At 36.7% G+C, this 140,885-nt stretch overlaps 16 protein-coding genes and 1 long non-coding RNA gene across 31 annotated transcripts in view; 7 read left to right on the forward strand and 10 right to left on the reverse strand.

Annotated features, from left to right (window-relative positions):
* Positions 1-399, forward strand: part of LOC18785844 — a 2,233-nt gene extending 1,834 nt beyond the window's left edge. Inside the window, exon 2 of the mRNA XM_007219373.2 lies at positions 1-399. This exon is cut by the window's left edge and continues 249 nt beyond it. Coding sequence (XP_007219435.2) covers positions 1-189 — 189 coding nt within the window. The 3' untranslated portion in view covers positions 190-399.
* On the reverse strand, positions 677-7,114 carry LOC18785984 (CDPK-related kinase 3). Its single transcript, XM_007218804.2, has 11 exons — positions 6,287-7,114; positions 4,921-5,051; positions 4,624-4,665; positions 4,435-4,543; positions 4,251-4,329; positions 3,369-3,665; positions 2,777-2,886; positions 1,895-2,002; positions 1,698-1,760; positions 1,265-1,432; positions 677-1,147 (listed from the first exon to the last, which is right to left on the reverse strand). The coding sequence occupies exons 1-11, from the start codon at positions 6,851-6,853 to the stop codon at positions 1,010-1,012; spliced, it is 1,812 nt and encodes a 603-aa protein (XP_007218866.1). The 5' UTR covers positions 6,854-7,114; the 3' UTR covers positions 677-1,009.
* Positions 18,884-23,068, forward strand: LOC18786472 (rho GTPase-activating protein 3). The gene is made up of 5 exons (XM_007218988.2): positions 18,884-19,833; positions 21,033-21,153; positions 21,254-21,373; positions 21,700-21,930; positions 22,538-23,068. The coding sequence occupies exons 1-5, from the start codon at positions 19,325-19,327 to the stop codon at positions 23,066-23,068; spliced, it is 1,512 nt and encodes a 503-aa protein (XP_007219050.2). The 5' UTR covers positions 18,884-19,324.
* LOC18785599 (transcription factor MYC2) lies at positions 33,712-36,285 on the forward strand. The gene is made up of 2 exons (XM_007218986.2): positions 33,712-35,648; positions 35,862-36,285. Exon 1 carries the CDS (start codon positions 34,046-34,048, stop codon positions 35,534-35,536), a length of 1,491 nt encoding a protein of 496 aa, XP_007219048.1. The 5' UTR covers positions 33,712-34,045; the 3' UTR covers positions 35,537-35,648; positions 35,862-36,285.
* LOC18785597 lies at positions 41,233-42,540 on the reverse strand. The gene has a single exon (XM_007219562.2). The coding sequence runs from the start codon at positions 42,317-42,319 to the stop codon at positions 41,399-41,401; it is 921 nt and encodes a 306-aa protein (XP_007219624.2). The 5' UTR covers positions 42,320-42,540; the 3' UTR covers positions 41,233-41,398.
* LOC18786173 (B2 protein) lies at positions 44,118-44,986 on the reverse strand. Its single transcript, XM_007220888.1, has 3 exons — positions 44,552-44,986; positions 44,353-44,469; positions 44,118-44,237 (listed from the first exon to the last, which is right to left on the reverse strand). The coding sequence occupies exons 1-3, from the start codon at positions 44,984-44,986 to the stop codon at positions 44,118-44,120; spliced, it is 672 nt and encodes a 223-aa protein (XP_007220950.1).
* LOC18787489 (GRF1-interacting factor 3) lies at positions 47,410-51,073 on the reverse strand. 2 transcript variants are annotated; one of them, XM_020557694.1, is made up of 6 exons: positions 50,864-50,974; positions 50,620-50,744; positions 49,101-49,177; positions 48,678-48,728; positions 48,397-48,481; positions 47,410-48,316 (listed from the first exon to the last, which is right to left on the reverse strand). In XM_020557694.1, the coding sequence occupies exons 2-6, from the start codon at positions 50,698-50,700 to the stop codon at positions 47,915-47,917; spliced, it is 696 nt and encodes a 231-aa protein (XP_020413283.1). In that variant the 5' UTR covers positions 50,701-50,744; positions 50,864-50,974; the 3' UTR covers positions 47,410-47,914. The 2 variants fall into 2 exon arrangements, with proteins under 2 accessions (XP_020413283.1, XP_007218383.1); XM_007218321.2 differs by lacking the exon at positions 48,678-48,728 and having other exon boundaries at positions 50,864-51,073.
* Positions 51,441-55,475, forward strand: LOC18784976 (probable protein S-acyltransferase 12). 2 transcript variants are annotated; one of them, XR_002270249.1, is made up of 7 exons: positions 51,441-52,128; positions 52,913-53,162; positions 53,693-53,784; positions 54,118-54,244; positions 54,345-54,430; positions 54,542-54,826; positions 54,975-55,020. XR_002270249.1 is itself a non-coding variant. In XM_020557693.1 (7 exons), the coding sequence occupies exons 1-7, from the start codon at positions 51,940-51,942 to the stop codon at positions 55,089-55,091; spliced, it is 927 nt and encodes a 308-aa protein (XP_020413282.1). In that variant the 5' UTR covers positions 51,447-51,939; the 3' UTR covers positions 55,092-55,475. The 2 variants fall into 2 exon arrangements, 1 of the variants encoding a protein (XP_020413282.1); XM_020557693.1 differs by having other exon boundaries at positions 51,447-52,128; positions 54,761-54,826; positions 54,975-55,475.
* On the reverse strand, positions 56,655-57,801 carry LOC18785388. The gene is made up of 2 exons (XR_002270250.1): positions 57,515-57,801; positions 56,655-57,244 (listed from the first exon to the last, which is right to left on the reverse strand). It is a non-coding gene; the product is annotated as an uncharacterized LOC18785388 (long non-coding RNA).
* Positions 60,577-64,990, forward strand: LOC18787220 (CBL-interacting serine/threonine-protein kinase 9). Of its 2 annotated transcripts, none has more exons than XM_007217942.2 (13): positions 60,577-61,118; positions 61,648-61,710; positions 61,807-61,878; positions 62,035-62,223; positions 62,365-62,418; positions 62,516-62,641; positions 62,730-62,819; positions 63,016-63,138; positions 63,291-63,398; positions 63,726-63,842; positions 63,963-64,094; positions 64,317-64,387; positions 64,504-64,990. In XM_007217942.2, exons 1-13 carry the CDS (start codon positions 60,927-60,929, stop codon positions 64,508-64,510), a joined length of 1,344 nt encoding a protein of 447 aa, XP_007218004.1. In that variant the 5' UTR covers positions 60,577-60,926; the 3' UTR covers positions 64,511-64,990. The 2 variants fall into 2 exon arrangements, with proteins under 2 accessions (XP_007218004.1, XP_020413284.1); XM_020557695.1 differs by having other exon boundaries at positions 61,006-61,118; positions 61,807-61,858.
* Positions 67,988-70,270, forward strand: LOC18784627 (3-ketoacyl-CoA synthase 1). The gene has a single exon (XM_007218921.2). The coding sequence runs from the start codon at positions 68,460-68,462 to the stop codon at positions 70,071-70,073; it is 1,614 nt and encodes a 537-aa protein (XP_007218983.1). The 5' UTR covers positions 67,988-68,459; the 3' UTR covers positions 70,074-70,270.
* Positions 76,585-77,861, forward strand: LOC18785535. Its single transcript, XM_007220414.2, has one exon. The coding sequence runs from the start codon at positions 76,723-76,725 to the stop codon at positions 77,296-77,298; it is 576 nt and encodes a 191-aa protein (XP_007220476.2). The 5' UTR covers positions 76,585-76,722; the 3' UTR covers positions 77,299-77,861.
* Positions 79,238-84,776, reverse strand: LOC18787017 (heterogeneous nuclear ribonucleoprotein R). Of its 3 annotated transcripts, none has more exons than XM_007217869.2 (9): positions 84,578-84,776; positions 83,159-83,571; positions 82,933-83,049; positions 82,690-82,830; positions 82,418-82,594; positions 81,304-81,511; positions 80,032-80,213; positions 79,856-79,941; positions 79,238-79,758 (listed from the first exon to the last, which is right to left on the reverse strand). In XM_007217869.2, exons 2-9 carry the CDS (start codon positions 83,567-83,569, stop codon positions 79,623-79,625), a joined length of 1,458 nt encoding a protein of 485 aa, XP_007217931.1. In that variant the 5' UTR covers positions 83,570-83,571; positions 84,578-84,776; the 3' UTR covers positions 79,238-79,622. The 3 variants fall into 3 exon arrangements, with proteins under 3 accessions (XP_007217931.1, XP_020413398.1, XP_020413397.1); XM_020557809.1 differs by having other exon boundaries at positions 83,159-83,604; positions 84,578-84,735; XM_020557808.1 differs by having other exon boundaries at positions 83,159-83,629; positions 84,578-84,735.
* LOC18784551 (pentatricopeptide repeat-containing protein At4g01400, mitochondrial) lies at positions 85,378-89,671 on the reverse strand. 9 transcript variants are annotated; one of them, XM_020558488.1, is made up of 6 exons: positions 88,098-89,671; positions 87,880-87,935; positions 87,039-87,669; positions 86,750-86,940; positions 86,356-86,627; positions 85,378-85,835 (listed from the first exon to the last, which is right to left on the reverse strand). In XM_020558488.1, the coding sequence occupies exon 1, from the start codon at positions 89,640-89,642 to the stop codon at positions 88,251-88,253; it is 1,392 nt and encodes a 463-aa protein (XP_020414077.1). In that variant the 5' UTR covers positions 89,643-89,671; the 3' UTR covers positions 85,378-85,835; positions 86,356-86,627; positions 86,750-86,940; positions 87,039-87,669; positions 87,880-87,935; positions 88,098-88,250. The 9 variants fall into 9 exon arrangements, with proteins under 9 accessions (XP_020414077.1, XP_020414083.1, XP_020414082.1 ...); XM_020558494.1 differs by having other exon boundaries at positions 86,750-86,914; positions 87,864-87,935; XM_020558493.1 differs by having other exon boundaries at positions 86,788-86,940; positions 87,864-87,935.
* LOC18785965 (L-gulonolactone oxidase 2) lies at positions 90,104-92,928 on the reverse strand. The gene is made up of 4 exons (XM_007219069.2): positions 92,163-92,928; positions 91,645-91,900; positions 91,207-91,308; positions 90,104-91,046 (listed from the first exon to the last, which is right to left on the reverse strand). The coding sequence occupies exons 1-4, from the start codon at positions 92,889-92,891 to the stop codon at positions 90,319-90,321; spliced, it is 1,815 nt and encodes a 604-aa protein (XP_007219131.2). The 5' UTR covers positions 92,892-92,928; the 3' UTR covers positions 90,104-90,318.
* On the reverse strand, positions 99,527-102,822 carry LOC18786236 (protein IQ-DOMAIN 1). 2 transcript variants are annotated; one of them, XM_020558363.1, is made up of 5 exons: positions 101,992-102,822; positions 101,591-101,875; positions 101,214-101,459; positions 100,827-100,964; positions 99,527-100,729 (listed from the first exon to the last, which is right to left on the reverse strand). In XM_020558363.1, exons 1-5 carry the CDS (start codon positions 102,076-102,078, stop codon positions 99,893-99,895), a joined length of 1,593 nt encoding a protein of 530 aa, XP_020413952.1. In that variant the 5' UTR covers positions 102,079-102,822; the 3' UTR covers positions 99,527-99,892. The 2 variants fall into 2 exon arrangements, with proteins under 2 accessions (XP_020413952.1, XP_007218997.1); XM_007218935.2 differs by having other exon boundaries at positions 100,827-100,967; positions 101,992-102,819.
* On the reverse strand, positions 123,827-125,851 carry LOC18785548 (NAC domain-containing protein 43). Its single transcript, XM_007220793.2, has 3 exons — positions 125,428-125,851; positions 125,016-125,293; positions 123,827-124,848 (listed from the first exon to the last, which is right to left on the reverse strand). Exons 1-3 carry the CDS (start codon positions 125,849-125,851, stop codon positions 124,111-124,113), a joined length of 1,440 nt encoding a protein of 479 aa, XP_007220855.2. The 3' UTR covers positions 123,827-124,110.

Raw genomic sequence — 140,885 nt, forward strand, 5'->3', positions numbered from 1 at the left:
GCTGATGATGATTGTGCCTCTACTGTGTTCAGCCAGTTCAACAACCACTTCTTCCAGATGTTGAAGCAACATTGCTCGAACAAGGAAGGCCACGCCAGCACCATCGCCACCAAAGGCAACACCGGCACCACCTCCACCGAAAGCAACACCATCACCACCAAAGTCATAAGATTTCTAGTCGAGTCTTAGATTAGGGTTATTTTAGTATTCTTTTGGTATTTTATTAACATTAATTAAACTTTATTTAAATCTTTAGGTGGTGGCTGTGGTTGGGTCAAACACAGCTTTAATTAGTTCCCCTAACTGCCAAGCTTCCAAATTTTCTAAGACTTCCTCCTAACACCGACCCTTAAGATAATAAAACTTCAACTATTGCTTGCAAAGTTGCAATGCAAAGGTCAACTAGCATGCGCAGCCAGCAGCTTCAATAGTTAATCCCACCCTTCGGGTGGGAACACCCCGTAGTATTTACCAAAAAATAGATTAAAAAAATTGAATGTCTAATTTAAAAGTCGAGCAGAGAGACACGTATGAAAAGACAAAAAGTCAACCACAAGCTGCTGCATGAAATATTGGTAAAATGAATCAACATGATTGAATTGATGATGCGGTTGGACCAATTGCAATGCACGCCTAAAAAGGGAGACCAGAATATAGATCATCTGCAAAAATCATATATTAAATCTTCGTTTTATAACCAATTAGCAGGCCTATAATCTGCCATTTGGGTTTTCTTTAATGGGTCAATTGTCAACTATCTGCAAACTTAGGGAATGAGCAAGGAGAAAATCAACTTTTTTTCAAAAAAATATCGGCTCGAAATTCCCAACTGGCTTGACTAACATGTTCATTTATACACATTTTTCTTTACCCCAACCCCAAAAAGGAAACAAAAAATAAAAATTCCCACAAATCATCTGAAAACCCATGAATCTTATAAGAAACTATATGTCAAAAGGCTAAAAAGAAATAGAAGAAAGAAAGGAAAAAAAAAAAAAAAGGAATAAAACTAATGGTGTCTGGTGTTGGAGCTACGGACCGTGACACCATGCAAAAATTTTGTATATCCAAGGAAACTAAGCTTTCCATCTGCGCTTCTGATCCAATCTCTGAGGACAGAGTAGGCAGAAGGGCCAAGATTTAATTCCTGCAGTGACAGGGTAAATGCGATTGAGATCAAATCAGAATTGCAACAGAACTCAGCTGCAGAAAAAAAACAAAAAAAGGACTTCCATGATAATGAAAGAGGTAGAATTGGACATACTCTGGCCAATTCTTCGATCGATATGACTCGGTTACCCTCGCGTTCAAAATGCTCAAAAGCAGTAGAGGCTATCTGCTCCCAACCTTCAAGGGCCTCCAATTGATGCGTACTGATTGCGGCCGCACAAAATTCTTCAAAGTCCATCGCTCTATAAGCAAGTGGCTCCATCTGAAGTCAAATACAGCATGGAATTGAGAAACTGATTACTACTGAATTCAGAATAATATATAAACAAAGAAAGAAAAGATCGAGCCCGGGATCTTCTTGAAAATGGGAAGATCTAGGATAGGCGGCCAACCAAAAACTCATATTAGAAAGACAATCGTTTTTTGTTTATAGGGAAAGGCAGAGTCTGTAAGAATTTGGCCAAAGGAAAGTGACCTTCTGTTGCATTTCCTAAATTGAAATGACCTCAAAAATAGAAATGACTTACAGCATTTAGTATATCAACAACCCTCGACTCCCTCATCGCCTCAGTTGAATTTCTTTGAAGAGCCTGCAAAATTCGATCTTCTAAGCATAAAATGACTTTCTTACAAACAAAAAGAACAACGGGAAAAACACAAGTCCCTCTTCAAAATATATCTCGCTTGTACAGCCAAATTAAAAGCATTAGGAGTAGGAAATAACCGTTTTGAAATTAAGAAGAGAGACACGTTCATCATTATCTGGTTCCAAAAGCATGAATTGGGCTCTAAGATATATCAGCTCATCCTCTGTCAGGGCTTTCGAAAGAGACTGCAATTACAACATGAAAAAACAGAAACACAATTTTGATATCCATCACAAAGGAATCTCAATCCTTACTTGTTGCAATATAATAGACATTAATCTAGTGGCATACAGTTGAAAATGATTTTCCATACTTGCCCCGTGAAAAGTAAAAGATATGGCACATTAATAATCACACAACCTTAGACACAGGAAATAAGAAAGGAAAAATAAGACAAAAGGGGATAAAAAGTCACGTAATTTACTTGGATTCAGCTATCTGGAGAAATTGAGAGGAAATTAGAATTTTGCCAATTTTGTTTCTATGAGCCAACAGTCTCTCCAAATCCTGCCTACTTTATAGAGAGAGTTTAAGAGATAAAACTAGAATTTTTCCCTTTTCTTTTCTCTTCCATTTAGAAATAGGAACCAAACAATGGAAAGGAATATGGGAATTTAATAACAAAACAAAGGGTCAATTTTTCCATTAACTTCACCAATTAATGTTTCTATAAAACTAAACATTGATTACATGGGCAATATCTTGCTTCATGTAATCAAAGATTATCATGAAAAAGTTGAAGATACATTCTGCATTATCATAAATAAATAAAAATGTAAAATTACTTTAACAGGAATTAATCATTGACTAAAAACCAAGAGTTGAAGTTTTGGCATTCAAGAGCAGAGACGACTAAGTTAAATATACTAATAATAATCAGGTGATATCCAAAATCTCTTAAAGTGAAAAATGCAATGGGTGAAGGTAGCAAAAACCATATTTGGAAATGATAATAATACCTTAAGTGTTGCACGTTTGAAGGGCGTAGCATGGAGATATGATTTGACCAATTTGTAGATCAATACATCTAAAGGAAGGGGACGACTATCATTTCGCAACCATGGGTGAGCTGCCAATTATGAGTGATTATTAGCTTTAAATATCAAATCGAAAACATCAATTATCATCACTTTCAAATAAGAATGCCAAAGTAAAATCAAGTTCTGATTTGGCAAACAGTATTCAGTGTAATGTCACTCATGCTTGTGATTTGTAAATAAATATTTTGGGGCATCCAACTAACAATCAATAAAGTTACGTAGCTGGAGATGTTTGGGATGATTCTATCACCATCTTTTTTGAGAGGAATGAATAAAGCTAGTTCAGCATATGACACAATATAGGTGGACATTTAGTTCAAATATGATGGACCGACTAAATGGCAATCTCCCACCCACTCCCTAATATAATTTTTATTTTCTTTCAGAATGTGGGAGGAAAAGACATAAGACCACCCAAGCATCATTAAGAGCAAAGCATATCATCTAAAATTTCCACCAATTGGCTAATCTCTTAGGTACTTTAGACAGCAATAGAAAGAAATTTGCTTACCTAAAGCCTGGACAGCAGTCATTCTTTTCCTGTAGTCCTTATTCAAAAGCCTTCTTACGAAGTCCTTGGCCTCTAGAGACATAGAAGGCCAGGGTAAATCATCAAAACTCGGATCAGCTCTTAGCACTGCACGGAAAATTCCAGATTCCGTTCGTGCCCAGAAAGGTCGGCTTCCGCATAGCAGGATATATGTGATAACACCAATGCTCCATATATCTCCCTCAAGGCTATAAGATCTATGGAGGACTTCAGGTGCAACATAGTATGCACTTCCAACAATATCATTAAGTCTTTCATCTGCACATATATGCATAAACGGATCAATAATAAAGGAAAGATTTCCTCATATAATCTAGTAAGTACCAACGAATAAAGTCTGAAATAGATCTAGCGGTCGAAAGGGCAAAAAGTATATTGAAATTGGACAATTGAAAATGTACTGTGCATGTTGTCCACTGCTGTTCTCATAATATTATGGCATTTTTTGGTGCGAATAATCAAATTTAGTTTGTCTTAAAAAAGCTTGAAAAACAAAACAAATGCTTTATTTTTTCAAGAGAGGTTAGATCAGATAATTCATGTTGCATAGAATTGGATTGGACTTGACACAAATGTAACGTCATCCATGGGTTTAACCTTGAGTTGATAACTATCATCAAATTTATCAAATGCAGTCTCAGATTGACTGCCAAGTCATGGCACAATGTTCCATTTAATTGAAACATCAAATACTCAGGAAAATCCGAATGTTGTCCCTTTGAAAAGGATAACAATAAATAAACCAAGTGGTACCTTGAAACTGCAGCTCTAATATATTTATTAAATCAAGGAGAATATTCAACTTCAACTAACGAGAGAGTAGCAATGATCATCAAAAGTTACCTGGTCTGATAAAGTCAGAAAGACCAAAATCAATGAGCTTCATATCAGCATCTTCACTTCTAGAAGCGAAAAGGAAATTCTGTTAAGCAGGAAAGAGAGAGAATATATTTAGCACTAAGTTTGGAGGTAGAAACAGATACGAGATCGTAATTAACTGAAGCACATATAGGTTGAAAATCGAAACCTCTGGCTTTAAGTCACGGTGCACAACGCCTTGAAGATGACAAAATGCAACAACACTTAAGATCTGCACAACTATATGTTTTGCATCTTCCTCTGCATATCTTCCACCTCTGCAATTAAGGCGAGTTTTTCAACACAATTCAGCTTTGCAATGAAATGACTAATATTTAAATACTGGCCAAGAAAATACCTAGATAAAATTCTGTCAAGAAGTTCCCCACCTTCACACAATCTGGTAAGAGAACAAAAATCCACAGATGTCATACCCAAAAAGCAGGAGAAATATGGCATATGATGCCTCAACCAGAAATTTTTTATACTTCATCATTCAACAATCATGTATGCAACACCAACCTAACTGACTATTTTCACTTAAATAAATAATATTTAAAAGGAAAGTATCAGTCAACATTACAAAACATAGATAACATAAAGAATGCCTGACCCTCCAAATAAAAAGGATGAAAAGAAAACAAGGTATACATACTCCATGACTATGTAAACATTATTGGCGTCTTCACATGCATCATAAAATTTTACAAGATGCTTATGCCCAGATAGAGCTTTCAATATCTTCACCTCTCTACGAACATCTTCAATCGATATCGCTGTCGTCATCTGCCAAATGAATTTGGTAAGAAATAAATACTATGCATTTAAATTGGGTAATCGATATTTGCAAAGTTTCACACCATTACAGTTAAAGAAATTTGAGACCTACAGAAAAAGGAAAAGGAATATGAGGAAGGATGACAATTGTCCAAATCACTTGTACACGGGTGTTATCGTACTTCCCCAAAAGCACTCCCATACAGATTGTAGACTATATACATTTCCAGCTGTAAATTGCAGTTTCTGACAACGCGTTGTAATAGATCATAATACTATCCCAATTATAAATTACCAATTTTGACATATGCAAGTAGATATCTGGGTAAATGAAAGGGCAAGTTGAGTTCTGAGGCGAGTTAGATGCAAATAACTAAATTTGAAAAGTAAAAACAGTTTACGCTCGTAATGCATGCAAGACCTATGATGTATGACACTTCATTCAAGACCTAGGATGTATGACACTGAGGAACAACCAAATGTACCTTTGACTAGTCATTTCAGAAACTTAAACAATTCTTATTCGTTGATTACAATAGTTAAGATACATGGAAGATGGGAAATCGAATAATTACGATTTTGAACAAAACTGTCGCGTACCTAGTTTGGGGACTTCGATGATTACGTAATCATTACAGAACGATAATTATCATGCATTAATGCAACCAGGGCACGATGACACGTTAGCTAAATTCTGCAGAGATGGCAACGTGGACGCAGTGAAAACGCAACGTAAGATTCTAAGTACGTCTGAGCTGAACACATCATCTTCATGCTGCATATCCCACATCATTGTGGGATACAGCAAACAGATCAGCCCTTATCTTTTCTTCTTCAGTAAGAAATTAATATTCAGTATCTAGTTCATAAATTCTGTTTAACCAGAAGAATTACCATCAATGTGGTTTCTCTATATATGCATTTTATATGGTTCTTTTCTTCTTCTCCATGCATTACATTTCCACAGCTATTTCGTTCCTTTTCCATTTCTTATTAAATCGCAAATGACACCACCTAATATGAACTCAAAAGTGGTTCCCCTAAGACATAGCCATTCCAATCCCCATACATTTCCCACTACAGTTTCGACATGACAATAATGGAATATCTTCTACATAAAGATAACTCATTTAAGTTCCCACTATACCATAATTTATATATAAACAGAATTTGCATTTCAGAAACAACAATTACTAAAAAACCAAAGAAAGGAATATACAATTGATAGCATAGGTCGATTGTACCTTGGCTTTGGAAATGATCTTAACAGCCACAGGCTGGTCCTTGAGCTCGCCCTTCTTGCCTCTACCAGAACAAGTATGACCAAAATGCCCTCGCCCCACTTCCTTCCCTAGCTCATACTTAGCTCCAAAATTCTTCCCATACCCGAAACTCTTGTCCAGCAACTGTTCCGGTTCAACTCCGTGCTCCTCGGGAATCGGGCTCTCCTTGGGCTTACCGAACCGCTTGGCTAGAGACGCCTTTATATGCTTCGCCGGAGAAGGAGGCGCGAACCTCCGCCGGAAAAACCTCCCCGGAGTCGACGACCTCGCCGGTGACGGCGATACTCCCGCTGGCAAGGGGCTAGCCGAAACGCCTTGCGGGTAGGGGCTCGGCCACGGGCTAGGGTTCGACGACCGGGCCGGCGTGTTTTTCACGCTGACGACGCCGTTTTGCGAGCTATGCGGCGTACTCTGAGGTTGGTGCACGGAGGTTGTGATGGTGGTTACGGTGGTGGCGACGGTAGTTACGGTGGTTGCGTTCGGCTCATTTTCAGTCGTCGGAATACTCTTGCCGTAGCACTGGCCCATCGTCGAAGCTCACTCCGGCGGTGTATCGGATCACGAGCCCAAGTCAAAGTCCGCACATCTGACGGCCCGTGTCGAATCTGAGTCGACTCTCGCCGGCGAGAGACGACAAAATGAGAAAATGAGAAAATGAGAAATTTGAGATCTACGGCGAGAAAACGATAAACCAAGAGAATGAAAGAGAATTTGAGTCAGGAGAGAAAGAGAGAGAGAAAGCAAGAAAGGAAGAGAGGGACCGAGACAGAATGAGTAGGGGCCTTCTCTGTTGAGACACAAGGAGCCAAGTGATGGGAGATTATAAGCTACTCGCCTCCATACAAAGAAACGAAATCTTCGACAGATTCTGGACCGTCAGATTTGAATAATCACACATGGATGGTCAAAATCAGAGTTTGAAAATGATTGCGAGAATGAACGGTTGGATTTAGCATGCTAGTATACGTTCTACGTGCTCTAGAATGTACGCTAGTATTCTCACTCCTTGTGCTTCTGTGTACAACTCCTTTTGATTTTGTCTCTTGCTTCTTTGTTTGCGTTTTTTGTAATATTTAAATTCAAAAAGGGCTTTTCGGGAAAGGGAGGATAAATATTCTGTGCGGTTTGGTGTACGGTGTTTTAATGGAGCTGCTGAGCTTTGACTAGTTAATGATGGTGGGTGATTAAATTTACCCCGTTTTGACAGGTGGCAGGCTAGTGAGGTATCGAGGAGAATTGTCGTTCAAGGTGTGCGTAGCAGGGGATAAAAAATTTGGAAGCGGATTTGAGTGAGTCAGAACTGACGAACATGCACAGCCTGGTCCGAAGGTTCGAAATAGGTGGCGATCCGGTGGGAGACTGAAGAAAAGTGAATGGGCTGTGCCCCTTTTTCTGCCGTTGATCACCGCCTTCAGTTAGTTGACTTTGATTTACTTCATTAGAGTACATCACTGTAGAGTGTAGAGATAATTATGCAGTAGCTCTAGGCGAGGAAAAAAAAAGGGATAATTAAGCAAGTTTTATGTAATGAAAATTGCAAGCGGGCCTAACTCAATTAAAAAGGATCTTAACTTGTAAATCAGAAGTTTTAAATTCGAACTTAAATTTGTTAGTGTCTTGAAAATTACAATCCAACAATTTATTTACAATACCAGTTATAGTCAGGATAATTAAATTATTGAGAAAATGGCACTGGTGTCCTTGTGATTATATTTATATTTCTTCTTCAAATTCTGATTCTTGTCAAATCCTATAATCTCATTGACCAAAATAAAATTCCTATCATCTTAAATTTAAATTTAAAATAAACCCCATGTTGTTTTTAATCATTATTAAGTCAAGGTCATTTTATTAGTGGTATTGAGTCTTTATTTTGTTAGATAAGGCTATTAGTTGAAATCTCATAAGTACGAGAGTTTGGTATAAATAAATGTGGACATTTGATGAGGGCAATAAGAATAAGTTGTCTTTGTATTGCTTTGCTTCTTACGGTTTATTTTTCACGTTAAGAAATAGTTGAAAGCAGTAATTGAGTTCTGTATTGTGCACTAAAACAGGCCTTACTACAAAAATGAAACACAAATATTGTTATTAACTAAAATAGGCCTTACTTTTGTTTCGAACTACAAATATTGTTGAATATTTCTAAAGAAACTCGTATTAATACTATGGTTGAATCACAAGTTTTATTTTTACGTAATGTTTTGTGTGGTCAGACTGGACTGGACTATTTGAATTAAAACGGATGAGAATCTTGATCGTTGTTTGATGAACATAAAATGTTGAGACTAGATTCATTGAATTAGACAACAATCCAAATTGTCCAATATATACAAACTTGATCTAGAGTGGTGAGACAGATAAAGATTATCTTAGGCATAATTCTCCTTGTTGTATAACTGAAACAATTAGAATAAGGGTTGCAAAACATGAACATGTCAACTTTCCACTTACTCCCACTGGCCGCAATATCTTTGTCTAAGAAGACGTTAAGTAAAACTTGTGGTGATGGGATGAACAACCCTCTTATTGCATCAAATGATTTGACTTGCTCGAAAGGCTTATATACAAAAGGACAGTATTTTTAGACCTACTATTTTATCCAAAACGCTATTGATTACACCATGAGAAGACCTTGGAGGTTCAAAACCACAAGCCAACAAATAATTAGAGCGCAAGCAAATAGCTTTGTTAATGTCATTAGAAAACCTACCCTTGTGGCTCTATTATATAATTATACTCCAATATGAGAATATATTAGGTATCTATATGATTTACTAACTGCATTACGCTTCTCAAAAGTACCTTTTCAAACAACAACAACAAAATTCGCAACAACTAATAACATATTGTATACATTTTTTGAAATTAGGGTCGACTTTGAGATTCTAGAAGTTCCAAATAAACCCTCGAGGTGAGACTCTTCCGACCTACATGTATTTTACATGGATAAAGAAAAAGTCAATTACTTCCAAAAATTTCTTTCTGTTATATCTTAGAAAAATGAAGACCATAATTTCAAATAATCAACAAGTTTATATATTTAGGAAGCATTGCCATGGGTCACGTTGACTTATTCTATCGATCAACAGCTCAGGATAACTACAATGCCTTTAAATTTTAATACGATGTCCGACCACATGACTTAGAAGTTAAGAGGGATATCGTGGATGTTGTAAAATACTAACTACATTTAATTACGTCAATAGTATTATATATATATATATATATATATTTGGATACAAAAGAGGACCAAAAAAGTGAGAGATAGAGATGTTTTATATTGTTTTTTGTTTTTTTGGGAATTATTTATTTATTTTAGTATGAGTGATAGTCTAAATTACAAGGATATAAAGGTTTCTCACAGCGCCATGGGGTTCAAACCTGAGACCACTAATCTGCAAATTAAGGTAGCTTTTTACTGGACTAGACCCCGTTGGAAAAAGATACTTTATTGAAAGTCTTGAGTACGAATGTGATTTGACCCAAAAAAAAAGGTACGTATGTGATTTGACCAAAAAAAAAGGCATGTAACAGAGAGATAATGGATTTCTCACACACACACATTACCAAAGTATTATGAAAGTTCAAACTTAAGATAACTTATATACAAATCAAGTCCTTTTACCATGTGATATTAATACTATTACAAGTTACAACTCGAAACTACAAACCCTTACCTCACAACTAATTTCGTTGAATTCAAAAGGCCAAGTGCCTGGGCAGGAAAAGAGGTTGGTATGTATAGAAGCAAAAGGCTTTAAGGCTGCCAAAAGAAAAAATCACCCCACAATAAATCAAGGTTGGCTTCCCCAACTCATTCGGTTTGGTTTGATTAAAAGAAGTGGTTGGTTTGATCCACAATAAATCAAGGATGCTATTTTCACCTCCTATTCTATTTTTTCATTCACTGTGTAAATTTGAAAAAACATGATCATATCTTTCCACTCACCATTATTTCTAAAATACCCTTTAATTATTATTTTCTTTTTATCAAAAATAATAATTTAAAAGATAAAAAAAGAAGCTTAATGGAACTTTAACAATTAACTCCTGCAAATCGTTATTCTTCTTTTCTTTTTTCTTCTTTCTTTCTCTGCAGTTTCTCCACCCAATTGCATAGGGTTTTTTTTCCCTCTTCTTTACTCTAAGTTTGGTTGGTTTTGGTGGTGGCTTGAGAAAATTCGGGGTTGGGACCTGCGAATTGAAGGGTAGTCTCATTGTTGAGTTGGAGGGTTTGTTAGGAGAGGCTGTAGGAAGCAATGACAAACGTAGTTGGCGTATTGAATTAAATTGAATTTGAACGATTTTGATTATTATGTAGAGATCAGTTAAGTCATTATAAAGAGAGTCTACCCAAAATAAAAAAAATAAAAATCTTCTGTTTTGGAGAGTTTGTTTAGGGTTTAGGAAGGAAGAAGGAAAAACTAAACCTGTGCAATTGGATGGAGAAGCTACAGATATAAGAAATAAGGAAAGAAAAGAAACAAAAAACAAAAAAAAGAAGACTAAACTGATTTGGGGGAGATATTGACCCAAAAAAAAAAAAAAAGATTGGGGAAGATGTTGCAATCAAAACAAATAGTAAAGGGGGAGAGGTTGAAGAGATAGGAAATAGAAGGGGAAAAAAAAAGGTAAATGACGGCAGGAGTTAAGATTCAAATTGTTAAGTTGCATTAGAGTTTTTTTTTCTTTTTAATTATGAAGAAATTCCAATTCATTGGATTAAATTTTAATAAGGTAGCATAAGTCCTTAAGGGTATGTTTGGTACGCTGGACTAGCCAGGACAGTGTTAAATAACACTTTGAAACCAGCGTTTGGTGAAAGAGGGACTAAAATAAATGGGATTGTATAGTCCGTTGGTTAAAAAAACATCGGACTCGCTCGTTTAATATTGCGAGGATGAAATGCGGTTCACAAAATAGAGAGTGTGCTATTTTGAACGCACGAGTCCAACCAACGCAGCCTTCACTCTCATTCTCTTCCTCTCGAACGACTGGAAGACCTCCATGGCGGTGACTAGCTCGTCGAACTTGATGGTGGTGCGGTTTCCGTTGGCAAGAGGACTTGGAGCTGGTAGCTGGTAGCTGGTGGACTTGACGCCAAGAGACCAGAGCAAGTCAGCGAGCTCGAGCTGGGTGAGGCTGCCATCAGAGTCCATGTCGAATCGCATGAAGATGTTTTTCAGCTGCTTCTGCTGATTGGAGCCGTGCAGCCATCGTTCTGGTAATGGCCAAAGAAGAAGAAAGGGATTAGAACGGCCAAAGAAGAAGAAATGGATGAGATAAGATCCCAATTGTGTTCTGGGCACTTGGGCCTTTTAAAAAAAATTTAAAAAAATTAATTTTGTGGTGTGGTCTGGTTTGTGAAAAGTTATGGTGTGGGGCTAATTGGCTTCTTTTTTAGGTTTTTCCCTTTGAAAATTTGGAAAGAAAGACAGACATCCAGTATGAAGATGGGAAAGGCAAAGGTATAGGAAGATAATATAATTTTTTAAAAAAATAAATTTATAAATTCTAAATTATTTTTTTCACACATCAGCCCCAATTAAATATTTCTAATTAAATATAAATATTTTTCATGTCAAAATTCTTAATTAAATTTAAATATTATAATAATGAATTTTTAGTCCGACACAGTCCCAAACATAGGTCTTCACTATTTTTACAATCCAGCTTTTTAGTCCGACGCAGCACCAAACGTAGGTCAGCACTTAATCCAGCTTAGTCCAATCCGAGCTAATCCAAGACAGTCCCAGGATTTAGTCCAGTCCATGACAGTCCGCCGTACCAAACGACCCCTAAAAGTCATTTTACAAAGGGCTAAATTTGTCCTTAAAATTTTGAAGATAAGGTGGGTGGGAAAATAGGAAAGGAGAGTGAAAATAGTAGCACTCTTTTCCATATTGCTTTGTGCATGCCAAAGGTACCATAAATTTAACAATAAATGGGAAAACTTTGAATATGGAGAAATTTGAAAGAAATATAACTTCTAATTCAAATGATTTAAAGATGTTATATTTTGATATTAAATAGTATATATCAATGTGTTGGATAAAAATAATAGTAAATGGTGATGATCAATAAAAAATTGCTAAATGCTTAAATAAATACATAATTTGAGTTGGTTCAATTCAATTATTATTGTTGTCAAAGTTAGGAAGGAGAGGGGGGAATTCATACACAAGGATACCATAAGGGATTGAACCTAGGATCACTTGGGAGCACACCAAGGCCTCGTTAGATGGTCCATATAGGACATGATTGGATTTAACTTTGTATTTTCGATTGGACTTCTGGACCAGACTTTGAGTATGTTGTTTGATGTTATACCTACTTTCTGTTGGCGAGTTCTTACTTAGTTAGGATTTTGGTTCCTTATTTAGTTAGAATTTTGGTTATTTATCAATTATTATTTAGTCCTATTATAATAGAGATTTATTTCTTATTGTAATTTAGATATATTTTCTATTTTATTTAGGGTTAACACATCTTTGTACTTGTATAAATACCTCCATATTTGAGAAGTATGAGAATATGAGCATATCTGAATATTTGCCCTACTTTGTTTGACTTGGTATCAGAGCTAGGTTTTCTTGTGACATGTGCTTGTGCTCTCCTTGCAATTTAAATACTCTCCTCCCTTCCTCTTCAAGGGAAAGGGGGGAAGAGGGAGGAGGGAGGGGAAGGGGAGTGAAAATGATATGTTTATTGACATATCTCCATTACCTTGACGTATTCCCATGAAGATATTACCTATTTATTGACTTCGACAACTCCTTAGGGGGAGAAGGAGAGTGAAGAGAAGTTGTATCTGCATGAATTAGCTAAAGTTGATATGACAGAATTGTCATCGTTTTCAGCTACCATTTATGTGGTAGTTGCCGTTTTCGTGGCCGCTGCTACCGCTTTTGATGTTGCCTTTATTTGCTTTAATTTTCGTTGCTATGGTTATTGCCGATGCCATGTTGCTATGTTTTGATCTATCTCTACAACATAAAAAACCCTAACCCTAACCCTAAACTTATTTCCGATGACTATATACCTAGCCTATAATCCTAGCCCGTCGATGTTGTCTACCTTGCTACCGTTGCTACCGCTTACCTTTTTATTGCCACCGTTACCTCCACCCCACCATTCATCACCATATCCAATGTTGATGCCTTTATTTCTTCACTTGCTTTTGGTTTTACTTCACCTACTGTCGTGCTCACAGGATTTCTGTTTTCTGCCTTATCTACTACCATGCTCACAGAATTTCTGTATTCTGCCTTACCTATTGTCGTGCTCACAGGGTTTCTATGTTCTGCCTTGTCTACTACCGTGTTCACATGATTTCTGTGTTTTGCCTTATCTACTGTCGTGCTAGCAAGGTTTCTGTATTCTGCCTTATCTACTATCGTGCTCACAGGATTTCTGTGTTCTGCCTTATCTACTGCCATGCTCACAGGGTTTTTGTGTTTTATTTTTATGTGTTTGTGCCTTATTTGTTAGGGTTTGTCAATTGTTTCACTTGGGGTTTATGACAAGGTCTTCTTTACAGTTGTTCAATTGGTCAATGTCGAGTATGGTGTTCTATGACTCGTTTGTCAAGTTGGGCGTGCGAAATATCTTTGCCCTAACTTAAGGGGGAGTGTTGGCGAGTCCTTATTTAGTTAAGGTTTGATTCCTTATTTAGTTAGAATTTTAGTTACTTATCAATTATTATTTAGTCCTATTGTGATAGAGATTTATTTCCTATTTTATTTAGGATTAACACATCTTTGTACTTGTATAAATACGTCTATATTGGAGAAGAATGAGAATATGAACATCTGAATATTTGCCATACTTTGTTTGACTCTTTCAACTGGACTAGATAACATAATAATTTTGAAAATTTTGGAAAACATAATGGCAAAACATAAGGAAAAAAAAGAAGTTAAACTGAAACAAAAGAAAACATCGATTGTATGAAGCTATGAAACTTGAAAGATTCACCACAAGAAAATCTGAACATTTTCGAAAAAAGAAATCAACCCCAAATCATGAATAGCCATGGCACACCACACAAACACAACATGAATACCCATAAAACAAACAAATCAACCCCATATCATGAGCTTAAACAAGACCAAAACGACACCCAAATTTCCCAAAACCAAATCCTATTTGCATCACAAACACCAATCTGAGATCAGCACGAAAACCCTAGATCACAAAAGTAATGACCAAAAAAAAAGAAAAAGAGAGAATAAGATGAGAAAGGCAAATACCAGGAGATTGCAAGATTGAATTTGACAGAATCAAAGAATTTGAGATGGCAGGAGAAAGGAGAGGGGGGAGAGAGAGTAGAGAGAAGAGGACAAAACCATAGAACACATGATGCGAAGGAGGTTGAGGGAGATGACGAGGAGCTCGCGTTCGCGAAGATGAAGAGGAGCTCTTGTTCATTGTAAACCCAAGTTTGGAGTTGGGTTCCAAAGCCGTAGTTATTTGAGACTTGGCTCTAAGGTCCAATATCCAGTCTGTGATACAATTAAGCCCATCAAGCAACATATTGGATCTATGTCTATTTTAATTGAATATATCCAATTCAATTCAGCTCATCAAATATAACCTAAAAATTTGAGCCAATCCAACTAACAGTCCCGATCTCTTGGACCACAGGAGTTCAAGAGAATGTGGTTACTCACCGTTGGATGTAAATTCAACGGTTCACTCACTCTTGCACTTCTTTTAAAAAACTTTTTTAAACCGTTGAATGTTACATCCAACGACGGGTGACCATAATCTCTTGGACCCCTGTGATCAGATGGTTTTCTCGGCCACTCCCTATTAATAGTTGATTCGATTCAATTCAAGATTATTAATTTAGTATAAAAAATAACCAAACTGCTCCAATAAATTTTGTTTGACCGGCCTAAATGGTCAGATGGTTTTCTCGGCCACTCCCTGACCAGTCGAGATAAATCCTCGCTTATGTGGTTTTTTCTTGGGGTTGGGTCAATACTTGCTTATGTGATTTTGGTTCAAAATTTTGGGGCAATAGATGGGTCCAAAATTAACTTGGTCTTGGATTTCAAAACTTGGGCTTCTATGAACCCAGTTCAAGTTGTACGGTCTAAAAGCGGTTGATCCATTAGGAAGACTTGTATAATTAATGGCAGACCAGTTACAAAATTGATCATATATGGCTTATTGCTGGTCAAACTAACTTCAGTCTTCCTGTTCATCCGTCAGCGATCAAATTGGGCTCCAGAAAATCCTAACATTAGCATGTGCCAGTAGGTCGCCCCTTCCGTCGATTTGAACATAATTGCGTGGTGAAACATAGAGTATGATATCAATTGTTGAGAACTTATAATAGAATTTGTCTGTAAAAATCAGCTTTTAAAGGAAGGATGTTTAAGAACAACCACTCTAGGATATGTTATTTTTTAAATGCGGGATTTTTTTTATTTTTTTTTTGGTCAAAGATAAATTCATTAAACCCAAAACGGGAAACAGGAGAAATTTGAAAGTAGCAAGCAGAGTGCTGAGACTGCAGACACTATCCAAACATAGCTTAGTGCACGAGCAATCTCAGCAAAGATAAAAAATTACATTACAGGTGGGCATGGAAGCCCATTAGAACTTAAGTCCTAAAGTTTATACTGTTTCGATCGGCAAAATACATTGTTGGATAAAACCCTATAAAGAACATGTGCATTTTTTATTTAAAAAATCTCATCCACCCACGCATAATGAAGATTATGATAAAGCAACAACCTAACCATACTTTTCCTTATATGCATTTGAATATAAGAAGAAACTTATAACTTAAAAAATCCAAAGATATATGAAGGAATGAGTTGAATTCATTTCTAATTATCTTAAGGTTTAATTAATATAGAGGACGATTTGTTAAGAAAGATCATTCGAGTTGTTGTGGTTCAATTGAGATAAGCCATTACACAAACTTTCACCTAATATTGGTCATATGAATATATGACCTTACAAATTAGGTCAGCCGGCAGTGGATGATCAACTCGATCAGATTCTTTGAGTAGCTTGAAAGCAACGCAGCAACGCACACACAACACAGCAGGACCAGAAATATAGTATATGCTTCCTCCTCTTCACTTCTTTTTCATTCCTTTCTTTATGTACTGTTTCTTTTTGCATGAGCTTCCTCCACCTCCTTTCCAAATTAATATGCTTTAAAAACAAGCATATGATTCGCACTTTCAATTAATATAGTAAGGACAGTTTGGTGGACTGTTAGCTTGGATCAATCATAGTAATAATCATTATGCATTATACGGAGGAGGATTAAACTCAAGCGTACGATCAACGACAGATACTCTACTTTGGCCAATCGACTTAACTCACATAAGCACTTATATCACATAATATTTTTTGGGCATATATGTATGAGGTACATAAACTTGCTTGAAATGGCAGATCGTCTTAAAGGCCTTTGTTCATAGTTTACAGGCCCACAGTTCCAGTACAGAATTTACCCCACTTCTGGAAATTAAATATATATCTTGAGAATTAAAATTTAAAACGCAAGCATAAACTTTTGCTAATCTGGAAACTTGATTATGAATATGAAGAGGTTTGTCTGTTAATAAACGCATATAATAATATACAAAAATATATAATAATATATATTGCTATGCACCGATGGGAGATGGACACTTGTGATGAACAAAGGCTGTGACAAAACAAAACTGTGAGAAGCAACAACACATGTGAAAGCCATTGGATTGGTGGTGGGGACCATGCAAGGCCCACCGTTGGATTGGATCAATATCCTGCGGTAACACAGTAATGACAGATGCCTGCATTTGCATGACATGCATGGGCTTGTTCACGTGCCACACCGTTTTCCGCAATTTGCATTTAATAAGACTTACCCCATACTCAGGCCACACCATATGCTTTATGGACCAAACCATGGGCTTTCACTTGGGGTGTATCACCCCAAAAATAATTTAGGCAATACAACAAAAATAGACGGGAGAGTTTTTCTTGTTTAGAAGAAGTTAACTACGTGATTTGAACTCGAGATTTTTTTCAATAAGACGGAGACACTAATGTTTTACTAGACTAAATAATCATTCGTAATTGAGAAAAGTCTTAACAACGGAAACATTTTATTAAGGTTTATTTATTCATCAGTCAAAAGAAGATCTTAGGTTAAATTTAAGTTACGTACTTGCTTGAAAACTAAGTCCATCAAGTACTGAAGTCTTTATGACTAGCCTCATATGCTTGAACTTAATTTTGTTTAAACCTGATTTTTTGTTTAATGTTGGTGTAAAGTACTCATTAACCCACAACACCAAGGTATTATTATTATTATTATTAGTAGGTTTGGAATAAGAATGGAACATGGCATGTGGCCACGTGACTGGTATGGGGGTTGTCTTGCAAAATTCAAAAACAGCCAGACGACACGCCATTTTCAGATGGGTCATGCTAGGGAGACCAACTTTAGATACCAACTTGTGTACCAACTCTCTAATAGAGGTGGAGCCCACCAATACAATGGGTCCCACACTCTATTAGAGAGTTGGTACACAAGTTGGTATCTAAAGTTGGTCTCCCTAGCATTTTCCTTTTCAGATACTCAAATAAATCCAAAGCATCAATTCCAAAGCTTTGTTTCATTATCCCACCAAAAAAAGATCCATACTTTGCCAATTCCCAACACCAAACGTGAATAGTGAACAGTTTTTTCATCCAATTATTTGGAACGTTTGATTGAGCTAAGAAGATGGTCGTATAGAGTGGATGATGGGACATCCTAGGTCAAAAAGAAAATTGTACCACAAGCCTCTTAAGCACGTGGAATTTATGGATAACGTTTCTAATATACCATGTATACTTGTTTTATTTATACAACATTTGGCCAAAGGCCATGAACTTCCTTAATTACACTTCACAATTTCAAACTAGATTTAACATAACATTGTTAATGTTAATTTATGGAAAAATCAATTATCGTAATCAAGGAGAATATAGATTTTCGCTAACGAGTGTGATCAAGGCACAACAAATGCTGATAGAAGTGATCAATATGACATAGTTTTGGAAATATAATGTTAAGAAATAAGTTGTTGATTGATGGAATTGAGGCATGATTATTAATATTAAACTATTAATTTAGAGAGCTGATTTTTTTATTTCTCTTTTGTCCACTTATACTCCCTTTTATACTAATCTCTAATTGAAATTGGATTTTAAAATAGTAATTAAGGTGAGGGAAATATAAAATTGTTGGTTGATGGAATTGAGGCACAATGAAATGAAATCTACCAACTCATACCAACCTCTATAGCTAGTAATAGTATGTGTGCCTCTTATTTGGTCGGATTATACAAACCAACATAATGTTATCTTAAACACACTAGACATTTAATTTGTACTAGAATTATCCATAAAGTGATTCTTTCAAATGGATAGCTTCTTCACACACACACAGCAATGGCCCCTCCACCCATCTTCACGCCTTCCTTGTTCAACATCTGTATCATTGTTTAATGAATTTTAACTTTCACTTGAGTAACTTCCAAGGCACACACTCACTCTCATATCTGGTTGTCTCGTAGTCATTTGTCACCTCTCTCTCTCTCTCTCTCTCTCTCTTCTCTCTCTCTCTCAAAGCTCAAATACGCAAGAAAAATAAGAGATGCAAATCACTCGAACAAGAAGAAAAAGCAAAAAGTCTCAATCACCCTCACCACCACCACACCCTCCCTCTTCAACTTTCAACCCAAAACCCAATAATAATCACTCATCCCCCTCTTCCAAGCAACCCTCTTTCCACCTCTTAGTCACCACCAAACCCACCTCTCCTCCTCCTCACCCTCTCTCTAAATACCCAACCCCCATTTCATTTTTATATTCTACGAACACACACTCTCTCTGTTGTCTTTTAACTTTCACTCTGTTTTAGACTTTAGGCTTTTATTATCACACATTAGTTGTTGGGTTCATTGGTTTTATTATTTTAGTTTAGAAAGCAGAATGGCCCGGCTCTTCCGATCCAAATCTTGCCATCTCGTTGGACTCACTGAGTTCAACATTGCCCCTCCGAGCCCATTTTCCCACCACCATAACAACAAAGACGTTGATGGAGAAGATGAAGAAGAAGAAGAAGAAGAGGAAGAGGAGATGGAAGAGCTGGAATATGAGGACTTGGGTTATGAAGATGAGGTTCAAAACAATCCCATGTCGGCCCCATTTCTTTATCCCACAAGTAGAGCCCATGGGAGCAATAAAGGTCGAGACTTTCATGCTCATAATGGTCACCAGCAGCAAAACCAGTTTGCTGTACTGGACATTTTGGTGGCTGCTCTGAGGAAGTCTTTGATAACTTGCAGTGTGGAGAGGGATGACGTGGCTTCCTCTATCGATATCAGTTCTCCTACTGAGGTGAGGCATGTTTCGCATGTCACATTTGACAGGTTTAATGGGTTTCTGGGTTTGCCCACTGAGCTTGAGCCTGAGGTCCCCAGGAAGGCGCCTAGTGCCAGGTGAGAGCTCCTTTGATCTTTTTGCAATTTTGCCTTCTTCTTTTTTTCTTTTTTCTTTTTTTAAATTTATAATAATAATTATTATTTGTTTAAATAATTGGTTGAGGATGAATTTGTGGAATTTATGAATTGACTTGGTTATCTGGAAATTTTGGGCCTTTGGGTTGGTTTGAAGTACCAGTTGTCTGAATTTGAAAACTTTGACAGATTCAAGTTCATTCATACTTGGATTTTATGTGTGTGTTTGTGGGGGTGTTTTTCTTACTTGCTACTTTGCTTTTAATAATGAAATTGAAAAATTAATGGCATTATGTTGTTCTCTTGTAGACTTCTAAATCAGTTTCTGTGATTTCCGGTCTTGTTTTGGCTTCTCTTTTGAAACTCCGCAATTTTATGTCTGGTTGGCTTGTCAAAATTGGTCTTTCTGATTCTGGGGTTCCCCTGAAAGACAAATTAACCAAGTGGCTTACTTTAAATGGTTTTTTATTTTTTATAAACACAATTGGCTTGAGTCTTGACCAAGGTTGTGAATCCCCTTCTTTGTGTTCGTCACAATCACAACCATTACCGCCTTAACTGATCTCCTCAAGAACAGAGTTCCCCTGTACTTAATGAAAATTGTCTGAGGATACTGATTTAATTTAAGTTCATATTTGGGGAGGGAATTTAGAGAGGGAAGGATGATTTGATTCTGACCTAATGAGATTGTTTCACCTTTTTAGTGCTTATAATTTGTGCTTCCTGCCATATCATAGCTTTTGCTATTCTGCCTTGAACTTGATTGAAAGTGTTGGTAGGCACTTAGGCAGATAAGGGAATGTAACATGGAAGGGATTTATTGTCTTTCATTTTGTTTCTATAGCGATGGGTGGAGTGATTCTAATTATCAAAGGAAACCATTTGGTCTGTTCGGTTTGCAGTAGCGAAGATTGTTAAAAACATCTTATTGTGCAAATGGATTTGCATAGGGTGGAAAAAAAAATTGTTAGTTTTTATTCTTTTTGTTTTCGTGAGTAGATTGTACTAAAAAACTATCTGAAGGTAGATTTGGGAAACATATATGTGGGTCTGGCAGATGGGAGTTTCTGTTTCAGCAGTTTGAATATATGTCTTACATCATTTCCTTGAGTCCTAACATCAATGTTCCTGTACCATTCTATTTGACTAAGGACTAATGGGATACGCTTCTTTTCATCCAGTGCAAGTGTGTTTGGAGTCTCTGCCAAGTCAATGCAGTGTTCTTATGATAATAAAGGAAACAGTGTGCCTACAATACTTCTTATGATGCAAAAGCGATTGTATTCAGGAGGAGGCCTTAAAGTAAGTTTGGTTTCTGAATTAGTAGCCAAGTTTTACTTGTATGTTTCTTTGCACCTCTGACAAAACATGTGGTGTTATTTCATTCTCCTCCTGGTTAAAGGCAGAAGGAATATTCAGAATAAATGCTGAAAATGGCCAGGAAGAGCGTGTTCGGGACCAATTGAACAAAGGTGTAGTCCCGCATGGAATTGATGTTCATTGTTTGGCAGGTTTGATAAAGGTAAATATATTTGGCATTTCTAAGAAAAACTCCTCTATTATGCGTTTGTATACATTTTGAAATATATAGCCACTGGCTCCTTCTTCAGAATGTTTTGTATTGTTAAAAATGTTAGTGGACTTCCAGTTTTTCCTTCAATCTTTCAAATTCTTGATCTTAAATAAACCCTCTTGAATTAAACCTTTCATTTATGATATCTAAAATTATTTTTTTAACTTTGGGTTTGTGCTCCTCTTCCTTTTCTTTCTTTTGGTTGTCAACTTCTTCTTCCTCCTTTTACTAATGGGTGCTCCCCCCCACCCCTCTCCCCTTCTTAAACCTTTCAGGCATGGTTTAGAGAGCTTCCTTCAAGGGTACTTGATCCACTCACACCAGAACAGGTGCTGCGCTGCAACACAGAAGATGACTGCACAAGACTGGTGAAGACACTTCCTCCAACAGAAGCTTCACTGCTTGATTGGGCCATCAATCTGATGGCAGATGTTGCGCAGAATGAACAGCACAACAAGATGAATGCACGCAACATTGCTATGGTTTTTGCACCGAACATGACTGAGGTTGGTAGCCTTTGATTTAAAATGGTTGTGTATTGTTGTTTTACATGTGAAATGTCTCTGGTTGCTATATGTTGTTTGCCTCAATTTTTCTTTGAAACTCTCTCCATTTTGAGTTATGGTCAAGCCTGATGGTTGTTATAGCTTTAAAGTAAGAACTGCTGCGGATGATATCTACCAGTATCAATGTCCTTGGAAAGATGAAATGAAATGTTGTTGTTCCTTTGCCCCCAAGGTGGGCCAAGTTGGCCAGGACTCAGGACAACACATTTTAGATGGAAGGCCCTAGTTGGTCTCCCACAATAATACCTTGTTGATTACCTGATACCTAGGTCAAGTGTAGGCCTGGATTTTGGGGTTTATCAGGCCCACCTACTAAAAGATGAGTCAATCCATAACATCAAAAGATTGTTGATCCTTGGCTATGACTTGGATCTGACAATGGTTCATTGTTTTATAAAACTTAGCCAAGTTTATTCTAGCAGGGCTTCATTGTTGCACAGTTCTCTTTACTGGGGGTAATTGTGGTTGTAATGACCATAAGACAATCCTCTTTGTTCACAAACAAATATAAGGTTTGCTATAGACTAAACTAGAATTGTTGCTGCAGATGGCAGATCCTTTAACTGCATTGATACATGCAGTGCAAGTTATGAATTTCCTGAAGACACTGATTTTAAAAATCCTGCGTGAGCGAGAGGAATCAGCTGCAGAGGCTACACTGCATTCACCAAGCTTGAAATCTCCCAACCACAACAGTGACACTGTGTATTCATTCATGGGTGAATCCTTTGGGCAGAATCTAAATTCCTGTGCCCCCAAGGGACCTGTTGATGATATCTCATTCAGGACTACCAGTTTGGACAGCCCGAAAGCTGACATTGATGAGAAACTGTGGTGCTCTCCGGTATTAAGTGACGGGGAAGATGAACTCGAGTCCAATTCACACAGCAGCATGTCTACTAAGTATGAACTCGATTGTTCCGAAAATGGATGTAGAAGTGGATATGAAGCTGGAGACTGGTTAAGTTTGAGGAAAGGAGTGCGGAAGCTGTGCAGCCACCCGGTGTTTCAGTTGAGTAAGCCGGCGAAGAAGACTGAAAATCTTGGGATTGTAAATACTAGGGAGAGAGAATTTTGAAGTTTTTTCTTTGAGATAGAGACCTCTGTATTTTTTTTTTTTTGTATAGAGAGAGAGAGAGAGAGAGAGAGAGAGAGAGAGAGAGAGAGAGAGAGAGATGTCTGTATTTGTTCATAATATGTTGGTTGTGGTTGGTTTGTGTGAACATTTTTATAGCATAGATGTTAGGCTTTTGGTTGATTCTCTAGTCAGATAAAAAGGATTGGAAGGAACTAACTTGGGGGGGTAGTGAAATGGATATAACTTTGAGTGCTTTTAATAACAATGTTGGAGATTTATACAAGTGAATAAGCCTTGAAAGGATGCCACTTAACACACACAAAATTAAACTACAAAAAGAGAAGAGAGTTTTGATGGGTTTACCCTTCAATAAACTTCACATTTGATTGGGTTTGTGGTTTAGTTTTTGGGCTCAAAATGGCAATTGGTTGCATTCATGCCCCCCGGGGGAGTATATGAGCCCAAAACAAGGAGGCCTTTTGAAACCAAAAAAAGAAAAGAAAAAAAACAGAGAGAAAATAACTGGGGTAGTCTCTAAGATTTGGATTATGCGAAGTGACGTCGGTAATTTAGCAAAGATCTTTTTTGACATTAAGTATTTGATCCTCTCTCCCCAAATCTTTGACATGATTATTTTATTTTAATATGCAAAAGTATAAACCATAATTACGCTAAAAAAATCGTGGGTATGAATTCAACTCATTGATTATTATATATTATATTCTTTTAATCAAAACTTAGGCACACACCTTTTTTTACTTATACGATATATATTCTTGTGATGAGTTCAATGCGCACTAACCTAACGTAACTTTGAATTTATTCTCATTTCAAGTGACTTTGACACTCAGGCCTATTTCCTTTCAAGTTTTCATTGCAAAAGGGAAAGATGGAAAGAAGCCTCAGGATCTACTAGTTAATATAGTTATATAGATTTTGATTGTCGTTGCTAACATTAACCATAGGCAGTCAGTGGTCACAATCGATATTAGTGGTTTTAGGCCCTCGATTAAGATATCTCTTAATTCCCGTACAAATAATAGACCCTTTGCATGCAACTCCAAAACCCAATCTTTCCTCCTCACAAATCCTCCTGCATGGAAACAAGTTTTTAGATTTCAAAAATATCATGGATCCTACCTTAACAGTTCTTTTTGTCTATGTCATAAGTTTGAAATGATCTTTCATTATATATATATAGAATTATTAGGTATAAACATAATTATTAAATCAAAATGTCGATAAAGTATATAAAAAAAGATAGAACAAAGGCGATTGTGTGGCCTGGCTCTCTCTAAATACAAAATACTAATGTTCCATTCCAGATCCTAATTTCTTAGATGCCATTATTTTTTTCAAGAGTATTTGTTTTTTCATTACTTTAACTCAAAGTGTATCTTCACTTATTCTCAACACCCGAGATGCGTTCATATGCATAAGTATAGTATCATAAATACAAAGAAAAAAGTTAACCATAATTATGTATATGAACACATATTAAGTATTAAGAATGGCAACGAAAATACACATTAGGTTAAGTTTCTTTTTTCTTTTTAATGCCTTTGGAATGTACCTTCTTCATTAAAGGTTGTGTATACACAGTACACTCCCTTATAAAATTATTAGTTGGGAATGAACTACAACCAAAATATGGCAATGGCAGGTATACGAATAAATAACATAGGTCCTACTTCAATGTTATACCGTAGCAGAATATGATGATGAAAAAGACGATTCATGCATGAATGACTGGTTGGTTTGTTGATACGTAGTTACTCTTGCTCGGTCTGGTAACTCTTCTTCGGTCACCATTTTCCCTCGTTCCTTGACCCTTTTCCTCTGTGCCATCTAATTGCCCGCTTTTAGGCTTCATGCACTACCTTCCTTTTTCCCAACTGAATTGAAGGGTATTTATTTATCAGACTCATCTCAGAAGGAGTGGTGCTGATTGGATTTGTTTTGGAATAATCAATGATATTCTAGAGCGGTGGTTAAGAGGGGATATTATCTTGTTCACAAGCAAACTCAATCAGGTGGGAAGCTGTCCCCATTTGGGTGTCGTCTACTATACTGATCAACATGGCAACTTCCAATCCAATTATAATTAATTATGGTGACAAGGAAGTGAGTGTATGTAGCCACTGTGTTTATGATCGATAGCGTCCTCAATATATAATTGTTCGGTGTTTTAATTAACTTCATTGTCAATGTTTTCATTGGCAAGGAGAGATAGAGAGCAGGAAAGGGACTCTACCAATTGTCCCATATGTGCCTGGCTAAACTGAATAACAAAATCCAATGAATAAGTAGAGACAAAAATCAACTAATTAAATGAAAAGTGGAGTGTGAAAAACACTTAGGCCCGTCTGGTAACGTTTTCGGATAATGTTTTCTAAGAATATTTTCTAATAAAAAAACCTAGACAAAGAATGTATAATTCTAATAAAAATACACCATATAATCTATGTGAGCTACTTTTCATGGAATTATGGAATTGAAAGAAAAAAAAAAGGAAACAAAAATATAGATAAATCTTTTATGAACATTCTAATTAATTAAAAAAGTTTTAAAAAATCAAATGAAAACAAAAGATTTATATTTTTATTTAAAAAGAAACCCAACCACACTACACCATCCCCCTCCCCTATTTCATGAGAGAAACTCTCATGTAACGAGTATAACACTTTTTGCTATTCCCGGTCAATAATGCAATGACACTTAGCATAACTTTTGCACGTATCATTGTGTTATTGGTCGAGGATAGCAAAACATTGATATCCTTGTTACATGTAAGTTTTTTTGCTATCGGAGACGCCATCGCCTCTCTCTCTCTCTCTCTCAACCCCCCCTCCCTCTCCCAAAACCCCTTCTCTGAACCACATCCTCACAACCACCACCCACCCTACCCCCACCCCCCCTTTTCTCCCCACACCCTCTCACACTCCTTCCCTTACCCTCCCTTACCCCACAACCCTCCCCTTTTTCTGAACCACATCCTCAACAACCCCCAACAACACCACCCCACCCCACCCATCCTCCCCCCACCTCCTCCTCCTCCTCTCTCAACCCACACCCTCTCACACTCCCTCCCTTACCCACAGCCCCACAACCCTCCCCCCACCCAAAACCCCACCTTCATTTCTTGGCACCCAAATTCCCCCAAGCCAAAATATGACCCATCGACCTAGAAGTTGAATTCATGTTTTTGTTTTCACAGAAGTTGACCCATCGACCCAAAATATGACGCATCATTGTGTTATTGAATTCATGTTGCTTTCAACTTTTGTGCATAAGTTTGGATTCGTTTTCAGAAGTCGATTTCGAAGTTTGCAAAAACAAAGCACCAAATGCGTTTTTGGTGAAAAACAGAAATGAAAAATGAAAATGGGATCCCAAAAACATTAATCAACGGACCCTTAACTTACCATAGAAAACGATGTCGTCCTAATCAATTATGGTATTTGTTTAGGGTTAGCTAGATCTAGCTATAGAATGTTATATTGCACATGTAATTATGGTATTTGTTTGATGGCATGATACGAAAGTGGCATCCTTTTTAAAGGAATGCATATATTTATATTTTTAGTACTATCGTGGTGGTCCTATTTTGATTGGACATGACAAACAAAGCCTATCGATCCCTAAAAGTGTCCACAATTTGGCCATCCTTCATATATATATATATATATAAAAGAATACCTATATATATATACACACTGGTTAAGATAAAATCATGAATTTAGTGATATGAATTTAATATATTATCGTTTTTAAAAAAATAAAAAACTCTATAAATAAATAAAAATTCAAACCATGAATGAAACAATAAATATATGCACAATATCTCTGTTCCATAAAATTAATTCCTTGGTTGGCAACTTGGCATGGGATGAAGAAATAGCTATTAGCTAGGCTGCAGGCTGCATGCATGTTCCTCTCAGTGAACTTGTCGCTGCTGGTCGTCTAATCGAAATTCATATCAATATCCTGGAAATGACGTTTTGTATTTTTCTTTAAAATGGTTTTTGTGTTTTGTTTTCTGTTATTTTCTTTCTTAATTTGCTGCATCAAGGCATGCTCTGATTTTATTTTCGCAAAAAGCAACTCTTCCATCTACTGGAAAACGTTGCTAGAGAGAGCTTGCGCGCACAATTTCAGCATGTGAGCAGAGAGCTACAATAGGAATAATTATGAAAACGAAATGAAAAGAAAGATCAAATACAGCTCTACCTATAAGTTGCTGCTTGACATTACAATAGGTACCATAATATGTACGGATTAAAGCTATTGAGAAAGAGAAAGAAGAAAATAAATATATAGGAGAGTTAAGTAATTGAAAACGTTCGAGTATATATAAACTCTATATTCAATTTGCGTTCTAACGATCAAAATAATTTATTTTTTATGTTGTTTTTATATGCATAATTAAAAAAAAAAACCAAATCGAAAATTGTTTAGTCTTTTTATTATAATTTCATTTTAGCAGATAAACTCTATTGTCCGCAAAATTATTGATTTGACCAAATTTTCACAATGATATTCTTTAAGGAACATTTTAAAAAGACGATTATCATAATTGAAATACATTGCAGAATAATGTCGCATATAAAAATAATCATTGAAAGTAACCATATATAAAACATAGTTTTAGAGTCTCTGACAAACGCTACCTAATCAATAAAAATTAATTTTCTGACGATTTTATATTTAAATGTAAAAAGAAATGGAATAAACGTTTACCATGTGGCACTGTGCTAGTTTTTCAGTTCATGGTTAAACTCTTTTATTTATTTATTTATTTATATGCAGTGCCTTTCAATGCCACCATTGAAAGTATTAATAATAATAAACATACTGCCAGCAACTTTCTTAAGTTGTACGGCACTTTCGATTTTATACTACGAACATGGATAAAACCAGTCACCAAATCTTGATTTGATCATGATGAAAGCCACCATTGAAATTAATATAATAAGCAACATTAGTAAGCATCCAACTCAGTATTATATATATTAGCAGATTTTTCCTCGTGCTGTAAAATCTTATTGGTTAAAATTTTCCACCCATTAAAATACGTCAATTCTGCTTTGATTACTTTGCTCTAACATATATTAATTTGTCGCACCAAATTAAAAACCAAATGGACACTAGACAGTGATACAAAGATATATATGGATGTTAGTATTTGAGACATATGCATATCAAATTTTTAAAAATAAAAAAAAAATTGGAAACCTTGACGGTATGAGGGGACTTTATTTGTAACTAAAATTCAAAGCATAAAGACATCCTCAATAAAGCCAAGGGCACCTCAATCCACTTTACAAGATACACACAAGTTAAAGCAAACTTAACTAACTTATGCGCCGCTTAATTTGACTCTCTACGAGTAAAAACAATACAATTACCTAGATTAATAGGTCTTATGAATTTTTATAAGACCCTAATAAAAATGTGACACATCGTTTTTTTTTATTTTAAAGTATAAGCGATAGTCTAAACCATAGAGAAATGGGTTCATTTCTCAAACTCATTTTTTTATACTTTTTAAAATTAAGACCCTTTTTAACTGTATTAGACCCATTTCTCTATCTTAGCAAACAATAATTGGGTTCATTTTCCTTTCATAAATAGGGTAGGCAATTTCATCCCCATCGGGCGTAGTACGTACTTGGAAGATCCAAGTGTCTCTTTATTAATAGTGCATTTCATTTATAAATCATTATGATGATTGGTCTCCTTCTGTTCAAGCATACAATGACGAGCATGTGACATGTCAACACTATAATTTCAGATTTTTTATTTTTCCGCAGATTTTTTTATGAAAAATATATGAATTCCTCCTAGGCCTAGCTACTAAATGCTTGTATGGCCCCTACCAATATCAACTATATATATCAAGTTTTAATTTCTGCCTATAGCTAAAAAAGATGGGTAGCTCAACTTCTTGCATGGTAGTTGAGTTGGCAGGCTCAAAGGGTTCTGTCTGATTGCTAAGGCATTGCCCACATGTCGATTAAACTTGTCCAATTATTTACGTGTCCTCATCTGCAATGGACAAATTAAGCCCCCCTTCCAACTACACGATCCATCTGTAATTTACCTGAATTTCTCATAAGAAAGAAAAATAAAAAATAATCTACGAGAGTTTCATTCTCAAAAAAATTCGTTCCGCGAATCAAACAAACTCAAAAGACTTTGATATTCAACAAGAAGTTCAAAATGGAATTATTACTGAGGTGTTCTGGTTCGTGGGTAACAATTTGAGTGATTATCCAACAGATACACAGATGATTGTATAAATTTATTTTGGAGAAGATTTGCAGATGAACACCGCAGCAATCTGATATAATCTGAAGAACAATTAAATAAAGATTTTCTTCTTTGTTTCTTTCTCAGAAAACAATTAAATAAATAATGTAGTTGCGTGTGGTTCTCGAACGTACGTGTCATTTTGTTTATTGGTGGGGCTTGAGCATACGAGGTTAAGTTTCATATTAAATAATGGAACAGTTAAATACAAGAATTAGGCACAAGATCAACATGCTTAATTAAGTCTGTCAGAATCCAAAAATAAATAAATATATTAAGTCTGTCACTTCAAGAGACATACTTGTAAATTAGTTTATCAATCACCCACTAATCACTCACGTGTGCGTCAGTGCGTGTGTAAAGTAAATTAGTTTAGTTTAACAAATGCAATGATTCCCAGTAAAATAGATTAAAAAAACTTCAAAACCAAGTTGTGTCCAACCAGCTTTCAAATCTTGAATCCATCATTGTTCTACTTTATATATGATAAGCTTCCGAACAAAGAGTAATAGACTAAATGATGAGTTATGGATTATTAGAAAATGTCGAGAAAAATTAGTTTTAAGTAATGAATTTTTCGTTTTATAATTTGATGCACAAAATGAAGTTAAATATTATGAAAAATGTACGTAATAATATTCATGCTTGTTTATGTTAGGCAATCTTTTTAGAACACAAACGCTTGTAAGTACTTTCTACAAAATGTAATACGGCACATGAACTACTCATTTTGATTCGTTTCATGATCCGAAATGTCAATTTATTAAGTTCTCTAAGTAATTCCGATTGTTGGTTCTTCGGTGATGGAGTTTTTCTAAATTAAAACCTTTTATCTGAAAAGGGAGGCAGTGAGTTTTATATATAAACTTTTCAACTTATTGAGGGGAAAAAACAGGGACACATTAAAAGACCAAACAGGAAAAAGATATAATCTGGGCCCTAAAGCGTACGTTATGCATGTGCAGTTGCCCTTTTGATATAATTCCATCACTGTAGATATGGCCCTGAAGCTTTGCTGGTTCTTTTTAACCAATTTCTATGTATTAAAAGAATTTTCATGTATTTGTATCCTTCACTATCAGGCCTAGATATGTGTGTGTATGTGTGTGAGAGAGAGACAGAGACAATACTGTGTGTGGTTTTATGCATGTCGGATCTAGAGTGTCGTCGTTTTACCTGAATTTACATCTTCCTGCCTGAATATAGTTTGTGGATATCATATGGTCATCTTCTTGGCGACTTTGTTGGTCCATATCTAGAACTACATCTTCCCCCCGGCCCCCAACCGTAGCCAGAATTAACATAAAAATAGATCTTGTTTTTCGTACATTTAACCAATACGGACTGCAAAAGTAAAATTGTGCAATAATAAGTTAACCTTTGTAAATTCAAGTAACAAATAATTGCACGGGAGACTGGAAAACGAAGGGTGGAGGGACCACAAAAATTCTGGAAAAACGATAAAGAGAGAGAAGCATCGTATACATGTGTCAGTGCTTGTCTCGGCTGTTAAAGTTAAAATTGTACATTCAACCCAACAACCTAATACATATATGATATAATAATATCAGAAAAAAATTTTAGTCATCTAACTGTTATCACTTAATAGACAAACACAATATTAATGTTTCTGATTAAACATTGAATTATTACATTGTTAATTACATAGCTAAACCGTTTCCTTTTTATTGCTTTTTTACAAGAATGATCCTTAAATAATGATCTTGAGAATGAACGATTTCAATTATCATAAAGCTTTGCATAATGAAAAAAAATAAAAAAAATAAAAAGTGGGCAAAGAGGTCTATAGCTTTCCCCAAGCACACATTTGCATCATGTCAAAAGTAGTTTCATGAATTGAGGAGTTGTGCCTCATCTTGCGACAGGTTTCTCTTGTGGCTTGGTCATGGTAGATCCACTGCTCATTGGTGTGTTAAGGCCTTAAAGTAACTAGATGACGCTCTATGTCATGTCCCGAAGTTGCGGTTGATTTTCCTTTTGCTAGCTTTGTTTTAGCTTTTTTGTTTTGGTTTAGACAATAAAGTCCATGAACTCTATGAGTTTTTTGTATTTTTTTTCTCATAAATCAAAAAACTTGGTTGAATTTGCTAGGTGTTTTTAGTCTCTTCCAGAGAATCATGCCAGTTAGTGACTAGTTTTTGTCATTGATGTCATTGGACTAGATTCAGGGAAATTGTGGCAGTTGAAAAGGGTTATAGAAAAGTTATTTTCAGCTTTTCTATTAGCTTAGGTTACTGGAGAAGTTTTACATATACATATGTTATATTGTAATTGGGATGGCTTCATTTACAGTATGTATCCTTTTATTTATTTATTATTATTATGTCATATTGTAACTGAGATGTTGTATGTCAACAGTACAATCAAAGACATCAACATAACATCTAAAGTACCAATCCCAGGAGGGCAACAAACTAACATGTTAAAAACAAAACTAAAGTGGACAAAAGCTGCACTAAAACTACTAGCTCACATCACCACAATTAACTATAAGTTCAAACAATGCCTACATAACCAACATAACTAAAACTCTAAACAAACTCATGAGCCTAAATGAACCCTACCATCACCACCACCTGAAGAAGTGTCGTCACAGCCACACCCACCACCGCATCCATAACAGATATGGGGAAAACATGGTTTCCAGCGAGCTACCTACACCTAACAACAAACAAATACCTTGATAAAGAACAATTGGGTGATTTGTAGCAACCTTCGTCGAAGACGATGTAGGCCCAAATTTAGAGAATATATGAGCAGTGTTAGAGAGTGAATTTTGGGAGAATGATTAGTTGGAGAACGACTAAAAGGGGTGATGGGGAACTTCAATTTGAGCATGCCAAGAAGAAATCACCACAAAAGGCTTTTTATTCAAAACACCCTAGTAGACTTATTCACTAACCTATAAGAAAAATGTGAGGAGAGAGGAGGGGGGGGAGGGGCAATGACGCTTCATCTCCCTTCTATGGAGTTTTTCTTTGGGACTCACAAAAGGAGAGAGCGGCTAGGGTTCCTAAACAAAGACAAACTTTAATTTTGGGGGTTTCTATAATCTCTCCCTCCAGTATTTGGCATCTGGCATTTAACCAAATTGACACACAGAGATATATGGAGATTGAGAAGAAGAAGAATAATAATAATAAAAGAGAGGGAGAGAAGAAGAATAAAGAGAAAGAAAATTAAAAAAAGAAAGAGAAAGAGAGAGACGAAGAGAAGAAGAGAGAGAGAGTGTGTGTGTGCGAGCCAACAGAGAGGAAGAAAGAGAGAAGAATTTTTTTTTTTTTTTTTTTAAAGGAGGATACATTGGGAACGCGTATACACGTGTCTAGCAAGTATCGTGAGAATCGCTTTAGAGCGATTGTGAATAACATTCCTCATAAGAAAATAAAAAGGAATCAAGAAAGTAAGACATTGATAATCACACAATTAAAAATTAATTTTTATTCAACAGGATCCTTTCCAATTACCAACATGATTTTCAATAAAAAATACTTGAGAGACAAAAATAATTTAATAATAAAAGAAAACAAGAAATAAATAAAAGATATTTAAAAATATGCCTAAATGAGATGTACTCTTAAAGAGATTTTAATTGATTAAAATTATATTAAATTCTAAAAAAACATTCCTATTATGAGTGCATAAAAAATGACATGTCTTACCTTTTATATCAAATGTCTCATACATATTAAGTCACAATTATGGAATTCGAGGATTGCTGAGTTGTTTCAATCTTGCAGTGTTTGAAAATCAGAGAGCAATTTTGCTTCAACCCTCTAGCTAAATGACACTTCCAAACTTATACTAAATTCTAGGAAATACAAACATAATTTCATACTAACATTATATTTGGTAAAGAAGGAAATCCTGAATTTGACATATCTTTGTCTATTGGGCTTTTTCTAGCAACTAGCATTATTAATAAATTTTTTTTTTCTCAAGAGTTTTTGTTAAACGATACTAGAGTTTTTGTTAAATGATATTACCGGCCTACTAAATTAATTCGAACCAAATAAGTAATTAACCGATTCGAACAGTTAAAAGTTCTAATGGTTGATTAATGAAAAAGAAATTGATCTACCAAAAATTTTAGTTTAGTGAACGGAAGAGCGCTCTGCCGCTCCAAACCTATCCACGCTCAGGATAATGCATGCAAGTGTAAGAGTGAGACCCGCCAATCAGTCACTGAGCCTCTCCCTTTCATTCCACGTGCTAGTGATGCCCAATAGTGACTCTACCCTACAACCCTCCTACGGCTATTGCCTATTAGGCTAATTTTTCGAACCAAATTAATTCTAAAATATTTATTGGCCTGGACCAATTGAATTATAAAATATTTTTTGGGCTGAACCAATTGAAATGAATCTGAACCCCAACAACACCACCAAACTTAAAACCCACACCACACTCTCACACGGCTCACTCTAACTAATATAAACCCCCCCTCCCACCCCAACCTTTTTCTAACTCTTTTAGTCCTCTCTCTCCCTCCCATGCATACTTTTTCTACCCTCTTCACTGCCAAACTATTTATTGATTTGTGTCCACTAAATTAGACACTCATTTTCCCCACAAACTTTGGTCTCACTACAATCTCTCTCTCTCTCTCTCTGAGATATTCATACACATATTCATACATATTCTATGGAAGAGCTAATAATCTCTCCCTCTTCATCCTCTTCTTTAGTATCTTTACCACAAGAAACCTCACCATCCCTGCAACAAAGGCTTCAGTTTATTGTCCAGTCTCAGCCGGACTGGTGGTCATACGCGATTTTTTGGCAACCCTCGAACGACCACCAGGACAATGGCCGTCTCTTTCTGACATGGGGAGACGGCCATTTCCAAGGCTCCAAAGACCCCTCCGCCAAGCACCACAACAACCCCTATGGGATTCTTTCAGAAAGAAGGAAAATCCTCAAGGGCATTCAATCTCTCATCAACGACAACAACCCAGATCATCATCAAGACAGCATCATGGATCACATGGGCTTGGACGCCGACGTCTCCGACGGCGAGTGGTTCTACGTCATGTCGTTGGCTCGATCTTTCTCCATTGGCGAGACCACCATTAGCGCTAGTGTTCCCGGCAAGGCCTTCAGCTCCGGCTCTGTGGTGTGGCTCACTGGCTCCCATGAGCTCCAATTCTACAACTGCGACAGAGCCAAAGAGGCCCAAATGCATGGCTTTCAAACCCTGGTCTGCATCCCAACCCCCACCGGCGTTCTCGAAATGGGTTCTTCAGATTCGATCAGAGAAAACTGGAGCCTGGTCCAGCAGGCCAAGTCGTTATTCGGGTCGGACCTCATTTGCTCGGTAGCAGACCAACCCGACCCGGAAACCAGATCCCCCATCGACTTCATAAACCGAAACTTCTCTTTCGCCGATATCGGAATCATCGCCGGAGTAGAAGAAGAGGAAGACGACAAGAAGGAAGTGGCGCTGGACTTGACGATGATGAAGAGGAAGGGTGGAAACCCGGGAACGGGTCTGTACCCGGATTCAAACGCGAACCCGAAGCCAGACTACTCGGACTCCGACGGCCCGAAAAGGACACCTAAAAAGCGGGGCCGAAAACCGGGTCTGGGCCGCGACACGCCGTTGAACCACGTGGAGGCGGAGCGGCAGCGGCGGGAGAAACTGAACCACAGGTTCTACGCTCTGCGGGCGGTGGTCCCCAACGTGTCAAGAATGGACAAGGCGTCGCTGCTATCCGACGCCGTTTCTTATATCAACGAGCTGAAGACGAAGGTGGACGAATTGGAGTCGCAGGTACAGAGAGAGTCAAAGAAAGTCAAGGTCGAAACAGGAGATAATCTGGACATCCAGAGCACCACCACGTCCGTGGAGCAGATCGCGAAGCCCCCCAGTTCGTCTGCGAATGGGTCTGGGCTCGAAGTGGAGGTGAAGATTGTGGGCACGGACGCCATGATTAGGGTTCAATCGGAGAATGTGAACTACCCATCCGCCAGATTAATGGCGGCGCTGCGGGACTTGGAGTTGCAGATCCACCATGCGAGCTTGTCTTGCATCAACGAGCTCATGCTTCAAGATATTGTGCTGAAGGTTCCAGAAAACATGAGAAGCGAAGACAGCCTCAAATCTGCTCTTCTTAGAATATTAGATCAGAACTAAAAAGCACGACCGACGGATGGTTCAAGGCAATGTGTGTGTCCGCTTGCATCGAGTTCAATCTCTCTTCCAGTACATTAAAGTAATCTAAAAACATGTTCGATCGTTGAATCGGGTAAACCTGATTTTCAGTTTGCCAAGTTTGAATTTATTTATTTATCTCTGTATTAATAAAAAATTGAAGTTCCTATTGGTTTTTTTTAATTTGTTGTGTTTTGTAAAATATGTAATTAATTATGGAGATAAATATTTTTGTACGAAACGTTGATATTTTTTCATTGTTGGAAGTGTCATTAATAGTAACGTGTTCCCCATGTTTATGGCACAGTGGGGACTTTAGGAGCAAGATAGTCCAACCGTAGTTGGGTGAATCAAATGAATCCAGGGATGACAGATATTTTACGCACGTTCCTAAATGGACTCACAAGTGGGGGTGTCTAATAAACGAAGGTGAAGAAAAACTCAAAGGGAACATCGTCACTGTCGGAAAGAACAGTTGCTTACGCGCGCAGAATTTCTTTCAACTGTTGTGCATCATAAACCTCCTTACATCGCATCAACAGTACCGCTAGTCGTAAACGCGCGATCGGACGACTGTTGTTAGCAGTTCTCAGAATTGATAAAAGGACAAAAAATTTCTGGTTTTCGCAGGGTGTGACTAATTTTGATTTGTTGGCCTGAAGTGTACCACTCGTGTTCTTTCTTTTGTGGACGAAATGAAATGGAATATCAACTGCGGACGTGTTTTTGGGGTCCTCGGACATGAGAATCTAGGACCCACCCACCACCACTACCAAATACTACTAAACAAAGAAAACAAAACACACTGGGAAAATGTGCTTTTCATGCATCTATTATTATTATTATTTTTTAATGGATTTCTTTTTCGGTGGTAACGTGCGATGCAGGTTGAAACCTAATTAGATTAGAAGAAAAAAAAGAAGGGGGTCGTGGATTGTTATTGGATAGTGTTTGCTTTGATTCTTTGCGTATAAAACAAAATGGCAAAGATTCAATCGATGAGAAAATGAAGGAAAGCGAGAGCCACCACTATTGCTTTGTATTTTTGTTGTTGTGTGCTTTATTTATTGGGCTTCGGTTACTCTTCTGACTTTTTGGTCTTAACCCTACAGCGGTCTGCCGAAGGGAGTTCATCCCAGAAGGTTAATTAAGAAAGACTACCATCGTTGATTTCTAGAAGAAGGGGATCCCAATGCGGTATTGCCTAAATGAACTCTAATGCTAACGTCATACAAATTTTCAGCAGACTTTTCGCTAGTATAAGAAAATTGTGTTTCTCATTGATTATGTTAAATAGAAAGGTTATTACGATAGTGTGATTGGTTGAGAAAAATAAAACAGCGCTATCTCCATTTCACACGACTGTTTCTTTTTAATAGGATGTTAAGTTTGATGAATTCAATACACCAAATTATTATACCAATTTTTTTGTATAAACACGAGTAGTAATATCAGTCCTGATCTCTTGGACTACAGGGGTCCAAGAGATTTGTGGTCACTCACCGTTGGATGTTAATTCAACGGTTCACTCACTTTTGCACTCCTTTTAAGAAACTTTTTTGAACTATTAGATTAATATCCAACGGTGAGTGACCACAATTTATTGGACTCCTGTGGTCCAAGAGATCGAGACTGGTAGTAATATATTCTACATTAATCAATCTACATAAAAAAATTCAAACTAGAATACAAGGAAGCGCGATTACTCAAGTTTACATTATCCCAACTTTTTAGATTCCAATAGATCATGTGGCAACTTATCATTTATATCTGGGCCACTGTAAACTTTAACAAAAAGGTGGAATAAAGTGTTGGTTACTTTTGGTCCTTCCAATTCGTGTAACTTTCAAGTTCATTCCTCGATTGGGCTGAATTTGTGTTATAGATTCTAAATGAGTGATATCAGGCCCAGTGTTGGCATACCCTAACTTGTGGACTTGGAAAATGATCATTAACCCAAGAAGATATATTATGGCCAGTTTGGTAATGTTTTTTGAGAATGAAAATGAAAAAATGAATTTGTATTTTCAGGATTCGAAAATATTTTTGGTAGATTAATTAGAAAATATATTCAGAAAATAAAAAAATAGTGAAAACGTGTCTGGTAAGACAATTTGAGAATAATAATTTGTGAACAGACAATTTGAGAATAATAATTTGTGAGTTATTTTTCAAGTATATTTTTTGCTAATTTCAGTCCTAATTTTTTTTATTTAATTCTGATATTTTAAAGGCTAAATTTATTACAAATAATAAAAAATGTATACTTTGAGAATAATAATGTATAATTAAAATAATAATAAAAATCTAATTTTAGAAAAACGTAGATAATAAAAATAATATTATCTTTAGTTTAAAATAAATACGAAATTGAATAATATATGATGGTTAATTAATAATGAAGTGGAATGAGAAAACTGAAAATTGAAAAAAAAAATTGACAAATGAAAAAGAAAGAAAAATCAGACCAACCAAAAAAAATTGAAAAAAATAAAGCAATCAGACCAACCAAAAAAAAATGAAAAAAATATAGCAATCAGACCAATACATTGGTGTTTTTAATTTTTGTACATGAGGTTGAATTTGTTTTCAAAAAACAATTCCAATGAAAATGAAAACGGGGCCTTGAAAACGTTATCGAACGACCCCTTATATATCTCAATTTTTTATACTAAGAGTAGTCTAAGGGGGTGTATCCAATCGGATCCCAAGCCTCTGTATTTAGAGACTATACATTTACTTGTATTTTACTAAATTTAAACCATTATAATAATCTAGCTCCTTAGAATGTGACACAACATCAAGTTTTTTTTCCTTCACTAAACAGACGATAAGTTTTATTTGTCGTTAACTAAACTCTCAATTAGAGCATGTTATTTTATTTTTTTCTCTTTGTTCTATGTAATTTTCTTCTTTCTCATTTATTTCTGCTCTCTCTTTACTCTCGGATTCAATAAACAATTTCCTATGGAGTTAATATTCAAATCCAAATGAAATGGAAAAACCTCAAAAATTCTTATCACAATCCACCCTCTTATGAATAGATAATTTCTTTGAAGACAAAATAAAGACAGATCCTTTACAATCTGATTATGAGGGGAAGGGAGGAGATAACCGCATAAAAGAACAACTGAAAAACTCTATTTCTCCAGAAGATGCATGAAACTACATATGCGTGGTGGAAAAAAAACAAAAAAACTATTTTTTACTTGATTGGGTTTGAAGATTCATACAAGTAGGAAAATGCAACATAATCAATGTCATGATGTGAAACTCGTCTGCGTTAGCCGACAATTTCATAATCTTCAAAGGTCCTGACTTGTCTGCCTCATAAGCCTTGCACTCGGTAACTTGCTTATCGGTTTTGCTCACCAATGCGAAACTCTCGGTGGAAGAAATGTAAAGGGGTTTGAATGAAGAAGAGAGTGAGTGGTTCACACTTGTTATTAGGGTATAGTTTGGGGTTAGGGGTTATGCTTGTTACTAGGGTTTATGTTTTGTTACTTGGGTTTATCTTGTTACTAGGGTTTATACTTGTTTTTCTTATGAAATATCTATATACGACTTTATAAGAATTGTTCATTGAATCATTGGATAGGAAATTAAAATATAGTAATTGACAACCTTTCTATAATCGAACAAAAAAATTGAGACAAATATAGATAAACAGTAAAAAAAATAAAAAGCCGAAAATTAACTACAACTTTTAAATCCTGTTTTGGAAGCCTAAATGACCTCAAAAGCCCAAAATCCACCATATGTCACGGTAAAGCCATGAGTTTGACTCGTGGCATCGTTCTTTTTTCAAAAAGGTATCATACGCCCCAATCGGAGTTCAGACACCAAATCTGTAATACATTTGTCACTATATTTCTTATGAATTTTGCTTTTCGTTAAACATAATTTTATTTCATGTTGTTGAAGGAAAAGATGTTATGAATTTGGCTTTTTTTATTTCATGTTGTTTAAAATTTTATTTCATGTTAGTACAAATCAAGTATCAGAACATCTCTTGAAATTGGATCACCATTAAATACATTGACAATAGCGAGTAGGTTATGTTCTTTATCGTCTTCTCTGGTCAAGTTATAAGTAAAAATCTTTTCATGTGTAGCTAATTCTGATAGAAAGCTAACTTGTTACGTGTATTATTAACAGAGACATTGATAGGGAGGAGTTTAATAAAGTCACGGATTTAATGAGATCTCAAAGCAAACAAAACAAGGATGGCCACAAGCTCAAAGTTTCTGTAGAAGACGGAGGCCTAATTGAGCACGTCTTTTGTTTTTTTTTTCAGGGACTTTATCATACTTTATTTTTTTCCTATGACAGTCAGCTGATCTTTTCATGTTTGTTTTTCTCATTACGACTACAAAGAACAAGGAACCATATCAGCTAAAGAAATTATAGAAGTCTGGAATAAAAGCCATAGAAATCTTAAGAAAGTTTATTAAAAAATTATATAGAAGTCTTTTGAAAGTCTATCAAGTTCTATACGAATTCTAAAGTTCCATCAAGTTCTATGAAAGCTGGCACTTAAACAAAATCTTTTTAAACGCTCTAGAATCCTAATTGAATACACCCCTCCTTAGAGAAAGAAAAAAAACTTAATGATGTGTCATGTTCTAAATGGTTAGATTATTATAATGGCCTAAATTTAGTGACTTTTTAAAAGTCACAACTGGATACTACCAAACTTTCATTGACTTTTCAAAAGTCACAACTAGATATCACCAAATTTTCAAAAGTAAAAATTTAAAAAAAAAAACAACAAAAAAATTGAGTTTAAAAGTTACAATTAAATACTACTAGATTTTTATAAACTTGTTAAAAGTTTAAATTAGATACCTCGACTTTTAAACTCTATAAAAGCCTTTAAAAGTTTAAATTGGATACACCACCCCCTAAACTTACTTCAAATTAATCTAATATACCAAAAAAGGGCTCCAAACTTGAGTATAAGAAGATGGGCCCATTGCAAGCTAAATGGTCTAGCCCACATATGCTATGTATCTTATTTTTAGAAAGAATAAAGTTTACAATATCTTTAATTCACTGAACAAAAAATATAAGAGAGTAAATGATAAGAACATCTTCAACTGATATGTCAAATCCATATAGAATTTTGATTACTATGTTGGAGCAACTTTAACTTTTAATTTTTGCCATTTCATGTCTATGTGGCAATTTAATGTATCAGTTTGAGATGCTCTTATACAAATACTCATATAGAGCCTATTTGAAGAGAAAACTCAAAAACCTGCCACTTGTCATTTTCTAATTGGTTCTTAAAAAATATTAACACACTAAAAACAATTAAAAAAACAACAAATGACTAGTTTTTAATTTTTCTATCAAAATAGGCTCTATAAGAATTTTTGTATAATATGTCAATTTTAACATATTCGATTTTCGATTATAATATGTCCATTCGATTGTATAATAGGCTTTAAATTCGATACATACCCATTACAAATAAATAATAATTATGCAGCAACAACCACACGAAATAAAACAAAAAATGTCACTCCTTGTTTGTTTCAATCGCCATACCAATTAATCGAACACAAAAATGCTACTTTCATATTAGTTGTTACACAATCAAACATCAACCCATTAATAAAATATCAATCAAAATGTCATCTCCACATTAATTACATTATTAAACATCAAACAACTAGCAAAAAACAAAAATGTCAACTCAAATTTTATTATAGAATGGTAATTAATAAACAATTATTTCATTACACTCTAAGATTTGATCATATTTATTTCCACATTGCAAGTAGTCAAACACCATAAGCCTCATCTATATGATTTAGAATTTATACTAATTAAGTTTAATTAACTCGATTCAATGACCCAATGTTGCCCATCAAGCTTAATCTTGAGTCCGTAAACTCGGGCAAACAAAGTTACCGCCCTCCTCACCCCGTGGTCATCCGCTGCGGTAAAATAATCGTGCCCGAAAATAACCCCGCCGGGCCGCAAAATCCGGTAAGCCCGAATAATATCGGACCAGGCTGAATTAAAATCATGACCCGCATCCACTTCGATCAAATCCCCGTACACGCCCATCTCACAGAGCCAGTCAAGACCCGACCCGGTAGAGAACGGAATGGGCAAGACCGTCTCGGTTGCGTTGACCGAGACGACGTTCTGCATGAACTGGTAGAGCAGCAAAACGTCGCCGTTTAGGAGGCCGATGCCGCCGAACCTGTTACGGAAGCCCGGCCAGCCGCGGAAGTCGTCAAGGCAGAGGATCTGGGTGTCCTTGAGGCCGAGCTGGCTGGTCAAGCGGGCCATGTGGATGGCGGAGGCGCCAAGGAAGGTGCCGATTTCGATGATGGTTTTGGGTTGGACTTTTTGGATGAGGTTTTGGAAAACGGCGCCTTTTGAGCCCCAGCCTTTGACGCGGCTGCGTCGGAGGAGGGGGGTGGCGTAGGGAGGGGGGAAGTTGACGAAGGGGGAGGTGGAGTTGAAGAGGCGGTCAAGGATGGTTTGGCGGATGAGGTGAGAAGGGAGTGGGGTGGCGCAGTGGGTGGTGAGTCGGAAGTGGTCGAGTTGAGTTGGGAGGTTGACGAGTTGGGGGAGTTGGGGGGTGGGAGGAGAAAAAGAGGGGGTTGTTGGAGAAGAAGGGGAAGAGAGGTATCCAAGAGTGAAGGAGAGGAGGAGGAGGAGGAGGTAGGCGATGGGTTTGAGTAGTTTGAAGGGGGTGAGTTTCTTTTGGTAGTCTTCTTTCATGGTGGGTGGTTTTGGGTTCATTGTGTTTGTAGGGCTAAAAGCTTTGGTTAGCTTGGCTTGGTTTTGAGAGAGAGACAGAGACAGAGACAGAGACAGAGAAAAGAGATTGGAGAAGAGGAAGAAAATTAGAGATTGGGTTTCTGTTTGGTTGGGTCATATTTGCGAGCTTAGTACGAGGGTGGTGTAATGAAAACGACTGGAAAACGCCCCAAGGCCTGGTCTTCATCTATACGTACTTACTGAGAGAGGTTGAAATTACTCAAATTGGGATGCATGAAATCCTCTGTACACGTGTCATAATTGAAATTGTACATTTTTTGGGTGACCCATATGTATCGAATAATACATCAACGATTTTTGATAACAATTAAAATCTTTATGATAAAGTGGTCGTTTACTTGATATACATAAAGAGATATTTAGTTATATACCTATTCTTAGCACTAATAATATAGATGAACTTTATACCATTTAATTTCTATAAATAAGCCCAAAAAAACCTAAAAAAATAACAGCTGACCATATTGAATTAATTTTGATTATTAAATTACTTTGATGTCCTATTAAGTGTTTTGAGTTTTTTTTATTTTTATTTTTTATATATAAGGTTTTGGGGTTGATCTTGTTATAAGAAATTGATGGCAAGTTTGTAATTTATAAGAAGTTAAAAGCTTCTTTATTATATTATAAATGAGCTTTAAGTGTGTTTTTAAAGTTCATTTCATATAGGGTATTTTTATAATTTGAGCTCCTATATTGGGTATAATAGTAAATCTCCCTCACTAAAACAATTTTCAATTAATTTAACTTTTGGAAGAATGTTTATTTTTATTTTTATTACAAAAAAATGCAATATTTACACAATACTTTTACAACTGGCCAATATACCTCACAACAAAGTTACATCACGATGGGCTAGCCACCACTAGATATCGAATTCAACACAAATATATATTGACTTCGTTATTCATATGATTCAAACTATAGGTGTCAAACAGGTGGTGTTGAGCCGGCCAGATCTGTTTAGAGTCGACCCCTATAATAAACAATCCAAAACTCGTTAATGTGTCCTAAGAATTAATTATGATATCCAACAAGAACAACTGGACCCTGATCAAGCCAGTCAACATGAAGAATGGATATGGATAGATGGATAAGATTTGAGATATTTTGGGGATGAATGTCTTGGAAAATCGGAAATTTGTGAGGTAAGTTTCAAGTACATTTCGACAACATATGACTAGTATTTCCCCGGAGAAACTTGTGAAGGTGACGGAGTAATTTCATTGCACGCTGTGGTCAAGTCAATTACAACCTCTTGGTCTTTGGTCTTGACTCAAGTCTACGGCTAAGATTTTTTTATCCAAAACCCACTTCTCCTCATGCGCGCATCAGGCCTATCAAATATGCATTTATCAAACACAAGCAGAGCAAGTCTCACCAAAAAATTAAAAAGAGAGCAAGAAAGCTATGATTTAAATGCCAAAGCCACCCTTTCTCGATGTGCAGGAACAGCCTCCCCGTAAATGAGGTTTGGCTGTCTTGCAAGATGCTCTCTTTCATACTCTCTATGAAGAGCTTCCAGAGCTGGAGGAACGATACGAGGAGACACGTTTCTTCTCTCTCCCCGAAGACCATAATAAGCTTGAAATTCCTTTTCAGTAAGGTATAAATCATGAGAAGTTTGCTCTCTCCTTACAGATGCCACACCTCAGTATGCAACGCGCTGGTCCCTTTCATGAGCTAACACTGGATAACTCCTAGCATCACCATTGGTATAAGGATATCTAGCGTATGCATTCCTGTGGGCATGTGGCAGCTATTCCCTAGCTCCTTCATGAACTCCCCGATCCTGAACTTTAGCCTGGACTGGAGAATGAGTGGCTAGAGCAGTTGAATGGACTTGAGCTGGTCGGCAAAGTGATGTGAGCTTCCTGACCTGAAAGGTGAAGGGAAAATATTGGATATTATTACTTCAGCATATGCAAAGAAACAATGATCGCTTACTCCAGGAAAACTTAATAAAGGGAAGGGGGCACATAGCCTTATCTTACTTGTCGAACTGTAAGTTCTGTTTTGAACTTCTTTTTCTCATTATAGTTTTCTTGTATTGCCTTCTTGAAAACGCTCTCAGGTAGAGGAAGACAATCTTTCTCCACGTTGAACCGCACCTAAAGTTTTCAAGTCATGAGCATACATGTCTGGTTAACTAAACAAAGCAAACAAGGAGAGATAGATCTAAGAAAATGTGACCTGAGCAGGGAAGGCCCCGCCAAATGCTTTTGGCTCGAGTTCTAGTCCACCTGAAGAGGATGCTTTGTAAACCCCATACAAAAGCTTAAGATCAAAATCAAAGAGAAAAAGCTTCAACCCAGGTTTGATACCCAACACAAGGTCTTTCTCACCCATTGAAACACCCATGATACTGTAATGGAAGCAGTCTGGCTTTGTCTTTCCACTGCACATGAAGATCAAACCACCAAGCTTTTCCCTCTTTTCATCATGTTTTTCGCTGTTCCTTTGACTCTTCACACTCTTGTCTGACCCACGTCGTTTTTCTGTACCCTTCTGTTTTTGTCGGCTCTTTTCGGATTCGTCAATCTTTCCTGGAGTCTTTTGAGCCTGATGGCTCTTCTCGGCATGCTCTCCATTCGTGATATTCTCTTGTTTCTCTCTTTTTGAATTCATCTTCTTGGCTTCTTCTTCTCTTTTGTTGCTACTCTCGTTGTTACACCTATTCCGCCTCCGTTTCCCATTAACCTGTGACTTTGCTCGTTTTCAAGCTGTTATGAACTTATGAATGGAGTTTTCTTCACTATTTTAGCTTTGCCCTTCAATGATCTTGGGGTTTTCTTTCCAGAGTTGGATGCTTCTGCAGGAGAGGCAATTTTCTTTTCAGTTACATCAGGTTTATTAGACGCTTCTGCAGGAGAAGACATTTTCATTTCAGCTGACTTAGGTCCACTGAACGCTTCAGCAGAAGAGGTCTTCAGTTCAGATGAGTCATGGTTTTTTGGATGCTTCCGCTGGAGAGGGGATTTGTTCAGATGACTCTGTTTGTTGGATGCTTCTGCAGACTGCAGGGGAAGGGATTTACTCAGATGACTCTGAATTATTCAACACTACTGCAAGACTATTTATCTCCTTCCTGTTATTTGTTTCCATATAGTTATCATCTAGTTCCATAGTATATGCTATACAAGCAGGATCACAAAGCCAAATGTATCCTGAAAACAATACTAAATAATAAAAAAAATCACAGTAACGCCGACCGGCTATATTAGTTTTTTTTTAAATTCTGCGTATAACCGCTCGGCTATACTACTTATAAATAAAAAAATTTAAAAAAAAATTTAAAAACTTTAACTACACTACATATCTATGGAAAGCGTATAGCCGTTCGGCTATACCTTTAATAAAAAAATTAAGCCAAAAAGAGCCTCCTAAAGCCCGGCGGCTATATATTTTTTAAAAAACCCGAGTATAGCCGTACGGCTATACTATTTATAAAAAAGGTGGATCCGCCTACACCTATAGATTTTGCGCCACGTTTCAATAAGGGACCCGACTAGCGCCTAGCCCCCACTAAATGATTTGGCGGCACGTGTCCAAACAGTATAGCCGCACGGCTATACCCGCATGGCTATACTATTTATAAAAAAAAACTATAAAAAAAAAAAACCCAGTAAAGCCGGCCTGTGAGACTCTTTTTTTATATATCAAAAATCCCAAGTATAGCCGCGCGGCGATACTATTTATTAAAAAAAAAAAAAACCTTCTAGCTGCTAGCGATTCAGGGTGATGTGTAAAAAAACGTAAAGCCGCACGGCTATACTATTTATACAAAAAAATGTAGTGATTTATTTTGTTTTCTGTTAAAAAGAGTAGGATGCAGGAACAACATAACCAGGAAAGGAATCAATCGACATGAGAAAGAAAAGGAAAAGAAATGAATGTAAAAGCAGCTGCCATACTTCACTCTGTTCTGGCAATACATAAAAACTTAAAAACAGCTTTGAAATTATTTCTTTCAAAGGCAATACAGTAAATCTATGGAGGCACTTTAGCTAAGTGGAAAGGTGTATCAGTTTCAATCCAAGAATCACTGAAATTTAAATCCCCTTTTTAATATTTCGGTGCACAATACAGAAGAGGTTTCTACCTGCATGCCCTTGTATTTTTTTCAATTAGTTTCAATTCTGAAAAAACACTAACCGTAGAAGTACAAATCCTAGAAGGAAAAATGATGGATGGTCCTTTATGTTCCAACCAACTAGAAACAAATATAGTAGACCAAATGCTAATTGGTTTGCAGGGAATATCTTTAAATTGTGATTTAGACAAAATGGTTTCAATTATGACACGTGTATGGTGAAGATTCGTTAATTGTAATGAGAGGGAAAAGAAATGCGCACATGTTTCTAGTATAATAAGGGTTTCTTTTGTTATTCTTCGCCTTAGAAAATAAATAGAATTTGGGTCTAATGGATAGTTTGGGTATGGTTTAGGTCACATTCATTCCTTGTCCTTGTTTCCTTTTCTGTTCTTAACTATCTATCCATGTGACCATGTCAATGTCAACCCCACAAAATGCGCTTAAGCCCCATTGTTATTCTATTTCTTTTGGGGTTGAAGTTGGTAATTATAATATTAGCATCATGCCTAAGATAAATATGTTGTGCACAGATACATTTCTATCTTCCCAAATTAAAAATGGCTTAAGTTCTAAATATATAAGCTCAACGTTATTCTCAAGTACATAAATTTGTGAGATCAACATCTCAATTATAAAAAAGGGAAAGGGAAAGGGAAAGGAAAAGGAAAATCAACATTGCAATGTCCATCAACTTTATTGTTCTTTATCTTTAGTATTCAGACGTGACCACCACCTTTATTCACCACCAGAGGGCCTTCTCTGTTTTTGCAAAAGGGAAGGATAAGTACAGAGGAAGAAAAAGAAACCAAGGGTCGTAACTCTTTTTCAAAAATCAATATTGTGATTCTCTCTTATATCACAAGACGGCAGAACACCAAAAAGATGTTGCTTGTGGATTGCCTCAACAATCCTGCATGGGAACAATGCTAAAAACTGTAGGCAATGAGGACTGACAGAGTAAAACTTGAAAATTGCATTCTAATTGATCCTTTTGAGCATTGCAAATGAGAGCGCCCAGTTGACAAACCCGCGAGACGATACAAAACCTTCAACGGCCATCTATGAGTTACAAATTGCTAAGAAGAGTACATACACATACCAACAGGAAAACAAACTACCAGCAAAACTTGTAATAGGATCAGAATTTGTGGCGCATGCTGCATGCATTTATGAGTTACAAATTGACAGACATCCAAGTACACAACACATGTTTCCATCTCTAAGGGCCCTTAGAACCAAGTCTGTCTTTTCTTTAACCACTTGTTTCATCTGATGCCAGGATCCATTCCATGCAAAGGAACTTACAACACAACTCACCTACCTAATCACTTTAAAGACTACGGAGAACTTTCGCTGCTGTTTGCAATCTGTCAAAGATCACTGAGCAAAGCAGCTACTTTAGGAAAATACCTACTATCAACAGGCACATGTTTCCATGTGGAATCATCCATAAGACCAAGTCACTTTCCATCTTCTCCATCACCATTGCCATGCCCGCCGGCTGAGCTCCCCTGGCCATCACCACCTGTCCCAGCCTCTGAGTTGTCTTGCTTGCTTCCTCCACGCCCATCGTTTGGACCCCCTCCACCTGAAGTTGGGCCACCACTACCACCACCAAGTGTGGCTTCAGTATGATGCATGGAAGGCATGCCATTGGCCCCTCCAGCTCTCATTCCCATTTGCCCTTGCATGGCTTGTTGGTGCTGCTGGTGTAGCTGCTGTGCTGCATCATGCATTTGGTGCGGGTTATTGAACTGCAATGGCATCTTTGGGGGGAAAATACCCTGTTGCTGAGCCATTGCTGCTGCCTGAGGATGTTGCATGTAATATCCTGCTTGTTGCATAGCAGGATGTGGGGCCATCTGCCAAGTGTTGAAACAAAGATGATAAACATGGATAAAAAGGTGAATCAGCAAACCATCAAGGCATGCTTACTACCCACCTGAGCAGGCACTGTTGGTGCCTGTGGTTGTGCATCAGCAATAGCTGCTAAATACATCAGATTCTTTTGAAGCTGAGCTTGGTACCTAAATCATCAAAACCGAAAAGTATACATCATACAAATATTGTGGTCTTGCATTAAGGAATAAAAATTTACATCCCGAAGTCATAATGGAGACCAGCATTTGATATTTATAATTGTCCATTAAAAACAAAAACAAGAAGGAGCCAAAACTCAATTAGTTTCTCCACTCAGAGCTGCTGATTGCATGAAATGCCTACCGAGTATCCCCAACCATATCAATAAATGTGTAAGACAATCCACTGCCATACCTAATTTAACCATAAATTATTATAATTAATCCAGTAATTACGAGGCATCAAACACCTTACAAGTTTTTCTATTCAAAAAAAAAAAAAAAAAACACCTCACAAGTTTTAAATGGGGAAATATCAAAATAAGTCTGAAAACATTGCATAATAAAAGATACCAATACAAAACATGAGGGTAGATCAACATTCTACAATCTTTAAAAGATCAGACGTAGCATTCTAACCTAAATCAGACAAGTACAATCAATGTGATACAGGCCCAGCAATATAACTCAAGTGTGTGTGTGTGTGTGTGTGTGTGTGTGTGAGAGAGAGAGAGAGAGAGAGAGAGAGAGAGAGAGAGAGAGAGAGAGAGAGAGAGAGAGGACTTACTGGGCACACTCAGCAAGTTTTCCAAGGTTTTGATTATCCAATATTGCCAGAATCAATTTTTTGTTCTCGTCAAGGTACTACATCATAAATTAAGAAAAAAAGACATTAACATTACATTTATTTTAATTCCAACATATCACATATCAAGTGAACAACACAAAATCTATAGCCAAATAATATCAACTGTGCCAGTAGCCATCCGCCTAATTCACAGGAAAAAAGAAATAAAGTAAAACCATACATGCATAGACCAACATTGACAATATAAGATACTAACACTTAATACTGGTAAGGATCATCTCATGTATCCTTAATTCTCATCAATTTTAGGTCGACAAAGTATAATTCAACATTTCATAATAGATATCCATTCCTTCAAAAGAGTCTCTGGCTTAGATGGGAATTTCTGCAATGGTGATTGAAAATGCAACCATCTACTCACTAATTTAGTTCAAGACTGATGAGGGACCAAAATTTTGTTTTAATAATGATTTGCCATACATATCACCCATAAGCCATCCCACGTAAGACTTCGGCATATTTACCAACATTTAATTGCATTAGTTTGGTCAATTTTGACTATACTCCTACTTGTGGCACTACCTTGGCAACTGGCATTATTGAAATCCTATCCAGTAAATCTTTCTGTCCGTACCATAAAAAATCCACTTCCATGAAAATGGACAGATGTCATAGGTGACAAGAGAAAATATCATGTGTGCCTTTATCTTCAATTCTTAGAGGAGACTGGGAACTGTGGTGGACCAATGGATTAAAATCTGCACAGCAGTAGAGTAACTAGATGGTTCCCAACATGTAAATCCAGTGGCCTGAATCACCATTAGAAATAGGCTGACACAGGGAAAAATCTTAACAGATTAAAAAAGTACTTCGCACAGATCAGGAGAATAAACTGCTAGAAAGGAAAAGGATCTCGTATGGTCATGAATTCTACATACTAATTAGATCCCATCGTTCGAGTTAACATTTAATTTCCACGTTCTTTACATTATGAACCTGTAGACAAGCTCCATGGTCTTATTTGTTTCATTGTTCTCTTCCGGGTCTTACCCAACACATCCATAGTCTGCAAGTGGAAGACATAGTCTTCCAAAATTCTATAAATGACCACCAGTTATCATACATCATTCGACCATAAAAGTATAGAACAATGGCTTCCCAGCCTTATTGAATTTCTCCCTTAAAAATTTCAGCTAAAGGGCGTTCTTTTCTATGTGAGGAAGCAAAATTTTACAAATTATAACCAAGTAATCACATATTCCTTAATCACCTCAGTTCAATATAGCCTTGTTTGGCTTGCAAAGGTTGTTTCTTTCCCCCCAAAACAAATTGGCAAAAACCTCACTTTACACAAAAAGAAAAACCCAACAAACCCAGAGGACCAATTAGTTCCACAATCCATTAAGAGCTCCAAATAACCATAATACCAAAAACAGAGCAAAAAATCCACAAAAAGTAAGACAGAGAGAAAGATTGAGCAAAATGGAAAAAAGGGTACCTTCTGAATTTGCTCGGTGGTGATGTTAGTGGGTGGAAATGAAGTAGGCATCACAGGGATCATTTGCTGTGGCTGCTGCATCTTTTTCCCCCTTTCTTTGTACTTTCGGAGCACAAACCCTAACCCTAATTAACCCCAAAAGCAAAACAAAATAGAGCAAAATCAATTAGAAGCACACAGATTAAAAAGACAAGGAAAGAAATTTAGGAGCTTGAGACAGAGAGAGACAAAGGCGGTCGTGTACCTTTTTTAGTAGGTGGTGAGTGTAGGAGGTGGGAACAGAGATTTTTGAAAGCGGATTTAGGGGAACTACGGATCTTTTTGGATGACGACGAGGTTTCTGGACTTTTAAAGACAAAAGCCACCAACAAAAACAAAAACAAAAACAAAAAAGGCAAAAAGAAAAATTGTTTTACAATTTTTTAAAATTTTATTTATGTTTTCATTAAAAAGAATTTGTATCTATGTGTTCAAATTGTTACTTATCCTGTGTTGTTTTCTGCTGTATTTGAAAAATGAGTATTCGATTATAGAATCTAAATTTGGAAACCATCATTGTAGTTCAATAAGACTAATAAAAAATTATGTCTTAACCTAAATCAATTATCTTCAATCTATTATTTGGGTTAAGATTTTCTATATATATGGGAAAAGATTTGAAATTTTGAATCATCAATTTCCTAATTAGTTGTTTCATCAAAAGCTTCAACTAAAACAAATAGTGAAGTTATTAAATTTTCGTATAACAAAGAGCTTCTTTTGCGTTTATGAACGTATAAAAAATGAAAAATTATGTTAATTTCTCTTTGTACTCTTAATTTCCACATTCATAATTCACAATTGGTGACTTCTCCCATTCAAATTGAGTAAACGTAATTCAACATATTAGAACCTCTAACAATCCATTTTCTTTGAACAAGAAATAATGAATAATAAATAAAAACAAAAGAATGATAAATAAAAACTGAAATGGTGCACTGAGTTGATAATTGTGGCGCGCCCAAAGTACCCAACTGAGTTGATAACAAGTCCACTTCTCACTTTGCACAGTCTCGAATTTATTTGACCCTAAAAAAAAAAAAAGGAAAAAAAAAGGAAAAAGTCTCAAACTTCAAACGCCAATGAACAAAGACACATGGATCTCCAAATCCAGCAAGACTTCAAATACTTGAATCAATCCCACTCAAGAAGAAGAAGAAAAGCTTAAACCTGGCTCCTGATATCTGGAAACGCCTCTTCCCTCCACGAAGAACCAGAAGGCCAATCTTCCCTCTCCAATTTCCAACCGGGATAGTTCGGCCATTGCCAATCAATCCCAGAATGGAGATAAACCTGTTCAAGTTATGCTCCGGCCTCAAAGTCATCGGCTACTTCATGATCCTCTTGGTTGCCGCCATAATTTCCCTCTCCTACTACGCCGTCGTTGTGGTGACTTGGGGCCCAGAGCTGCTCAGCGGCGGGCTCCACTCTTTTCTAGCCTTCTTCATCATCATTCTCTTCCACTTTCTGGTAATTCTCAACTATTGCAGCCATTGATGCTACAAGTTTTGTTCTTTAATATATGGGTATTTGGGAAATTGGAAAATATAATCAACCCTCTTTTTTTTTTCTTGCAAAAAGTTTGCTTTTCCTTCTTATTTGGGTTTTGTTTTTTCTTTGGTGGGTTTGTGTTAATTTAACTATATCATTGGGTCTAAAAAGTTAAGTTAAACTTGAAGTGGTTAGCTTGCATTTAGGTCAATTAAGTAGATTAATACTGATAGCTGCTGCAATGAGCACAATTTAGAGTAATTTGCAGAGGAATGAATAACTTCATAACTATGGGGCAAATAGAGTAGTGAACTAAGTCTCATGCTATACACGTGAGTCCAAAGTTAATGGATGAACAAGAATGAAGTTGCCCCCAAATGCTTGACAAGCTAATAGAAGTTGAATTTGAGACGAGACCTGAGATGTAGGGACACAAATCAAAATTTAGGTTCAGATCTGTTGGCTGGTTTAGCAGTGTTCTAAAAAATTTCAGTATTTAGGTATAGAGGTACATTTGATACTTATATTGTACACCCTTGGGATAATTGCCTTTAACAAAGATTAAAACGGTGCATGTTGATTTGTGGGTTTGATGACTATTCTTATTGGGTTTCTTTCTGTAACTGACTTATTCAAGATTTTTATAAGAAAATTTATACAGAAAATAGTTTATCTGTGTAACAACATTGAGTAATAAGATTCATTTAGAAGAAAACTAACTCTTGAGTTTTCCCATTGGTTTCAATTTGCATTTGTCTTGCAGCTTATAATGTTATTGTGGAGCTACTTTATGGTTGTCTTTAAAGACCCGGGTTCTGTTCCCAACAATTGGAAACCTCTAACAGAGGAGGAAGTTTTGGAGGCTGGTAGTTCTCTGACTTTGTCAGAAAGTATAGAACCCGAGGCTTTCACTTCCACACACTCTGCAGATGGACGAGAAAGAAGACCACAAGTAGGATATTGTAGTCGATGCCAAAACGGGAAGCCACCACGATGCCATCATTGCTCTGTTTGTAAGCAAGTTGCTTTCTATTGTTGCTTGCGATGTATATTATACTTGTATCTTGACATGTGTTTCTGTATTATTGCATATTCCCTTGGTGTGTTTCATCAGCTTCTTCTTCTTTACTTCCACTTTATATGTAAGAATTTTTTTCCCTTACTTTTTATATATTTTGGAGATGACATCGATTTGAGTGTAGTTGTGATAGAACGTATCCCCCTAGAAAAATCTTCCAAGGGTGGTACCATAATATGAATTTTCTTTCCATTTCTGTGTTGTTAACCCTTGATTAGAATTTTTATCAGTAGAGCCATCATGTGTCATTTGTAGTATGTTTCCAAGTTTAAATTGTTATTGCATGTATTCTTTTTGTGTTTTTGTTTTGTATATAACTCTATATCTTGTCTGAAAGTGACAGAGTCATAATATTTTCAGATGCACTTCACAACTTTAGAACATTGTTGGCAGCCTTATTTAACATTCGGTGAAATTGTCAGTTAAGTTAAAGAAAGTAATTTTGTTTTCTGCTGTTTTCTGTAGGTCAAAGATGTGTACTTAAGATGGATCACCATTGTGTTTGGGTGGTGAATTGTGTTGGTGCACGCAACTACAAGTTTTTTCTTCTTTTCTTGGTAATCCTATATTTCTTTTTTCTTATTATTATAGTTGCAGTTACAAAATAAGAACTTTGTGTAGCTTTCCTTACCCCCACTGAATTTTTGGTTCAAAGGCTGGGAAAGCCCATAGAAACAAAGGGATGGAAACTGGAGATGTTTGAGTCATTTTTTTATGTGTGTGTTTGTGTTGGGAGGATGTCATAGGGTAGAGAGAGATGAATAATAATAATTTATTATAAAATGAATACCTTCTTGTGTGCAAAGGAACTTTAAATTTGGACTAATTGGCTAGTTTATTCTTTCTGTTGTTTTCTGCTGACTTTCCATTTTCTGTTATTGGCATAAAAGCTGTATACATTTCTGGAGACGACAATGGATACCTTCATTTTGCTACCAAATTTTATCGATTTTTTCTCAGAAGCCAAGAATCATTCAACATCCCCTGGCAATCTTGCAGTTATTTTTTTGACTTTTGGTAATATTCCACCTGTACGATCATTTTCATGCCCACATATTGGTTCTGCTTCTGCTTTCATTATTTACTTGTTTCTTACATATTGTGTACTTTGTTGCAGTGCTTAATTTAGCCTTTGCATTGAGTCTTCTTTGTTTCGTGGTTATGCATGTGTCCCTTCTGTCAAGCAACACCACTACCATAGAGGTAATAAAATCAACTCCTACTTTCTGTCTACCAGTTTTGAGATAATATGAATATTTGCATTGCACTAACCATTTGAGACCTGAATTACCTGATATATTTCATTTTGTTCAGTTGGCTTCCTGCTGCTCAAGCTGTTTTCCAATTTATGAATTGATTTTTACATGAATTGCAAAACGAGATTTGGCTAAAGTTACCTGAAGTGATCCGGAAATTAGAATAACCTGAGTCTACCACCAAGAAGTTTATTATGTAGCCAAGCTCAAGGCATTAATTCATTACTGCAGATTTTTTATTGTATAGTTTTATATAGGTAATTGAAAAATGTTTCAGGTTCATGAGAAGAGAAGAGGAATCAGATGGAAGTATGACTTGGGCAGGAAGAAGAATTTTGAGCAGGTGGTACTCTCTCTCTCTCTCTCTCTCTCTCTCTCTCTCTCTCTAAAATTGTCTTGTGAAGTTCAATTAAACTGACACTTTATGCAAGCCCTTCTTCTGTCACACCGTTGAGGAGTCTCACTTTGTGCTCTTTTCCCCCCTCATGAAGGTTTTCGGCACGAAGAAGGCACTATGGTTTTTCCCACTGGTCTCAAAGGAGGATTTAAACAACATACCTGCTCTTCGGGGCCTGGAATTTCCAACACTTTCCGATGGTGAGGGTTGATGCTTGGTGAGGCCATTAATTTTTATCTCCTTCCAGCCATTCAAATATTTTCACGACTCATATATGTTGGAAATATTGGGTCTGAAAAGGTGCAGTACCGTGTTTAGTTTAATCAGTGTTTGCAATCTTTAGTTTAAGAGGATCTGTATTAGGCTCGAGTTTTTTCTTTTTTACACACTGGAAATTGGCTTCAGAAGGATCAACCCAACAGGAAACAGATTGTTTGGGTAAAAAAACTCGGCTAGCCACACATCAATTTATATACAGAATGTTTTTTGTAGTCCATTTCTTTTGCTTCATCCAAACTGTAGAAGTGTACTGCAATTGCTTTGGTATCCAGAGGAAACTGTTTTTGCAGTAGCTAAGTTAGCTATACTCCCTCAACATATTCGTTCTGGAAATCTTGACTGCCATTGACTCTTTCACATTGTATGGGATGCTAAATGCAGCAAACATGGTTTACTGCTTGTTGCCGTAGGCAACTCCATTTTAAGGAGCCTGTGCCCGCCATGTATGATAATTTTGGTTGGCCAGTTGGCCAAGACTTGGGTTTGAGGTTGTAAATCATCAAATACTGCCCGATCATAAATGAGGGCATGGGTGTCCTATAAATAAAGCTAGTTCTAAAATATTTTTTTTCACAATTTGTTATGTTCTTTTCTTACTCTCTTTTTTATTTTCGTTTGTACTTTTCTTTCTTTCAGTATTTGAATCTTGCCACTTGAATGCCCTAGGTTCCAACTCTTACAGGCATAAAACATCGAAGTTTACTTCATACGTGTGGTTTGTGGATGATTGCGTGTATTCGAAGTTATATTTTATATTCTTGTACTTATAAAAGAAATCTTCATTAAGATTTTCCTTACCCGAAGGTTCTGTTAAACTGATATTTGACCAAATTTCTTGAAAGTAATGATACAGAACATGGCATGTAAAATAAAAGTACTTGTTAAAAGAGAACTGAATCATTATGAGGGCGGAAGACTTTTTTGGCAAAAAGAAGAACTAATGACTTCATTTATGTGGACATCCCATCCGTATGATCTGGAACCATGCATACTGGGGAAGGCAACATTCTTGGCCTGCCTACCCCAATGATCTTGATTCTAACAGCTTTATCCTTTTTAATATTGTTTAACAATAACAATATCATAATCACACGAATCTGAGCCCTATCACAATCTTTTAAACTAGGGAAGAACAAAAACGTTTTTATCGACTCCCTCCTGGTCTATTAGTACTTTTCTTTTCAAAATTAAAAGGATTCTAAGTTCAAATCCTTTCTTTCACCGATTAAAAAAAACATATCTTTAAATTTGTAGCTTAAACTATTAGTGATTAGCAATGGAAAACGAGATACACATCCTATTAAAAACCAAGCCTTACAACCATTAGGCATCAACTAACAACGTAAACAGCTTGATAAATTCCCCAGTGCAATCGCAGGAAAACATATTTTTTCTTTCTCTAAATTACACAGTTGGTTAAGACAATGTGTCCGCCTCTTTGCATCCGAGTTTGAATATCCCGCCACATAAATTAGAATAGTTTAGAATACCACTTTGTCAGAAAACATATTAGTAGTGTAAAGTTTTATAACAAAATCAACCACAATCATTCTATCACCTGTAATTAAAAAGCCTATGTAACTATGCTCATTACATAATATATGAATCTTAATCAATTACTTGGAGCCCACATGGTGTTCACATAGTTCTTATAAATAAATAAATACAACTCCACGTACGTAATTGACTGAGATTGGTGGAATTCTTACATAGAATCAATCGTAAGCAATATATTTTAAAATCTATACATCATTCACATGGTTGCTCCATTGCCCATCTTTCTTGGCAGGAACCGAGTTACTGAGTTGACTCACCCTTGTGACATGATCATCATCCTTCAAATTACAGATGTCAGAGGCCATAACAGAGAACCAAACAATGACCGGGGTAGCAAAAAGGATGAGACCAAAGGGCACCATCCACAGTTGCCTATTTGTGGGATGATATTGATATTCCCACCATCCTAACATGAGCCCCCCTGCCACACTCACCAAAATTGACCAAAAGCAAGCTTTCCTAGTCTTCACAACTCTTTCATGTTCCAAGTAACTTGCATCTTTCTCTTCCTTGTTCGATCCCATCAAACTACAATCAATTAAAAGTAAAATTGTAGTTCCGTCCATGAATTCTAATTGTTTATAATAAAAAAATAAGAGAAATTACATCTATAAATTACTGAATCTATAAGTATGATAATGCTCTTTTGCTATCACACGGTCTCATAAGAGAACATTTTCCCTATATCATGTTGGCAAAAAGTCTTACGTTAACGGAGTCTTACAAGAGAACATTTCTTGTACATGTACGAGTTTCATGAGAACAAAACAACAAAGCATATATAAAGAATGAACATACCTTGGTGTTATTGGTGAAGAGGAACAAGAAGCAGATTGGGAGGCGTGGAATTAAATAAGTGAGATGGGTGGTGAAGATATAGAGGGAGAGGAGGGACAAAGACCCTGAGAACAAGAGTGAGATTGTTGGGAGCTAAGAGGGCAAGAGCCCCATGACTCTGGTGGAGTGGGGTGGTGGGGCAGTGAGGGGCTTTGGATTTTGCAAGTCATATACAATACAAGAACAAGCAACTCTGATGGATTGAGCTAAACATCAGACGTGCCTTTCTCTCAAAGTTGTTATTTGTTAAAGAGAATATTATATATATATAAATGAGAAAATGATTACGTATATATCAAGAGAAACGCAACGCACTTGTGAAGCTATCTGGGGTAGATTTGATATGAACCCTATTATTATATAATATTTGTATAGTTAATTGTTTTTTATTCCTTTGACGAGCGGCTCGTTTGGTTCCAGACACTTCTGAGGGCAATATTGAAATTTTATTTTTGCTGGGCATATATAACTGGCAATATCATTGGTGGAACTGAGGTTAATTTCGTCGTCAGATTTTATTTGAGGTGCAGTTTCCATGTTAGTACAAAAAGTCAAGTGGTTTTTTAGGGGGAAAAAGAAGGTATAATATAGTTTTTTTTTATAAAAAATTTGAAATGACTCCATTTATTTACGATAATATTTTGCAATATATATAGTGAGCTTATATTGAGGGATTCTTTAAAGGGAGACTTTGGAAAAACCCAAAGGAGAGAGAAAATTTTTAAAAGAAGCAAAAATGGACAAAATTACCCTTATTTATTTTTTAATTTCCTAAGAAATCCTTTACATTTGCATGTCTTTGGTTTGAAAGTTGAGAGGTTATTCTGTCTTTTTTGAAAAAGCTTTGGCTTTTTCTAAAAGTGAAATTTTTTTTATGAGTAAAACCTAAATTTACTTTCTTTGTTTAAATAGGGTTATTTGAGGGACACCCTTATAGGGCCCACTCCGTTTTGTATTTCACTAATCCGAACTGTCTATTTTGTAGATATTCATTCAAAGATATCTCTACAAAAAAATCACTTGAATCCAATATCATCTGATCACTCAATTGAATTATTGAAATTTTAGTATTTTTTTGAAGCACTATGTTCATTGATTTTGTAGGACACAATTAGATGTTGAAACGGTTTTCGATTTGTCTAATTTTTTGCAAAGATGATCTATGAATGTAGACTTAAAAAATAAATGATTGAATTGTTAAAAAAAAAAAAAAAAATCATAAGGGACCCTCGAATAAAATTATTTAAAAAATCCCTTAATAGAAAATGACTATATATATAATATATAATATAGCATATAGTAGCAGGTAGCATGCCGTGCGGGATGTTGATGGGAATTTTTAGGTCAACAACATGATAGATATAAGATTGTGCAAGGTTTCACCTTCAAATTGGAAATGCAAATTGCATAGTTTTATCTGGGGATGCATTGTAGTTGCGTAGGGCTTTAAGATAGGACCTACTGAGTGGCTCTCAGCTCTTGCCTTCCTGCTTATGCATCTTGCACTTTACACTTTTGACCCATTCTTCTTCTTTAAAAATGAATGAAAGTTTTGTTGTTGCAACCCAAAAACAGAACTCAACCTGTCAGCCATAACTTGGGTTGGTTTTTTCTGCAATGCCAACAATGTATACAATACAACTATACAGTATAAAATATTACAACAACTTTGCTTTCCAAAAATATTCATTTCGCCTAGGTCATAAGTCTTAAGTGACATAAAGCTCAAGCTTTCTTATAATAAGTCGATAATAATTTAATTTAATGATATTTAATCTTCACTTTATTAGAAAAAGTCATGAGAATTATGTCTGGTGTATGACTTGAACGTTTTCAGATCCAACAATCCTTCTGTTATTTTTCAAGCCCAAATGAGATTTTTGTTAGCTAGGGCTTGGTCTTGTAACTTGAGCTTTAAGCATTGTTTTGTTTCTTAAGGCTGAGCAGAAAGGGTTTGTGTTTTGAACCCAAAAAAAAAAAAAAAAAAAAAAACCTTGGGATTGTGTTCGTTAAAGCCCAACCAATGCATGCATAGCATAAGAATTGGTATATGTCGACACCAACTGAATGTTTCAATGGCGAAGCTCAAAGTTAATATGTCGTGCTGCAGCTACTGTGGTGCAGTTGGCAAAAAATTACTTCACAAAATATTGTCTTGATCAATCAGCCTAACAAGAAAAACATTTCACGGTTCACAGTCCCACTCAAAACTTGTGGACACAATTTGGACGGTTACATGATAAGATATATTACATGGTGGAGGCATACATTCGATGAAAAGATAGGAAGCTTCCTAGAAAGCAAAGTAGTCCCCTCGTCAAAACCATTGAATCCACGTATATTCATATGCTGAAGATCACTTGTATGAAACGGAGATAGTATTATTTTGTTATTTTTAATCAATCACAAATTATTATGTGAAAAAATTATCACGCGTGATGTGTCATAATTAGCATAAAATAACAAAATAATGTTACCTTCATTTCTCTTTTGCATGCCAAAGCGGCTGAGTGAGAGTGACACGTTTCTCAATTATTGCATAAGAGATCTCAAGTCTTGCTTATCAATATCTTTTGTCTCCCCTGCATAGCAATCTGATCTTACTCACAATTACACTATTGCCCTCGTCCAAACAAACTAATGAATTGAACACCAATATTACAATGAAAGGATGTTTCCCAGATTATGTGTAAAATTCATCTGATTGATTTGTAACCTTAGGTTAGCGTTTCACGTGGTGTTATGAACACATTCATTAATTTTTTATCTTTTAAATAATCACAATGAGTTAATGGTGGATGAAACGTAACACAAACCATAAATAGGTTTAACTTTAATTCAAAGCGTCAATTACGCTTTCCATTTTTGTTTATGTCTGAGTGTTTGGATGAGGCGCGAATAACTCTGCGACCAGTAAAATAGGGTCCAAATTAACAATGGGCGTAAAAAAAATTCCCACTAAAGAAGGGTGTTTTGGGAAAATATGAAAAAATAGACAATTATCTTTGATGAAATGATGCAGAGTGGCCAGCCATGGGAACTTGAGGATATCAGAAACATGTGGCTGATTGGTGGAGTCATGTGGTAGCTTTGCATCATCATCCCCTCTCATGGCCCCCACACGTTCTCAAGACGATAACGAAAACACCATAATCTCCCAATTCCATTTTCAACTCTACATCATATGCTACTCTCTCTCTCTCTCTCTCGCGCTCGCTCTCTTTGCCACCCAAACCAGCCCAACCCAACCCAACCCAGCAGACGCTGAAACAAACACCGGCTTATACTAAGTAGACCCCTTAATTATACGTTGCGTGGGACCCAGTTATTGAATACTCTGTCTCGGGACCGTGTGATCTTGATCGGACGGGGAATGGAGAAGATGAGTGCGGCGGCGAAGTCGCCGAGGATGAGGACCAGGGTTGGGAAGTACGAGCTAGGAAAAACTCTGGGGGAGGGTACCTTTGCCAAGGTCAAGTTTGCTAAGAACATGGAGACTGGAAAGTGCGTGGCCATCAAAATCGTAGACCGTGAGCAAGTCCTCAAGCACAAGATGGTCGAACACGTATGTATCTATGTCTCTCTCTCTCTCTCTCTCCCCCCCCCCCCCCCCCCCCTAAGCATCTATGTTTATGAATGGGGTGGCAATGGGACCCACTCGAATGGTAAGAGATGGGAATTCAGTTTAGTTGAAGCTGGTGATCATTGTGTTGCGGAATATTGTGGTTGGTGCATGTGAATTTTTCCGGTTTGGTATTTGGTAACTAGACATGTTAATATGGTGGTTTTGATGGGAGGTTACAAGTTTTTTTTAGTAGAAATCTGTGTTTGCAATTGCCAAACATGAGTTAGTGAAAGATTGATTTTGTTTTTATTTATTTTTTTATATACTTATTTATAAATTTTTATTGACTTGGTAGGTGAGGTGATAAAAGAAAAGAATAATGAAATTTGTTCAATAATGTATTTTTAAATATATATATTATTTACCATGTGCTCAGCATGAGAATGAAGACAAGACATTGATCACAAATTGTTTTTTTTTTTTTTGGTCGAAGATCACTAATTGTTGTATTTGCTTTGTATAATGACAGATAAAAAGAGAGATATCAACAATGAAGCTGATCAAACACCCTAATGTTACACAAATGTTTGAGGTACCATCAGCAACAATCCCAATCACTTGTATTTTATTTTTGTTCAAGCAGCTTTCTCTTATTGAAATCTTCATTTGGGTTATATTATGAATACAGGTCATGGCAAGCAAAACTAGGATCTACATTGTTCTCGAGTTTATTGATGGGGGTGAGCTCTTTGACGAAATAGTAAGCAATTGTTGTTTGAACCTACCTTCTTGGGGTTGCAAAATACTCTTTTTATTTGAGTAGTTTGTTCTTGCTTTCTTACTTATGTGGTCAGTGGACACAAGTGTTATGTCTCTTTATAAAGCATTCCCTTATTATAAGCCTTTTGTTTGGTAGGCCAAAAATGGGAGACTGAAAGAGGATGATGCCAGAAGATACTTCCAGCAGCTCATCAATGCTGTCGATTACTGCCATAGCAGAGGCGTGTACCATCGAGATTTGAAGCCCGAAAATCTTCTTCTAGATTCGTGTGGCCGCCTTAAAATTTCAGATTTTGGACTGAGTACGTTCGAACAGCAAGTGCGGGTGAGTGAAACTTTTGCGAAAAAGTTTTACGATGTTTAATTCCATGTTGTTAAGTTGATTACTGATTTAAGTCAGACATAGTGTTGATACTGTGTAATGTTGTGTTTCATTTATGTCATATCGTATTTGTATTTTGCGCAGGAAGATGGGCTGCTTCATACTGCCTGTGGAACTCCAAATTATGTTGCTCCTGAGGTATCTGCTTCTGGCTTTTTCTTTGCAGGAAAATAGGTCATTGCAGTGGTGCTTAATTGTTTATAACTATTTCTCACATTTGGCATTTTTGTATTAGGTGCTCAATAACAAAGGTTATGAGGGTACATCATCTGATATTTGGTCTTGTGGGGTCATTCTCTTTGTGCTTATGGCTGGTTACCTGCCTTTTGATGAACCAAATCTTATAGGGCTGTACAGAAAAGTATGTAGCCAAGTTTTGCTTCCTCTGTTTAAATGATGGGAATCTCATATGACTAACTTATGAGTGCATTGCCTACTCTTAATTTCAGATCTGCAAAGCTGAATTTTTATGTCCATCATGGTTTTCATCAGGCGCAAAGAAACTGATACAGCGTATACTTGATCCAAACCCTGTTACAGTGAGCGCCCAAACCTTTTCTCAGTACTGAAATTCTATAAGTACTAGCTATTTCTGCACATATGTTCTTGAACATCATTATTTGAGGCCATTTTGATATGAGAATGGGCATATAATATCTAAATGCATACCATCTTTTACTAAAGATTAGCCTGGCTAGGTGTTCTTTAACTTCTTTTTTTCTGCGTGTGTGCCAGCGGATAACAATTCCCGAGATCTTAGAAAATGAATGGTTTAAGAAAGACTACAAGCCAGCACAGTTTCAAGAGGAAGAGGATGTAAATCTTGATGATGTAGATGCTGTTTTCGACAACTCAAAGGTTAGAATTGGACAGAAGTCAACTTATTCTCTAAACCATGCATTTCTTTAGTTCAATTTATTCAGAAGATTTTTTAAATTTTTGAGTGGTTGATCGCATTATTTTTTTAGTTTTCACACTAAAATAGTCTCTCTCTTTTTTCTTTGCTGCAGGAAAAATTTGTAACAGAAAGGAAAGAGAAACCTGTATCAATGAATGCTTTTGAGCTTATTTCTAGGTCAAAGAGTTTCAATCTGGAAAATTTATTTGAGAAGCAAACGGTATGTAGCATAACATTTTCCTAATTTCTTGTTATGAATGTTTTCAATGCGGCGCTATAAAGTATATGGATTGTAACTATAGTTGCGAAATACATGTTCTGTTCCAATTTTGCTAGCCAGGCAGAAACTAAGGAACCCTGTAAAAGTTAGGATCATCAGAAAATCAAGGGTGTGGGCAAATGGTGTTTTGGGACTTCTAGGTTTTGTTGAATTAAGAGCATGCTTAGTCTCAAAACCCATTGTGGCCTTATAATACTTTATAGTGCCCAAAGTTATTCTGCTAGTGATTTGCTGCATTCTGATCATTTGGAATTCCGTACTATACAGGGTCATGTGAAACGAGAAACCCGTTTTACTTCTCAACGCCCTGCAAATGAAATCATGAATAAAATTGAGGAAGCTGCAAAGCCTTTGGGGTTTAATGTTCACAAGAAAAACTACAAGGTATGTGAATTTTACTCTTTATAGGACTTGACTTAATATGCAAGTCATCTTATCAGAACAAGCTTCCTGTTGTGTTTAGAAGTTCCAAACAATATCTTTGCTAATTCCAAACAATTGCAGATGAAGTTGCAAGGTGACAAGCATGGAAGGAAGGGCCACCTCTCTGTAGCCACTGAGGTGTTCGAAGTGGCACCTTCTGTGCACATGGTAGAGCTCCGCAAAACTGGCGGCGACACACTAGAATTTCACAAGGCAAGCCAACACTTTCGTTTTGACCTTTGTAGTTTCTGGGAAGATATAGGAAAAGAAAGGAAACAAAAACCATAAAATGCAACAAATTTGTTATTGTTCTGCTTCAATTTACCTTCCTTTTTCTCACAAATTAACACAAGGCCATTTTAGGCACTCTTTTTTTTTTTTCAAGGGACAAGTTGCCATTGACTGATTCTGTCTTCTAAATGTCTGTTGCTGCAGTTCTACAAAAACTTCTCATCAGGTTTACAAGATATAGTGTGGAAAACTGAAGAAACTACTGAAGGATCAAGGTGATCACCCCTCTCTTTTCTTTTTCGGTGCGCGTGCTCAAGCGTGTGTATGTGTGTGCACGCGCAGGCATTTTCATGGAGAGCATGCGTGACTGACTGTTTGATTGTCTGTGCAGGAAATAAAACTCTCCTTTCGGGTTCATCTCTTCATTGTTTCTTCTGATCTGTTTGGCCTATAATGCTTTTAGTTCTGAGCCCTATACAATGTACAGGGGAACTGCAGTAAGGAGATATGAAGCCCTCAAAATTGAGGTCTGGATTCTTTTTCTTTTAACTGCCTCTATGAACTGAAATCCGTCAATGTTTTTGAAGAAGCTGACTACATACAGTTCATAAGAGTGAAGTGAGAAAACTCTTCATTTGCTGCTGTAATGGGAGCTTGAACATTTTAAGAGACAATCATATGACACTTTGAAGCAAAAAAAAAGAAAAAAAAAAAAGAGTTGCATTCTTTTCTTTGAATAAACATAATGTGATTCTTATGCCTCCGTTTCATCATTCCATGCCACTGTAATACTGGCCAGGCAGGCATTTCACTGATTAGACCTGAAAGTGAAGGGTGTTTTGGCCTAGACAGATTTTTTATTGACCAGTTTCTTTGAAGTTGTGCGTTTGTGATTGTGTAGGCGGGAGGTGGCCCTGTACTAATTGAAGTTTTAACAGGAAATTATGTGGTCTCTTTCACACTTACTAACACTATTTGAAACCAATAATGTCAACCCAACCACATATTTTATCGAAAGTTTCATATTTTTCTCATGTTTAACTATCATTCCTTCAGTACAAGGGGTTTGTAGCTTACTGGTTAAGAGCATTTGCTCTTGCACTTGGAAGTCTTATGATTGATTTTCCTCTCTCTTGATATCGCTCGCTTATATTAAAACTTTTAACAAATAACGCATTTTTACACGTGCGGTGTAACATTTCGTGGACAACACGCGACATGTAGAGAGAGCCATATACAATTAATTAACTCTTAATCTAATAATATATTTTCCTATCCATAAATGAAAAAACTCCTAACCAGCACAACCGATGCCAAACCCTACCAAACTCCCAATTTATTAGATTTCTGCTGCAATTAATTGGGAAATGGCATGCTGTTATCGGGTCACAGTTGGCAACAGATAGTCCCGAAATTTTCCACTTGGTCATTGATTGGATTAGTTTCTAGTTAGCAGCTACAGTGGATAAAACTAGTCATATCTCACGATTGGTTGGTCTCCATTAATGTTTGTACCAAAGAAGAAGACATCACTTGCACAAGTTTCTTATTTTTTTGTCATGTTTTTTGGACATTGACCAAGGAGGAGCTAATTTCAGCCAAACCCAGATTTTGTGCATCTCAGCTCTGTGGCCCAGTATTAATTTAGAACAAAAGTACCAGGCCATCTTTGCCTGCCCTGCAGATTAGGGAACCTGCGTAGTTCTTGGTCAATGTATATTATAAAACCTCAAGCACTTATTACCTTACCTTACTTTGTCGGTTAATCTAGCTTATGGGTTGACTAAATATCAAGTAAACAACCTTGTTAGGAATTTTTTAATGAAATAGGGCCAGTCTATGTGCCATTCACTGAGTGATACCATAGCTTTTAACAGGAATAATTGTTACAACTTTTTGCTTTTTTATTCTTCTGACTGTGATTGGAAGCAAATAAAAAATAAAAAATCACTTGCCGTCATGTAATTAACGCTTTTAATTTTGTGATATTATATTAATTATTATATATATTTTTTTTCTAAATTTTGTCAAAGTGGGTAGGTAAATATAATAGAAAACAGCTAACATCTGGGTTTGATGTGGGATGCTATCTCCTATTCAGATTTGGATGATTACACATGTACGTATCTATGCAGGCGATTATAGTTGAAGTTATGTGGAATAATAGGTGATCATTCATAGTTCTTGGTGTAATGCAATTTCTCTTTAGTTTTTTTTTTTTGGTTACGGGTATGGCCGAAGCCAAAAAAAGAAAAAGCAAAATACAATTTCTCTTTTCAATATTAGAAGAGATGTCAAAGTTCGAGTCCCTTAAAACATAAGCTAATTGAGAAAAATTCTTAATACAATATTGTATGACTTTCACTTTTTATTATTTTCTTTGGGTTAGTTGTTAATTTCTTCTTGTATTCATTATGGTGTAAGAGTCAAAATCTAACTCCATTAAATTTTACTTGTTTATAGGCAAATAGGACTGTCAATTCTACCTTTTTATTTTTCTTGTGTTGGTGGTTGCTACTGTACTTTATTTTTGGTTGTGTTCATGAATTTACCATGTTGGAGAGTTTCTTTTCCTTTCAAGTTTTCGTATTTTATCATAAGCGCACCCATCTGTAATTAGTGCTTCCATCATCAAAGTTGCATTCAATTACAAAAATATATATATATATATATATGAGGAAGGGGGAGCAAGGGACTTTTATCCACATCCAAAAAAAGATCTCCACTTATACAAAAATTTATCAAATTCGTAGTAAATTGTGGGGTGCGACTCATTTGATTGAAAAAATGTCTCATTAAAGATGAATTATAAGACACGACTCAAAGTTCAAGTTAGTCCTAAATTAACCAGCCTCTTTTAATACTCAAAGTGCAGTCTAGCATGCCCATAACGTGCTCGAAGAGCTTCTTAAGTCCACAAAACTTGAAGTCGTGGATGGAAAGAGACAAGACAAACTATAATTGGTTTCTTATAAGAAAGTAGATGTATATCCAATTTATTAAAAATAACTAAAAAGATTTTCTTTTAAAAGGAGCTAGTTATTCAATTTGATTTACCAAATGTAAGGATTAGGCAAGCTGCTCTACACATAAGAGTTTAGTCATTAAATTGTCGAAATAGTCTACCCTTTCAATAGCAAGTCGAAAAAGAAACCTTGCTTGATATAATACTCCCGTTCTCCTAGGATCATATATGTAAAAATTACTAATTACAATCTTTAAACAATACATAAAAAATATATGATTAATACGACGGTGTTAATGCCATATATTACCTCATATTTATAGGAAAAAGAAAGTATGGTTTAGCAATTAGCACTAATTCTGTGAGTCGAAGTCCTTGCGGGAAATTGATATATAGTTGTAACTGACCGAAGAAAGAGTTTTGTTGTTTAGCTAATTCATGGAAAAATGGAGTAAAAAACACAGCAGACGTGGCGAAGAATGAGACGGCCATTGTTTGCATTTGCAATGTCTGTTTGGTTCATTTCGTAGACCGTTTAGCGGCTTCTTGTGCTTGCTTTGACTCTTCACCTCCATTTAATGTTCAGTCAGCTGCACACACTGGGTAGCCACCGGCCCATGTGCAACTTCCCCAAAATACCCCTCAATTTGCTTCCCTGCCACATCTTCCACATTACCAATTATAAAACTTATATAATTTATAGCTTACCCTCCAAATATTATTGCACAATCAAGCAATTGGCCCCCATCCAAAAGGCCAAAAGCAGCACTGCAAATGGTCCCTAGTTTTTATGCATATTTACGGTTAAATAAGTGGAAATGTCAAGTTCGACCAAAACAAAAAAGTTGAAATGTCAAGAATATGCAACTGTTCAGAAAAGAAGGGGAAGAAAAGAACGACCTTTGAGTCTCCGCTTGTCTCTCTCTCTCTCATAATGGGCCGCATAGTCAATTTGCCCGCATCAACTACACCATCGATATATAACAAACAGTTCCAAAACCAGAACTTGGAAAACTTGGACCCAAATATAATCCCCCCCAACATTAATTTAGTCTAAACCCTAATGGTGGTTGAGCTATCTACCCATCCTTCTCCTTCTATGAACTACTCACAATTAATTCAACATCATCATTCCAGCTTTCTTGCAGCACTTTACTATTAATTCCCATTCCCATGCCCCTCCTTCCCCATTCTTCATCTTCACAACTTCATACCCCTCTCCTCCTCTCTAGCCGTGTTCGTTTTCGCACGTACACACTCAAACGCAACGCCTGATGCTAGCATAACTCATCGACTTATTATAAACAGTGCTTATAATTTGGTGCTTTATAAAACACACAGAGAGTTATTGTTTGAGAGAGACAATCAAATTCAGTTCATCAATGGATGTTGCTCATGCTAGTAGTAATAGTAGTATAGACATGGACAATGAGAGATTGACGGCGGAGATGGCTTTCAAGGACTCGTCCTCCGCCGTCATCAAAATCCGCCAACGCTTGCCGGACTTCCTGCAGTCCGTCAAGCTCAAGTACGTCAAGCTCGGCTACGGTTACTCTTGTAACGCAGCCACCATTCTCTTGTTCCTCTTCATCCTACCTCTCTTCGTGTCCGTAGTGATACAGCTCACCGGTCTGGAGTTGAACCGTATCACCGAGCTCTGGACCAACCAGGCCGTCCGCCTCGAGAGCATCGACGCCGCCACCCGCCTCGCCGGTTCCGGCGTCCTCCTCTTCTTCCTCGGCCTCTACTGGGCCAAGCGGTCCAGACCGGTCTACCTCGTCGACTTCTCGTGCTACAAACCGGACGACCAACACAAGCTGTCGGTCGACTCGTTTCTAAAAATGACCGAAGAAAGCGGCGCATTTGCTCAGGACACTTTTCAATTCCAGACCCGGATTGCGAACCGGTCCGGTCTAGGCGACGAGACGTACTTGCCGCCCGGAATTACATCCAAACCGCCTCAGCTGTCCATGGAGCAAGCCCGGTCCGAGGCCGAGACGGTTATGTTCGGCGCGCTCAACTCGCTCTTCGAAAAAACCGGAGTGAAACCGAGCGAAATCGACATCCTCATCGTAAATTGCAGCCTGTTCAACCCGACGCCGTCGCTCTCCGCCATGATCGTCAACCACTACAAGCTCAAAACCGACATTAAAAGCTACAACCTCGGTGGTATGGGCTGCAGCGCCGGTCTGATCTCCATCGACCTCGCCAAGGACCTCCTCAAAGCAAACCCCAACTCCTACGCCGTCGTAGTGAGCACCGAGAACATCACCTTGAACTGGTACTTCGGAAACGACAAGTCGATGCTGCTCTGCAACTGTATTTTCCGAATGGGCGGCGCCGCGGTTCTACTGTCGAACAAAAGCCGGGACCGAACCCGGTCCAAGTACGAACTCGTCCACACCGTCCGGACCCACAAGGGCGCGGACGACAGGAGTTACAATTGCGTTTACCAGCGGGAGGACGACAAGGGAACAATCGGCGTGTCTCTCGCGCGCGAGCTGATGGCGGTTGCCGGGGATTCGTTGAAAACGAACATCACGACGCTGGGCCCACTGGTGCTGCCGTTTTCCGAGCAGGTGCTCTTCTTCATCACGCTGATCCGGAAGAAGGTGTTCAAGGCAAAGGTGAAGCCGTACATACCGGATTTCAAGCTCGCGTTCGAGCATTTCTGCATTCACGCCGGAGGGCGGGCCGTGCTGGACGAGTTGGAGAAGAACCTGCAACTCACTGAGTGGCACATGGAGCCTTCCAGAATGACACTGCACCGCTTCGGCAACACGTCGAGTAGCTCGTTGTGGTACGAGCTGGCGTACGCGGAGGCCAAGGGCCGGGTCGGGCGGGGTGACCGAGTCTGGCAGATCGCATTCGGGTCGGGTTTCAAGTGTAACAGCGCGGTTTGGCGGGCGCTCCGGCCTATTTCGGTCGGGGATGGGTTGGGTAACCCGTGGATGGACTCGATTGATAGGTACCCGGTTAAAGTTTCAATCCGTTAGGATTTGTCTTTGGTGGCGCCATGCCAACGGATCAGGATGCCCCAGTTCCTCTCATGTGGAATTACATGTGGCTGGGTTTATTTTATTTTATTTTTAGATTTTCGTTTGTATTTGTAATATTTTACTGAATTTCTTACGATGGCACATTATAAAGTGAATTATTTAAAAGTAATTGGAAATTAAGGTCTTCTCAAATACACACAGTGTTTTCCCTTTTCTTAACATTTTTTGTTTTTATTAGCGAATTGCCCCCTTGCTGGATTTAGAAGATGTGCATTGAAAGGTTTCTTTGTCCAATTCCAATTCTAGATGGGAAAGGGAGCAAGATTCCAAATTTCCATGGCATTGACATGTAACTTCAATCCTCCTTTTTCGCGAGTGAGAATAACTCAAAATTTAATTAAAAATCAGAAATTTAAGAGGAGAAATTGTCACAGTGTTGTACGATTACAATTAATGCACATAATAGGACAAATTTTTTTTAAAAAACAAAAAAATCTCAACTACTTGAAAATTGAAATCTAATTTTCTTTTATTTTTTATTTTAACAACATAACTTCTTGTCTGTCTGTGAAATTCAAACTCAGTACCTCTTTCAGATTCGATACTTTATTAGAGCCCTTCCATCAATGCAGCCCAGCCCGAGGCGAGGGCAGAAAAAAAAAATTTTTCGCTCCAGCGTTGCGCCCAGGCCCGGGGGTGGTGTGGGACCCACCATCTCGGGTCAGCCCGAAGGCGAAACCAGCCCCAGGTCCAAAACGCGGTTGCTGACGTCAGCACTCGCGTCACGCTGACGTCAGCACTCGTGTCACGCTGACGTCAGCACTCGCGTCACGCTGACGTCAGCTAGCGCGTTTCAAATTTTTTTACCCAACGGTAAAAAAATTTGAACCAGCGCGCGCTGACGTCAGCGCGACGCCAGCGCCAACGGTACGCTGCCACGTGTCGCCTCCAACGCCATACGATCTGCTTCTGAGGATTAATCCAACGGCTGAGGCTTTTTTGGGGGAAAAAATATGAAAAAAAATCGTAAAAAATTCTAAAAAATTCTAAAAAACTCTGATATTTTTTTTCTATAAATACCTATCAATACCCTTCACTTTCAACACCAATACTCTTACATTTCATTATACTTCTACTATTATTCACTCTTTTTACACAATATTTTCCTCTTTTTCATCTAGCATTTTGATTTCACATTTTTATGGCTTCTTCTATCGAAACCGGAGGGGCTTGGAGCACCATGGAAGATGTTTCATTGTGTGAGGCTTGGCTCCAAATTTGTCATTGTCCCGTGTCCGGCAATGAGATGAAATTTTTTCATATGTGGAAAAAAATTCATGCCGAATTTTGTGAAAAAATTCCAGGGTCTACTCGTACGGAGATGACGTTATCCAGTAGGTGGAAAATCCTGAATAAAGAGTTGAGAAAATGGAGAAATGCCCTAGCAAAAGCGATGGACAACTATAGAAGCGGGCAAAATCGTACTAACGAGGTAAGTATTTTATAATTTTTGTTTTATTAAGTTTAATCTCCTAATATATATAATTTGTTAATATTGCTTGCATTTTCAATATTTTTTTAATATTTCTTGCATTTTAAATATTTTGTTCATATTTCTTGCATTATCAATATTTTGTTAATATTTATTGCAATTTAAATATTTTGTTCATATGTCTTGCATTTTCAATATGTTGTTAATATTTCTTGCATTTCCACTTGTTTCTTAATTTTCTTGCACTTCTAATTTATTTGTAAGGTTAATTGCATTTTCATTATTATATTTTTTGTTACTTGCATATCCAATATATTTTAAATATTTATTGCATTTCTATTTTTTTGTTAAATAGATTATACAAGCACAAATGTGGTTCGGTGCAACCGGGGGTGGCAAAAAAAGTTTCACCCATCATGAATGTTGGGAGGTGGTCAAATATTGCAAACGGTTCATAATTATTCCAACGGGTCCCGACGTTGTATTAAACGAGACGCCACTCCGTGATTCAATGGCACCGGATTCACCTCTTGATTCTCCTATGAGTCAAGACTCACCCATGGAAAAGGAGCCGTGGCCCATTGGCCGAAAGGCCGCGAAGGCAAAGAAAGTGGGTAATTCAAGCAATTATAATTCAAAGTTTTTGGAGGAAATTGCAAGGCAAAATGGCCTAAGAATTGAAATGGAGCAAAAACGCCAAGATAACGAGTTGACCCTTCAAGCTGAGTATGCACGAGAAAGGGAGTATTTGCGCAAAAAAGATATAGACAACACGGATCGGGAAACCATGGCCATGGATACAAGTCATATGTCCCCTGAGACAAAACAATTTTGAAAACTAGAACGAAGGGATGTTATGAGAAGAAAACTTTTTCGGGATGATGGGCTTAGCAACACGGATTGGTTAAATGATGGAAACCATTAAATTTGTTAGCCTACCTTTTATGTATGACTATTTTTCATGTTTTCTTTTAAAGTTGTTGTAAATGTATTTTATTTTAGTAGTAGTAATTTGTAATGACTTGTATTAGATTTCGTTATTTAATAAACAAAGTATTCAATAAATTACCTTTTTATTCAACATATTCCATACTTCAAACAAAACAAAATAAAAACACCTCGAATAATCAACCACCGAGCTTGAAGGATACCAAAACACCTTTCGACATCTTTCCTGTATCCCTCTTGATAGGTAGAAAATAATTTTTGCTTCTGGGATCGGGGATTCGGAATAGATTTGACAAAAGTGGTCCACCTCGGGTAGATGCCGTCAGCTAGATAATACCCCGTCTAGTACACTGTATTATTGACTTCATAGGTGATATTGAGGCCCTGACCTCTCAATACATCGTTGAAGACCGGGGATTGACCCAGCACGTTGAGGTCATTTTGTGATCCTGCAACTCCGAAGAAGGCATGCCAAACCCATGTGTCGAAACCAGCAACCGCTTCAAGGATGATACTTTTTTGGCCTTTTCGATTTCCATAATCACCTTGCCAGGCAGTTGGGCAATTCTTCCATTGCCAGTGCATGCAGTCGATGCTACCAATCATTCCAGGGAATCCTCGAGCTTCGGCTTTTTGTAGAAGCCGTTGGAGGTCCCTGGGAGTAGGTCTACGCAGGTAGTCCCTAGTGTACAGAGTTTCAACAGCTTGACAAAATCTTACCAAAGCCTCCAACGTAGTGGACTTCCCCATCCGGGCAATCTCATCCACCTGATTAGCAGATGCTCCATACGCCAACATTCGTATAACAGCTGTAAGCTTTTGCTCCGGAAGAAGCCCCAAAACCCCAGCAGCATCACACTTTTGAACAAAGTATGCATCATAATTGCAAATATCATGCATGACTTTATTGAACAAATGAGGTTGCATTCTAAATCGCCTTCGAAAATCAACATCAGAGTACAAAGAAGTTGGGATAAAATAATCTTCCAAAAGATTCTTACCCCTAGAATGCCTATGTCTTTCCACATTCCGGCGGCGGCCGGCTTGTGAACTATGGCGGCGACCTTGGTTCTCTTCTTCTTCCAAAGCCACTGCTATGAGAACTTGCTCATCGACTTGTCTCTGCAACTCATTGACTTCATCTGCTCTACGGTTTCTCTCTCTTATTTCTCTCTCTTGTCTCTCCAAGCATCTCCTAAATTCTTCCATTCAGAATGAATGAAGTATGAATTATAAACTCTCAGAAATGAAAATATAGAAAGATGTGGTGTGAGAGGTATGAGCTGAGACTCTGATTTTATAGAAAAATTTGGCAAGATAGACATGCCACGTGGCTTGATTTTATTGGATGAAAATCTTATCTGAAATTTGAAATTCATCCGAAATTTGAACCCTAATTTGTATGAAATTCAAATTTTGAAATTCATCCGAAATTTGAATCCAAATTTATCTGAAATTTGAATTTTGAAATTTATTCGAAATTTGAACCCAAAATTTTATCTGAAATTTGAACTTTGAAATTAATCCGAAATTTGAATCCAAATATCTTATTCGAAAATTTTATATGATTATGAATAGGCTTGACACGTAGGAATCCGAAAATCTTATCTGAAAATATAACCCAAATTAATTATTTTCATTAAAAAATAGGAGGAAAAAACAAAAAAATAAATAGTAATTGCCATGGCTAAGGGCAACGGGTGGAGACACAATTTACTATTTGCAAGGGCAAGCACTATTCACGTGAATAGTGCTTGCCCTAGCTCCACCCTTGTCATGGCTAAGGACAAATAGGTGGAGTTGCTCTTAAGGTTGGAAGACGCAAGGGGATTCGGTTTTCCCCATTTTCTGGGTATTCGTTTTGAATCCTTCCCCACTTGATATGGCCATGCAAACTCACATGAGATGGGCATGAATGGACCAAGGATTTGTTGTGGATATTTAATTTGATTGGGAATATTACTTTTTCGTTTTATTGCTGAGCAATTTGATTGGGACATGTAACAATGTTGGTGCCCAAATCAGTGACCAAGAGGGTGGATTGGTTGGTTTTGGGATTATCCACATGGGGCTTCAAGGGACCGAAACCACAAACATGACTATTCATTATTATTACTTTTTTTTTTTTGGAGTCAGTTCAAATTTATTTATTTATTTATGGACATTTTACATTTATTAGGTTTTGTAAGTTGCATCTACTCGACTCTGACTTGCAGGAATTGGGGGACTTGATCTCAGTCCCATCAACAAAAATGACGTGTTTAACAATTCAATCATTCCTGGTTTGGTCTTGTAGGCCCTTCCCTTTTCTCACAAGAACATCCATTGCGCTTCTTTGTTTGTTGCATCAGAATTTTCTGCTTGAATCTTTGCTTGAGTTAAATCTGAGTGTTCACGAATTTTCTTGAATACAAGCGATAATTTAAATTAAAAGGAGGAGGGATAGTTTCTCACACATATTCACTACTAATGTGCCATAAGAATTCAAATATGAGAGAAACCACTAGTTTGCAAATTAAGGCCATTTTTTATTGAGCGTTGACGAGTGTTCACAAATTTTATTGATTTGGGAAAGTCACAAAAGTTCAAACCAAACCTACCCCTTCCCCAACAATGGCATTCATAATGATAGAGTTAATGAGTTAGCTTTTTTTAGGGAGTGATATGTCATCCGTTCACACTGGCACTTTCATTTGTTAATGAACAAAATCTCTCTCATTTCCAATTCCGCAACCCACTAAACAAACCCTAAGCAAGTGGGAGCCTATTTACAAGAGTTCTTGCTTCCTTTTATTTCTTTAACAAGCTTAATGTAGCTTATTGTGAATGTATTGACTCTCTCCACTCATTCTCTCTTTGAGATTAACACTAAGATAATTATGCAAATGGAATGTAAGTGTGACTTTATATCCAAAAATTTGCATATGCAACAGGAGATACTCTAATTAGATATTTTAAACTAATAATATATGTAGAGGGGAATTGAACTTAAGTGCAATGGGAGTAGGCATACTATTTTAGCCAACTAACCTAACTCACACTTGCATTCATTATTTGGATTTAATGAACAAAACTTAATACTTCGTTAAACTTTAGGACAAACTACAGTAAACCCTCTAACCTATAGGGTCATTTACAAGTTCATATCCGATTTTGAGGACATTTATGAGTACATACTCAACGTCGCGGAAAACTTACAATTTGCCCCCTCCGTTAGTGAGATCTTCAGAAAATTCGTTATTTGCCTATGTGGCATTTATGAGACCCATTTTTTAATTGACGTGGACTTACAGGTGGACAAATAAATAATAAAAAATTATATACATGTTAAAAATAATTTTTAAATAATATTAAAATCATTAAAAATGAATAAAAAATAAAAAATAAAATCTCCACTCTCTTCTCCTACCCAGCCAACCCTCTTTTACACCTCCTGACTCAACCCCACCTCTCAGCCACCCTTCTCCCGTTGCCCACCAAAACCCATTAGAAAAAAAAACCATCAGACCCACCCTCCCTCCCTCCCTAACCAGCGACCTGAAATCTCTCAGCCCACCCCCAAGTCTTTGAGCCCCGACATCCAACACCCACCCTCCTCCAGGAACCCACGCCACACACCCAGCCAACCCCATGAACTTCGCTGACCCCATCTTCCCCAACCTTGTAGCAATTACGTCCTCTGACTCTCCTGTAACAAAACAAATAAATGAATTAAACCCAGAAAAGAAAACAACTAGAAATCAAAGCATCCAAAGCTAAACATCAGATCAAGTGTAAAGAGACAGCGAAAAAAGAGAACTTTAAGAGAAAGAGATAGAGGAGACATACAGGCGTGGACGGATGGTCAAGAAGACAAAGTAAAAAAAATTAGTTTTTTGTCCACATGGAACTCCATGTCAATTAAAAAATGAGTCCCACAAATGTCACATGGCAGGTAACGAATTTTCTGACGATCTCGTTAACGGAGGAGGCAAATTGTAGATTTTCCGTGACGTTGAGTATGTACTGGTAAATGTCCCCAAAATAGAGTATGAACTCGTAAATACCTTATAGATTAGGAAGTTTACAATAGTTTGTCCTAAACTTTATATTTTTAATTTAAGTACTTATTTATATTTTGATAATATTTTTCTATTCGACCCAGCCTGACCCATCGATCAATCAAATAGTCCACTTAATAAAGATAACCCAACCCACATTATATGTATGGCTAACATAAAAAGCAAAGCCAACCCATTTAGCAAAGAAGAAAACAACCCAAAAACCAAAAACCACACAGCAATGTGGGCAGTGTCCTACCTGTCCCCACCAACACCGCCATGCCACCCTCTCGTACGCAACCTCAACAGACCACCTCTCAATCTCAAGAGCCTCTCCGTCTCCGCCAAGTCTCAGCCACCAGGCCAAGACCTCGGAGGCTTAGGCCATTCAATTCTCACCAAACTCAAATCCAACCACAAACCCACAACCCCAATTCTCTCAAAGCAAAAGCAAAAGCAAAAGCAAAAGCAAAATCAAGAGGGCAAGCAGATGATTAGTGGGTCTGATGTGCTTTTCGCTCTCCAGAAAGCAGCTGATAAGAAAAGCAGAGAGATTGGTAAGAAAAAGAAGAAGGCAAATGTGTCGTCGTCATCATTATCATCCTATCTGGGAAGCCACGGGGAAGAGGAAGGTGTGGATGAGGATGGGAAAGTGAGGCCCTTGTGTGTGAAAAGTGAGTGGGGTGATAGGTTGGATGAATTGGAAAAGCGGTTTCAGGAGCTTTCTTCTAAGGTCGTTTGAGGGTTTGCCCATCTATGCATTCCAATTGTGAATAATATTTTTATTTGATTCATATCCATGTTTTCTGTTTCTTTTTCAACACTGGTCTTGTTACTCTTGCATTGTATAAATGAATCACATTCGGAGAAATGAAACTAATGTCACCTATGGACACTTGGCAATAGAGCATAGAGGACAGTTTTTTGAGCTTTCCATTTCACTTTCACCATATGGTGTAATTGTGTGGGCAGTTCTTCTCTGTGCATGACGTTGTTTGAGCACAAGCTATTGGGGAGGGGGTTTTACACAGATATTCTTTGGGTGTTGGGATTTCAAATCTCTTTACACATAGTGGAGGTGGAATAGCCCGACCAACTAAGTTATACCTCACTGGTTCCTTGTGCAAGACGTTAATCTTTGGACATTATCGATACAAAATCCATCTTTTATTAAAGAATGAACATCATGTCCAGAAAGTTTCCGAGTCATACTTTAGTTTCCCATTGTAAGTAATATGGTGGCAGTGCCGTGTTTAATTATTTGGCTTCTTGTTTAAGCAGCATTGTCTTTCTTTGATGATCTAAGTTTGGTGTTTTAAAACTTATTTTCCGTGGATCTTGTTTAATTTTGCCTATGTTTGAACTTTTGGGTTTGATCATCAAGAAACTTCGCATTGATCTCTCTTTACATAAGCAAGAGGAAAGAAGAAAGAAGAAAGAAGAAAGAAGGTAAGTCTCGGAATTGGGTTTTTCTTTGAAAATGACTTGTGTTACACAAGAAGATGTATATAATATATGCAAACTACATAAGAGCAGATTACAAAGACCTTCTAGGTTTGCAAATCTGAATTAATGGATACTCTATGGGACAGGACAGGACAGCTACGATTGGTTTCTTATAAGAAAGTGGCTGTTTGGCCAATCAAATTATATGCATATGAAATGCCTTTTCTTGAATTGCAGTTTAGATTGATTACAAAGACCAATTGCTGATATTTGACTCTTTAACATTTTATCATTTTATAAAGAAGTTGGTATGAAACAGCGGATTACAGTCAGCAAACTTCCCCGCTTTCAATTTGTTAATTTATTTCCCTTGAATGTCAACTTTCTGGGACACTCATGCATACATAACATTAGTTTACTTGATTCTGTACAAATTTTGTAACGGACTATGTTTCTTTTCTGAATTTTGTTATTATTCAATTGTCTTGATTTTTAAATTGTATTTTATACAAGCGATTGTTGAAATTATTCTAAATTAATCTAATTTACGAAAGAGGATATTCGAACTCGAGTGCCCTGACCAACTGACCTAACCTATTTATGCTTTCATCTTTGATATGGTGCATTGGGATGGATGGAACACAGAAGAGCTCTGAGTTTTGAGGGGATTGAGATGACCCTCCATACGCTGAAATTACTTCTGAGTTTTGAGGGGATTGAGATGACCCTCCATACGCTGAAATTACTGTGAAAAGTTGAACGTCGAAAGAAACAATTTTCATTTAGTGTCGGTGGACCAAGTCCAAGACATCAAATATCCATGATCAGTGGCCATACATTTTGTACCTAATAATACATGTTAAGAATTTCCGGCAAGGGAGAAGAATATGCCACAGCATTTGGCCCTGGTTCTGATGCTTACAGGTCCTTTTAGAGTACCTGAGCAACCAAATCCATAAATTGGGTAAACCAAGATCCTCCTGTTCTGAATTTTGATCCTCAATCTGAGTTGTCCTAAAACAAGTTTTTCTAGTTGACAAGTGTACAGAACACAAAACGTTAACTGGTCCCCTTGACTGGAAGATCCGAAATTGCAAAACATCATAATTCAGACTTCTTGTTCTACATTAGTCGATTACATAATCAAGCAGCTGCTAATACACAGTTAATTAACACACTCAAACTGCCATTATTACTAATACAATAAACTAGCAAAATAAAAAAGAAAAATATGCCACGTCAAAATTCGGATGCAAAATAAACTTTGATTTCTGCTAGATGTCAATGAACAAATGCCAACAAAATGCATTACAAGCTGATAAGTTAATACGTAAGAAACAATTCCTAGACTGTCAATTATCTGAAGCATTTTTTTTGGCCATACATCTAACAGCAATGAGACACCAACATTCAGTTATAAACTTATAATACCTCATTTTCCTAATCCTAGCAGCCTTTTTCTTTTTCTTTTCTTTTTTTGCCCCATCTTTTCCATTGAAAAGAGAGAAAAAGGGAGGGGGAGGTGGCTCTGTTATTTTCGTTTTCCGTCTGATAAAACTCGTCCTCCAACCAGTCACATGTTCCTTGTTTTACCCAAAAAACAACCTCAATCCTCTGCCACTAGTAAGGCCGGTACCTCCTGCCACGGTTACTTTCATCACTGCCACCACCACCTCGTCCAGGCTGTCCACTTGGACCATTGCTCCGATCCACTCTCCTAGGACGAGGAGTTGGGATTTGTGCACCAGGCTGCTGACTGCAAAAAAGCAATCTCTATGAGACATTATTCCATAATTATTTTTGTTTTTTTTTTCTTTCTAAAAGAACCTCCCAGAAAACAAATGGCAACTTACAGAACATAGCCAATTCGACCATCTGGTAGAACCATAGGCACCATGTGCATTCCTGCAGGCATTGGCCCTCTACCATATATCATTGGCTGTTCACGAATGGAATCCGTTATAAGACATTACACTGATACAGGATTCATACCAAGACAAAGAGGAACAATATAAATTCGGTGATCTACCTGCTGAAAACCCGCAGGAACACTATATCCACCCCCTACAGAGCCATATGGATTTCCAGCAAAACCACCACCATAACCTGGGTGTGAAAGGTGGTTTGCATGAGGCCCAGCATTGTAGGGATAAGCCCCATCAGATTTTTTCTCAGTTTGAGGCTTCGCAAGGACAACCTCCAGTGGCTGACCTGTAAAAAAATCGATGGACGAATTATTTTTGGAGACACTATGAGCTCAAAAAAATGAAAAGTTTCAGATCAGTGTCTATCGACCAACTCAAAATATTATACAAAAATCAGATAAAGAAATATGTAATAGAAAAAACCATCCTCCCCATTTATTAATATTCAAATTAAGTAGCTTTACACAACAGCAGAAACATTTCAATGTAAAGAGGAACTTGCCCTGTGATGATAACCATGATATATCCCGCAGAAGCTGTTATTTCAAATAATTTACGATCAAGTTCATAAGGCCACCACCATTTTTCTAAGTTCTAACATGTCGGGTTACAGTATAAATAATAGAAATCTATGTTTCATATCTGACTTAATTGCAACAACTTTATATCACAATGATGAAAAGAATAGACCAGTAAGAGTTTCAAGTACATTCCAGCAGCCATCTATTATTTGATGTCTATACCCAAATCATATAGCATTGCATTCTATGTACTGAATCTTGAAACAGAACTCCAAATCTTAAAACATTTTGAAACAGAACTCTATATGATTTGATTTAATTGCCTCATTTCACCTATCCACAGAGAAAGTAGTTGTGCCGCAGAATGGCTGGCCGCTTGCCAGCTTTGGAATTTTGGTTATAGAATTCAGAGTGCCGCCCCTACAGACATGATTCTTATCGCTTTTGAAGCTATTATTTTTGTCTGCAGGCCTGGGGCTATTTGTGCCCCTTGTAGTCAGTTTCTTTGTGTTCGGGCCTCAGGCCCATAATCTACCCAAAGAAAAACAAAATAAGCTTAAACAAAATCAATCTTCCATGTACTTGATTTTAGAGGCACAAACCAACTGATAGAATTTTCACTATTATTTTGGTTTCATTCACTAATTTCTTTAGTTGAGGATTTCAAAAATCAGGGCACTGAAAATTGACCCTCAACTGTATATGCTTAACTTAGAACAAGCTGCATGTATGTTAAAAGATGAATAAGTCACATTCCATCAAACTAAAATTAGTAAAAAAAACTTCTAAAAGAGAGGTCTATCTCACTGGATCTTAAATTCTCAAAAAGCTCCTGATGAAATGCAAAATACGTACCATCAATTTCATATTTCTCAGTATCTTTGACGGCCTTCAGAGCACTTGACCTTTCAGCAAAATGGACGAATCCAAAATCCCGTTTTCCTTGGCCACCTTTTCCAGGTGGCATAACCACTTTTGTTACTTCACCATGGCGCTGAAATAGTTCCTTCAGCTTTTCAGTGCTAGTGTTCTCAGGTATGTTTTTAACATAAAGAGCCTTCACCTGAAAATTGCAAAAGCAAAAACATATAGTCAATAGATAGGGCAGGGAAACATAAAACATAATTGAACATTTTAAATAGAAGATAAAAGGTCGCAATGAAACTAAACACGAGCTTCTAAATTCTCGTTCTGAGTTTGTTGACAAATTTAATAAGTTCATATCAAGTCAAGCTATGATTCATATGAATTTAAAGATTTGAAAATATAACTAGAACATATACCTATACTAATATAGAAAGCCAACAGGCAACAATCCATTTAGGTTCTCCACCCTTTAAATTCTGAGAAAAATATCCCTTACTAAACTTAAAAATAAGAAATAGGGGCAAACAAAATACACTTTCCAATCCACTAAACATAAAAAGAATAAAAAGAAGAAAATAAACCCCTCACTAAACTTACAAAGAAGAGGAAAAAAACATTCCAATTCACCCCAATATTCTTACAAAACTAATACGTTTCCATTGCTGTTACAAATTTAATAAAAAAATCAACTACTTATCATTTCTTTTAAGATTTTATCGAAGGCCTTATGTGATACTTAAAGTGGATTTTTAGGAATGATTTTACAAGCAGGGTCACTGCAATGAGAAATTATAGAATGTTACGGTATCACACGTCAGCTAGTGATACTTCCACTCAAATATTGACATGGGAAGATGCAGTACAGTGAGATTGACTAACAACCAAGATGCACACGTATCCCCTGGGATGCAGCCCAGTGGACCATGGTGCAACGTAAAATCCCACAGATTCCTATAAACTAGTTGATCGTTTGCATTGACATGGTACCAGATGCAGTTCAAACATAATCAGTTAAGCTTCTGATATACTTTTTATAAATAAAAAATCTGCAAACTGAAGGCCCTGAACCTAGAACTTCCATTCAATTGGAAATTGGAGTTACCTGAGCAGCAGCAGAATGATCTGAAGTACTTTTTGGATCAGCCCAGGTCACAGTTGGTGAATTTCCATCCAGCCTAAAATTTGAATTTGACATTTTCTGTCTTGAATAATCAGCGCAGGCATTATTATAATACAAAACAAAAGCAAAACCACGATTTCTGCTTGGATTTTGGGGATCCTGCAATTAACAAAAGATAATTCCATAAGAACATTTATCCAAGCTGCTATTAACCTCCAAATTAACATAACAAAAGAAGAGTTTAAAGATCTAACCTTTATTAGCTCAATGTGCTCAACCCCAGGACCAACCTCCTCAATGACTTTTCGAAACTCATCCTCAGTCCAGATTTTTGGAACATTACCAATGAACAATCTATGCTTTGTTTCAGAAAGTGAACATCTTAAGGTTTTACCCTGCAGAGATGAAACACATTATAGATCACAATCAGGCTGGACATATTTTAAAAAGGAACAAAGGCAATACTACACAGCACTGCAAAAGAGAAACATCACTACCTTGAATGCTTTATTGTGTAATTCTTCAATGGCTTTTTGTGCAACCTCTTTAGTCTTAAATCCTATAAATGCATACCCCTTGCTTTCACCAGTTTCTCTGTCTTGCATTAATCTTATCTGCAAAATAATTAACGAATCAAACCCTCACAGAAAATCAAACTACCACTCCAGACGGCCCCAAACAGAAGGCCAAAATGTCAGAAGCACAAGAGGTTGCAGTTCTGACCTCAATAATTTCGCCTATTTCATCGCATAGATCCCTCAGATCTTCTTCCAAAGTGTCTTTAGGAAGTCCACCAATGAAAACTTCAGACCCATAGGGAGGAAGGGCAAGAAGTTGAGCATGTTTCTCTTTCTCCTCTTCATTGACAGAAGCAGAAGGTTTCTCTTCATCGTCTACAAATTCACCGGCATTATGGCTTTCATCTGGTTCTGGTGATTGATCTTTCTCGCTAGCCTTAGTTGTAGGATCTTCATGTGCTTCTTCAGCATTCTCCTCCACATTTTCATCACTGCCTCCATCTACTCCATCCACTCCATCTTCATCTATTTGCTCTTCTACATCATCATCCATCTCTTCCATGTAGTTGTCTTCGTCAAGATCCACCCGCTCCTCAACTTCCGCTCCTTCTGCCATGTCTGGTTCAAGCACCAACTTTTGTCATCCAATAACTAATCCAATTGTCAACTGAATGAGCTGCAGGCTCGTAAAATAATTATGGAAATAGCACCGACCCCATGAGAATTTGCATGAAAGGCATACATGTACTCTATTGAAGAACTAACAAATGTTAAGCTCATAAGAACTTCCGAAGCAAGAAAAACACCTAATAGTCGTTTCTAAGCAAGAGGCAATGGAAAACCCAATGCCAAGGGAGACTTGTAAGAAATGCAACAAGAGACTGGCCAACTTTCCTGGATGCCCCATGGATGCTGGTAAACAAAATAGAGACCTTATAATTGGCAATCCAATTATAGAACATTTATCAAATCCAAGTTTTCTTTTCTAACCTCGTGAATCCATCAAGCAAATGGAGCACAAGAAGATAGTAGTAAACAATGTTTAAATATAACATAAAGGGTTATGCACTATTTTGTTCATGCACGAGTGTCAGAATAACTATAAAAAAATGTTAAGCCAATAGTTTTTGGATTTAAGGATTACCGCAACCTAAAAACAACTTAGATTAGAAAAAAACACAATGCTTTCTTTCTAATATAACTAGATAACAGATACTAGGGCTAACCCCTCTCTGCCTCCACATTACAGTTAGTTCAAAGGGGTAAACAAATTCATCTACGTGAAATAAAAGAACCCATTGATGAAATTGCCGTAGATAAAAAAACCCAATAGAGAATACAACTACTTGGCTGAGAAAAACCCCTGCCCAACTGAACAACCCAAGCCAACCAATCCTATGCCTATAACAATGGAGAGAAAGAAAATCAATTAGCACAGAGAGAAGAACTACAGAACTAGACAAAGACAAGGCAACAGAGCCCAGAAAAGGAGAGATTTTGTGGATGTGAGAGTTATGAGAATGCTCAAAAGCGAATCAGAAATACATGGGGCAACGCAACTAAGGCATATAAAAAGTTACACCACAACATCAGAAAAATTGAAACAGAGTGAGACTTTGCGTACCAGTGGTTTTGGGAACAAAGATTTGGTTGTTGGGTTTTCGGCGTATGGGTTTCACTCTCGTACTTGGGGAAGAAGAAGAAGAAGAAGAAGAAGAAGAAGAAAGGCTTCAAAGGGTGTGTTTGTGTTGTTATCCGACGAACGCCAAATGGGCCCTCTTTCCCGAATGCCCCTATTTGGGAAAGAAATTGAGAGAAAACGCACAATGAATGCGGTTACACCTCATTCTTGTGAGGTTAGATACTTCTACCAATGAAAATACGCCATGAGAGCGCCACATCACAATTATGTTTTTCCACATCACATTTTTGTTTTTCCTCTTGTATTTAGTATAAAAATTATGCTAAGGTAAAGTCGAAGGCATGAAAAACCTATGACCCAGTAATTGATATGAGTTTTGTCAGAGTCTTACACTAATCAACGGTTATCACGTTATCGAGCCATTAATTAAGATTAGTATCACCACACACGGGAACTCGTGTGAGAGGGTTTTTTTTTTTTTGCCTTTTTTATCACATCGCGAAGCTTACACTAATCAACGACCATCACCCAGACACATGCGAGGATAAATGACCGTTGTGTTTTATTCTCGGTAATCTTGGTGTATTTGGTATGCTTCTATGGGACTAATGACTAAATTACAAACACCCACTACAAAGAGGTATGGGGATCCAAGTGAAACTTCTGAAAAAAATTTATGTGTGAGGATGTGAACTGTGGACTAGGTAAAAATACAGAGGTCAATTTGTCCACTATGTTTTGCGCATCAATCAGCTGTGCAGAACAAATTTGAACTCTCAAAAAAAGCAAAACAAACTCATTATCTAATATTGATATTGTGAATTTAAAATCACAAAATTCCTGGCTACCATTATCAGAAAGGAGTTTGGACATGATAGTTGGAAGGCGAACATAACCTATCATGCCCTCAACAATCTCCTTGATGAACCGAGAGAACAATTTTCTTAAGATATGAACACCTTTATGGAGCTTTAAAGCATTGCTGAAATGCTCAGTACGTGCAGAACCACTTGATACCAGACTTCCCATAGCAGTATCAAGCTTGATAAATTTTTCACTGAGGGTGGAAAGTGTATGTAAAAGAGCACTGCCAACATCACCAACCCTTTCCAACAAGAATGATGCAGCATCTGTTATCCCATATTTCTGGCACAGGCGTAAACAGTGTTCCTTCCACGCGATAGCTATCATAAGTCTCTAGGAATTTGAGAACTCAATTCCGCTCATACTGAAATAACAGCTGAAAAGGTAAAACGTGAAACATTTAGAACCTGAGGTGAAGTAACACACCGAGAGGGAAATGTCATGGACAAGCTTTATGGTACAGAAACCAGGGTAGCCACGAAACATGCTCACTCAACTCTTACAAGTCTCGTATTTAAAATTTGGCCAAAATGAATATACTGACACAATAAGGGCTTTCTTCTCGTTCTGAACCTTAGGGGAGGGCATTCTCGTTCATCCATGAGTGCTTTTCGAGGTCAAGATAGAAAGGCATTCATTGGAGGTATAGGGTGATTGCTCCATCCATAGTGGTGCCGAAAAAAACTGAACCCGGTCTATGTTTGATAAGAACAATATTATCTCCCTCACCCCATTAAGGAAGGAATAATTGTTTAACTGGGCACTTGATTTGAAAAATATCCATAAAAGAAATGAATCACAAAGAGAATATGACGCAACTGAAACACAGAATCATTCAATAAAATCAAATTAAAGAGGAAATAAAAAGACTAGATGTAATTGTACAAAGACCTCACCTCCAAATAAAGTTCAATCATATCATCAGTCACATTAACAGGATTGTTACGCAAAAGCTTTGGGAAATCAGAGATCCTTTCCAAGTAAGCCTCAACTGCTATTGATTGATCCTTTACCCTCACAAGATCATCTTTTCTTAAACTTGAACAGTCGAGGGCCAGATAAGTGAACCTCAATCACCGAGGAATAGGCTTTTTGGATGGGGATGAAGTTCAGAGAGGATATGGTTTCACTAGTAAAATTGTTGATAACCAAGACGCATGTGCCTTCTCTGCATAGAATAAGAAAATAATTGAGATTGAATAACTGAGGAGGAGGAAAAACAACCTACATATTACTTAACATATGAAAGAGGAAAAACAAAAGAGAAATTCAAGATAACTAAGGGATAACCTGTTTAAGTAAAAAAATTCTGGAATTTGATAAATTACTTCTGATTGAAAAGCAGCGGATTCATTGTCGGTCAGCCACAATAATATTTTGTTAATAAAGGAGAAGGCATGAACGGGTTCATCTATATCTTTCATGTAGCAGTCCAGAGCAGCAAGATACTGATATCTGCTGGTATGAATTAGGCCACAAATCTAAAATACTCCAAGAGACTTGAAGTGAGTAATCTCAAACTGAACGAATTGTAACAACATGATTCTGAGACAACATTGCAAGATATTGGTAAATTTACCTGGTAAAATCACGCTTTCTCATAAAATGAATCCCAATCGGTCTCAGGCACTACCTCAAGAAGGCCAAGAACCTGTTTCTCTCTACTTTTTGAAGTTATGCTATCTCCAGCAACCCATGATGGAAAGTTATTCTTTGACGTCAAATACACCAAAATTTTAGACAATACACGTTTCGAGACATTAGCTCTTCCACGTGCAACATAGTATGCACTAAACTCAAACAGATGACCAATGCCTTTCTTTGAAGGCCAGTCTACTATTGATGCAGTGTCATCATTGCCAGGAGATCCATCTATTGGGGAGATACCCTTAATAATAACATGAATGAGAGTATCTACTTTGAACCATTGAATTCTGACTTTGAGCCATTGAATTGTTCCCATCCGGCAGCTCCATATTTGCATCAGCTGAATCATGAGAATAAATGTCGCGTTTTGAGATTTCATCTTCAATGAAAGCTCATCTCAGAACGTCTAAAGTAGCTTCAGTTTCTAGCTCCAAGAGAAAATACAAGTTAAGATATTCTCATGCTGCTCTTGAATTAGAAGCCTCAGAACTCTCCAATAAAAAATGCAGAAGTTCTGTTCTGACTGAGAGATGGCAAGCATGAGGGAGGAATTGTTCCCTGTCCTGCAAATAGAGATATTTAATGCAAACTCCCTTAATCAGATTACGTAAGTTAACATCCAGCAAGAAATGAAGCTATGCAAGTATTCAAAATGTGTTCCAGTATAAAAGAATGTTAGTCTTCCTTCACCACTTCATATTAATACTGTACGATTTATCTATCTTTTTCTATGAATAGTATAGTTCAAGACCCGCACCTAGTGAAGTCCATACCTAGTGGAAAAACAAGGCCTGAAAAGCAGTACTTCAAATAAACTAGCATCCTGTTGCTGTAAACAAGAACAAACTATAATAAGGCAACTTAAAAGCCTCCTTGGAAAACTGACAATATGCAGCCAAAAACTAACATGAAATGATGTGATACAACAATTATATTCTCTCAATAAGGGGTAGAGATGATACATGATGGAAGGAGAAGCAAACTAAAGTACCAAAACACCCATGTCGGTGGAGTTGCAGTTGCTTCAAGCAAGATTGCATTCTTTTGAAAAGCACTTGCAACGTTTATGGCTGGATTAGTGACAAACAAAAAAGGTAAGGCCAGTTACTTGACCAAAACCAGGGAGCCAAATAGTACGAAGCATCTAATAAGCTCTCCTCGGTTTAGCCCGTATCTTTTTTATCAAGTAATCCTCCAAACCAATAGCTGCCTCTACTATTCTGGTGTTCGGCCTAATTTCCACCTTCATTACCTCTCTCAGAATTTCCTCCAATCTCTCTAGCTCAATCTCTTCGCATATCCCAGGAACTATTGTAAGCCAAGTATCTGTATGAGGAACCTCCCCATGCTTTAGCACCTCCTCCAAAACTGCAAAGGCTTCCTCAACCCTGCCCACATTACAGAATCCTTTAACTAAAGCATGAACAACCGAAAAATGCGGAGAAAACCCCCTTGATATCATTGTCTCCATATAACTCTTTGCCTCATCAAGCATCCCATGATCACATAACCCGCTAACCAAAGTCCGATAGGACACCAAATTTGGCAAGCACCCATTTGATGCCATATCCTCAAGAACTTTACAAGCATCAACTGGACGCCCTTCTCTACAAAATCCTAAAATAACAGTATTATAATGCACAATATCAGGATTGCACCCTTTAACCTTCATCCTACAAAGCAGCTTATAAGCCTCACGAAGCTTCTTCTTTCTACACAAACTATTCAACAAACTAGTGTAACTCAACGAATCCGGAACGAACCCTTTGTTCAACATGTCCTCCAAAAAATCAACCGCCGTATTCACCTGACCCTTCCTGCACAACCCCTGCATCAGAATCCGATACGACTGCACATCTGGAACAAGGTCTCTCTCAAACATTTTGTTGAATAGCTGGTAGGCAATGCTAAGATCCCCATTCAAACAAAAAGCACGCATCAAGATGTTGTAAGACTGAGTATTGGGCATCACCCCATGACGGTGAGCGTCCTTGAAGACGTCGAACGCCGGGCGGAGAAAGTTCCGGTGAGAAACGAGGATTTGAAGAATGCGATTCAAGTGTTTGACGGAAGGCCTGCAGTCAAATTCCACCATGGTATAAAAGGTGCGGAGGGCTTTCTGTGGCAAATTGGCTTCGCCGTAAATCTTGATCAAGTGGGCAAAGAGAGCCGGGGAGACAGAGTAGTTCTGGGTCTTGAGGCGGATGAGGAGGTCATCGACGAGAGAGAAGTACTTGGAGCGGCCGAGCTTGAGGATGAGAGTGAAGAAGGAAGAGTAGGAGTGGCGAAAATGGGGTTGGCGGGCGGCCAAGTCGAAGATCTCTTTGGCGAGGAGAGGGTCTGATTGTGAAGCGATGAGATTTTGGATCCTGGAAGGGGAGCCGATTGAGCCGATTTCGTGGTTCTGGTTATGGGGTTGTGATGAGAGGAAGAAGACGGAGGAGGAGGAGGAGGAGGATGGGGGTTTTGGCGGGAGGGCTAGAGAGCGAGTGACCGTTACTGCGGCTTTTGAGGACCGCTGAAAGAGCAGATGCATTTTCTCTTTGGTTGTTTTGTGTTCTGTCATTCCCAATCCTAGCTACACAGTCAATATGAGAGTGGAAAATACAGACTTGGGCAAACGACGTCGTTGTGGTAACAAAATCCCATGCCTATTTGTAACGTGTTACATTTGTTTCACATCTCTAACTCTAAGTCAAGTATTAATACTAAACCATACTATTTATGATTTTTTTTTCTGAATACAAACAATAGTCTAAACTACAAAGAGAATGAGTTTTCACACATACACACTACCGAGGTGTCATGGGTTTTTGAACCTAAGATCATTGATCTACAAGTTAATGCACTTTTTTTTATTGGGCTAGACCTCGTTAGAATACTATTTATGATTATAATTTCATGAATTCACAAGTTTTCTGCTTAGTCCAATAATGAACTGATGTTCGTAAATTCGTGACCAAAAATATATTTAACTCAAAAATTAATGTTCAATAATACAATCAAATAAAAATTGAGTCTTATCGAAGATTAATTTTACTCCAACCAAGTATTTAATTCGTCCAACTATCAAAGATTACATGAGTAGTAGTAGGATATCTAGTGAGTGAGCTTTTGAATGGACAATGTCAAGTTGCCCTAGCTATAGCTTCAAATTTCAACCAACGGAAGAGGAGCTCGAAGATCCATTTAGACGTAATTTGTGATCTAGACTAGTTAGCGGCACGGTTCTTAGCCACAAATGTACAAATCCTTGCACCCTCAAAGACTTTCCCAGGTCTACACAAGTATCCCTTGCTAGGGGCACAATGGATGTCCTGTGAGCAAACGCACAACCCTTCTAGTGCACACCCCTCTTTCACTATAGTCACCCCACCCTTAAGACCAAGGACTTGGTCTGTCCATTCACTAGAGAAAAGCCCCATTGGATCATAAACATCTTTAACCCTCAAGAACTCTTTGGCGCCCTTGTACTTTTTCATCACTCCATCAAATACTATGTTCCTGTTCTTTCCCCAATGTGGCAATGCTCCATACTTGAACACCGCCATCTGCTCTATTTCTTCAAGTACGCCTTGGTAAAGCCTAGGAGCCATGGGGTCTTTGCTTCGATAGTACGTGATATCGAAATCGATTGCATTTTCTTGCTTGCCAAGGTAAGCACTCGAGGCTGTAACGTAGCGCAGAAGGATGCCATTGTAGATATCTACTCCACACAGAGCTTTGGGTTCAATCTCCACCAGCTTTTTCACATCTTGAATGAAGTTTTTAGCCACAGACAAGCTGATGCTGAATGTTGTTTGATGGAAAAACTCACCCTTGATCCTGGGGTCCCATGCGCATGCTGTTATCCTTGCATCCTCAAGACTGTCTAGGCAGGTCCCGGATGCTTGAAGGCGGTTCTGATATCCAATAACAGGATAGCCAGTAAAGATCACACCTATAAATTCAGTAATTAATTAGATACCGAACAGAGCAATATGTAGTACAATTTTGATTGATGTTTTTGAAGTTTTTGAAGTTTTTGCTTTTAGAAATGAAGTTGAGAATGATTTGGCAAGACAAGCAAGGCAATAATACCAGAAAGAAGTAATGCATACCATTGTTTGTTAAACCATAAGCATCGTTTATGAGAGCAGATGTGACCAACTTTGCACCAGAGCATTTCCCGTCAGCATCCCTAGTGGATTCTTGATTCTCCTCTATCACAATAACAAGATTTTTTTTTAAATGTAACTTTTAATTAGCTATGATGGCAATGCATATGCAAAACGTGCACTATATAAATAAAGGGTGCCAACAATTTGGCATGTTGGGTTGTCAGACTTTGAATGAGCACATGAAACCATCTACGAGCATACAATGTTAATTCACAATCTGACAACATAAGACGTCAATTGTCAAATGGATCATCTCTGCAGTGGACTAGTTTACAATTGATTCATCCTTCATACAAGTTCGGTCCTCGTTCTTGCTAATGCAATTTGCTTGAACTGAACTAATTAAGTAGTTATTTAATATAATTAAGCTAGCCAAACCTGTGGTTCTGATAATTGCAAGTTCAAGCGAAGATGTGGCTCGGAAAGGAATGAAGTCAAAGAAGCCATTGCCAGAGGTATTTGAGGAGACACGATCATCCATCCGATAGACTGCCTTGTGCTGGCTGGGGTACCATAACACGTCTGCAAACTCATGTTGCTTACCAAACCCAACTACTTGATCTCCCAAGTCAGAATCGTTCTTGCGTAAATATGTAATGGATCGCTTAAACATGGGTTGCAAATTTAGAGTAACCTACCAAAGAGAAAATTGTACAAAATTTAGCTTTTGTCTTTGATTGCAAACTAAATCAAATTATAAAAATAAGATTGTAACTTTTTAAAACTTAAGTGAAAATCTAATTATTGAACTACGTAGCCACAAAATGAACATGAATGTGTGACTTGATTTACAGTCTAACAATATTGCCTAGAGCCTAATGATTTGTGTTAGATGCCGCAGTACATATGGTACTCGACTATAAATTGTATTAATTTAAATAAATAAAAAAGAGTACCTGTGAAATTACTCCTAGAACTCCAAGTGAAACTTTGGCTGCCTTAAGATCTTTATCGCCATCATTGAGCCTCCGAATCTTGACATAACCATCTTCAGGCCCTCCTGGACTTGCAATTCTAAGCCCCACCACATAATCATGCACTGAGCTTCCCTTACCCCATAATGTGCTGCCATGTGCCCCAGTCCCCAACATGCCTCCAATGGTCAAGCCCCACCAATATGGTGCATAAGGCAAGGCCAGCCCTACCTTGGCAGCCTCACTGATGAGCTGCCTGAGAGTCACCCCACTCTCCAATGTCATGGTCTTTGCTTCAGCATCAATCCCCACCACACGATTGAGGTACTTGGTGCTTATGATCAGCCCATCTTGGCCCCCTGGGCAAACCAGCTTTGGAATGCTGTGAGAGAAACGAGTTGCCACCTTCATTTTGGTCTTGCTCTTTGTTGCATAGGCCACAACTGATATTAGTTCTTCCTCTGTGGAAGGGTACGCTACACTGCCTGCCCTACACACAGTTCGATCGGGGAAGATGCCATAGGAGTTTGTGATGGTGCAGTTTGTGTTGCTGGATGATGAACACTTGATGTGCTCTTCTGGAGGAGTTGAAATGCAGACATAGAATGACAATGAGAACAGACAAGTGAATCGGAGGAGGAGCCCCAACATACCTGATTTTGTGTATAACAAAGACATGGTTGATGGGTCTTTTTCTTGATAGTGTGACATTGTAACATATAGTTGTTTGGGCTATATAAAACTTGTGTGTGCATACTTTACAAGAAATGTAAAAAATTTAAGCTTTGGAATGCTTTCAAGTCAATGCATTATTAGTGACCAGCTAGCATTTATGTTTTCTACCAAAAAAACAAGACTTGCATAAATTGGTAATGGGATTTGCTATTTTATTGGGTTTAGATCATTCTATCTTTTTTCCCATTATTGATATTGTTGGCTGCTCGTGATCACAAGTTGACAGGTGTGGGGAATGTGGGTCAGTTTATTTTGTTTAACTTGAAATCAAGGAGTGTTTGTTGCTTGCAGGCACTGGTAGCTTCAAAATGAATAAATTTTTTGAAGTAAATAGATAGATAAAGAGTGGAGGAAGGGAAGCCATATATAGGTGTTGGTTTTGTATTGTGCCACCCATATGTTGAAATCCTAAACAAAACTCAACCTAATCTCTATCAAAAGTAACTCACATTTTCAAGCTAGTGGATTATGCCTTGGCACAAAGACTAGTTGTTTCTATAGTGTGGCACTAGTTAATGGATTGTCCTTTGTGGAAATGGCGGTGACTGAAGTGCGTCACTTAGTCTTCCCTTTTCAATAAATCATATATATACATACACTTATCTCATTTTTTGATGCACCTTAAATGATAATTTAAAGTAAATCATAGGGGAGAAGGATTCGAACTCGGATGCAGAATAGGGAGCACATCCACTATAACCACTTGACTAAACCCATGCTTTCGATGCACCTTAATCACTGAAAAAAGCTCAGAGTTTGCGGGTTCCTAAATGCACCCAACAATTTGCTCAATGCAGTCACCCCCTCCCAGCCATGTCTCTGATTTTTCTTGTTTGATATTTTCAATCCATAGATGGAAAGCCCAATTGCTTGCAGAATCCATACGCAACCCTTAATTTATCTTAACATGAATTGTACTCCAACACCACACATATTCAGAAACAAACTTATTTTGACAAGTTAAGGCTCGTTTAGAGAAACATTTTCATTTTGGGTTTTTCTGTTTCTTTATCTAAATTTAGGGTATTATCATATATATATATATATATTTGTACATAACACCTATGCTATCTCTGACCTGATATTAGCAAAACTCCTTTGTGTGTGTATACAGGTCACCCACTACTACACATAACACCTAATCTTCTCAATTTTCTTTTCTTACTATATATGAATACAATGAAGACCCCTAAAAAAATAAAGAAATGCAGGCTAGAAGAAAACGAAATGCTTGTTCTTCTTCTCTAGCATTTATCCAATTGTAATTTGTATGTATGTCTTGAAATTCTTCCCTCCACAATCAAATGTACCCAATCAGGGGCAGTCCTACCCTAAGGGCAGGGTAAGCAGCTGCCTACTTTATTTTTTGTCAAATTAAAAATTCTTTAATACCTAATACAATCAAATTTTTTCTGCCTACTCAAACTCAACCCATCAAGGGCGATCCTACCCTAAGAGCACGGTAGGGCAGCGACTACTCCATTTTTGGCCAAACCAAATATTACCCAATACCCAATACAATACAATCAAATTTCTTCTGCCTACTCAAACTCAACCCACCAAGGGCGATCCTACCCTAAGAGCACGGTAGGGCAGCGGCTACTCCATTTTTGGCCAAACCAAAAATTACCCAATACCCAATACAATCAAATTTCTTCTGCCTACTCAAACTCAACCCACCAAGGGTGATCCTACCCTAAGAGCACGGTAGGGCAGCAGCTACTCCATTTTTGGCCAAACCAAAAATTACCCAATACCCAATACAATCAAATTTCTTCTGTCTACTCAAACCCAACCCACTCAAATTTTTCCCTTTAACAAAAGAGTGCTACTATTTTCACCAACCTGTCCTATTTTTCCACCCACCTTATTTTAAAAAATTTAAAGACAAATTTATCCCTCTGTAAAATGACTTCTAAAACCCTAAAAATAAAACAAATTTTAAAAAGAAAATAATTTTTTTCTTTTAACTCTCCATATTCTTTCCATCTTCCTGACCTCAACAAATCCAGCAAGCACTGATCTACCCATCCCAATCCTTTAAAAAGTTAAAAAAATAAATCAAATCAAATTCTCAACTCCACCTTTAATATTGTGTCAAGGTTGGTGGGTGTTGATAATAGAGGCCAAATTGTCCTTTAATTTTAATCCATTTTAAAGATTTTTCAGTATGATTAACCCACATGCGAGTCCTTATTCCATATAACATCACTTCAATTAAAATCCATTGTAGTCTGTTGAGACCCAAAAAAAAAATTCATGATTGGGCCCAAATAAATTACCAGCCCGAAACGCCATTTTATTAAGAAAAGGCACAAAAAGGAGGTACTCGAAAACTTGCCACATGCGAATTGAAATTCATGCGCCATGCTAATTCACCATGCCAGCTCTACGAGCCCATGCCAAAATTAAACATCAAGGATAACAAAAAATTAAAGCACGCCAAGCGACATGCCATGCCAAGCATGAAATCGTTGTTTCACACCCAAACACACTACAAGCCTAAGTGGGCCCAAGCCACTCAAAATGCCCGGGGCTTGCTTGAATGGCTTGTGGTATGGATGGTAATAGGTCGTCATGAGGCCCGTTGATGGGACGAGAAATGGAGGTTCCGGGTTGCTTGGGAGCCTCGGGACCCAAGCCCATTTCTTAGCCCCAAATATATGGGTGAGCAAAGAGGAAAAATAACCCAACCAAAATTAGCCCAGTCAAAGGATAGCCCAACCAAAAGCCCAATGTTTAAATAGCCCACTTATTTAATAAAGTACCTTAGCCCAAACAAAATTCCACAACAAGCCACAAAAGCCTCAGCCCTTTGCTAGAAAAGAGGAAGTCACGTAGAAGAGGTCTGGAGGTTCACTGAACAGAGCCGCTGGAAAGTGCCAGCACATGGGAATGGATCAAGTCCCAAAACAAAACACTAGAGAGACCAAGGGATATTAGCATGTAAGTTGTCAGGAAGAGGAGTACCCTTTCAAACCAGTATATACACCCAGTCATTTTCCCTTATTGGTGCTGGCCCAGGAAGGAGAAGGGAAAGAAGAAGAAAAATAGCCAAGAGTGGAGCTTCCTACTGAAGCAGCCGCGGGAAAAGGGGTCTTGAGCTCCAAAACTCCTGATTTTGTGCAAATAGATAAGGGGAAATCTCACCCAAATAGGAAAGTCAAGAGAAGAGAGGAAAAAGAATGGAAAGATTTGCCAAGATTGGGAAGAAACCATTAGGGTTTCTTGGGAAAGGGTAGTTTCCCGCAGCTATAAAAGGAGGTCCCCTCCACCCAGCAAAAACAAACCCAGGCTGAGAGAGCAAGCTTCCTCTCTTACTAGCAAAATCCAGTAACCTTGTTCACCTCTTCTTCTCCATTCTGCTCTGCTTGGCAGATTATTTTCAGAATCTGTCAAGCTGCCGGAAGAAGCGATGTTCATCTTTTACCTCCTTCCAGCCAAGATCACCATGCAAATCTGGTTTCCCTCAGTTTAAACACTCACACTTCTCCTTAAGAAGCCTTATTTTCCCCTTTTGATGCTCAACTCATGCTGACCCTGCTCCCATACCACAAGCTCTTCATGCTAAGCCAAAATCTTATCTGAAAGCAAGCACAAAACACCTGTAAGCAGCCCTCATTTTCATTGGTGAAGGTAACCAGAACACTTCCTAAGGTTTTGCTCCCCTTTCGAAGTGCTTTTGGGGCTTGATTTTCGAACTCAAGCACAGGGGGCAATTTCAGTAATTTCCCTTTTCTGGCAGCCTAGCCCATTTACAGCTGCTGGAAGAAAAAGACCCCCACATAGTCTTGTTGGTCGTAGCTGTGTTGTTATGGTGGTGGTGTTGCGATCGTGAAGCCACTAGTACTGCTAAGGGGTTGATGAGAATATTAATATGGTAGGGTAAGGTCGTGATGTTGAAAAGACATGAAGAAGATGAAGAGTGTTTTTTTTTTTTTTTTTTTGGGTTAAAATTTTTATGTTTTTAACTTGGAGTTGATGGTGTTTGGTTGAATTAATAATTAAAGGGTATTTTAGGAATAATGGTGGGTGGAAAAGTAGGATTTTATTTTTTCAAATTTACATAGTGGGTGAGAAGATAAAGTGGGTGGGAAAATAGGACAAGTGGATGGAAATAGCAGCACTCTTAACGAAAACAATAGCCCAGCCAAACTTTCTCCTTTAATAAAAACAATAGAAAGCAATATAAGCATGTGAAAGATGTGAAAGTTGTATGGAGATTTTTTTTTTTTTTGGTTACAAAAAAGGTGGCTGGAGTGTCACCTCTCCGAGCCGAGCACGGGTTAAGGGAAAGCTCTCCCTAAAAGGTTCGTTACACATGCAGAGGATCGAACTCGGGACCTTGTTGAGGAGCCCGATCACATTCACCCAACATGTGTGGCCTAGCCCATTCAATTTTCCACTAGACCAAACCCACTTGGGTATGGAGATTTTTTTCAACGTTGACTAACATTGTGAATTTTGTTAGTGCTGCTGCTAAGCGCCGTAATGAGTTAAATTTAATTCGAAAAGCTGAACTCAAGGAGTTGTTGGATTCTGGGGAACTTGAGACAGGTAGAAGACTTAATTAAGGTCGTAGTTTGAAATGAGCTGGAGCCACTTGTTGGGGATCTCACTTTGCCTCTATTACAAGTTTGATGAGTTTATTTGAAGAGACTAAAATACTTCTCTAGGAAATTAGTGATTATGGACCTAACCAACAATTTCGTGGCGATGCAGAGAGTAACTATATTGCTATGATGTATTTTGAGTTTGTATTTTCATTACTTTTGATAGATAAAATTATGGGATTGACCAACTTTCTTTGTCAAGTTTTTCAGACAAAAAACTCAAGATATTGTAAGTGCTTTAAACTTTGTTGAAAACACAAAATCACAGTTCCAAGATATGAGGGCACATGACTGGGATGATTTATTCATGAGTGTGGTATCATTTTGTGAACAACATGGTATTGATGTTCCTGATATGATTTCTCGTTATATGATGGGCACACGTCGTTTTTGTCAACAAAAAGATTTTATTACAGTTGAACATTACTATCGCATTGATGTATTTAATGATGTGATAGATTGCATGTTGAGGGAGTTAAATGACAGATTTACAAAGCAAACAGTTGAACTTTTTATTCTTAGCTCAGCATTGGATCCTCGTAATTCCTTCAAATCATTCAATATTAGGCATCTATGTAAACTTGCTGAGAAATTCTATCATGCTGATTTCAGTCCAAGTGACTTGAAAGCTTTAGAAATTGAGTTGATGTATTTTCAAAATGATATGCATTTAGAAATTGAGTTGATGTATTTTCAAAATGATATGCATCGCCTTTCCTGCTTTAAAGACCTCACCACTCTTCCTTAGTTATGTCAACAATTGGTAGAAACAACTTTGGCAGAAAACTACCATTTGCTTTACAGGTTGATTTAGTTGGTGTTGACCCTTTCTGTTTCTACAACAACAACATAACAAGCTTTTTCATGTATGAGAATTATTAAGAATAGACTTCGAAGCACCATAGCTGATGAATTCCTGCTGATTGCATGATTTTCCACATTGAAAGAGAGTTTGCTAATAATATCGATAGTGAAGAGATAATTGAGGAATTTAAGATTTCTAAGCCTTGTAGGGTAAAGTTTTAATTTAAATAGTTTAGTTTTGTGTTGCATTGCATTTACTTCCTGTTTTTTTGTTAAGCTTTTATTTATATATAGATATGCATATTTGATGGTAAGGCTCATTACGTCCCCCTTGATTAAGTGTATCTTTTTATTTTTATGAATAAATTTCACTCGTACCATCGAGTTTTTAAGATAAGTTTTGCTTACTTGATTTTTGAATCTTGAATCCGCCACAGTAATCAATATATCAACCAAGAACTAAGAAAAAGAAAAAAGAAATCTATTTTATTTTTTTTAAAACTGTTATATTGTATATATAAAGAGTTGGGATAAATTTGTTTGAAGTGGGAGATAAAAAATCAAGGTATCATGCAGTTTCAATTTCCAACGAGTGTTATGTAAAGTCATCCACGTGAGAGCACATTTGCAGAGACATAATCATACAGTAGGAAAAAGCAAGAGGTCACTTTTCAGAGGCAAGGCTTGTTTGCTGTACTGAGATGCACATGGGCACTGTCACTGGGAGTTTTGGTGAAGTTTAAAGAAAAGACTTTGGATCAGTCATTGCACCTTAGTGGGGTTGGAGTTTAGAAACACATGAAATGGGATATCACTTTATTCCCAACTAATCAGAGCATGCATGAAGATAACTTTCCCATTAACAGTGCTGGAGTTGAGGAAGAGCTGAACATCATAAACACTTTTTTTTTTTTTTGGGTCAATTACCCCCAAAAAAAAACAAACAAAAAACAACGGCAGCAGCTTCCAGGAAACACGACACTTTTCTAATTTGTTAAACTGCTTGGAAAAGCATATGCATAGTGATTCAAAACAAGAAGCAAAATCTCATGGGATCTGAGATGACATGATTTTTGTTCAGCTTCAAAAATGACCATTGCACGGTAAAACAAGAATGAGTTCATACATACTAAATTTGAACAACTCATTGTTCCCACAAAATGCATTGTCCTTCAAGTAAGAGTTTGGATATGTGGGTTTGTGGAAATTGAGTAAAAAGTAGAATACAGAAAGCAGGACTAGATTACAGAGTTTTGATATAATTTCAGTGCAAAGAGAGTGAGAAAATAATCACCGAAGTTACAGAGTTTGTTAATAATGACACACTTACACCTTCAACTACAAGCCAATCATTAGAAAGGAAGAGAAAAATAAAAAAAACTTCGATCAGATTCATCCTACTATCTATCCAAATACTCACTGCACTGCTCTCTAAATTACATCCCAATTGCCTCTAGATCATTATTTAATGGTCAAAACTACATCCTAATCACAATTCAAATCAAATTAACATTGTGACAAAGTTACAGCTCACACTCCCCCATCAATTTCAGCCATTAATCACCTCAACCACCTTCTAAGGTCACTAGTTGAAGAAGGGGAAACCTCACCACCATGACTCTCAGTGCAACAAGAAGAATAGTTAGACCGTTGCTCCACACCAAAATGCGATGTAGCCACACTCTTGAAGCTTGGGCTCCTCAAGCTATGTCCATAACCGCCATACCCCATTGCCACACCGTAAGGATCAGGAGCTGGGAATGAAAGCCTTTTCTTTGCTGATCCAGCTCCTCGTTCCCGGTCTGGTGTCGATGGTCTTTGTCGCGGTGCACTCTGAGAGCGTATCCGAGCTTTGGCAGACTCAGTTGCTGCCATGTAATTAGGCAATGTAGCAACACTATTGCCAATAGTGCTTGTACCACCACCCCTGCTATGTTGGTGCATAGCACCACTGTAGAAATAGTTTGACCTAAGGCTTGGAGTTTGAGATGCATTAGAGCTTCTATCTTCTCTAACACAACGAGGGCTGGCAGACCGGACTTGGATAGGCCGGGTTTTTGATGGGGATGGTGTGACAGGGGACTGGTGATGAAAAGGTTGGCTTTGGTGGGTTCTATCTCTATGGAGTGGTGAACTAGGTCTTTGTTTTGGTGAACTGGGTCTTTGTTGTTGGTGTTGGTGGTATTGGCTTGAACTTGATCTTCGGAAGTTAGGTGCTAAACTTGAATAAGGCTGAGAGGTGTCGATTTCAACTGTCTTGATGGGGTCTCTATGGTCAGTTGAGGCTCTTCCTCTGCTATCCCATGGCTTTGGGGCCATCCATCTATCTAGCCATTTGGGTCTCTCTTCAAGCTCATCCTCATTTCCGATTGATGGGCTCCTACCGTTCCTCCATATCTTTGATTATGCAGAGAAATTGAGACCAATTAGCTCATGAATGCAATAAAACCATTGAGAAAAAAACAGAGCACAAGGACTGAAGTGGATGATAAACCTGTTGAGAGAAGGCGTGGGACAAGGCTTTCTCACGCTTCATTGCAGCATCTTTTCTGTGTTGCAACATAGCTTTTACCTCCTCAATTGTGTGGGGGCGTTCATCCCAATCATCTGCTATGCTACTTCCCTCTCTAGACTGCTACAAACAACACCCAAATGCTTTTAATTTTGGAACTGTTTATGTGGTTCTGGTAGTGGAAGCACCAAAGGGCAAGACAAGTACTTCCACTTATGTTCAATTTATAAGACTAATCATAACAACGAAGTTTTATTCTAACATTATGCACTAATTAAATTGCTTTCTTACTTCAAAAGCATGAAAAGTACTTGATTGTTGATGATTGAAAAAATGGTTGGTATTTGAGAATGAATCTAAGTAACTCACCATGGACTTTCTGTCTGAAATGTCCTGAAGATACCTTGATTCCCAAACGCTATTGGTGTCACTAAATGCAGACTTTCTGCTGCCTTCATGAGAGAGCCTGGTGCGCTGATCAAGCACCCGAGCCTGCACACGAACCAGAGCTTGCATGCACTTGAGAGTCATCTTTGCTTGCTTTCTCACATTGTGACCTCTCACCAAAGCTTGCAACTTTACAAGCCCTTTAAGCGCACGAAGTGCCCTCCTTGCCTAGAACACAATTTACAAACACAAACACGAAACCATCAAAACCCAGTTCCCCTTTCTTTCATTTTAACATTCCCAGCAACCAAACAGAGCTTTAGATCTACACATGTGCATGTTAATTGCTGTGCACCTACCAAGTATCCTCTAAAGGCAGTCTGGATAACAATGGCATAATACTGCTCTCTAGCATGATTAGAAGGCCTAGTTAGCCGAGCCACTTCGGCTGCTGCTTGGGCAGTTGCCATTGCAGCCTCAGCTGTGGCCACAGCCACAGCCAGCACATGCTTTTGCTCTGCAGCTGCTGAACTGTTGGCTGCTGATACATGGTCTGTGGCCTTTGGCGCTTGAGCTTGTTGTGTAGCTGTTTCTTGTTGATTTAAATTTGTGGGTTTCCTGAACCACCTTCGCTTCTCTCTTTTCTGCACAAAACCCAGAAAACAGAAGTAAATTTTACCATCTCCTTCGTCTGCCCAGTAACAAAAACAGAGATAAAAGAACAAAGAAACTGAAAGATTTTGGATTTTTAAGAAAATACCTTTTGATCTTCATCGTCTTTAGTGGGAGATCTGAAAGCCCTTTTGACAGCAGTCAACCATGACGAAGTGCCTCCCTTCTTCCCCATCAGATAATACAGTAAAACTAAAACGCAGCTGCATTTACAGCAAGTATGAGGCTAGGAAAGAGCACAAAGTGCCAGATAATGCGATGTGTGGGTGACCGTGGCTTGTACGAAAGTGCCACCTCTTTTAAATCTAAAGACAGAAAACGAAAGTGTGTGTGAGAGAGAGAGAGAGAGAGAGAGAGAGAGAGAGAGAGAGAGAGAGAGAGACCAAGGAATGTGACTTGCTCAGCCAAGCTTAAGATTCAATCAAATATTATATCTGAAAGGGTAATAAATTTGAAGGCTTTTTCTCTGCAAGGTTAAAACTTTGGTCTTTTTGGGGGCACTGAAGGACGGTAATGGGTGGTGTCAGAAAGTACGTCCATAAAACTTTATAAAAATCTAAATTTTATATAGAGGACGTGACAAAATGTGCACAGAAAATGACTAAGTAGGTTGTGTTTGTAATTGTATACTGTGAGTGTGATATCGAGGATGTTGAAGACCGAGAGAAAAAGAAAGAAAGAGAGAGCACGTTTAGGTGCACAAGAACCAACAGTAATGCTTTCAACTTTTAAGCCAATAATTTTCCTTTTTTTTTTTCTCAATTTTTGTGGATAGAAATAGAATAGAAGAGGCTCTCTGGCTTTTTCTCTTTTAAACAATAAACAACTGGGGCATGAACCTCTCATGCTGTCACGTGGTGGTATCAGTGGCAGCAGCCAGCAGGTAGGGAGGAGGTGTTATAATGTGGTTGATGGACTACGGTGGTCCCTCACACTCCCCACTTAAAAATTGCATTAACATTGAGTATCTTTATTAGTAAGCGGGAAACTGCATCTTCTGATTCAGTGAGCAAAATCTGGTGGTCCATTTTTTGGATCTCTTGGTAGGCTTGTGGCTGTAAGTGTACTGGGTTTTGACTGTATTTGGCTATAGAGCTTAATGAAACACATGGTCTTCTTCAGAGTCTTCAACTCTTGGAATACCAGTCAAACTGTCTGATTTTGATTCCCCTGTTCCTGTTTTGTGAGTCATTGTTCCAGAAACCCAAATTTTATAGCAGGCATATGGATCTAGTGTCTGTCCTGTACTTCTTCTTCATATTAGTTTTGTACAGAGAGGATAAAAACTATTGCAGATGAATGGTAGGATTTGTTACACAAGGGTTTTGCTTTTGTGATCATTGGGCAATACCTTGAGTATTTATCTGTTATTGTGAATTTGTGATTAATTTATGGTCGGTGTTTAGCTTTACAAGTTTTCTGCTGATATCAAACTTGTTACTTGAGCAAGCTGAAAAATTGGGAGAAAAATAAGTGGGGCTTTGCATTAAAGTAAAAAAGAGAGACCCCATGAGGATTTATGCAGTAAAATTTCCATCAGCTCCTTTCTGTGACAGGGAAAAGCCAATATGACATAGAATTATTGGGTTGTGTCAGATTGGCATTCTGATTCTGGTTGGTGATTGATTATATATGGACCCTCCAGCTGTAACTTGTAAATACCAAATTTAATTTTTCTTTATCCTTTTATGTATGCATCTGGTCACAATGATATCAGAAGAACCATCACAAAATAGTGCAAAGATTTTGGAGAATAAACCATTGGTTTAGAGTTCTTGTTTCCTTTTTTGTTTTTGGTTCAAAGGGATTGAACCTATTGCATTTATAGATCTTGTTCCATCTTGTTTCTTTTTTCTGTTTTTGGTTTTCTTGTTGTTGCTTCTGTTGGCGTGACTTGTGGATATTGACTTACTTTCCTTACACACCAAGAATTCCTATTATAATTGTAATGGATTTACTTTAATTTCTGATTTCCTACTGCAAATAGATTTAGGAATTTATTATTTACTTGCCTATTTAGGTTTCGTTGTATTATAAATATGACCTCCTACAAGGAGAAGAATACACAGAAAATTCCCACAAACAAATATTCTCTCATAGTTTTAATATTTTAGCATGGTATCAGAGCCAGGTTCGATCTAGGGACTTGTGCTTGTGTTCTTCTTGAAATTTAAGTGCTCTTCTCCCTCCTTGAGAGGGGGGGAGGGGGAGTGAAAGGGATATGTTTATTGACCTATCCCAATTACCTTGACATATTTCCATGAAGATGTTGCTTATTTCTTGACTCCGACGACCCCTTCTCTTCAAGGGGAGAGGAAGATTGAAGAGAAGTTGTGTCTGAGTGAATTAGCTAAAGTTTATATGGAAGAATTTATTGTTGCCACTGCCGTGCTCATGGGGTTTCGGTGTTCTGCCTTACCTATTGCCGTGCTCACAGGGTTTCTGTGTTTTGCTATGTGCCCTATTTTTTAGGGTTTGCTCTTGTGTTTCCGCTGTGAACTTTGTTTTAGTTTGTCACTTGTTTCACTCGTGGTTGACTAAAAGATCTTCTCTACAATTGGTGTTTCTCAAGTATGGTGTCCTGTGACTCGCTTGTCAAGTTGGGCCTGCGAAATATCTTTGCCCAACTTGAGGGGGAGTGTTGGCGAGTCCTTATGTCATTAGAATTTTGGTTACTTACCAATTATATTTTGTCCTATTGTAATAGAGATTATTTTATTTAGTGTTATGGGGGTTGATGATTTTTTCAACCCTCATAGAGGTAGCACCACCGACTCATTCTCTCATTCTCCACCAACCATCGTTGAGTTGAGTGCCCAGATGGCTCCGCTCCTACAGATGCAGACTTTGACCCCGAACCCGATCCAGAATCAGGATCCTCTTTTGACGACCCCGACCCCGACCCCGACTATGATGACGACCACCCAGACCCCGACCCCGACTATGACGACGACGACCTCGACCCCGACCTCGACCCCGACTCTGAAGACGACCCCGACCCCCACTCCGATGATGACCCCAACCCCGAATTTGTCTCTGATTCAGACCCTGATCCCGATTTCGACTCCGACTCCGGCCTTGACTCAGGCTCAGATTCCGATCCTAATTCCTACTCAACCTATATCCTATGCATCTTCCGCTGCACAGATTATGACTTCTCGACTAACGACCCCGACACATGGACCAGATTGCGCATTTTGTGAAATCCGAGGATCAATTGGCGGATATTTTGACAAAGGCGATTTCCAGTAAAGCATTCCACAATTCACTAGATCAGTTGGGCATTGGCGACATCTATGCACCAACTGAGGGGGAGTGTTGGCGTGACTTGTGGATATTGACTTACTTTCCTTACACACCAAGAATTCCTATTATAATTGTAATGGATTTACTTTAATTTCTGATTTCCTACTGCAAATAGATTTAGGAATTTATTATTTACTTGCCTATTTAGGTTTCGTTGTATTATAAATATGACCTCCTACAAGGAGAAGAATACACAGAAAATTCCCACAAACAAATATTCTCTCATAGTTTTAATATTTTAGCAGCTTCGTTGATTGCACCCTGCCCCTGTTGAAGAAGCTTGACAATGCCTCAGAGAGGACAATAATCTTCTTGAACTCTTTGGTCATCTGTAAAAAAAAGTAACGGAATGAAACCGTAAGTAAAGACTCACTTAGAAATGGAATGAGTTTTTCTTCTTGAAGATCACCAACAAAAATGTGAGAACCACAACTCCCCCGGCAATGAGGAGACATTTTGGTGCCTTTTTTTTCCCACAGGATGGACCACTTGACATAATATTATAAAGAAAGATCATGAAATTTGCATAATAGGGAAGTCAGCTAGATTGCTTGCAGGTAAAGGCATCTGGCAATAAAATTGAAAGTCCCTTTTCTCTTTAAAAAGATTTCTTAAAACACAAGTGAGAAAGGTATGCAAGATCGGGAGGAGAGTAAGACCAAGGTCTCCGGTAGTAAAACCATGTGGAACAATATACAAATAAACAATCTTGACATCTGTTGTAGAAAGAAGCTATTACAGTTTTGCAAATCAACTCTCCCAAAACCATTTATTTCTCTCTGTAACATTGACAATTTGAAATGGTAGGTTCAATTTAAGAAATAAAATAAAGAGGGGTTTGGTATCCTACTTGGATAGGAAAAGCAAAAAATTGTATTTTTCTTAAAACCGAAGTGTTTTAAAATTCACTTTTAAGATTCAAAAATTTGTTTGGTTGAATTCTTAAAAACAAATTTTTTTTTTTCAAGAAACTCAAACGACAGTTGGGTGCCAAAGCTTACCTAGGGTTTCCATTTCGGCCTGAAATTCGTAAAACTCTCGAGCAGTGGCGATTTCAGGATTCAAAAGTCAGTTGGGCAACACTTATATACTAAACTTGACAGTACGAGTGAATTTTATTAATGAACAGAGCCGATCTTGGGTTTTCTGAGGCCCACATATTACGGGTAACGTAGGAGACATCTCTATTTTTTCCCGGGAGAATCCTTAGAATTACCACTGCTTAGCTTTCAATTCGCCTCGATCAGAAAATAAAGAAATAGTTAATATATTCAAGATAATTACGTATTTACAAAATACTGTCTCAATTTCTAGAGAATGCCCTTTTAGACAAATTAAAAACTAAAATTACAAATTTTTTTTATCAACAAATTAATTTTATTGGGTAACAATTTTTAATTTTTATAAAAACATAAATAATAACAATAAAACTAATGAACAAAGAATAATAAAATTTGGATTTTGAGCATTTTTTTCTTCAACTCAAAACTTCAAATTTCCAATTGTGAAACAAGAATTTCTGTTGAGTTTTTTGCTAAATCAAATAAAAAGAAAAATAAGTTAACAAAGATGTCTCTTACAAAATTCCTATTATACATCTATTTATAAAAAAGAATGACACAAAGAAAAGACCTTCAAATTGCTAAAGCTTTCCAATGTGTGTTGCTGCCAGGTCTTTTTTTTGTCTAAGATAAGAACGTTTGTTTGTTTTTGTTTTTTGTTTTTTTTGAGAACTCTTTATTTCCATATGTTTAGTTTCATTAACTTTTGTTCTTTGAAATATTATATTATATAATTTATATTTAGTTTACAAAATTAGTGAAACACCCATTCCTAGACATGAAACTATAAATATACCCTACGCAATTTAAAACATAGAAACACACCCAAAATAAACCCAAAAATCAACAATTGTATATTTTTTAATTTAATTAATAAGATGAAATATCTTTATTACCCTTTTTAGCATTAAGTTAGTTTTGGATCTCGTTTGAAGCCTCCCTCAGGTTTGAAGCATCAAGCCCTCCCTCAGTTTTGAAGCCTTAAGCCCCTCTCCTGCTTCAAACCACCATCTCTCCTCTGTTATCTCCCTTCTTCCCTCTCTTTGCCTTCAAAGTAAACCAAACAGTCTCAAAGCCATGGACCAACACAAGACCGACGACAATCTCCGTTACGTAGGTGGCCTCACACGTGTTCTCGCCGCCGATGCCTCCATTTCCTTTGCAGGTTTGTTCCATCTGCTTCAATTCGTTATTTTCATTTTGATTTTTGCTTAATTTACTTGAATTTCTACTTGATTTCTCTTTCGCATGCACCAACCCCGACGGATCGCCGATTTCCACCGACGATATATTCCAAAATGGCCAGATCTGTCTTGTGTTCCTGATTTTCAACCTGGATCTCTTCTTCGCAGATGCCGACGACGATGATTTTTCCATAGCCAAAGGGGCTGCCGCTTCCTCTTCCTCTCTGCGGCCGCCATTGAAGAAGCTCTTCTTTGAAGAGCGGAATACGCCGAACTCGGCAATGTCGTTTTAGAACTTAGAAGGTGGACTCAGGTCCTGATCCATGAGAGCAACCAGCTTCTGAGTTTGATCATCAACACCTTTTACAATTTGTTATGTAAGTTGATTTGTAATGTACAATTTGTTATCTGTAAGTCGTATGAGCAGTTGTTAACTTCCAGTAAGTGGTATGAACAGCTATTATATTGTTCATACCCTGCAACTGAGTTAATTTATATAACATAGTATTAACAGTGTACTTCTATGACATAGTATTAACAGATTTTCAGTAACAAAGCACGCTCTATATTTTGCTCTATATATGGCTGTGCACTTGAAGTTTATGATATGAAAAATGTGATTTTTACTAGGACAATAGTTCTATGACATAGTATTAACAATGTACTTCTGTGACATAGTATTAACAGTGTACTTGTTTTTTCCTTGTAAAGGTATTTCCTTTTGCCTTTGCGATTGTATCTGGTGAAACTATGGACAATTGGAGGTGGCAGCAAAGGATATCGAATCTCTTGTTAGGGTTTTTTGGATTTTTTGAATGAAATGGTATTTACAATGTTTTTGTATGAAATTGTATTAAGAATGTTTTTCTATGAAATTGTATTAACAATATACTTCTATAGCATGGTATTAGCAATGCACTTTTATGACATGTTATTAACAATGTACTTTTATGACATGGTATTAACAATGTACTTCTATGATATGGTTTGCAGAGGTTTGATGGAGAATGAAGGGTCGTGGGGACAGACCCTTGGTTTTCGTGATTTTTTATTTTATTTTATATTAAGTTTGGGTTTTTTCAAAAAAAATCTAATTTGGGCTTGCTGAGCTTGTTTTGGATTCTTTTGGGAATTTTGTGTTGGGCTTATTTTAAGTTAATTAATGGCAGAGATGTAATTTATAGGAACTTCAATACTAATTTTATATGTAGTAAATGGTTTTTGGGTGTGTTTCTAAAGTGCATTCTATGTAGGGTTTTTTTTATAATTACAGCCCCTATTTTGGGTATATTACTAAAGCTCCCTATTTAGTTTCCTAGAGAATCTCAAAGAGGTTTGGTGCTGCCATGATTAATGATTACATTTACTTCCTTCTAGGACACTAACTGTTTTGGGTTTTTTTTAATTAAAAAAAAGTAAGAATATAGGCTAAAAACCATATTTTTGTGCCCCCCACAGTTTTGGGCCCTGGTAGCCTTGGGCCAGGGCCGGCTCTGTTAATGAGCCTTACCATAAAAAATTTGTTTAGTTGAATTCTTAAAAACAAATTTTTTTCAAGAAACTCAAACAACAATTGAGTGCCAAAACTTACCTAAAATTTTTATCTCGGCCTGAAATTCGCAAAACTCTCGAAGGAATTGGGATCAAGTTTCTTGATGGTGACGGTGTAATACTATATATATCCATTTGTAACCTTGAAATTCGTAAGACCATTTATTTCTCTCTGTTAGCTTGAAAATTTGAAATAGTGGATTCTAATTCAGAGAAAAAATAAACATCTAAGCTCAAAGTGTTATAAAATGAACTGGTATATGTGCGAATATTGAGCTGCACGTAAAGTAGATGAGACACAGTATTTAACGAGGTTCGGCTATGCCTACATCCCCGGAGAGCAGCAGCAGTAACTTTTCCACTATGTAAAATAATAGGGCTACAACTTTGTGTTTACAATATGTATGGCTCACTCAATTTTCTCTCTTGGAGAATTTCTCTCTTGCTCTCTTTCCTCTCAACTCACTCACCCTCATTCTTCCTTCTCTTCCTCTTCTATATATGTAAACTTCTCTTGATAGAGGTATCTATTTATAGGCCTAAGACATTGGTTGTTCACCTCACAATATAATTGGTAGACAACATCATTAATATTCTTCAATCAACAACATCATTAATATTCTTCAATCAACAACATCATTAATATTCTTCAATCAACAACATCATTAATATTCTTCAATCAATTGGGTAGTGGTTTGGTTTGGTGGGTGTGTGGTTAGGTTTGGTGGGTGTTAGTTGGCTATGTGGGCTTCACCTATTCTTCTTTACTTATCCTTCTTTACAACACTCCCCCTTGGAGACCACATGTCCCTAGATTGGTTGCCTCATTAAAACCTTGCTTGGAGAAAAACCCAGTGAGGTAGAAAACTGATGGAAGGAAGAAAAAAAGAGTACAGCAATCTGTATAGCATACTTCTGGATGCTCCCCCTGATTAATATCTCCCCCTGATGTCTTCATGACTATCTTTTGGAGTGAGAATCTTTCGGAGTGAGTGGAGGATATAGCCATTAATAATTCTCGTAGTTGAGTAAGTAAATATATTTCCAGTGAGCTATCTCTATGTAAATCATAGAAATTTTCAGAGTCCGCGTTTCTAACAAAACTTGGGCTATTTGTAAGTTCACTTGAAAGAATATGCCCGTACATGGTGTTATGCGGAGATAGCATCAAATATACCTCACATCATCCCAAAATGATGGTGATGGAGTTAAGCCCTATCTGGAAAATATGATGTCCGGTCCAATATACTTCCGGAAAATCATTAAAGTGTCCAACGGATAATCCTCATAAAAATGCTTCAATACTTTCTTAGTATAAGCAAGAATCTCGTTGGCATAATGCTCGATCCTTAAGTCGAGACAAATATTTCTTGAACTCTGCAGAAGCTTTAATGTGTTGCAATCACATTATAATCAATGTACTCACTGAGGTAATTTATGCATATTAATATTGAGTACAAATTTTGTGCTTCAAGCACATGTCCTTTAGGGACTTGCTTTATGCAATGTCAATCCTCTCAACGGATTTTGTCTAAAAAGGGTTTAAACTTTATGACACATTATATAGCTTTTACGCAGCTATTTATATATCTTTAGGAAATCGCTTCTGGCGATATGCTCCGTGCATTTAATAACCCTTAAAGATAATATGTTGGTCTCCGTAATTGTGTAATAAGAGGGGGCACAATTGAATCTGTAAATATGAAGAAAACCCAACATTCCTTGTTTCTGCCAGAAACAGTGTGTCATACAAAGTAGGTATATTCCCTTTTATTCCGAACACCCATGTATAAATTTCAGTATTAACATCTTTTGGGGTTCGTACTGTGGGTTTGTTCTTTCACGTTCATTCTCATCTATAATGGAATTACCTCATTCCATTTTGGCCAATAATATTGTCGATATTTAATAATTGAACGTGGTTCCAATCAACACAGCTCATTGATGATTTGAGTAGCTACTCCAAAACCAAAAATTGTCATTCATCAATTCATGATCAAAAATTGTCATTCATCAATTCATGATCCCACCATTCTCATTTGCATGCGCATGCATCAATTATAAGCATTTATTTACCTTTGGGTACCCAAGCCACTTCAGGGGGCTTTTATTATGTGAGAATGTGGATTATAACCTCCATTGGAGCGTTATTTAGCAGTAGGGCGTGGATAATCTCCATTTAGGGAGTTGGAACATTTAGAACCCATATATCTGTCATGCTGAAGGCATGTCACAGATTAATACATACATGTCAATTAATTTCTAGGACCTTAACCCATATTATGGGACTTTAACCTATATAATTTGCTACGTATTAGGCGTGCATAATATCAATATTGACATGTCAAAGGATTGTCCTTTCGGGACTTCAATCCACATCATTTGCTACGCAACAGGCGTGCATCATATTGATCACTACTATACCCATATTCTGTTCTTATGAGACTTTAATCTGTGCAGTGTATTATCAATGTATCCAATTTGCAATCTGTAAAATTTGCATTAATAATTCGTGGATACATACAAGCCATTCTTTTGGAACGGATAAAATATCAAATAAGTATATAAGCATAAAATAACACAAGTATTGCTTACGTCCTTAGGTGGGAGAAACTTTTCTCAAGTATCATTCAAGCTTGTATCGGCCCAGTAAATGTAGCGCTTGATGATCTAGTTATATCCTGCAAGAGCAAAATCACAACTCTTTTCTCTGTCAAAAACAAATAATCCTCAGAGAGTTACAAAAAGAGAAAAAATGCAAAAATAATGTGATATTGATTGCAAGAGAAGGTAAGCAATCAAGGAAGGAAGCTGGTGGGAGCAGACAACAAGCTCAGCAATCAAGGAAGGAAGCTGGTGGGAGCAAACAACCAGCTCTCATTTCTCCTAGTCTAGAAGAACTTCCGGAGATTAGAGCATAAGGTCGCCTTCACAGTTCCCTGATGTGGCGAAAACGTGATCAGGGATAGTCTCGCTTCTTGAATGGATGATCAGAGATAGTCTTGCTTCTTGGGCATATTGAGTGCTCACTGATAAGAAAAATAAGTAGATATCGCATCACTAGGTATGGAGAAAACTGGATGTCTTCTGCAAAGAAAATTTCGTTAGTAACACATTTATACACAAATAGGAGGAATACGTAGAACCGGTGAATTTCAAATTAACCATAGGAAAATTGCGAGATTCTCAGGATACTTTTGAAAAATTAGCTCCATGAAATCTGTAAAGCAAGATCGGCTTTTGACGAAAATAATACTTTGAAAACGCCGAAAGTGCCGACAAACATTAATGGAGGCCACGTGAAGTTTTGGAATCTGGGAAAGAAAAAAGATAATATGGGGATCTGAGATAATATTGGGATCCTGGAAACTGTAGTCATATTTCCTCCTATAGATATTGCCTTTGCAAAACTTGATTGGAGCAACTGCGTTTCAACTCAACTTCCTTCATTTTCTGAAACTTTAGTTTTCTTAAGACTTTCTTCGAAACCTTCTTAAAAATGGCTTCCTCTTCTTCCTGCCCAAATTATCTCAATTTAAATGATACTCCCACAACAACCAGTGACGCCCAAGTTTGGCGTCCATCCTTTGTATCCCAAAATCGTCATCTCACAGTTAATGATTCTGTGATGATGAATGATGCTACTGCTGTCATAGTAGCTAGGAATTGCATTACTCCAATGGATGAAATGTTGTTGACAGGGAGATCAGAGGAAGAGGCTATTGATGACTCAATGGCTTTTAGCATTCAGAGTGCTGTTTCTATTTCTAACATGGCTGATCGTTTGCGTGCCAGAGCAAACGAGGTTGAGAGGTTAGCTACTGAAAATTCGTCTCTCCAAAGAATGCTTCATGAGTCTCAACAGGAGGTTGAGAAACTTAAAGGAGAGAATAATGCCTTGTTGAAACTGGTGAGTTCATACTCTGTTGATACACTGAGAAGGCTAGACATGCTGCAGGTCTCCAATGAAAGAATTTTGGGAGACCATGAGAGGCTCATGGCTAAGCTTAAGAGGCGTCGTCCTCTTCCTTCAGAGGCTTCCAGAACATAATGTATTTTTATAGATTTTACAGGGCCTGCACCTTCATTGCAGGAAAAAATCTATCTGTTGTATGTTCCTGTTATAATAATTGCGCACATTCTTAAACTTGCACCTGTGGTTTTTTTACGTCTTTTCAAAATGACGGTTTGGAACCTTGTGCCTTATAGGTTCAAATAACCACATCGTCTCTCCCAAATTTCATATTTCAACGTATGGAACTTTTGGCCTGTGCTAGACACAAACTCAAAATTTATTTGCCCTTTTCAAATGAACATGAAATATGGATTGAGTAAAAGCCACGCTATTATCTCATATATTTGGGTTCATGAGCTTCCGGCCCAGATATAACAAAATATGTGGGGAGCCTCAATTCATCATTCTCTTATGCCAAAGAAATATGTGGCGTACCACAATTTGCAATAATACCTCAAGGGTTGTCCATTTAATTGTTGGAACTTCAGGTTCTCAACACTGTTAGATTTTGAACTTCAGGCCAAAATCACATATTCTCATGGTATGGACATTCAATCCCCTTAGATTTTGAACTTCGGGCCAAAATCACATATTCTCATGGTATGGACATTTTTACAATTTTCTGTACATATTTCTGGACTTCAAGCCCTTACATAATTGTCCATATTTTGAGGAACTTCTGGCATCTCATTTAATTGCTCATCCATGAGTTTAAGGAATTGCAGGTTCCTTTTTGAATAGTGATGGTTTACCCAAAATGGTTAATATTTATGTATACGTCACTATTCATATATCCGGTACTATTCATCAAGCCATGAATACGTATCTATTCATGTGTACAGTACATTTGCCGGTACAGTTATCATCCATGTGTACGGCATTATGAACCAATACGGTACTGTTACATCATTAAGGAACCCCAGGTCCTAATTTACATGTCAGGGATCAAGGACCCTCAAGTCCAATCACATGTTTACAAATATAGTACCGGAGAGACTGCCAGCTCTCATATTAACATCATCATCAAGGATCTTCAAGTCCTGATGTAATTGTATGATGAGGATCAAGGAACTTCTGGTCCTGATCTGCATACTGTAAAAACTCATCATACAGCACATTTAATCTATAAAATAAATTACTGGTATGGACGATAAACCCGCACCACACTTTAAATAAATGTAAATGTGCGGTAAATTAAATTCATAAAGTTAAGGTGCTTGTATGGGCATTAATTCTGCTCCATACATTTAAATAAAAGTAAAGGCGTGGACGATAAACCCGCACCACCCTTTTAAATAAATGTAAATGTGCGGTAAATTAAATTCATAAATTAAATTGTTTGCTGTATGGACGTTAATCCCGCACCATACTTTAAATAAAATTAAATGTGCGGTAAAGTAAATGGTGCTTGTATGGGCACTAATTCTGCTCCATACATTTAAATAGAAGTAAAGGCGTGGACGATAAACCCGCACCACCCTTTTAAATAAATACTGTTGTATGGGTAATAAACCTACACCATACAGTAAATATAATATATTATATTACTTTAAGTAAAAGTAAATTTGCGGTAAAGTAAAGGCAATTATTGGTGGGTTCTCATCAACACCACGATCAAATAGTATAGCAGATAATATTATTATCGTTTGTGGAAGGCATCATGCTTGTCTCTTAAATCAAATGCTTTCCACCTGTAATCTGCACACAGTTGGTTTGCTCGTATATCTCTCTTGCAAACCACAGCTCCTCCACTACTTTTCTTCCTTACATCAACATAAGGGTTAGTAGTATAGATAATAGTGCAACACAAAAATTATACCTGAGAGCTTCTCGTGCTGATAACGTGTTATAAAATGAACTGGTATATGTGCGAATATTGAGCTGCACGTAAAGTAGATGAGACACAATATTTAACGAGGTTCGGCTATGCCTACATCCCCGGAGAGCAGCAGCAGTAACTTTTTCACTATATAAAATAATAGGGCTACAACTTTGTGTTTACAATATGTATGGCTCACTCAATTTTCTCTCTCTTAGAATTTCTCTCTTGCTCTCTTTCCTCTCAACTCACTCACCCTCATTCTTCCTTCTCTTCCTCTTCTATATATGTAAACTTCTCTTGATAGAGGTATCTATTTATAGGCCTAAGACATTGGTTGTTCACCTCACAATATAATTGGTAGACAACATCATTAATATTCTTCAATCAACAATATCATTAATATTCTTCAATCAACAACATCATTAATATTCTTCAATCAATTGGGTAGTGGTTTGGTTTGGTGGGTGTGTGGTTAGGTTTGGTGGGTGTTAGTTGGCTATGTGGGCTTCACCTATTCTTCTTTACTTATCCTTCTTTACAACACAAAGAATATTCTCTTGAACTCTAATTGGTACAAAGTAAGGAAATCTTCCATACATACAAAACCAAGCTCTCTCAATATCAGACTACCAGTTGTAATGTATCCAATTACCAAACCTTTTCATGAAGAAACCCAATTTGGCTAGTCATTAGCTGAAGGCAGTCTAGGCCCAAATGGAAAAAACAAAGAATGAAAAGCTACTGCTTAAAAAGCCCTGAAGATCCACCTTATTACTTGGGCCTAGCAATTTTAGCCCATGAGAGGCTTGCCTTCGTCACCAACTCCAAACCAGAAAAACAAAAACAAAAACAAAAAAAAGTGGCACGACCAAATAGTCTCCTCTACGTTTGGAAGTTGGTTGGACCCCTATGAATTTAGAATGATTAGGTCAAACAGTAAGTCAATTGAGTGATTAACAACATATAATATGTAGCACTCACATGTCCTCTCTCTCTCTCTCTCTCTCTCTCTCTCTCTCTCTCTGTGGCCAAATTCTCATAGTACAGAGATAGATACATGCACTTAATAAAACAAAATTTGAAAGCTAGTTTCCATCCATGGATTAAACAAGTACCAAACATTCTTTGTATTCTAGTTTTTGTTTATATTCCGACATCCTTATCCTTACCGATTAGAAGAAAAAATGTTTCCCTTTATCAGCATCAACACAAATTCTATTAAAAACTCCAATCTCTAAGCAAGGTAGTTCTTGAGATTTTGAGAGTCTTGTACGAAACTTAAATATGAAAATACTTTTTCAAAAATTTCATAACCTAATGTCATAAAATAATTTTTATTTATTAAAATTCATCATAAATTAGCATGTAATGACAATCAGAAATCAAATTAAAAAACTACTATCATTACAAATATAACAATCATATATATACTCTATCGTGCTAATTTATGATGAATTAACATGCTGGGGAGGGAGGAGAAAGAGTTTTGGGGAATATATTGCTGTTGGTTAGTTAAAGTTTGATATTTCCCTTTTTCCACATGTTTATGTATTTTTTAATTATTTAAATTTTATTGTTATTGCCAACAAAAAAAAAAACATATATGGTTTCAATGAGACTCAAAGCGGGCCCTTGTATCTAGTTAGATGAGCTAGAAAGCCAACTCCGCTACAAACACCTTTTTTTATCAATATGTAGCATGCTATAGTATATATACTATCGTTATAATATGAATATAATATAATACAAAGAAAACAAATTTTTGAGAACTCTTAAAAATTAGGAATTTTATGCGGTAACGCCACTTACACACCACTCCAGAGCCGCCATGCATGCATATGAATTATGTAGGTCACCTTACCACCCATTAATGTCAATTTGAATGCAACCATTATGAAGATTATGATCCTAAATCAAAACCATTACTCGTTTATTGTATTTGCTTCATGAAAAATGAGAAAATCTGATAATAAAAAACAAAAGAATTATATTATAACAAACAAGTGGGAGAAGAACGAAAGAAAGAAGAAGAAAAACAAAAACAAAACAAAAGAATATATCACAAAAGATTGAAAAACTGCAAATGATCGCGAAATAAATATTGGAGTCGGTCTCGCTTTTGATGACTTGATGATAAATTTATGAATTTCTTAAAACATTAATCAGCTCATAAAGTTAAAAAGGAATCTCTTACAAATCACGTGTTAGATTGTAGGGCATGGCTGCATGTCCTCTCTTTCCAACCACACCTCATGTTTTCTTGTGGTCTCGAAGTTGGTGTTTATTTGACATTATCTGTTTTGGGGGTGATAAATAATTTTAAAATAAATTAGAAAGCTTAATCCGTTTTGTAAATTATAAGAAAATTAATTATTGTTAAAAATTGATATGAAAGAAAGTTATAAGGAAAGTAATTAATGAAGTGCTTTTATTTTTTGATTATGCAAGAATTAGTTTCGAAGAAGAGCTGAGTTTAATGAAATTTACAAACTTTCGAAAATACCCCAATTTATTTCACGCAATCTCTTTTCTTTGTGTGTCTTCTCCTTCACATCCATTTACTTCTTTCATACCATCTTCTTCACATAGTTCTCATTCTCTTAAGTTTCTTATAGTCTTCCTATTATTTTTTTTCTTGTTGAATCAATTGAAGCACACTCCTGAGAAGCCACAAAACTTAGGTAAGAGGCATATTATGTTTATTTCTTCTCAATTTCACCTTTCTCTTTAATTTCTAAAGTTTTAACTATAAATTTCATTATTCACTCTCTTTTTAATTTCTAGGGTTTTAACTTCAATAGTTGTTGCTGTTGGTTTTTGTGTGTGTTCCTATTTTTTTTCTCTGACATAATATTTATTTTTAATAAAATATATTAAATTTAACTTGAAACATTAGTTTATAGCATATGGGTACAAATATTTAATTTTCAACAAAACACTTTATTTATTTTATAATTAAAATAATTTTTAGGGTGTGATGGAAACATATTTTAATATATTTAATACAAACATATTTAATAGAAAATTATTTTAACATAATGCCCTTTTTAGTCATTATACATATCTCACAATACTTTCAAAAAAAAATTACCAAACACTTAGAAATTGATTATTGTACCAACAACACTTTTAACAAAAAGTTTACAAAAAAACCAAACAGTTTTCTCTCACAGCTAATTTATCTCACAACAAATCTGAAAGCGATTATTTTCATAGCACAACAATGCCAAACTGACCCTTAATGAGGGGAGAATATATACATGTCCCTAAATAATCAAGTTTATTAAAAAATAATAATGTTATTTGTACCACTTTTATTGACGTCATTGTTGACCATCCTCTAATAGAAGTGGACTCTACCAACGTAAGATGTATGTGAGACCCATTTGTATTAGATAAGTGATCGGCAATATAGCAATTAAATGCGGTCCAAATAGCAACACCCATTAAATAAAAAAATAAAAAAAAGAACAACATAGAAAATGTTAACAATATAAAATAAATAATCAATCCAAGAAAATTGAAGGCTTTATAGTTTGCCACCATAAAAATCCCATCAAACTTTGCGATTTGATTCTCATACATATGGCCTTGTTTTTCAAAAAGTGAACCGGCTTTCTAGAGCTGACCTCTCAATTCATGATCAATCTACAAATTATATTTATTGTATGTGCTTCTATTTCGATCTAGACGTAACACCTTGGCTCCATTTGACTGCCCCACTTCACCTACCGTGATTCTTCCTCAGTAAAATTCTTTTTTTTTTTTTTTCTTCTGGTGTTTGTTTGACATTACATTAGTTGTCCCATTTCATTATGATTATAAGTTCGGAAAATGATCATGGATGAGCTCGACAGCAATGGAGGCTCACTCCAAAGTCTTTCCCAACAACCATTTTATACCTGGAGAGCATGATGGCATCAACCATAACTAATAGCCAAGCCAGTTGTTATTGGGTGGGGCATGTCGGCGAACCCCCCAACCCCAGTTAATAATCTGCACCTTGGTTGTGGCCCTTGCGGACCAATCCTGTAATTAATTAGCCGGTTAATTTCTGTGCCATAATACACATTATGTACCTTTATGACTAATTGAACCTATTAAGTCTTAATCGAGTCACTGTATCAATAGTTCTATTGGTCTGGAAATAGCTGTCTCCACTAGGTCTTATGCGCGCTAACTCAATACTTTTTTCTGTGTCAAGTTTTGGTTTTCTTCTATCCCTATTTCTGTTTCATATATTTGATATCTTCACAATATCTGAAGAAGAAAATGTGACAAACTTTTCCATTGGCCATGAGTTTTCACGGCATGTGTTAAGAGTACTTGATCAGAAAAAAAGGCTATATTCATCCATGCACTAGAAAGAAATTTGGCCAATGAAATTATTATGGTAGGCTGTCTATGGATTGGCCTACGGATAAAAAGGTACGTACATATAGGCCTTCTTTCTATGGTTGGCCTGTCTTGATGAAAAAGTTGATGGAAAAATATCACCCGAAATCTGATTAATGTCAAGAGATCAAGATAAACACGGAGAAAGAATTTGCTGCATTTCCGCTGTCGTTTTTGTACGAAAGAATCCATCAGTCACTGTTTTGGATGCAGCTAGCGCGAAGTTAAACGGATTCATAATTTATATGCAAGGAGAAGAATACAGTACAAGAAATGGAAAAGGTAATGTCAATTGTGACAAGAATTCTGATTAATCTTGCATAAACTCATGACTTAACGCAATACCTACATGCATGCACACAAAACTGCATTTACATATATCCAAGTACGCATATGTATCACATCTATGACTGATTTTTTGCACAAATAATCATTGAAAGGGATCTAAAATTGTACGGTTCCCATCGTTGAATTACATTTCAGAATTGAATGTCCTTATCCTTAAAAAAGAAAAGAAAATAAGGGCATTCTTACTGTTATCATTGATTTTGGATCTAAAATAAAAATAAATGATATACAAGTTTGGCAATCCCATATTTACCCAAAAAAAAAAAGGGAAAGATTTTCTTCTTGACTATTTCCTTAAATTCTATTGTTGATAATGCTTTTACGTTTAAAAAATCTAATGCTCACGTTAAATCATAAATGAATGATTGAGATGCACAATAAATCAATGGAAATGTATCAGATGTGCACATGAATTGTTCCCTACTATCTAACGAAATCATGATCCATGAAGAAACTAAATTTTGCATGGTCCCATTTGGTTTATATAATAAATATGTTTAAAACTTCCTTAATATCAAATTCGCAAGTTAAATCATACATGAATGATTGAGATGCATAATAAATCAATGGAAATGTATGAGATGTTTATATCATGTTTTATCCAATTCTCAAATCTTAATTTTACAGCACCTTAATCCTCCATTTGGATGAGAGGAAATAACTCATAATAGCTAAAAGTCGGAGAATTTTAAAGGAGAAATTGACAATTCCCTTATTTGGTAACTTAAGCGCGAAATTTATTAAACGGAAGACAATACCTAATACAATTGACAATTTATAAGTATATGAACTTAATTCAATGATTAGGACGGTTCTGTTTTAGGTTCCCTTTCAAGGAATATATCCTTTGTGGAGGACACATGATTATGAATAACGTCCCACAAACAAGGTACAAGGCTCTCTCTATAGGTGAGTTATGAAATTAATGATGATCATGAGTAATAATTTATCTGCAGGATGAGATGACGACTTGACGATATATATAGATGCCATGTTCTTTGTCCCCCCCAAATTAATCCTTCCTTTTTGTTGTACCTTTGTCTGTTCGAAGCTGCTGGTCATAATATGATTCTATTTCATTTTCTCTGTCATGTTTGATTGGTCACCTTTTAGGTTTTAAAGTACGGCATAAAGCTATAGGGACAGACAATGGAAGAGACAAATAAAACTAAGCATTAGTTTAAGGAGCAGTTGGGATACGAATATATGGGATAAGTGTCTTAACCAGCAGAGATTTGGACATGAAACCTCTACTTAATTGTGCCCCATATTCTTCTGGGGATTAATTAGTCCCATAATCCTATCCAACCATCCCAGTTGGGTCTAATTAATATGACCCCACTACAAAAAAAGTAAGCAATGGTCACCATCTGTTCTTTTCTAGTTAATACACACAAACCACATGAGAATAAAACAATCACACACCCAAAGTAAAATAAACACACACAGAGAATATAAGAATTTATAGAGGTTCGGCGTCGTGCCTACGTCCTCTTTGTAATCCACTCGAGAAATTCACTAGTATGTTAGAACAACTTTAATTTGGTTATAATGAAGAACCCCCTTAGCTCTCACAAGAAACCCACTCTCTTTTCTCTCACTCTTGCAAAAACCCAATTTGATGCCCTTGTCTTCTATTTCTCATGAAAATCAGCACTAATATGCCTATTTATAGCGTGTAGGATTTTTTAGTACAATAATAAAAGAAATAAGAAACCTAAAACTCCCCAAAACTCAAGGAAAAACCATCCTAAAACGAGTATGATATAAGACCTCGTGACTTACGCTTGAGCGTGCCTCGAGTCTACTCAAGTGCCCGGATTTTTACATTTTGTAGCTTGAGCATCACTTGCTTTTGCTCGAGCGGCAGAACCTAGTCACTGGGTCTGCAGCCCTTGAACTGATCGTCTCCTTCGTTTCTTCTGCAAGTAGACCGAGTTTAAAAGTGTTTGTGAGTTATAAAAACTTCAATCACTTCTAACAGAATTGCTTACGAGCAAGGTCTAAAATATCAATGGTTCCGGAAATATCGGTAGTCCAAAAATACCGAAATTTCAATGGAAATATCGGGATATTATTGATATCGATAAAACTTGAATAAAAACTACAGAAATTGTAAGAAAAACTTGGAAATTTTTCTTGAAACTTATGAGGATGTTTATTTAGTCAATTATCTATTACTTTATCACAAAAAATTGGAAGAAAATGTCTTACATGGTGGGTCTAATTGATTTAAGTTGATTATATAGCGAGCTGACAAACATTGCAAGTGTAGAAAATATGTAGTAATTAATGAAAGAAGATTAAACACACCATAATAATTTATTTATAATGATTTACTACAACATTTTACACTTTATACATTGCATGGTAAGATACATGAGTGACTTAGTATCACATAGAGTTCTTATAAGGTTCAAAGTTGAGTTATTTACATTAACACCTTCTGAGGTTTTCGGCTTTTTCACAAAACTCCTTGAGGTTTTAGAAATTACAAGAACAGCCCCTGAGGTTTTAAATTGTTTTCACAATACTCTTTTCATTGATTTTTCATCCAAAGATGGATGATTTTATACACACACACAACCAAAAAAAAAAAAAACTCCAAATGACAAAGTTGGCCTTTGAGATTAGATTGCATATACTTTATTGAGGTTAATTTTGTCATTTGCATAAGTATTTTTTCAATGAAATCATCAATTTTAGACAAACAATCAACGAAAAGGGGTTTTGTGAAAACACAAGAAACTTCAGGGAGTGTTAGTGTCAATAACTCTTCAAAATTTTCATTGTCTTCATCATCTCGATATTATAGCGATATTTTGGCCAAATATTGCTGAAATGTGAGAGAAATTATAGACGTTGATATTTTTCGATATTATCAATATTTATATCATATGTGTATGTATACATTCTAAAATATCCTTAACTTAAAAAAATAATAATATTCTCAATATTTCATTAATATTATCAACATTCTAAACTATACTTACGAGTACAAGTCCGCATATATAGGGCTTTGAGGTAATTAATTAAAGAGTATGGAAAGACGTACACTGAGAAGGAGAAAAGAAAGTTTGTAATTGTAGTTTGTACGTGGGAGGTCGTTATCGAGTTTAATAAGTATAATAGATAAAGGTCCTCCAAGGTATCCCATGGTTGGTGGCATGGCCTTGAATCCCGCTACATGTTGCCCCTCAGTTTCCTTTTTTCTGCGTCATCCTTTCTTATCTTTTGGCTTTTGCCCATTTTAATCACATGGCACACTACCAATCCTCCACACGTGTGTGTCTCATTGGATATGCATGTATGATGGAGGGCATTCAAACAAGACAACTTGCTTATGGTCTATCTTTTTTTGTATTTGTCTAGTAAAAGAGTTCTTAGTGTTTGACATTAACATGACTTATTTGTTATTCATGTTAATTTGGGTCTTAATTTCAAATTAGGATTAGCCTGGCGAACTTGCTAATTTTTTTAAATCAAGTTGAAGTCGTGATCAAATAAAAAAATATTTGAGTGTGATGGTAACATCGTCAAGTAAAAATGGATCAAATTCTGCTAAAGCGTTAAAAACTAGGACCTAACATCGTATATCAATCGTAAGACAGCATATGCAAACAAAAGGATGGACGTACATTTTTCATGGCCATGACTAAAAATTTGGAAACTTTCATAGCAATGATCGGCTTAGAATACGAGAATAACCAAAAACAAAGCCACAATATTGGTGTCATGCATCAAAGGGAAATAGTCAAAATATATTAAACAAACTATCGCGCACTTACACCCACTATACACAGTCCTCTTGTCAACCTATTTTCATTACCAATTCTTTTTTTTCTTTTTTTCCCTTCCCTCGGATGACGAGACAAATATGCAAAGCTTACGCGCGTTTCTCTCTATATGATTCCATTCCCTTTTGACTTCTTGAAAAGTAGGGCAACCTTTTTGCTCTCTCTCTCTCTCTCTCTCTCTGTGGGTAGTGAGTTGTGATCATGTACATGCAGCCTTGAGTTTTGAGTGTGATGAGATGAGATGATTATAAATTGGTTGAGCCATGGGCTCGGCACCTTCCTGAAACAAACCGACAAGCCACGTGATCTGAAAGATAATAAATTGATGATGATGATGATGATGATGATGATATATATGTATATGGTCCATCACCAACTTGAATATCTTCGACCTTAGAAGATACAAAAGTTAGAATTATAATTGCATTTGGAATTATAAAGAGATAATAATAATATGAGTGCTAGTAGAACTCCACTCAACAAGCTCACACACTTTGCCAATATATACAGATATTCTTCTAGACAGGAACAGTGAAAAAAAAAATTTAATAGTAGACATGGTGATTAACCTAAGATAATGGTACTTGACAATGCCAACCCATCTAAAAAAACTTGTTAACTAATAATTAACCTTTATTTGTCTAACATATATATTACTGTGCTTGTAATTATATTCCTCTGACTTTGATGGACTAGATAACATTCTTATATGATATTGGGTTGTTCCGTTATATAGAACCGTTCGACACGTGGCACAGCGCGTCGGAGGACGACAGAGATGATGATTGCCGAGCAAAGCTCCAGAGGTTGATCTCGCCGTTGTTGTAGTCTTGGGTGGCATGGTAGGATTTGTTGGATGAAGATGAAGATATTGATCGTAGAGTTGTTGGTAATTGGAGCTCATGATTATCATCATTGCAATCATAAGGGTCACTGAAGCAAGCCAATTGCCTAGAGGTCTCGGCTTGGCCATTCAGTTGTGAGGCCACAAAGCGATCGAGGGCTGCCCAGTTGGTGAGCCCTGAGTCCATTTGGTGCTGAAAATCCTCATCAATATTATTCTCTGCGCCCATCATCTCCTCATGAATATTGGGTTGGTAGCAGTCTTGGCTGCTGGTGGAGTTTGGGCTGTCTAGGCTCGGAAGCTTCAAGAACCTCTCATGGTAGCCATTGTGATTGTTGATGCCTGTGTTGATGGATTGGAGGTTGAATCTTGTGCTCATGTTGTTGCCTTCATTCTCTTCTTCCTTGCAGGTCCTTCCAATGTATTGAAGCATTTGCTCCAAAGCTCCCTCAGGGCATGAATCAAACAGGGATTGGGCACTTCTTGTTTCTGTTGTCATGGATGAAGTGGTGGTGCTCATGATTGTGCTGCCCGAACTAATTTTATGGAGGTTTTTCTTCTTGAAGATTCGGCAAACCACCCATCCCTCCTCTTGTGCTGCCTCTCCCACAATCATTGGCACCTAAAATAAACAAAACATACTTAAGCATATGTTTGTATTGTCGTAAATTTTAACCGCACATTCAGGCAAAAACGCAATCTGAGGAAAGAAAATTTCACTATGCATGCTGTTCAAAATAGAACATAATTAAGAATGGTGTGATTATTGAAGTACACAAAGTGGCTTACATTGGTGATGCAATTGCTAGTGTTGTTGTCATCAAGTCTATATTCATGCATGATCCAATCGGACTTTTGGCCATGGGGAGCTCGGCCTTTGTAGAACACAAGAGTCTTCCTCATACCGATCCGCCTGCAGTTACTGCTTATCACCTTATCACGGCCAGTGGCCTTCCAGAATCCGGCCGCAGTTGCACGGTTTGTTCTTGTTCCGGTGGGGTACTTCTTGTCCTTATGGCTGAAGAAATACCAATCATTTTGTGGTGTGGTTCCTATTTTACACTTCTCTGAAAGGAAAAAACAAAGGAATTTGAGAACTTATAATGGGTCATATAGGAATAATTAATTGGTTCCAAAATCCAAACTTCATTGCTAGACAAGGACCAAACAATAGAAAATAGAAAATGGTCTTTTTATGTACCTTGTATATCCCATGGCTCAAGCTTATTGAGATCAACATCTCGGATAACATCCAGATCAATACTCTGATTTGAAACCTTCTTCTTCAAGTAGTATTGCAAGAGCTCCTCTTCTGTTGGATGAAATCTAAAGCCAGGAGGGACTTGGGATTGCCCATTTACAGATATACTCATGTTCTCAGGCGCCATTTTGATTAGTGAAAGATTTCTGATCAAAATTAATGAAGTACTAGTGGTGAAGAAGGTACACAAGAGAGAGAGAGAGAGAGAGAGAGAGAGAGAGAGAGGACAAATGAGAGAGGAGCAAATAACAAATGGTTGTGTACGCAAACAAGTATGTAGGAGAAGGACTATATATATGTGTTGTGGGACGAAAAGGGCAAAAGATACATGAATGAATTCAAGCTTTTGGTTCTCATGGGACATGTGTTTACACAAGATTGAATTTTTATTTATTTTTACTGTTTCTCCGAGAAGGGCCACCCACCTTACATTACTAAGATGTAGAGAGTCGTGGGGTCCAGTATCAATAAAAGGGTCCCACAGAGAGGACCCTGTGTGAAACTAGTAGTGTAAGGGCGCAAGCTCACATCCACAACTATGACCCTCGACCTTAAAATCTCCTTAGAAAACCACCTCTTAAACAACCATGGACCACACTCTCATTCTCTCTCATTCTCTTTCTCTCTCTCTCTCTGCTTTGTGCAACCACCAAGACAAAAAAACAGATGGTGGGGTACGTAGGGAAAGCTCTTTCATGGCCCGTTAGATGAGAAGAGATGAAAATGTGACATAAAGAGATAACACTGGCCTTCTAGAGAAAGCCCCTTTGAATATCTCTAGTTTCTAGAGGCTAAAGCTACCTTTCTTTAGCTATAGCACTGTGCACATGACATGAGGCAAACCCTTTTGCAATTTGTGAAAGAAAAAAAAGCTTTAATTTCCATGAAACTTGTCTTCCCTTGAAGAGCATACAATTATTGTATCTGTCTGTCCTATAATGTAATCTCCTAATTTGCTGTAATGTATGTGAATTCTGTAAAATATTCTCTTGACAAATATAGATACGATAAGAGAACATTATTTTGTGAATACTACGTTAATATATGTACTAATTCAAGTGTTGCATATGGTGCGAGAAAGATCACATACATGTGCATATGTGATTACGAAAATTAATCTTCAACAATAGGAGTTATACTGAGGCTCCATTCGATCGGCTTGAAAACCAATTAAGCTATTGGGTTAACTGGTGATTTGTCCCTGAACTTGTATCTAGGTTTCGATTTACCCCATATTCTTTTTTTTAAAGAAAATTAAGGACCCAAACTAATTTTTTTCCAGCCAATTTGCCCCTGAAAGTCAAAATATGCCACTTTCCATCCATCCTACTGTCAAGTTGGAGGTTACTTTTGTCATTTCGCGTCTCTATCAAAATACCAACTTAACGGCAAAATAGATGGAAATTGGCAGATTTTGACGTCAGGGAGCAAATTGGCCAAAAAAAATTAGTCCGGGTCCTTAATTTTCTGAAAAAATAGAATAAAAGGTAAAACGAAACTTAAGTACAAATTCAGGGAGCAAATCACCAGTTAAGCCTTAAGCTATTTTGTTTGAACTGGAAATAATGAAGTACAGCTCAAGTACTTAAACTAATAACCATGGCTCGGCTTTTTTTTCTTTGTTTTTTCTTTTGTTGGGGGCGCATAAAGGTAAATGTCTATCTAACACTGCAGACCGATTGGTAGACCAATGGACTTGTATGCCTCTAAAAAGGATGCACAAAATTAAACAAATAATTCTAAGGATATATAATTAATTTGTTTACAATTTTTTTTTGTTTGCTAATGCATGTACGTACTCTCATCGGACGACCTTTTATATATTCTGTCCATATTAATTTGAATGTATAATTGATAATTAAACATCCCACCTGGCCAATTTTCATTTTCAAAAGGAAAAAAAAAATCCATGTGGCCAGAGTGCTAAGTAGTTATTACTAATTAGCTTTTATTTTTTTTTATTTCGGTTACTAATTGCGAAATAAAAAATAAAAACAAACAGATGTGCTATAAGTTATTGCCAACAGACAATACAAAATATGGATAGATATGCATGAGTGATCACATGCCTTTCTTGCTATGAAATTTTCCAATATTTTGTCCCAAGCAAATTTTATTGCAATACACAAAATATGGATAGATATTGTTGGGTTAGGTGTGATATGTTCATATTGCAAATTTTATATATACATGTGAATTAATGTTGACACAGTTTGACAATTGTAATGAGGTAATCAAATGATTACTTAAGAGAATTAAGTTTGGAATCCACTAGAAATGAGAATACCTTAATTTTATTAACTTCATAATAATAACATAATGTCCTAGTCACAGACTAAAATTGGTTTAAATACTCCTAAAAACCCTAGGATTACTAAAGGAAATTAAAAGAGAAATTAACCAAAGTTTCTAAAAATCTGGAAAATATTAAAAGGCCCGTTTGGGCTGCTAAACGACCTCGAATGCCTGAAAATTGATTTTACTCGTGTGCCGTTTCCTTCAAAAAGGTGGGTCATGGGCTCAAATAAGAGGTCGGGGCTCAAACTTGTAACTTGCCGGTTTTGCCCTTATGCGTGCGTCGCTCCTACTCATCCTCTATTGCTTCAGCCATATATTCAACATTAGATGTAGATTCAAAATAAGATCGACCATGCGGTGTATATATCTTTTAAGCTTCAAACTTTAAATTAAAATTCCCTAATTTTTAACCCCATAACCTATATCACTCGTACAATCCTCATAAAATAAACATCCGCCAATTCAAAATACTAGCAAATTTTAAAAAGAATCGTATAATTCTAGTTAAACACGCTTGTCGTATAGAATCGGATTATCTTGTTTGAAGCCAACTAATCAGCTCATTAATTTGACTTAACTTTGAAAATGTTAGATGCAACTGACAGTACTAGTGAAAACTAAACGGAGGTGTAATTTTAATATAAAGATATTTGGTGGAGGAACAATTTTCAATATAGTTTGGTAACGAAATATATATTGACAGTACTATCCCCAACTAAGATTTCATGCGATTTTTTTGGTGCTACCTGATATTAAATAAGTAATTAGGGTGGAATCTTTAATCGTTCAAATCGTAGACTTATTGTTTAAGAGTTCAAACATTGTTCAATTGGACAGTGTATGGAATGGACCCACTTCTTTAATCAAATGAGACCTCCGTTGTAATTTGGTGATGATTTGTATACTGATTTCTTGACAATTCCCTTGTTTTAAATGTTAAGTACTTAATCACCGTCACATACAAAAATTTCTTTGGTCGAGTTGTACAGTTGTGTGCTAAAATGACAATTCTACCTTATTAACAAAATAAAAATAAAAATTCAATTTGGAGAAACTTCAAAAGTTGAAGGAACTAAATGCCAATTCCTATCTAATCTCATTATGAATAATGTTACTTTTACCATATTTTCATACCACCTTATGTGGCAGATGAGGTGGACAGCCACATCAATTAAAATTAATTTAACATTTTTTTTTCTTTTATGATTTATTGACACTTTTTAATTAATGTGGCTGTGCACTTCATCTAGAAAGAGTAGCATTACTCATTTATTATATATTTCACTTTCTTGCTATCGTCAGCTAATGGTTGAACTATAAATTAGTTAGGGGAACTTTTAGAGGTCTCTGTGCTAATGATTTTGAAGCTAATCCTCTGAATTTCTTAACTCTAATCATTATATTTGGCTGATTAATGACAGAGCAACCACTTCATACTTTAGTTACTAACCGGCATTTATTTTTATTAGGGTTTTGATATTCCCATATCTTTTTCCTTCCTTTTCAAATTTTGCTATTGCGGTTGTCGTTGGAGAAAGTAATATGTTGAATATCAACATACATCAATAGTATATTAAACAACTTTCTGTGTCGGTAGTGCACATATATAATCATAAGACGGAAAGCATGGGGGTAAATAATTAAAGACAACTAATTAACTATTAATTAAGTACAAAATTGGGATTTATTATCCAAGACGTGTTTTACAAATTAGCAGATTAATTCTACTCTTGTATAAGAAATTTAATCAGTTCATCTTTAAATTTATGTGCTAACTATATCCAGGTTGAGTTTAATTTATCGCTCATGTATATGAATAACTGTTAATTATTGATGTGCATAAGACTTTTTCTTAAACTTACATATATTAACGAGTTAGTCTCACTCACATCAACAGTTAACTTACACGTACAAACGAGTTAGTCTCACTCACATCAACAGTTAGACAATCACGTACCCTTCGTGTATAGTGACAATCGGAGCTTAGAAAAGTTTGAGAGTTCCAAATCCCCACTCCAAATGGACTAGAAGACAAAAATAGTGGCATTTCGCTAAATTTCACGTAAGTCTTATGCAGAAATAATGAGCCCACCAGCCTTGACAAAGACCTCCAACTCTCTGAAAATAAAAAATATCGTTAGTCTGGTAAATATGTGACAACATAAACCAAGAGTGACAGCAAGAGACGTTTTCATGAACATTATTTAATTCTTGTAGATACATGTTGTGATCAGTTTACGTCGTAGTTTTCTAGTTCATGGTTACATACATATGACATCATCTGTAAACAAAATCCTGGAAGTTTGCTTGAGAAGCAAACGCAGGTGGCCATGCATGTTATTTGTTGTTGGCATGGTCATAGTAGAGGTGAAATGTCAACATTCGAGTCACAGAAGATTAGATTAGATACCAGCAGCACGAAGATAAAATCTCACCTAGCTAGATTGTCATACGGTTTTGTCATTATTATAACATTCTTTTGTAGAAAATAATCATTTTTCTCATGAAAATTTCCCATTCTTCTTTGAAAATAAAGCAGAAAAATTACCCACTTTGCATTAAAGTATTAATTTCTTTTATTCTCATTTTGAATTCAAGACCACCCAACAATCATTTGACGGCAAATTACGGGTCATACTAAATAAACCTTCATGCTTATATATCATCTTAATGTTATTTCTTGTTGGATTATATGAAATTGTATTGCGAGGTGACTCAAAAACGTAGTTTTTTTTGTATTAAATTTAATTGGAATTAGAGTTTCAAACTCAAAATCAATTGAAAACGAAGAAACAAGCTTTCATTTCTCAACAGAGGACACAAACTCTTAACACGCAGCATCAATCAAATCAAATACGTGACACAATATGATCCCACCTCTGTGAGATATATCATGGACAACTTGTGGAACCAATGTTGTAACCCAAAACAAAAATATACATTAAGAAAAGACATACTTTTATATATGTGTGTTGCATGTCAATGAATAAATAAAACTTGTGAATTGTCGTGATATACGGCGGACACTAGCTGGTACATACTTATTTAACTTGTATACAGGACAGCACGTGTTCCATAATCCATATCATTAACAAATTATATAGTGGTTCCATCTAATTCTAATACAGACTAGTATACCACGTATAACGTGAAACGAAAGCTGCTTATTTCTCACACTTTAGCTAAATGGTAAGGAACTCAATAAATTTCTCCTTCTGCAATAAAAAGCCATTATAAGTTATATGCTCGCAATGATTGTTTGATTAATTCTGTGACATCATCTCAGTAGATAAATACAAATCAAACATATATAATTTGAAGTGAGAAGGAAGTTAGTGGCCAAAGTTAAGGCCTCTCGTTTGATAACTATTTTAATTTTAATTTTAATTTTAATTTTTTGTGTTAAAGTATAGAAGGAAAAGAGGGAGAATTGATGGGATTAAAAGGAGAGGATGGGAGGGAGGATTAAGAAAAGTGAAACCAAAAACTAAAAAACTAAAATCTCTTTGAAATTTTTTTCACGTTCAAGTTTTTATTTTCACTTCTGTTACTCCACCCTCCCATTCTCCCCTCTCATCCCCCCTCTCAATCTCATCACACCCATTCTTACTCTCATTTCCTCTGTACTCTAGTACAAAAAATGAAAACTAAAAACTAAGGGCTCATTTAATAATCATTTGAATTTCAGTTTTTAGTTCTAGTTTTCATTTTTTGTGCTAGAGTATAGAGAAAAATGAGAGTGAGAATGGGAGTGAGGATGATATTGAGAGAGATGATGAGAGAGAGGAGTAACAAAAATGAAAATAAAATCTTGAAAGTGAAAACAATTTGAAATAGATTTCAGTTTTTAGTTTTTATTTTCCTTTTGTTACTCCTCCCTCCCATCATCTCCTCTCATTTTCTATTTCCACTCTCATTCTCACTTCCATTCTCCCTTTTCTTCCTTTATATACTAGAACAAAAAATAAAAAACTAAAATTAAAAAAATTATCAAACAGGCCTTAAAATTGAAATGATTATTAAACAGGCCATAATTTATGAACTATATATATTCTTCACCAGTGAAATCTGATTATAACTTGTCTGTCACTAACAAAAATGACAGCTGGTGAGGATAGATCCAATCGTGATTTGCATGTTGGTGTATGAATTTTCTGATGGTTTTTTTTTTAATTGTTGATGTATACATTCTCTGCTTAGTCAATGTACCAAAACAAATATGGCAACCATGCCAACCAAAATACATCACTCACTGCATATACCGTTCAAATAGGATCGGCCCACAAAAACAAATAAGAAAATCATAATTATTGTAGCCACTTTTTTGTGTAGACAAGACATAAGAATTCCGACAAAGTTTGAGAAAAAGACATAATTAGAAAGTTGAAGAAGAATATTAGATCAAAAGACCACCTGAAAACAACCACACAACTTTCTATTTAATACAAGATTTTGTGAGGGAGGAATCCTCTTTTAATTCGAGAAATTCCAATGCCATGCAGCTTCCTGCAACATTGGACGACTCTGTTAAATGTTCATTATCGCTACAAGTTAAGGATCCTAACCTAATCTTGGTCGTATATTACTTGCTTTGCGTGCATGACGTATGATTAATCCTTATTTTATACAGTTATGAATTAGAAAACAGTAGCTATATGCCATGATAATTAAGAGAAAAAACTTATTATTAATATTGTAGGGCATGCGAAAATTCTTCATGTAATCTAACAGAATTTTAAGTACGAATCAAGTCACCGATCGATTTGTGAGAGAATCATTCTATACCAAAGTTGTATTGTGGTAGAGAAGATGTCATTTGTCCAAATCATGATATAATAGAGTTTGAAAGAGTGAGATGCCTTTGGGGTAAGATTTTCTTTCCTCAAGTTGCTAGAAATTAAACCCATGATAGAAACTCACAAACCGAAGATGTGATCTATTTTAATAAGACTCCTAATTTTCTATTTTCTTTTTATTATTATCTGTTTTGGGGGGAGGAGATGAGAAAATAAATAATCGTTTTCTAATTGCATGCATGTATTACACGTTCATCCAGTAAATTATTTAATTGCATGCATGTACGATTGTATTTTTGTCTTGTTCTTATAAAATTTATACGTCAAAGTATTGATCGTTGAGGATGTGAAAGATGTTTTCATATGTCTTGCCATTGTTTGTATATAATTCAGATTATTGAGACTGATTAACTCAAATACATACCTAATCATTTGTTAATTAACAAGTACACATTCTAGCTATTTTTGTGAGGGAGGGATATATAGACTGACAGGTTAAAAGGCAATGTAGCTTTTTTTGTTTGCATTAAAAAACATGGTGACACGACAACTTTTTTTGGTTTATTAGTGCAGTTGTGTATTGATATATAAGACCTTATTAATGAACATATTTTTATTTTTTTTGGTTTAGCACACGATTAGAGATAACGACGACTGAAAATACCTAATATATGCTGTAGCTTTGCTCAAGGTCTAACAGTATGTAATAGTTTATTCGTGCAGAAAACGAACGTGGTCTGACAAGAAAATTAAAATTCTTTAATTAGTTTTCTTTAAATCATCCCTAAAGTTCTTTAATTTAACAAATGTTAATGTGGGGAGTTTGTTAATTAAAAATATTGATACATCATTATTCATTGACGGATTCAATAATTTTCTTGAATAGGAGGGGTAAGGAAATAATACTATCAAGTCATTAATAGTGAGGAATCAATAATTGACTCTTAAATGTTTAAAAAAACACGTCAAACATAATCATGCACAAATTAGATGAAATACACCTTCTACATATTGCAAGGCACAAAGAAGAAAGGAAAAAGTGAGTCTAGAGAACAAGAAGAAAAACTGAGTAGAGGACTAGAGCAGATTGTCCTCCTTTTCCTGTCTTGATCTTCTTCGAGGTATTTATCAAACAGTATGCTTCCATTCAAAACAAAATTTCATGAAAACTTGCCATTATAAGTGAAGAACATAATTGAGTGGAGACAAATGCCTTCATTGGACCCTTAATGGATCCTCCATTGATTCCGCAACTAAGGACACAATCTATGTCTTGAATTACTTTTAGATACATTGATGACATGTTTACTAATCCGTAATCGGATTAAGAGGAATTGAATTGAGGAGAATTAGCCATATGAATTGAGGAGAGTTAGATTCTGAATTTCAATTAAAGTTGTTTACTAAACCATATAGATTGAGGAGAGTTAGATTAACGATACCTATTGAAGTTGTTTACTAAACCTATATGGAATTGGGATATGAGTTATCCTAATTACTAAAATGTCCTCGTTGTTGGGTTAAAGTAGATGGCAAATTTTAAAATTTTAAAATTGTGTGAAGATATAATGGATAGAAAAGATGAATTTCTAATGAGTTAGTTCACCATGAATTAGAATACCACCTCCCACCAAGAATTAAATTCCTCCAAAATCAAGTTTTCAATTCCTAATTTTGTGTAGGCCCCACGTACTTTTTATTTTCTTGATGTGAAGTAAACACATAAATCTTCCATAATTGAAATTCAATTTCTAATTAGTAAACACACTATAAATATAATCTCCCTCTTGCTGCCCAAAAACAACTAATTACTTAACCAGGAGAACATTAACACTTCAAATCATCCTCACACAATAAAAACATGACAAACAAAAGGAGTTTCAATCCCAGAAACAAAAACCTCGGCACATCATCGTCGTCAAATCGGTATATTCACTTCTGTCTTGTTTGCGGATATTGGATATATCATATATGGGCTTTAGATCAAGTGAGTGAGATCGTGGGATTAGAGAAATACATGTTGTTGCACCAAAACCCAAAGACCCCAATATTAATATCCATTTTGATAAATATATTGAGATGGTGCGATTCAGGTGATCAATTAGAAATATTACTGCCATCAACAACAAAATTAATAGTTTTAATTAGTAGTTGACAGTGCTTGAACACCTAAGTATATAATTAACAAGTTAATTACTTGTAGATTAGAAATTAATGACTTCTTTTGATAATAAACCCCATATAAATATTTTTCTTTTGCGAAAAAATTGGACTGAAACCTGAGAATCCAAAATGGGAAACAGTACTTATTCTTAGCTAGTTCAGAATGATTGGGTGAGCAGAGCAACAATATTAATATTATTCCAGCTAATTAGATCCTAAAATATTTATATTAATTATGATTTAGCAACGTGTCAGATTTGATTTATATTTTACTAATGTTTAAGTATTTTATGGTTTTTTTGATCTTGCTCTTGTATTTTAGTTTTTGGTTCCCTCTGGTTGTTGGGGGTGCAATTTGAAAGGCTGCTTAACGTACGACTAGCTAATGCGATATGATTTATTTATACCCGAATCCAGGAATACAGGGCCTTAGCTAGATTTTTCGTTTCTAAATTATAGAGTCCCTTGAGATTTATATAAAATAAGGTTTGAACTAGAATGCATACAAAATTCAACTTTTCAACTCAATTATATATAATATTGTTCCACATATCCTTAATCAAGATGACATTTTATAAATCATTGGGGTTAATCACCAATCAGAAAATTAATGAGGGGGAAATTGGAAGAAAATTAACCGCATGTGTTAATGGTTAATTGCATTAGTAAAGATAGGTACATTACTGTTCATACACTTTATTTTATTTCTCATTCACTTTCCTCCTCGGATAAGAAATCTGTGTATCCCTCCCACGTGGTTAACTTGGTTTCCGAGCCAGAAACACATGCTGGCTCCGTCTATGTTCTCAAGTGAACAAAATCTCTCCCATTTGTTTCTTTAGCCTTAGTCAGATTGTCATTAGTTTCTTGAGACATGAGGCATTCAGTAACACCTTCTTGTTCTTCTTGCAGTTCAACCAAATCTCCATAATTAACCGCCGGTTACATAGCAGGGAGGAACTACGGGTAACTCCCGCCATGAGCTTGTCCCCAATACAAGCACTTCGGTCGTCAGTTGGCTTAGTTGGCCCTTTTTGTACTTATGATGGTACCAAATACAAACAATCTTGTAGGTTTTTGTTTTATTATCAAATCCCATGCTGTAAGAATCTTGTCGGCAGATAGTGTTGGTTGAAACTTGAAGTACGTCACTCGTTGTTGGGAGCATTAGAATTTCTCCCTTGAAAGGATCCAACAACAAGCATGTGTTTCCATTCTTATACTCAACGCCATGGCGAGTAAAGCCTAACAAGTTGCAGAAAATAAAATTGTGCACATACAAACACTATCTGGTCCAAAATTCGAAAATAATTGCATGTTTACTCTTTGTCAATAACTCATTGCCATCATATTTTATTGGGTGCATCCTATAGTGGGGTGAGTCAGTACGAAGAACCAGTCGAGGAACTTCAACGGTGGTACAACTAGTAAGAAAACGACGCCGCATGTGTTGTATAGCAAAAAAAAGGGTCGTCAACCGTCTTTAACAAGGCCTTAGATACACATTTTATGCAACAAATCGAATTTACGGATAGTCTCGAAAAGATGTCAATAAGAATTTCCGTGGGTAGGACGTCTGTCATCAAGTTCAACTTTGGCTTCTTCTGCTTCTTGTTGTCGTTGTTGTAGCAGTTGTGCCTCATTCTCTTCATTCTCTTCAACAAAGTATGTGAAATGTTGGAGTTTAATCAATTGTAGGGACTGGATGATGTTGAGCTTTTTGTCTTCAATTGCTTATACGGCCCTCCTATTTATATAGGAGTACAAGTGGTCAAATAGATATCTCACAGGATTTTAATTCAAGTTCCTAAACCCTATGCAGTTATGAATTAAAATTAGGGAGCTTCACTAATATACCCAAAATAGGGTCTGAAATTATAAAAAAGCTCTACATGAAATGCACTTTAGAAACACACCCAAAATTCATTTACTACATAAAAAATAAGTGTTAAAGTTTCTATAAATTACATAACTGCCACTGATAAACTTAAAACAAGCCCAACTCAAAAAACTCATAAAAATACTCAAAATAAGCCCAGGAAGCCCGAAGTACATTGTTAATACCATATTATAGAAGTATATTGTTAATATTATGTCATAGAAGTACATTGTTAATACCATTTCATTAAAAAAAAAAAAACCCCCCCAAAAAAGCCCAGCAAGACATCCGATATCCTTTACAGAAACTACATCTAATTGTTCACAATTTCACTAGAAACAATCACAAGGCATAAAGAAATATCTCTACAAGAAGAAAAAAAAACATTGTTAATATTATGTCATAGAACTATCTTCTTATTAAAAATCACATTATGCATATCATAAACTTCAAGTGTACAGTTATATATAGAGCATCCTTTGTTACTGAAAATCTGTTAATACTATATCATAGAAGTACACTATTAATACTATGTCATAGAAGTCAACTCAGTTGCAAGGTATGAACTATATAACAACTGTTCATACCACTTACTGGAAGTTAACTACTACATCATTTCATTTGCATAATAGGTACGATAAAAAATCCAAACAGTACTAAACATCAAAACCAAGTCAACACTAAACAATGTTTTCCGCATAATGTAAATGATTACTGGCATTGGTGTGTATCAGTCCCAATTGATCAATAATGACAACGATTACCAAAGTATTAATGTCATGGTCCACCTCATCAGCAGTAGCCTGAGATCCTCATGCGACAATCTGGTAAGGGTTACCCCAAGTTTTTTCTTCTCTTCAGTCTACATATTTCTGCAACAATGTTCTCAAGATAAGATATGGTTGTTGGAGAAGCATTCATATGCAACTCTGTTCTTGCACAAAAACACACAGAGTCGCTCTTTCTATCCACATGCACTCACACATGGCCATAGCATGCATACACACATCAATAATATAGATTTTACAAATAAAATTTTATTTCATTACATCAACATGTAGATGTCAAACATATTAAACTAAGATACAATGTTACTGAACAACCTGCACTTTTGAACAACTATTTCTCGAAGTTCTTCCAAATGCATATCAACCTCATAAAGCTGAAAACAAGAGATCATAACGGAGTCCATTATAAGTATAGCCGTTGAAATAAACTATATCTACAAAGGCTTCCATTTAGTGTTAATCATATGCATATAAAAAGGTTTGAAGTCATAAATCAGCAACAACAACAAAAGTTAAACAAGATGCTTTTGTTTATCTCTATATACCAAACAAACAACATTACTGAATCCCAAATCATATTACACTATCTGTTCAAGAAAGAGCACATCATGTTAGAAATACCTCTTCAGTAACTTTAGGAAGAAGCTACAGCCACTTCTCCACAAATAACCTAGATCACTAAGAATCTAAATCCAAGAACAGTAATAAGAAGAGTTCTTAGCTCTCTCTCTGTTCAAGATTGTTGTGGTTGACGTCACTCGAATTCGACGGTACTGGAGAAGGAATTGGAGGCGTGTCGTCGGCTGACAGAGATTAAGATGGAGATTATTACGGTGACGTCAGAGGTGAAGAAGGATGTGGTGCTTTAGCTGGAGCGTCCGAATGAGATAAAGGAAGGGAAATCAGAGATGGAATTTTGGGCGAAGGTAAATCGGCGGCGGGTTGCGGCAATGGAGTCGGCGAGGGCTATGGTGGAGACGACGAAGATACAATGGAGAATTGGACTAGGAGAAAAGCTAGAAGCAGAGCTCGATGAACCTCACCATTGTTGAAGAAGAAGAAAGTTTGAGATGCTCGTTGATGAAGATTGAGTTGATTAATAGACAAAGAAAAAGGGCAAAACGGTAATCAAACATAAATGTTGAATTTAAGAAATCAACAGCTGTTAATTTTTGGGTTTATTTTGGGTGTGTTTATATACCTTAAATGATATAGGGTTTCTTTATAGAACTATGTCTAGGAATGGGTATTTAACTAATTTTCTATTACAATTAATGCATATTTCTAATTACTTATCCTAATTAAGCTATATTTTGATCGTTCCCCAACTTAATATAGCCATTTGAAATAACAACTGTAGTACATATGATCCTAATTAATTACAATGGGTTTTATCATTCCCATAAGTTATTTAGTTGGAAAGAAGAAAGGAATCCAAATCCAAGTAGCTTAAAAATCTGGAGCTTCAGAAGTTTTAGTTGTCAAGAAAACACAATCCTTATTCTTATTGAATTAGAGAACCTAGTTAATACATAACACCGTTAACCTCTCTCTCTTATAGCTTTCCGTATCCTAATTGCGTACGTGTTTTAACATTTAGTGGGTGACTTGTGAAGAACTTATCAAGGAAGAATTCTAAAGTATGAATTGGACTCATCTTAAACAGTCGGCCCTGAAAATGGTCTTTAGCAGTCATGCCCAAAATTTAAAATTATGACAAACCCAAACCTCAAACCTCAATCTATTCCGATTAAGAATTAACTTGATCAATTATTTAGATTCATAATCTGACAACATTTAAGATTCTCTCATAATAAAACATAAGAAGCGAGATTATTTCAATAGATTCAAGTTAGTAATGATAGTTATTACAATAATAGTTTTTCATCAAGCAATTAGAAAGACGAAAATGCTTACAATTTTGTTATCAAAATTGGTTTCCTCAAGCTCAATGAGGAGTCTATATTCGTGCATGAGCCAATCAGATCTTTCTCCATTTGGAGCTCGGCCATTGTAGAACACGAGTTTTCCTAAACCCAATTCGCCTGCCGTTGCCGTATATGACCTTGTCACGCCTTGTGGCCTTCCAAAACCCAGCAGTGGTTGCCCGATTCGTTCACGTCCCACTCGCGTACTTCTTGTCCTTGTGGCTAAAGAAGTAGCAGTCGTTTTGAGGCATGCTTCCTATTTTGCATTTTTCTGCTACGTACACAAAACTTGGGTTGTTTACCTCTAAATCAAATGAAAATGAACATATATACATGCATTACGTACCTTGAATGTCCCATGGCTCAAACTTATTGATATCAATGTCACAAATTATGTCTAGATCGATCTTCTCACATGAGACCCTCTTCCTCAGGTAATATAGCAAGAGCTCCTCTTCGGTTGGTTGAAATCTGAAGCCAGGGGGAACTTTGCATTCTCCATTCACACTCACAGATATACTAGTCATTTTGTTCGATATAGAGAGATGGAATTAAAGAACTAGCTACCAATAATAATAAAGTTGGTGTAGTTGGACATTTACATAATATTGCATGGATTTTGAGCATGCGGTAGGAATATACTGTTTTGTTGAGTCTAGAGGGTCCCCTGGATCAAAATTGTATGCAACAAAAGAGTGCCTAGAGGGGTACCACACCACCAATTATTTCTTGCACAAATCACAATATTGACGGGGAAACAGAACCCTGAAAATGACATTGACAAATTTGTATTACATATGTAAACATCGCGACAAATCCAAGTGCAGCCAAGTTCATGTTTGCATTATAGTAAGAATAGACAAGGTCCAGAAAGAGATGAATATTACTTTAGGCTCGAGGCTACCAATATAAAAGAGTACTGCTAGGCTTATGATATTTTTATACTATATTGTATACCACATCTCTAATAGAGATGGAGCCCACCTTTATTAGAGAGGTGATAAACATTATGGTATAAAAATGTGGTAAGACTAACATTTTCCATATATATATATCTACATTCTCATTTATTTCATTTCATTTAAAATTACATTAATTTATACTGAAGTTTTGACTTCTTTTTTCTCCCCATGTTTTAAACATGCATGCATGCATGGTTATATTTTCAAGAAAGCTAGCCCAGCCGGTCGGACGGTTGGTGCACAAGATAACTCTCTTTTTTGCCTTTCCGGATAAGAAACCATTTCCCGACTGATGGGCATTCGATAAGATGGTGATCGCGGATTACAAACATCATACCAAATTAACTAGTGGCCGTTAAAATTATGTATATGTACGATTTTCAATTTAGTTTGATTTTTCTGTACGTGTAAAAACTATGTTTAGATGGTGGCAAGAAATTAGACGGTTTCGATTATACAATTAAGTTGCACAACACAAATGTGATGGAATTAATAAGATACAAGGATTGTTTGACACTTTTTCCTTTAAAAAAAAGAAGAAAATAATTGTATAAGCCTCCTCTTTTGTTTCTTCTTTTTCTTTT

Source organism: Prunus persica, chromosome G2 (assembly GCF_000346465.2).
Source record: "Prunus persica cultivar Lovell chromosome G2, Prunus_persica_NCBIv2, whole genome shotgun sequence".
NCBI lineage: Eukaryota > Viridiplantae > Streptophyta > Magnoliopsida > Rosales > Rosaceae > Prunus > Prunus persica.

What these genes read in the sequence shown, in the direction of transcription:
- LOC18786236 (XM_007218935.2), bottom strand. Translation starts at nt 102,078, where the DNA reads ATGGGGAAGAAGGGAGGCACTTCGTCATGGTTGACTGCTGTCAAAAGG. An exon ending in TTTCAGACAGAAAGTCCATG is followed by an intron (nt 100,968 to 101,213) that starts GTGAGTTACTTA and finishes TGTTGTTTGTAG; the next exon opens with CAGTCTAGAGAGGGAAGTAG. An exon ending in CCCACGCCTTCTCTCAACAG is followed by an intron (nt 100,730 to 100,826) that starts GTTTATCATCCA and finishes GCATAATCAAAG; the next exon opens with ATATGGAGGAACGGTAGGAG.
- LOC18784627 (XM_007218921.2), top strand. Translation starts at nt 68,460, where the DNA reads ATGGATGTTGCTCATGCTAGTAGTAATAGTAGTATAGACATGGACAAT.
- LOC18785599 (XM_007218986.2), top strand. Translation starts at nt 34,046, where the DNA reads ATGGAAGAGCTAATAATCTCTCCCTCTTCATCCTCTTCTTTAGTATCT.
- LOC18785597 (XM_007219562.2), bottom strand. Translation starts at nt 42,319, where the DNA reads ATGAACCCAAAACCACCCACCATGAAAGAAGACTACCAAAAGAAACTC.
- LOC18785535 (XM_007220414.2), top strand. Translation starts at nt 76,723, where the DNA reads ATGGCTAACATAAAAAGCAAAGCCAACCCATTTAGCAAAGAAGAAAAC.
- LOC18785984 (XM_007218804.2), bottom strand. Translation starts at nt 6,853, where the DNA reads ATGGGCCAGTGCTACGGCAAGAGTATTCCGACGACTGAAAATGAGCCG. An exon ending in CTCTTCTTAATTTCAAAACG is followed by an intron (nt 1,761 to 1,894) that starts GTTATTTCCTAC and finishes CGAATTTTGCAG; the next exon opens with GCTCTTCAAAGAAATTCAAC. An exon ending in CGATCGAAGAATTGGCCAGA is followed by an intron (nt 1,148 to 1,264) that starts GTATGTCCAATT and finishes CTGTCACTGCAG; the next exon opens with GAATTAAATCTTGGCCCTTC.
- LOC18784551 (XM_020558491.1), bottom strand. Translation starts at nt 89,642, where the DNA reads ATGCATCTGCTCTTTCAGCGGTCCTCAAAAGCCGCAGTAACGGTCACT.
- LOC18784976 (XM_020557693.1), top strand. Translation starts at nt 51,940, where the DNA reads ATGGAGATAAACCTGTTCAAGTTATGCTCCGGCCTCAAAGTCATCGGC. An exon ending in TCATTCTCTTCCACTTTCTG is followed by an intron (nt 52,129 to 52,912) that starts GTAATTCTCAAC and finishes TTTGTCTTGCAG; the next exon opens with CTTATAATGTTATTGTGGAG. An exon ending in GCAACACCACTACCATAGAG is followed by an intron (nt 54,431 to 54,760) that starts GTAATAAAATCA and finishes AAAATGTTTCAG; the next exon opens with GTTCATGAGAAGAGAAGAGG.
- LOC18786173 (XM_007220888.1), bottom strand. Translation starts at nt 44,986, where the DNA reads ATGAATTCAAAAAGAGAGAAACAAGAGAATATCACGAATGGAGAGCAT. An exon ending in GCGGGGCCTTCCCTGCTCAG is followed by an intron (nt 44,470 to 44,551) that starts GTCACATTTTCT and finishes TGAAAACTTTAG; the next exon opens with GTGCGGTTCAACGTGGAGAA. An exon ending in CAGAACTTACAGTTCGACAA is followed by an intron (nt 44,238 to 44,352) that starts GTAAGATAAGGC and finishes TTCACCTTTCAG; the next exon opens with GTCAGGAAGCTCACATCACT.
- LOC18787489 (XM_020557694.1), bottom strand. Translation starts at nt 50,700, where the DNA reads ATGCAGCAGCCACAGCAAATGATCCCTGTGATGCCTACTTCATTTCCA. An exon ending in AAACTTGCTGAGTGTGCCCA is followed by an intron (nt 48,729 to 49,100) that starts GTAAGTCCTCTC and finishes TGGTTAAATTAG; the next exon opens with GTATGGCAGTGGATTGTCTT. An exon ending in CACCAACAGTGCCTGCTCAG is followed by an intron (nt 48,317 to 48,396) that starts GTGGGTAGTAAG and finishes AACACTTGGCAG; the next exon opens with ATGGCCCCACATCCTGCTAT.
- LOC18786472 (XM_007218988.2), top strand. Translation starts at nt 19,325, where the DNA reads ATGGCCCGGCTCTTCCGATCCAAATCTTGCCATCTCGTTGGACTCACT. An exon ending in AGGAAGGCGCCTAGTGCCAG is followed by an intron (nt 19,834 to 21,032) that starts GTGAGAGCTCCT and finishes CTTTTCATCCAG; the next exon opens with TGCAAGTGTGTTTGGAGTCT. An exon ending in ATTCAGGAGGAGGCCTTAAA is followed by an intron (nt 21,154 to 21,253) that starts GTAAGTTTGGTT and finishes TCCTGGTTAAAG; the next exon opens with GCAGAAGGAATATTCAGAAT.
- LOC18787220 (XM_007217942.2), top strand. Translation starts at nt 60,927, where the DNA reads ATGGAGAAGATGAGTGCGGCGGCGAAGTCGCCGAGGATGAGGACCAGG. An exon ending in AGCACAAGATGGTCGAACAC is followed by an intron (nt 61,119 to 61,647) that starts GTATGTATCTAT and finishes GTATAATGACAG; the next exon opens with ATAAAAAGAGAGATATCAAC. An exon ending in TTGATCCAAACCCTGTTACA is followed by an intron (nt 62,820 to 63,015) that starts GTGAGCGCCCAA and finishes CGTGTGTGCCAG; the next exon opens with CGGATAACAATTCCCGAGAT.
- LOC18787017 (XM_007217869.2), bottom strand. Translation starts at nt 83,569, where the DNA reads ATGGCAGAAGGAGCGGAAGTTGAGGAGCGGGTGGATCTTGACGAAGAC. An exon ending in AGCACATTGAGCTAATAAAG is followed by an intron (nt 82,595 to 82,689) that starts GTTAGATCTTTA and finishes TGTTAATTGCAG; the next exon opens with GATCCCCAAAATCCAAGCAG. An exon ending in TGAGAAATATGAAATTGATG is followed by an intron (nt 80,214 to 81,303) that starts GTACGTATTTTG and finishes ATTTTTTTACAG; the next exon opens with GTCAGCCACTGGAGGTTGTC.
- LOC18785548 (XM_007220793.2), bottom strand. Translation starts at nt 125,851, where the DNA reads ATGTCCCATGAGAACCAAAAGCTTGAATTCATTCATGTATCTTTTGCC. An exon ending in TGAGCCATGGGATATACAAG is followed by an intron (nt 125,294 to 125,427) that starts GTACATAAAAAG and finishes TTTTCCTTTCAG; the next exon opens with AGAAGTGTAAAATAGGAACC. An exon ending in CTAGCAATTGCATCACCAAT is followed by an intron (nt 124,849 to 125,015) that starts GTAAGCCACTTT and finishes TGTTTATTTTAG; the next exon opens with GTGCCAATGATTGTGGGAGA.
- LOC18785965 (XM_007219069.2), bottom strand. Translation starts at nt 92,891, where the DNA reads ATGTCACACTATCAAGAAAAAGACCCATCAACCATGTCTTTGTTATAC. An exon ending in TTCTAGGAGTAATTTCACAG is followed by an intron (nt 91,901 to 92,162) that starts GTACTCTTTTTT and finishes TCTCTTTGGTAG; the next exon opens with GTTACTCTAAATTTGCAACC. An exon ending in TGCAATTATCAGAACCACAG is followed by an intron (nt 91,309 to 91,644) that starts GTTTGGCTAGCT and finishes TTATTGTGATAG; the next exon opens with AGGAGAATCAAGAATCCACT.